The following is a 144,179-nucleotide window of genomic DNA, read 5'->3' on the forward strand; positions in this document are numbered from 1 at the left end:
CTTGCCAGAGTGTCAGTTTGCCTGAAGATATCATGAGTGTACAGGGAGGAAATGATTAAAGGTAGAAAAAAAAGAAAGAAAACAGCAGCATTAAGCTTTTCCAACCATCATGTTTAACTGAGTATTGTTTGCCGCTAATTGAGCTAGGCATGCCCATGACTGGAGGCACAACACCTTGATCTGATCTTGCAAAAGAGCCTGTTTGCTGTTGAGGCTGATACAGAAACAACACTGTAAACTCCTCTATATTTATGGAGAAACCTCCCCTATTCTACAATAAGAACTCTGGTATTAATCTATTAAACTGCAGGCAGGCTATTTAGATAGTAATCTCAATAGGTATTCAATAACTACTATAAATTAATAAGAAACTTTGAGAGCTGTATAGTTATGAAAGTGAAGAAATGAAGTGTGGGCCTACATATAGGCATTTGCAATTTTAAGGGTTAGAGGTTGCAATGTTGTTTTGCTATTCAGTTTGCTACCCAACATAGCCATAAAATGCAATTTCTGCCTGTTTTGGAGGAAGCCCCTAGGTTGAACTCATTGCATTCATTGCTCTTGCATTTTTTTCTTCAGACATTTTGATGGAAATGTGTATGATTTGCATATGCAAAGTGAACTGGATTTCATTTTCTCCCAATTTATACACTGTCAATTCCACCCACTAGTTAGGTCTCATCTAATCACAGATTGTGCTTTCTCAGAGACAAATAAAGCCAGCAATGAGATCTTTTCAGACTGCCACTAACATAACGTCATTCAACGCAAACTGCTAATTATGTCACGTAGTATAACAGACACCCTCATTGGCTGGTGATGGGGGAGAGGGAGGGCCATCCTACCCACCCAGAGAGGCCAATTATGCTTTATAAGACTCCCAGGCACGGATGGCTGTGGCTTCACCAGGGATAGAACTTGTAATCTCTCAATGATAGGGTCAAAGCTTAGACAGTTCCACCAATCATGTGAACCGGATTGTTGTCTTCACAGAGCAATCGAACATTTATAAAAGCATTTTTATTAAACATTATGTTGTTATTCTGGCAATTGTGCATTTCTTGGTAACAGGAAAGCTGCAGTTGTGCCATTTTGTCTTAGTCTGGTTGTCTTTTTGTAAAGGTATAAAATGTTTTCACAGCAGGAGGTTTTCACCCCTCCACGTTCACTCCTCATTGTTCACTCACAGCTCAACACAGCATTTTCAACTCAGAGAGCCAACAGTGTGCTAAATAATCTGGTGACTGAGCTGCTGGGACAATGTTTACTAAGGATTTTCATTATATTAAGTGTGTGGATGCTTTTTCTCATTCAGATTATATAATGTAAAAGTTTAGACTTCTGACATAATTTCTCTGCTTGTTTCAGTGAGGTACAAGCAATAATTACACTTTGCTTTTGTTATTGCTGGCGATAACTGCAAATTCTTATTGTTAAATGATTCAGTGTCGTCAGTGTTTGGTTTGGTTCTTTGAATTATAAAAGCAGTTAGATCTCAATACTGCCAGAGAACTGAAGTTACATGGAAAGTTCGTATTTGGGTGAGCTCATCAACATTAGAAGAGATGAGCCGGGTCACTGGCACATCTTCAAGTACAGGAGCAGTACTCAGAAAAGGTGCTTCTCCGAGATACCACGTCAGAGACGAGGATTAACTGAAAGACTCAGCATCATTGCTTCCCAGCTTTGCCCTTGTCTTCAGGTTTAAGTTGTCAAAGGCCTGACAAAGTCTTGTTCATTTACTCTCCCCTTTTCCAGACCTCCCTGTTCTGGCATGCTGCCAGCATGCCCCCAGTCACCTCTTCGCACAGCATGTGTGTGCACTAGGTACATCAGGCAAGAGAGAGAGAGCGAAAACTGCTGCAATCTCTTTTCCTCTCCAGGGGGAACTATTTAAGGGTTCTTCTGCACTCTTAACAAATAAAGGTGCCAAAAAACGTTCTTCAGAGCAATCTGTTGTAGAAGAACCACTTTTGGATCCTAACCCGAAAAAAAATTTATGATTCTTTAAAGAACAGTTTTGTAAATGAGATGTATAAATGTGAAAAATCGAGAAGTTTAAAGAATCTCAAGCTTCACTCATGGTTCAGATATGAAAATACTTAGGGTTTTTCTGTCCATCATTCCACCTTGAGGAGACAAAACAGCACTATGGGACTGAAAGGGTGTGTAGCTGTCAACTTGGATTTTTTGGATTGTGAAAATGCAATGAACTTCTAAGAAAGAACTTTAAATCATTTTATAATAAGTCTCTGACTTATTACTATTATCTGACTTTTATGATCATTTGCATAGTGCTATAGAAGAACCATTTTCAGGTCCTTTTTAGGTTCCTTTGGTTCTTTACGTTCCTTAAATAATTTTCTGTAAATGAGATACCACATAATGTAAAGGTTCTAGGAAAAACCTTTTAATTGGTATAGATCATTTACATTATGCAGATTTAATTGTGAATATAAAAGGGATCCAAAAGGGGTGCTTCTGTAGCATTGCTCAAATATGGCTTTGTGGTATATTTTTCTTAAAAGTGTAATGTAACTGTGACACATCTGTACAACCCCTATTAGAAAATGTATGCAAGCCATAGTAACAACAGGTTCTCTAAACGCTAACAAGACCAAAGTGGGAGGTATGGTGAGTTATCATCTTTCCAATACAAATAAAGTAATCCACAGGAAAAACTACCATTTGCACATTGGATCTGACTTATGAACACAAAATATTACTAAACTTACTAAACTTTATGGCATCAAGTTGATAAGTAAGAATACTCATCAACCAAATCTACAGCAATTTTGTTATAAAACATTGCAAAATGACAAAATCAACTATGGATTTGAATGACTTCATGAAAGTAGGTTCTGTACCTTTTTATTTTTCCTCACACATTGGAAGCTACTGCATTGCTTTCAGGCAGGTGCACACACAGATCCAGGTGGGGCTTCAGCTCTTGCCCTTTTGACCTATACAAGTGTGTTCTAGTTCGTTGTGTATTATAATTGTATTTTATATGGACTGCGTCATTCCTCAGTTTCTGCATGGTGAGGCCCGAGTTGACCCTTCATCACCTTTGAGCGCCCCCTTTGGTGTAGTACTGTGGAGATCACCTCAAACTCTGATGTATCATGGACGTTTGAATCACCATAGCCCTGGAAATCCATACTGATAAAGCACTGATGAGCTCTTTAAGAAACCGTCCCATTCCATAATGTGGCTATTTCGAACAACAACCAAACAAACCACACTAATAACTTACTAAACAAAGTTTTGGTTATTGTAACAGGCATTGGCAACTATTTGACATAATAGTGGGTAATGTTACAGTCTTGTACAAAGAAAATTGGGGTTTAAATCCCCGATTAGGTAGTAAAGGTAGTTGCCAGCTGCCACCTAAATACCACATTTGGTTTCCCCTCATACATAATTACTGTCTCTCTTGCTAAGAGTGCTTGCAATACACTGTAAATTAATTTTCATGTTCATGTAGCCCTGTTTTTCCCTTGAGCCTGTACCCCCCAAAATGCCTGTACAAGGGCCTGTTTGCTATATTAAGGTACAATGTAATATTTAAACCTGCAGCTCTCTGGCATTAACTTACCCCGGCACCCATCCATTGCACACCATAATTTTTCCAATATTATCATAACTGCTGTGTTCAAATCCATACTCTAAATCATGTATGTTTCTGTGTTCCACTTTGAGTGACCTCACCATAATGTCTTGGCTTTGTGGTCGCTCCTCAAACTGCAAAGAAGTTCTAAATTATTCAGACAGTGGAATTCTTATAAAACAAATATCTAAAAAAAAAGAAGATTGGAGATTATAAACAGGTCAGGCAGTTTGAGGAGTAGGCTCTCACATCACTGCTACAGTGTTAGCTGATGGAAAGGGTTGTGTGGGGGAATGACTGTCAGTATCAAACCGCAGAACACCCCATCCCATCCCCTAGCCCTATACACACATGTGGTCTCAATTAGAAAAAAAAATCTTGTTTTTACCCACCACTGGATAGAAAGGAAGGCTCTCAGGGCTGTTGTTTGTTGGCCAGACCTGCCGGAGAAATGGGCAGCTGTTCAATTTTACATAAATCGTGCCACTGTTTACTCACATTTAAACAAAGAAGACTTCAAAGGCCAAAGAATGAACAGTGGGTTTTATTTTAATGATTGTAGTTTTATCAAATCATAGTTTATTCACATGGGCTACCTTGAAAAGAGTGTTTTGCATGTGTTTAGAGTGTTCTGCACATTAGTACTATTTACTTTTATGCATCTAAATGACTTTTTTGTGGTTGCAACAAAAGGAATAAAATTCCTCGTTCATCACCTTCAGATGGTAAGCAGCTGAAATGTGTCGAGTAGGCGTGCACTATTCATATCCATGTGCTTTTTGGGAGATTGAAGTATTGATGGCGAGTAAAATCTAAAAGTATTTTTACAACAGCAATGAAGTTCTTAAACATTGCAAAACGCTACGTTGCAAAATGACAAAATAAATCAATTGCAACATAAAATCAAATACATAAACTAAAACATGTTTTACTTAAATGAAAGTAGAAGCTCTAAAGTTAAAGCGTTTAAACAAGAAAAAGTTGTTGATGTCATTATTTTAATGAATCAGAACAGAAATGGTGAAATGTCTCCCAATGGTTGTATAACAAACCCTGAATTGAATCAAACAAAGATATATGATTCACTATGATCAATTTGATAATAGAAAATTACAAAGATAAAGGACCCAGTACAGAGCCCTGGAGAACACCATTAACAAAAGGCAGTTAATTGGTGATCCAACAGAATGCAAGCATTATATATGACAGAATGTCTATCCATATTGTAGCACATAACAATAAAGAAAAGTTACTGACACTGATTTTGCAAACATCCTAATACATGCTAATATACAATATATATCCTAATAAAGTGATTAGTATAGCCCACACTGACACTTAAGACCACAGAAGGTCTTCTTTTGTGCCCCACACAGCACATGCATTCCTCTCTTAGTCCGTTTCTGCTTACTTCCCAATGCTGTCTGTTGGGGAATTAAGCAGGAGCTGTCGCCCCTGGCTTTCATTGGGAACCAGACTGTGTTCTCAGAAGGCCTGCACAAGTGTGTGGGAGAGACAGAAGACAAACAAGCAGCACTGGGACCCAGGGGGATCACGGGGCAATAAGGTGGGGGCTTTGGATCAAAGTGTACCTGCCCCTCGGGCCTTTTGGTGGAACACAAGCTGCTGCCAGCCCTGGAAAGGCTAAAGACGAAAGCCCTGGGCTCAAACGGTCATCCAACATCATTTTCGAGGGCTTTTTTGTTTGGTTTAATAACCCAAAACTAAAAGAGGAAAAACATCCCTCGTGTGAACATGAAATTGAGACACTGTCAGAGGTTATTTAGACAGTCTGCTCCCTCACTTGGCATTGCTGGCCATTAGGTAGTATGAGAAACGCATTCTGAGCATCACTTTTTAGCTGAAAGCATAAAGCACAGGAGTGCGATGGAGCTGCAACCTATCCTGGATGAGAATGAGACTTGGCACAGAATTTCTCATTCAGTTCACATTTCAATAGGCTGTAATTTGCCAAGGGTGATCTAAGAGGTTCTGTAACATTTAATTAAAGCATGCAGATAGTTACTGATCCTTAAACATAAAGATGCCAAAGAGGATTCTTCTAGAGTGACAACATTGAAGAAACACTTTTGGTTCCCAGAAGAACCATTAAATGGATCGTTCTTTAGAAAACCATTTTTGAAAATGAGATTCAAGTGTGAAGAACCTCACTGTCCACTCACTGTCCACTCTATTAGACATTCCTACCTTGTACAGCCAGAGTACAAGTCAGAAACAGTAGGTCATCTGTTGCTGCACAGTTTGTGTTGGTCATCCCCTAGTCCTTCATCAGTAGTCACAGGATGCTGCCCAAAGTATACATTTTTGGTTAGTGGACTATTCTGAGCAGTGACACTGAGGTGTTCAAAAACTCCAGCAGCACTGCTCTGTCTGATCCACTCGTATCATTGCAGCACACACTAATACACCACCACCACATCAGTGTCACTGCAGTGCTGAGACTGATCCACCACCCAAATAATACTTGCTCTGTGGTGGTCCTGTGGGGCTCCTGACCTTTGAAGAGTAGAGTAAAAGGGGGCTAAAAACGTATGCAGTGAAACAGATGGCCTACAGTCTTTGTACTTACCCTATAGGTGCACTTTGTAGAGCTACAAAGTGCACCTATATGGTAAGTGGAGCTGACAAATTGGACAGTGAGTATAGATACAAGGAGATCTACTTATAGAAGTAGCTGGTCAGAGTACTTATTATATACAAGTAGCATTTAGAGCCTGTGCTGGACACCCTAAAACAAATAAATACGACTGCTTTCAAAAGCTACTGCTTCATCATTTCCAATAATTGCTGACCTTTTCAATAGCCTTTTCATACTCAATAAAAAAGTGAGAAGCATTCCCGCCCACTGAGTCACTGCGGTTCACATGTGCTGCTAATGCAGTAATCACCTGTAAACACTGAAGGGAAACCCTTTACAGAGTCATTAAACTGAACCCCCTCTTTTTCTCCACGGAGGCCTCAACAGGGGTTCAAGTGTTTGGGAAACTCTTTTCGCATTTGTTGATGCTACAATGCACTGTAGATTTAGTGTATTATTAACAGGGTCATATTTCCATGTCTGTGGAAACAACCTGGTGTTCTCTGTCATGGGTGAAAGAGAGGAGAGGAAGCGTGGCTCATGGAAATGTGCTCGCCCTCACAATCCTCTGTTGTTCATGAAGCCCACCATTCACACACACAGTGGGGTTAGTCATAGTCTTTAAGTATGACCTGCGAAACACTTTGGAATCGAGCCCATTCCTACTTTTACTGCATGAAGAGACTGCGAATAAGGAATATAAACAAGCGGATTTTTCTTACTTTGGTCTTGTGTGCTTGTAGGTAATGGATGCTCTGGTTCAAACACAGCTCCAGTCATGTTTGTCACAGTAATATATTATAATCTAGCTTTTATGTGCTGGTAGTACTCACAAAACTGCTATATGTGTTTTTCTATATTAGAAAATCATACAGTGCAATGTTCAAATGGCTATCACAAAAGTGGAGGGAAATAACACTAGTGCATAACACATAGACCAGGATTAAGCTAAATAATAGTGCAACATGTATCAAATGTGAAACTATACTACATGGCATGTCGAATCATGAATGCAACAATGATTGTGACTTGAAAAAAAATTATATACCATTTGATACTTTTTGTGAAATACTTATGAAATGCTTTAATATTTTTTAGGAAATACTTGATAAGAAATATTTTTTATATTTACATACTTAAACACTAAACATTTTTTCCACATTCTATAGAGTTACCATGGCTAACATACAGTACACTCTTAAAGGGAAAGTCCACCAATTTTTCAAAATGTCTCCATAACTGAAAGACTTTGTTTACATCTTTAGAGTGGTATACTGGGAAATCCTCCATTCTATAGAAACTTACCAAGTCAGAGTTGTTAATAAAGGTGGTGATAGGAACCAGGTGTTTGAGGTTTTTAATTCTTCTAAAAGCTACAGAAAATTATTATATTATATGGTTACAAATATGTTGCCTGATGCCTGAGACATTAATTAACAATAGTTTAAAGCTAAGATTGTGGCCTTAAAAGTATTTTTAATAACTATTCTTGGACAAGAGACAGTGGGGAGCCCTCAAGGCCTTCTAGGCCTTAAGAGAAAGTTATTTATGTGAAATAAAAAAATCATCATATATGTTGTTTTTAAACTCTGTAACTATTTTGGGGTTAAATTCTTGAACACCCAATAGGAAATTGTCCAATAAGGATTTTTTTTTCTTACCGTAGATACACCCAACTGAGCTCTCCCAAAGGTTAGGACTTCAGGAGCTGAGCTGAGGTCCTAACGTGTCAGATTAACTACTAACTCTCCTAATATTTAGGAATAACAGTGGAATCAACAAATTACATTTTGATTTACAATGGGTGGGACTGATTTAGTGAGGAAAAAAGGTCACCTAGGCCCTCTGGAAGTCCTAAATACGTCACTGACAGTGAAGCATTGGCAACATTGGTAGCCTGACTAATGTATTCCAGGCAGAGTTAAAACAGTTGCTGCAGCTCTTATGCCAAGAGTCAAATATGCTAATGTCTGTTACAAGCCTCACATAAAACATGGAACTTCTTTTACATACATTACATGTCTGTATCATTTCATTTGTTCCTCAAATGTCCATGTTTAATCTAGAACAGGCAAAAAAGTGACTTGCCATCAACTCAGCACTAGTAGACTACTGAAATCCCATAATGATGCAAGCAGAAATTAGCATTATTGGTGAAGTGCTTGTTTTCCTTGTTTTTTATGAAGTTTTGATGTTTGTGACCTGAACTGAAGGCCCAGCTCTAATGGTCATAGATAACCACTGTGGAGAGGTACATGCTGGGAATTGTAAGGCAAAATAGTATCCAAATAAAACAAATTATTTTATTTATTATTTTTTCAGCTTCTATTTATTGTTATCAACATTACATGTAAAAAACTTGTATATGTTCACTGGTTGCTTGAGTAAATAAAATTACTATATTTGTGTTGTAGACATTGTGACCACTGGTTCCCATCACCACCACTGTAAAGAAATCAGAGTCAGTGTAATGTCTCTACAATGAAACATTTCACATGAAAACAAGGTTCAATGTTCTTTCTTTGTTCTCAAAACTAGGTTCTTTTGAGTAAGGTCATATAGTTTAAAGAACTGTCAAATTAAGTTAAGGGCCCTACCAATGAAAGTTTTTCTTTTTTCCTAAAACCACAAGGAGCCATTCTGAAACTTCTCAGGAAAGTAGAAAGCTCAGTCAGATGGTGAACCGATGGTGTGCATGTTGTCTATAGCTGAGGCAATAACTGTGTAAGACACAGATCCTGTGTCTTATTTTACGTAAGAGGGTGGCTTGGTTACGGACTGACACAAAGTCTAGCCCTCTCAGACAAGGCAGCTAAGAAGATGAAGCGCTAACAGTTGAGCCATTCCTTCCAAAACATCCTCTTATTTTAAACACTCAAATGTTCCTCCGAAACAGCTGCTGCGCACAAAATGTAGGTGCGCCTATGGTTCTTGCAAACAGCCACTCTATGGGTGAAAACCCATGACGCAGGCAATAAGACTTTCCTTAACGCACAACAGTGTCCCCTCCCTACCGTCCCTGGGCTTTCCATCTGGTTTTCTGCCTCCGTGTAGGACTTGTTTAATTAAAGTCTGAACACAGGTGTGCACTCAAGGAAAATGTTCCTGACTGTGTAAGCTTGTAGGCTGGCACTAGGTAATTTCAGTTGCAACATGAGCTCCTCTTCATAGCCAGCGTTACTGACGAATTCCAAAGTAAATGGAAGAAATTCTGTAAATGTGCTGGAATACAATCCATTTCTCTGTAACAGAATATATCATTTGCAATGCATTAGTAGTTGTTTTTGGGCCCAGCGTGAAGGTTACGACAATTTTCAAATACAACTGAATTCATGGAAACCTTGAGAGTTATGCCATGGAACCTTGAAAATGATAATTAATCCAATTTTCTATTCTGGGTAAACAGTTTACCATCTGATTTTGAGCACTGGCTTTAAGCACACACACACACACACACACACACACACACACATATATATATATATATATATATATATATATATATGTTTGAAATAAACTGTTGAACTGTTCCCATGGAGACTCCACAAACACGTTTCATTTCATTAGCATTGCACAGTGACACAGAGACTTTCCTAGAGAGCGCATAATCAGTGCTAATTTAGTGTGAAATGATTTCCAGGCCATTGGAATGGAGAAACTAATTACCGTCAGAGGCACAAACAGCCGCTTCAGTCCTTCGCCTCGCTGGAAACTTGTTCCCAGTGACACACTCTCTTTCATGACCTTGTAATTTTGCTGCCCCGGTTGTGTTTTCTGACCCCTCTTTGCCCACCTACATGGCCGAATCAGCGGAGCCGCCTGCTGTTGTTTGTGGTCTTTATTCACCACCTGGCAGAGGGGAAAAGGAAATTGGGGGCTCAGGTCAGGAATGACAGCCTAGCTCCTCATTCATTCCAACTGGGCCTTCCTCAATTAGCCAAGAGCCAGGCCAGCGATGAGGAAATGCTTTGGAACCCAATCTGTCCTCACAGCTAGAATAGGAAAACAAGAAAAAGACCTAAGTGTGTTACTAGCCTTGCTTCTCACAATCTCCAGCCAGGGGACTTTCAGCAGAACCTCAGAGAACAGCAGGATTACAGTGAGTTTAAAGGTGGCCTACACTGTGACTTTTTTAAACAACTACGGACAGGCATACTTCAGCTAAAAACTTGATCCCTTTTTAGAGGTAAATACAAGCAAGTTCTCACTCTGTAATAAGAGACCTTTGAACTTGAGTTTCAGATTTGTGTTGATACTACGGCTACTTAATAACAGATGTAACATTTTTAAGCCAAACTGAAATCAAAGCAGACCCTTTGTATCTTGTTAGTTCAAGTCTCTGGTCATATTAACTACAATTCATCATATCATATCATACATATCTAAAAAGGGATTTTTTTCTCATAATCTTCTATCAAAACGCAGTGACTGTTGCCCGCCTCTAAAACGCCTCCTGATTTTTGTTTATATCACTGAGCACCAAATAATAGAATAATAAAACAAACAAACAAACAAAAAAAAACATTGGCTATTGCACACTAGTGGAACAGTGTCAGACTGACTTTGCAAGGTAGGATATTTTACGTAGTGTTAACATAAACTCAGATGTCAAATTGACGGAAATCGAGGGGTAGGGGGGCCTCCCGTAAGAGTAAAGGGACCTCTCTTAAGAGACAAAAGTGAATTCCCATGAAATCCCTTGAACCCTTGAACAAAATGTGAATTTTCTGACAAAATGAATGCTCTCATGTGAGGTGACTGTTTTTTATCTTTTTGTTATGTTCAACATAAGATTAGTCCTTCTGATTAAACATATACCTCATGTAGTCTGAAGTTGTAACATAATTGAACAATCTAGAGCACTGAGCCACATCACTCTGTTTTAAAACTGGAGATGATTAAAACTTAAGCGCATCTCAAACTGCAGAGAAACTTTAGGAATGTTTGACTTTAAGTCAGCAACAGCCATGAAAACACAGACAGAATAAATGCTGCTAGCAGCCATGACATTATAACAAATGTGTTTTGTTTGCAAATATTCATCTTAGGCTGGCTGAACATGTAATATCTGTCACTTCATACGATCATAAGTCGCGTTATTGTGAAACAACCAATGTTTGAACAGAATTTTACTTGTTTGTCCATCAAACTGAATCGTAATTTTGTTTTATTCTATTTATTTTTATTTCTTAAGTGGATAACTACTTTTTTTAACAATTCAAACAATATATTTCAATTAATTAACTAATAAAAGGTAGGCTATTAGACCTGATATGTCTTTTTGTCAGCTCCTAAGTGTAAAAGTAATTAATTATTTATGCAGATAAGTACGCCCAAAACCTTGACCACAGTTTGAACCCTGAATAAATTATAAGAGCATGTGCATTAGTTTGTGCATCTCTCAATGAACAGAAAGTTAGGCAGGTATACTTTTTGGGAAATGTCCAGCCCCCAAGCTGAAACTAAGTTCGTGCCTACAGGTCACTGGTGTGTGCGGTTTGTGAGAGTTTAAAAAAAAACAGATGGTCCGAACTCAATCAAATTGGTAGGGCATTGCCCAGTACTTTCAAACATGGTGGATCAAATGCCTGCTCACCCCTGTAGTTCCAGCAGCCATAATGATACTGCATTGCATTCATATTTACATCTACATTTGCGCAATTTAGCAGACTCTCTTATCCAGGGAAAAGACACGGCCAGAAACGAAAGCCGGTGTTGATACGTAGAAAGAAAGATACAGAATTAAGACCGGGGGTGTCATGCAAGCCAAAATTTTGGGCTTACAGCCAGTGGACATAGGGCGGGTCTTTCCCCAGAAAAAAAAGAGAATGTTTGTTATTTTAAAACTTCACTAAATCAGTTTTTGTACCTCAGTTGTCTCCCACTTTGTATTAGGGTAAATATTGTATATTTATTTAGTGATTTCACATCAATTATTTGTGGTGTTGTGGTTGAAAATGACATGCACTTATTCACCTGCCAACATGGTGATAGCTGTATTTTCAAACACAATGCATAGGAAGCAGTGTGAGTACAGGTACACATAGCAGTCTCTGCTCCATTGCCAAAAAGTAATAACCCAAGGTCTGTCTGCAAGACTCAAAAGGGAAAAGACTACATAGCTCTCCTTTACCAATATGAAATACAATACTATGCTATCACAAGTCATGACTAGTTAGCGAGGCAGAAGGCTAAACAACTGGACTTGCAGATGGCTACTAACTTTAGCTGGTACTAGCTATGCCAAATATCTTGCAAATCAAGCATGTATAACCATTTAGCACTGATGTGCACAGAGTGCTGAAAGAAACCAGCACTGTAGGGAAAGTGTACCGTATGATAAGAATATGTTTGACATTGTAAAAATAATAGTAATAAAATAAAATGAAATCAAAATATTTAAAAAATACAGATTTTAAAAATCTGGTGGGGCACATGCTTGAATGGGCATGACACCATTGATTAAGGCATGCCATAAATGCAGTACAATACGTACCATTAAGTGCTAGATTAGTGCTTGCTTAAGTGCTTCACAAAGAGATGGGCCTTCAGGTCATATTTAAAAACTGCTGTGTACTCTGCTGTTCAGACAGCCAATGGAAGTTCGTTCCACCACCTGGGTGACAGGAAAGAGAAGAGTCTTGATGTTTGTCTTCCATATGTCTTGAAGGGTGGTTGGTCAAGCTGAGCTGTACTTGAAGCGCGATGGGCTCGAGTTGCAGATCAAGTTTTAACCGTTGCTAAAAGGCAGGGAGGGGCTGGTTCATTTTTGACTTTGTAGGCAAGCATCAGGTTTTTAAATCTGACGCGGGCAGCTTCAGAAAGCCAGTAATGTGAAGGCAGCAGTGGAGTGACATGAGTAAACTTAGGGGGATTGAAGCTGCTGCGTTCTGGATCAGTTGCAAGGACCTGATGGCCAACAAGGAAGACCAGCCAAGAGCAAGTAGCAATAGTCAAGCCTTGAAGTGACAAGAGAATGAACAAGGACCTCACTGGTCAGTCCTCTGAATGTTGTAGAGGAGGAATCTGCATGACCAAGTCAGGTTTACAATATGGCATGAGAACAACAGCTGACCATCTAGAATCAACCAGGGCTTCTTGCATCTTCAGATGGAAAGACCAAGAAGTTCTCGAATGAGATGGCAAGAGCTTCAGGTGGTGGGCTGCACGAAGAGATATCAGCCAGACATGACATTAGGTGTTATCAACATAGCAGTGGTTGGAGAAGCCATGCGAGGATATTACATCATCAAGAGAGTGAGTGTAGAGTAAAAAGAAGAGGTCCCAGCACTGAGCCTAGTGGGACACTGGTGGAGAGTCTGCATGGAGCAGATGTGGACCCTCTCCGTATTTCCCTTGGAAATACATTACGGTACAGAAGGAAAACATGTTGAATCTTTCTGATTCACTATTTTTTCCAATTTCAACTTTCAAATGTCTTCATGGTTTTATGCAAAATCCTCCCCTCATGCATGGGAGATCTGATTCATTATGTCACCCAGGGTTCATTTTTACTAAAATTTGGTTTCTGTTAATTCAGTTTACACCTACACGGAGGAACTGGTGGGTCATTTAATTCCCCACACTAATCCTATTACAATAAATTGAATGGCAAAACCTTTCTTAAATTCTGGAATTCCTGTATTTCAAAACCATTGTTGTGAAATGTTCATATTTTAGCACTACAGGAGTATGAAAATGCTCATTGAATTTCCTTAAAGTAGGGTAATGTTTTGCTAATAATGACAAAACCTTTCTCAGTGTCAAAAAATATAGTTAAGAAAGAAAGTCAGAAAGAATTTAGCTTAGCTAACGGTGCTACCCTAGTGGTATAGTGGTCATTAAACTAATTAAGCTAATTTAATTGACTTTTTCCAATGTACTGCAAACTCTTAAGTGTAAGAAACCACATAAAATGTTTAATTCACATTCAAAAAACATGCTGTATTGACTCTTGATGGGATAAAAAGGTTTTCTGTAGGCCAGAGATGGAGGTAAGTTGTGGTTTCATGAGTTGCCATAAGTTTACACTTTTCAAATTCTACTTAAAGAACTCATGCAAACTTTAAAAGCTTTGAAAGTTACAATTACTCCATATTTCAGTTCTTGGATTGGTCTGGGTTTAATAGGAAACTAAAAGCACTTCACAAAACACTTTATAATAAAATGTGGAAGAAGTAAAGCAAATTACAAGTTGGTTTGATCTTCTCCGTGCTCTTTGTGTTCTTCTGCTGCTGTACACTTTTATCTTCCCAACTGAGGCCTGCTTTTGTGCCAAATCAAACACCAAACACCATCCTCCTCCCATAGCTGTGAAGCACCTGTGCTGGCATCTATGCTCAAATAGCTGACATGAGGTCTTGGATTGCATCAGTGCCCATCGCACAATAAGTGAAGGCCATAAAGCTACCATGCAATGGCCGGGGAGAGGGGTCCGCTTAACTGTACTGAATCAAGTTACACCGCCTGGGGCCTGTTCTGTGCCTGCAAAATTTAGAACACTTCTCACCTTTTCTTCTCTATAAAACACTCTCGGCACAAAGGTACTCATTTCCTTGTATCACCGTACCCCACACCCCTTCACACACCCACTCCAAGACCACTGAAGAATAGATCCTTATTATAACTGTCGGGTTCAAGCAACAATGAACTGTTCTGCTTTGGGAAATATGACACATTTTTAAGTGCACAAAGAATCAAAAGTTTTTTATTGATTTCAAACATGCTTGTACACAAAATTGCACACTAGAGACTCGTTCTTTGAATGACCCATATACATAAATAGCCTGATGCCATAAAACAGGCATTCATGAACATTAAGAGAGAAAGAGAGAAAAAGCAAGAGAGATGAAGGGGGGAAGGAGAGAGATATTCAGGGGCACAAAGTCATCCCTGTTTGAGTACAACAAATTCACAAATAGCACGAAAAACACTGATATTATCGTCCTGCATGAACCCTGGTGTAATTCTGACTTCATTACTCACTGTCTAGTAATGAAAAGTGATTCATCATCACATTTATTAAACACTGGAATATTAAAAGATGTAGAGGTTCTGCCAGAATCATGATTCTGTATAAATCACAACATCTGAACATGGTAAACCGTACAACATCAGGAATTCATACGGATGAGCCCAAAACAGAGTAATAAAATATGCAAAAACTAGAAAAAAGTAAGTAAGTGATCAAATCAAAAACAGAGACCCAGATAATGCAGACTTACACCTTCAAAACTGACAGACATACAGAATTTAAAAAAAAGCACACACAGAACTGACACTGACTGAGGAGTCCATAAAAAAAAACTAATAGATTTTGGAAACACTGAAATTGTCGTAATAAATCTAAATCTGATGATTCAGAGCAGGGCCATTTAGATCAGACATTTTAAATCCATCACTCGATAATAAATAACCCACCAACACAACACTGTAATAAAAGCATATTATTAGAATGTACTGGAAGTGGCTGAAGAGAGATGGGAGAGAGAGAGAGAGAGAGAGCAGAGAGAGAGAGAGAGAGAGAGAGATGGATAGAAAGAGAAAGGAAAAGGGGGTAGAGAGATGGACAGAGAGAGAGAGATGGATAGAAAGAGAAAGAAAAATTGGTAGAATGAGAGAGAGAGGGATGGAAAAGAAAAAGGAAAATGGGTAGAAGAATGGACAGAAAGAGAGATAGAGAGAGAGAGAGACAGAGATGGAGAAAGAGAGAGAGAGAGAAAGAAATGACAAAGAGAGAGAGATGGACAGAGAAAGAGAGAGAGAGATGAACAGAAAGACAAAGGAAAATGGGTAGAATGAGAGAGAGCGGGATGGACAGAAAGAAAGAAAAATGGGTAGAGTGAGAGAGAGATGGATAAAAAGAGAAAGAAAAATGGGTAGAGGGAGAGATTGACAGATAGGGAGAGATGGACAGGAAGAGAACGGAAAATGGGTAGAGTGAGAGATAGAGATGGAGAAAGAGAGAGAGAGAAAGAAATGAAATGGAGATGGACAGAGAAAGAGAGAGAGAGAGAGAGATGAACAGAAAGAGAAAGGAAAATGGGTAGAGAGAGTTGGACAGAGAAAGGAAAATGGGTAGAGAGAGAGATGGACAGAGAAAGGAAAATGGGTAGAGAGAGCGATGGACAGAGAGGGAGAGAAAGACAGTAAGACAGAGAGAACCAGAGATACAAAAAGAGAGTGAGCTTTATCTGCTCTAGATTCCCAGGCCCTGGCTGTCACTCTAACAAAGACAAACGTAATGATTTTTTAAAAGAAACCCAGTCAAACTAAGCAGCAGACTAACTATCACCACATCAGGAATCTTTAACATGGCAGTAAAAGTGCTGAAAGAAAAAGTATGTAAAGCTCTATTTGCTATCAGAGTGAATTCTCACAGTATTGAAATATCCGTACAAATCTCTAATACTTCTTAATGGAAGTAAACTCATAATCAATTACGCCAGTTGGGGCGTGTGTCCAGTAGAGGCCCCTACATGCTGAATTCTGCTGATAAATTATATGTGCAAAGAAACACACCAAACAATGCCCATAGGGTGGAATCAGGCGGTTTCCCATTGGCATTACAATTTCAAAAAAGACCACTAAAATTCTGGATGCATCTGACAATAATTTCCCCTGATACACGTCCTCTTAAAGCACTCCACACCCAGAAGCTGAACCATGAGAAGAGTCCTCTGTGCCAGCTGGTCTTAGAGCTCACACGTCAGCAACCATCGAACAGCCTGAGAGCTCAGACCACACCTGCTAAACAAGCTCCCTTTCAACAAATTATCAATCAAGCATGAAATTCTTATCTGGAACATTGGGATAACATAACAAAACAAAAAAATGAATTAATCTGCTATTAAACCTTAAGAGAGAATTAGACATTGGCCCCGTATCTCCTCTCTGTCAGAGACACTCAGCAGAGGAACATCCTGACCAGATATAGACCGAGTGACCACAGCCTGGCCATAGAGAGAAACCTGGAAACACAGAGTCAGGGGAGGTGAAGATGGAGATGCACTTTCTCCTTTACTGTCAAAAATATAAACATATCAGAGACAAATACTTTAATAAATTCAGTAATGAAATCCCTGAGTTCAGAGAACTCCCTAAATCAGAAATATGAAAGTATAATCAGGAGAGGGCCAAGACGCTGCTAACGATATGTAGAGGAGTGCAACAGCCTGAGAGAGAGTGGGTCTGCACAGCGAGGGTGGCACCATCAGTAAAATGTTTATAGTTAAATACATATAATATTTAAAATGTTTAGTAAATAACACTATTAATGTATGCTGAACTGAATGGGTGACATGTCTTTGTGAATTCTGTGTGTATGAGCTGAGTGTGTGTACATCAATAGACTGATGTATGTTACATGCTAACAACATCTTGCCAATAAAGCTTTCTTTCGCTGAAATTGAGTTGAATTGAAAGAGAGAGAGAGAGAGAGAGAGAGAGAGAGAGAGAGAGAGAGAGAGAGAGAGAGACAGAGAGAGAGAGAGAGACAGAGAGAGAGAGAAAGAAAGAAAGAGGAGAGAAGGACAGAAAGATAAAGAAGATGGGTAGAGAGAGACGGACAGACAGAGAGGGGAAAGACAGATGACAGAGAAAAAGAGATGGGGAGAGAGAAAGATTTAAAAAGAGAGATGGACAGAGAGAGAAGGACAGAGAGAAAGAGGCAGAGAAAGAGAGCGAGCAAGAGAGATGGGCAAAAGACGACAGAGAGAGACAGAGAGAGAGATAGAGATTGGGAGAGAGAGAGAGAGACAGAAGAGAAGGACAGAAAGAGAAAGGAAGATGGACAGAGAGAGAGAGGAGAGAGATGGACAGAGAGAGAGACAGATGACAGAGAGAAAAAGATTAAGACAGAGAGAAAGGTGTAAAAAGAGAGATGGGCAAAGAGAGCAAGACAGAGAGATGGAGAGAGAAAAAGAGACAGAGAGCGAGCAAGAGAGATGGACATAAGAAGACAGACAGAATCAGAGAGAAAGAGAGAGAGAGAGAGAATCACAGAAAAAGAAAGGAAGATGGTAGAGAGAAATTGACAGAGAGAGAGAGAGAGAGAGAGAGAGAGATAAAAGAGGGGAGACACATGACAGAGAGAAAGAGATGGATAGAGAAAGATGTAAAAAGACATGGACAGAGAGAGAAAGAGATAGAGAGAGAGAGAGAGTGAGCAAGACAGATGGACAAAAGAAGACAGAGAAACAGAGAGAGAGATAGAGAGAGAGATTCAGACTCCAGCCTTTGACCCCATGAAGTGACTCACTTGAATGTACAAAGTCTAAATCTTATTTGAATTTTCTCTGTTTCAGTGGTCAGTGAGATGATGTGGCTCAGGTGGCCACATACAACTTAACATGAACACCCAACACAATCAAAATGGTCTGTCATGATAATTCATGGTAATGCTAGAAAACATCTGGCTGATGTCGCTGTGTGTAACAGTTACGATCAATTCCACACTGTATTACAGATGGTGGACAAATTAAAGGAAAAAACAGCAACGTGTCTTAGAAAGGTGACAGACCACAAAAGCCACCAGAACAGCTTCAGTGCTCCTTGGTATGGATTCTACACATCTATTGAACTGTACTGGAAAGGTGGAACACTGTCCTTCCAAAACATATTCCCCAATTGATTTCTGGATGATGGTGGTGGAGAGTGTTGTCCAACCTGTGGCTGCAGGTTTTCATTCCAATCATGGTCAGTTGTTGGAGACTAAGTGATTAAACGAGTAGATTCAGATGTGCTCCAGCTCTTTTGGAGACAGAACCTGCAGCCACACCGGCCTTTTTTTGGATAAGATTGGACACCCCTGGTCTAACACATCGGCCTCTCATTGGTGACTGCAAAGGCCACAGTATATGATTGTGTAGCCTGCCTACTGCCCAGTGACTGCTGGGATGGGCTCCAGTATCCCCCATGACCCAGAAGGAAAAGAGGGGTCACTGCAAATGTGTGTGTCATTTGCAGTGACCCCTCCGCCAGCAAAATGACCCTCACGGTAACGGACCCCCCTCACTGTAGAGGTCAAACATTCAAGTCTGTGCTGCTCTGTGGCTGATGATTTCTCTCTGATGTGTCTTTGTTATAAATGTTTATGCACTGCACCGCTCTACTGATATCCTCCTAGTTTTAGATGGATTGTTCTCGCTGTCAGTCTGATCATGTCATGCATTGACATTCTTAATCAGCTGAGGAACAGTTTTTCTGTTTTTCTATACATATCACACCAGTGGTCACCAACCCTCCTCCTGGAGCAGGTTTGGTCGATTGGGGTTGACTCTACACTCTGCAGGAAGGTAGATCTTCAGGACCAGGGTTGGTGACCACTAAAGCATGAGTATCATGGTGAATGGATGTGCGCTTTCAATCACAAGCCTATCTACTGATGTCTTTCCCATTGATCTAAATGCAGGTGCACGCTGGTCGCTGTTTATATTGAAACACTATCCAGTTGAGCAGTCTTAGGCCCAATCCCATTTCACCCCTCGCCCCTACCACTTAGCCCTTAGCCCTCTGTTTTGCACATCTATGTCTAGGGGTAGGGTGTCCCAATTTTTGTTGAAATGGGGGAGAAGGGGAAATTGTCCATGCTTAGGTTTTTCAGAGGCACACTCCAAACACAGTGTTATGAGAAAAAAAAAGAAAAACTGGCAAGATGGCCGCGCAAGTGACCAAAGAAACCCACAAATGTGAGTATTTTCTCCATTAAAAAAATATGATGACCATTGTGTTTTCATAGTTTGATGTTGTTTCAATGTATTATGGTCCTTTTCTTCATAACAAGCATAAAAAAACCGATAATAGTATGCTAACGTCTTGGTAACTAGCTAGCTAAATTTCCTGTTCCATCTTAAATAGTCCAGTACTGACACCTGAAGTGCCAGAACGTAGCTGCTGCTTCATTTAAGGTGGAACAGGAAAATTGGAAAATTTGGAAAAGAAGCTGGCGAATAGCTGACTTCAGCTTCATATCACCAAAGAATTAGGGGTAGGTGATAATAAATAATTGCGGTACCCCCCCCCAGAAGGTATATGATGCCCTAAATTAACTAAAGACCAGCAGTGAGGTTGCTGAACTTTACCCTCCTCTGCTATCACTGCAGACTGGCAGGGTTGCCTACAGAGCACCACTAGTAGCCTGTTAATGAACTAATGTTCTTTTTATTTGAGGGTCCCATTTCATAGGGGAAGATTTCAACCGCCACCCCTTGAAACTCAGTTCCAAGGGGCAAGGAGACACTCAAAACCAAGGATGGGATTAGGCCTTGGTAACTGAAGCTCCTACTATCCATGATCCAATAATCAACCCGCTTTCAAAGTCTCTTAGATGTTTTGCTCCTGCCTAACCAAAATCGAGGTTGACTGGGCCTGCTTAGGATTTTTATACATAGCATTGCAGGATGTTAACTGCTTGATTGTATTATGCACCTGTCTAGAAGCATCTGCACTTGTTACATGTCTCATTTATTCAGATTTTCCCTTTAACATGTCACCTCTACATCAGAAACAATATCCAATTTATGCCTGTTGAAATATCTGTCTAGACTTGGTGATTGGATGTCAATCATATGATTGTTTGGTGGACATGTTTTGACAGGTCAGCTCAGTTACAGTGCTGTTATTTCCCTTTCTTCCTGAAAGTAGATTTTTTTATATATCTTGGATAATGTAAGACAATCAGTTACACGGAACCAGGCAAAGGAACAAAGAGAAAGGCGTAGCCTCTGCTTCTGACCAGAGACAGCAAATCCTCTCAGAAAAATAGACTTACATAACCCACCGTGCACCTGCAGCGAGAAAAGAAAAGAAAACTGTTTCAATGGGCGGATTTGAAAGATGTCCCAAACCAACTATCATAATAAGAAGTGCAGCGTAGTTATGATGTAGCACATCTTTGATCTGCAATTACTCAGCACTGAACTTTGCCACTGGTTCCACCAGTATGATGCAAACTGTAATTACCGTGAAATTAACGATTGTAACCTATTATACTGAGGCTGTATCATTCTGATATCTTTGAGGCAGAGCCAGTATAAACAGAACTCAGGGAAAACACCCTCTAAATGCTTTAAACCAGTTTCACTAGTGCCCTGTTTCGGAGGTTGAGTGACTGAGTGCTTGGAGCTTCTCTATGGAACTTCAGGAAGAGTAATAATCTTTGCTTTGATTTTGCTTCCCCCTTGTGGTCACCTAGTGTAAGTGCAAAAACACTAGAAATAAATAGATAAGAATTTCAAAGTTCTGTGTTAATTAACTACTAGAACTAACATGTAGAATTGTTTGAAGTAAACCCTCTTAAATGTACAGAGCCCTGCTGGTCACATCTCGTAAAAATAAAAATAATGCATGGTCATGACTTAGTAAAGCATGGGAACAAGATAATTAACTTGTGGCCACAACTTAGTAAGGCATGGGAATGAAATCCTAATGCACTGCCAAAACTTAGTACGGCATGGGAATGAGATCCTAATGCTTGGCCATAACTTAGTAAGGCATGATCTCCTTCCCACGCCTTACTAAGTCATTGCCACAACTTAATTATCTTATTCCCATGCCTTACTAAGTTGTTGCCTTGCATTAGGATCTTGGCACATGTTAATAAGGTGTGGCCACACATTATTTTTATTTATATGGGATGTCACCAGCAGGACTCCATACAAATGGGAATTCCACCAGTTCTTCAAAATTCCTTCATAATTCAATGACTGTAATTTTAACAGAGTCATTCAGAGTGATTTGATGTGAAGTGGTTAATTGTAGAGAAACACAGAAACCTCTTTACAGTGGTGGTGATAGGAACCAGGGGTCACAATGTCTATAACACAAATATAACCAGTTTATTTACTGTCCAAAATGACCAGTGAACCTACACATGTCTTCTGAGTTTTCATATGTAATGTTGATGATGGTAAAATAGTCCTAAATCTGAAAAAAAGTTTTCTTTGGGGACTATTTTGTCTCACAACATCCTATGTGTGCAGAGCTTTTAAAAATACATTTTAGGCCAAAACATAAAAATGACATTTTAGGTTACAATTGTGTCTCGGCCATCAGGCAATGCATTCACAACAATTTTTTTGTGTAATAACTTTCGGTGTGGGAGCTTTTAGAGGCATTATATGCTTCAGACGTCTGGTTCCTATCAGCACCACTGTGAACAATAATTTTTCAGTATGTTTCTCTAGAACTACACATTCTTTTTTTTTACATCAAATCACTCTGACTGACCATATTTACATCTTAACCATTGATTTATGCAGACGTTTTGAAAAGTCAGTGGGTTTCCCCTTTAATAATAACCCTTTTACTCTCATTCAACCAACATATTTTCTCTGCTGGAAGAAAACCTTGTGTCTCAAACATGGACACTTTTCAGGACAAGGCGGAAATTTCCTTAACTTCTAATATTAGTTGAAAAAAAGAGCTTTTGTAATTTGGGATCATTTCAGTTAATTCTTTGATCAAAAATGTTCAATTAAACCGACTTTTTTTAACAATGGAGATTGCTGAAAAGCAGCTTTGCAGTGTCAGAGCCTAGTATTAGGCACTGAGTGGTAGAACGCAGGGAGAATGTTAGTGTTGAGGTGAAGACAGAGTTAGTGAACTGTTGGAGGAGTTAGAGAAGAGTTGAGAATGTATGTTTCAAGTTTCAAGTTTATTTGTCATTTGTACAACATGTCAGGACATTTATGCATTGAAATGCTTGTGGTGAGGCTCAGCTAATCACTCTACAGAAAGTAAATCAGTAAAAAAAATAAAAATACAAGAAACTGAACTAAACTGAACTGAAACTGAAATATATTAAATATACACAAAATATACACAAGATATACACAAAATAGAGACAATATACATTTTAAAGTGACTTAAGTGACTTAGTATTATTATTATTTAAAGTGACTTAGTGTTAAAGTGTTATTGTCCATAGCAGAGATATGATATAATAATAATGCTGACAAAGTGACTGAGTGAAAAGGTAGTAGGGGAAGGACCCACAGCTTCACAGCTTGTTCAGAAGCCTGACAGCCTGTGGGTAGAAACTGTTCATTAACCGGGTTGTTCTAGCCTGTATGCTGCGAAATCTCCCGCCTGATGGCAGGACGGTGAACAGGTTGTGTGCTGGGTGACCGCTATCTGACCGGATCTTTTTGAATCTCCTGAGGCAGCGGGACTGGTAGATGTCCTGTTAGGCTGGTAGTTTGTTGCCTATGATGGCTTCTGCCATCCTAACCCCTCCTTTAAGTGGTGATTCATCCTTAATATTCATTTAGGATGTGGAGATTCTGAAATCAATTCACAGAATGTAAAAGGCAGCTGGGATTTTCAAATGGTGTAAAAATGTAAATGAAAAAGAAAAATGATTGTCGAATTACAATGTTATTACCTTGGGGTCCCATTTTCACTGTTCATTTGTTCTATTTTATATCTTCAGCCGTCAATTTTCCTCTTACTTCAAAATAAGCTGATTGGCTGAGGCATGTTTGGTCTTAGTTTTACATACTGGAAAAAAATAAAACATAAAATATAAATGGGCTATAACTTTTGGGGCACAGGGCAGATTTTATGTCTTATGTGAAATTCTGAAAAAAGTCATAAAAACACTGAGAAAATCAACAAAACATTATTTGACCAAGGGTGTCCAAAATTTTCATACAAATGTATTACCTCCATTATTAAAATACTCTACTCTGTTACCCCTCACAACGCTCTAATACTCTTGTCCCTTCAAATAAAACCACCAAATATTTTATATCCTTGCAGACGATTAACACGAACCCTGCTTCTGCTATACATTAGTCTCATTCTATACTGCTCACTGTAGAAAAAAGTGAAGAGCAGCACAAATCAAATTCTAAACCATTACACATAAAGTGTAATATATTCAAACTGTGCAAACATCTTATACTGAATGACAGCAAGGCATGCCTCATTAACTCACTATAGTGCAAATGAATGATGTGCTGGGGAACTGAAGTGCTTCTGTCAGCTGGATGAGGGTTAATGGTGACAGTGCCATATTACGGGCAGAATAACTGTAAAAAAAAATTGTGAGCTTCTTTATGGGCAGTAATGGGACTATCTATGATGCACCGTTTCATTGGCAGACACAGTTTTAGCACTACTTAATATACAGTTTCAGTCTGTTAACATCTGCTCCCTGTGAAAGTAAAGCCTGACTCTAGTCTGTCATGTCTGCACTACTTAAAATCTGATTCCTGTCCTTAGGCAGTGAGTGACTTTAAAGTTGAATTGAACTGAACATACTGTGGATCATAATAGCACCGACACAACTAAACTGTCCATAAACATGCTGACTCTATAAATGGAATGAGCTAATTTACACAAGTGCCCATGTTAAGCTGGCTGTGCAGTGAAAATGAACAGATCAAAAACACCAAAAAGCAAAAAAATGTATATTAAAGGTGTAGTTCATTGATTTCCAGTAGAGGGCAGGATTGCATCCATAACTGTGGAGTAAACACATCAGTTGCACCACTGTGTTTTGAAAATAGAATTAAGCAATGTACTTTTGGTTCAAAATTTGATGAAAATTTTATCTGCTACCTGCACCTGTATTGTATGCTCTCATTTTATAATGCCATGTGAAAATAGTGTTATAGTACAAACAGTTTCAGACTTTCTACAAAACTCTTGTAGAAAATACATTTTGCCTATTTTTCTCATTGAAAATAAATATTTTATTAGTTGATTTTAACATGTTGAAAAGAATAATAAAACATAAAATATGGCCTGTGCAAAGGTTTGTGCACATTTTAGATTTTCTGCTTTATTTTTTATGTTAAACAGTGCACAAATAGAAATTGTGTACTAAAATATAGTGTACAATTGTGGTAAAGTATAGGCTTTCAATGGTTTACATTTGTGTCTCATTTTGCCTGTTTGTATTCCTTGTAATTTGATCTGGTAACTTCCATTTCACACATAAATAAAGATAGAGGAGAAAAAAGTATCGTGTTTAAGTAAAACTTTGGGTACTGTGTCAACATCTTGCTCGATTAAATGTGGAAGTATGCAGCCACAATTATTTTTCAGTAAGATTACAATACAAAGGAAATCATAAATTTAAAAAAGATACAAATCAAAGGACTTCTGAGACTTGTAATGAGTTCTTCAAAAGTGTAGATGAAAATTTAACTAGTAAAAAGTATGTTGGAATCTTGGAAATATATACGTATATAAATACATATTTGGAAATATATACTCCATTTCAGCAAAGGTATACAAGTACTTAAAGGGAATTTTTGTTGATTTTTCAAATTTTCTGCATGTAATCCAGAGTGTTTTGATGTGCCCAGTTCCAGAGAAACTTACCAGCTCAGAGTGTTTCACAGTGGTGGTGACAGGAACCAGACGTCTGAAGAGTTTAATGCCTCTAAAAGTTCCCTTACAGAAATGTATTACATAAAATAGTTACAAATATTCTGCCTGAAGTCTGACACACTGGTTTGAGATAGTTTTGACAAAATCTTTTAGGCAAAAATATAGACTTTTTAACCACTTCATGGCGGAGAGATACATGCAGGGTGCTGTATGGCAAAATAGTAACCCCAATTTTGTTTTCTCCCTGAATGACCACTATTTCCCATTATCAGCAAAACTCACAAGACATATGTAGGTTTACACTATTGCAAGGTTTTTGATAGTAAATAAAATGGCAATAATTGTGTTGCAGACATGTAGTTCCTACCACCACTGTTGTAAAGAAATCAGAGTCATTCAAGTTTCAATGCAGCATGTTATATTAAACCACTCTGGATGACTTGGTTTACGTCTCAACGACTCAACTATGCGCAAAATTTGTAAAATCGGTGGAATTCCCCTTTTACACCCCCTGCAGAAAGCTCAATATACAAAAGAGGAAGGTTGTAATTTGCCTCTCTGTGTCATTCAAGCAAAGAAAAAAAGGGGAAAAAAAAGAAATGAATCAAACTTAACTGGCAAAACCACAACTGTGTTCAAACCCACCCGTTTTCGACAAACCTCGAGCTGCAGACTGTATGTGAGATGACGTAGCAGCCAATCGGGGCGCAGGACGCAAGATCCCGCCAGCCAATCCTGGAGCAGAAGGAGTGGCTTGTCGGAATACGGGTAGGGAAAAAAGCCCCTTCGTACTGACGTGCTGCTGTGTGTCTTGCCCGTTGGGGACTATCAGCCAGTCGCCACGGATTTTAGCCCCCTTTTCCCCCATCAGCGATGAAATAATGAACAAGGCGGACTGTACTGCAGGGGACGAGCTGAGGTGTGTCATTTATACACGGTAAAATAACCTTTTCCTCGACAGTCTCCAGCTCTGGGCATCCTAATGGCTTTCAGCTTTCAGGCTGGTGCTGTTTTTTGCTTCTATCTGTCTGTCATTCTGTGCTATACACAATATAGGAGATCACGGATGTTGTCTGTAATGCAGTGTAATTGACGAGGCTGAAGTTGGCTTCCTATTCGCCAGCTTCTTGTTCGAATTTTCCCGTTCCACCTTAAATGGTTCAGCAGTTACATTCTGGCGCCTCGGGCGCCAGAATGTAACTGCTGCACCATTTAAGGTGGAACGGGAAAATTCGTACAAGACGCTGGCGATTAAGAAGCTGACTCCAGCTTCGTGTGAAATTAAATCTTTGATTTCGATGCCTTAAAGAAAAAGAAAGCTGAGCTGGAGTAAAAGAGTGGTGTAGTGAGCATTAGGCTAGCTGCTCGATCTCAATGTGTTTGGTCTGTTTTTATCCAGCTGCTGTGCTGCCACTACATTGCGTTCCCATTGGCTTCTCTAGACCCATTTTGGCTTTCTTTAGTGATGTAGCCTATAGATTGTAGACTCTGCACTGACCAGCCTGTGACAGAACAGTTTTTGTTTTCACAATTACATTTATGCGCCATATACACTAGCGTGCATTAGGCGTTTAGTCATTGTAGCTATTCATCTGTGCATCAAACTCATATGTAGCCATACAGCTGAGGGTCCCAGAATAACACCAGCGAGCAAAGTGGTCCAGTCTGCTGTGTACATCCTGCATTTTGTTCACATTTGTTCATAGTGTGGTGGCACAACGGTAGAGCCGCTTTAACTGGGCATAGATTTCAGATGCTTTCATTACCCTGAATGTTGTGATCCGGTGATCGGCTGGTGTCTGTTATGCCTTTAAAACCCATTCAGTGAGAGTGCTCAGGCATTCCTTTGTGTCTGCATGCCCAAAGTATCTCTCTCTCTCTCTCTCTCTCTCTCTCTCTCTCTCTCTCTCTCTCTCAGCAAGGGGGTTCTTCTGTTCTTCTGGTCACTGCAAAGGGTGATGCTTTTCCCATTTCCCAACACAGATGTGAAGTAGAGGAAGTAGGCCAGTTTGAAAGCAGTTCAGTTCAGTTCAGTGCCTTAATGACAAATAATGCTACATTTATATTGCACAGTTTGAGAATATTAAAAGAACTTGTTTATATTTTTAACTAAACATTAACATAATGTATAACGGTTAAGCGTTAACACTAAATAAACCATTTATATATACATGCACACACACACACACACACACACACACACATATATATATACATATATATATATATATATATATATATATATATATATATATATATATACATATATATATATATATAAAGAATGGTGATGATTTTCTTTCTGTTCACTCTTTTTTGTTTGTGAGGCTGGTCACAGTGTTCTATTAATCCATATTAGTGCCTGAACGGATTGAAAATTTGTTGCTGATATTATTATCGATACCGATTTTAAGGGGCTAAAAATGATAGTTTTGGCTGATGTAATATTATGTTTATATTTTATATTTAATATTATCATTTTTGTATAGTATTTTTTGAACTAATTGTCTTCATAATAATATAGTTTGTGTTATAGCATGTTATTCTCAGTCTACATCGCTGTGATATATTTAAACAAATCCAGCACATACTGGATTTTCCAGTTGCTCAACCAACCAAGGTTTTGCCCTTCAGGAGATCATGAGTTCAAATTCTGTTTATACTGCAGCAAAAAAGCTGCTTATTATTGGTGCATTATGGCCAATATCATCGCAGATACCAATAAAACCACGGGTCACCAAAAGCAGCCGATATATTAGTCGGGCCCTAAACCACATGGATAGATGTTATTACTTACCATTGTGTAAGTGTTGACTTTAGGTCTGTTTTTAAACATTATTGTAGTGAGTCTAAATGAGATTTCATTAACTGCAATCTATTTATTGGATGTTGATATTGATTTCTGGTTTGGCTGTTACCTGACATATGTATAGGCATACACAGGCATAGACTCTTCCTTCATAAAGATGCTTTTGCTTTGTTTAGGTGTGACATAACTGCCTGGACATCACTACCCACTCATCTGGCTTGTGATGAAATGCTATGCTCTGTTTTAGGCAAAGCATTATCTCTTTGTTAGCTATTTGCATAAATCTGCTCAATGACAACACAGTAATCTGTTATCGAGAGTCACATGTTTACATCCATGCCTTAGAGCCATTGTCTCGGCTTATTGGAAACATGTGCAGCTCGGTTTGTTTGTACTTAAAGCAGACATTGTAGTCTCAATGCTGCTGAGCATGCAGTGTCATAATATTTTACCCTTGCCTCATAATTATAGGCTTTGAAACATATATCCATACTATTGATATTAGCCATGTCTTGTTTGAAATTGTATACTTGTAAGGCTGACAGATCTGAATGCAAAGTCTAGGTTTCTGTTCTATATCAGCACTACATCATACCTCTCTCAGATATGTTTTAAACTAGAGATGCACTGATTTGGAATTTCTGAGCCAATAACAATAACCATTGGTAAAGCCTGACCATTAGTGCTTCGTCTTCGGTTTTGGCGATAAATGTCAAAAACAAGGGAAAAGCACCTCTGTGATGGTGCTAATTTCTGCTGGCACCCCTGTGGGATTCTAGTAGTATGTTAGCTAACAGTGTATGTTAATCTAACAGTGATTCACATGAACATTTTTTGGCTTTTGGTTTTAGATTAAATGTGGTCACTTAAAGCTTGTAAAAGACATCATATGCGTTTTATTTGATGCTTGTAACAGATACCTGTTCTTCAATGGTCAAGACCACCACAGAGCAGGTATTATTTGGGTGGTGGATCATCCTCAGCACTGCAGTGATACTGATGTGGTTCTGGTGTGTTAATGTGTTAGTCTACCAACCAAAAAAATACACCCAAAAGCATCCTGTGACCACTGATGAAGAACTGGAGGATGGCTAATGCAAATTGTGCTGCAACAGAAGAGCTACTGTCTCTGACTTTACATCTAGAAGATGGACCAACAAGGTAGGAGTGTCTTAGAGTCTTGGACACTGAGTGGACTGCTGTGTCTGATCTACTTGTACCAGTGCAACACATTAACACACCACCACATCATTGTCACTGCAGTGCTAAGAATGATCCATCACCCAAATCATACCTGGTCTGTGGTGGTCCTGGGGGGTCCTGACCATTGTAGAACAGCATAAAAGGAGGCTAACAAAGTATGCGAAGAAACAGATGGACTGCAATCTGTAATTGTAAGACTTTATATGGTAAATGGAGCTGATAAAATGGACATTGAATGCAGAAGCAAGGAGGTGATTTTAATGCTATGGCTAGTCAGTGTATTTTACATAGCCAAAGTAGGCCTGTCACAGTTATAATATAATTGCCTAAACACAGTTATTAGGACTGACAGCAGTTATTGTCTACAGTTTGAATATACCAAGTATCAACAGCTAGGAATTGAAATCATCCAATCCAGTCTAATCAGCCAATCTGGTCACTTAAGCTTTGTACTTTAACAGTTGCATACAGTGAACAAATAAAGACAATTGCATTGTTATTTACATGGCAGTTAATCATCAGCTAAAATTTCATCATGCATGACAACTAATGCAAATATTGAGGCTACGTATTTAACAGATGCTCTTACTGAGAGCAACTTACAGTTACCAACTTGACAGTTACATTAGGAGTGCTGCCCATTGTTATAGCAGTGAAATTCCTGTCTGCATGGAGAATCGAACATCTAATTTTTTGTGTTTGGGGTTGTGGTTTTATTCAATATGCTCAATTTCAGTGAGTTTAAAAAGAACAAAAATGCCCAGTAGTGACTGGACAAGTGCTAACACAAACTTATCAGTTTTTATTTCCCACCAGGTTAGTAATTATTGGCTATTATTCTAAAATCAGGTCAAAAATCATAATTAAATGTTTCTATTTATGCTACGCTTACTTGTTTTGAACACCTGTTGTGGCAGCAGTCCTGTCTTTCTTTTTGCTTCTTTTCACTGTGCACAGGCAAACGCTCAGTCTCCATTACTGCTATTGTTTTGTGCTCTCTGCAGGCTTGAATATGTGCCTATTAACCACCCACTCTGCATGTAGTCATTTAGGCCCCTGCAGTGTTGGTCAGCTTTGCTTTATGTAACATGGAACACGTCATCTGAAGTCGCTTCTATTTGGACCACTTAATATAGTACAAAATGTTTCAAAGGTACCACAGTTTTTCTTTACTCTTTCAACTTAGGAGCTTCTGTGACATGTTGAATTTTGTGTTTTCTGTTCCTGCACTGTATTCACTATTAGCATTCCCACTCACTGACTGGTTACACTGTCCTCAGAGAAGCAGTAAATGATTTTAGAGAAGCACAAACACTGCTGATGCCCTCAGCCACGCTTATGGGAGGGAGGATGACTGAGAGAGGGGTCAGTATAGAGGTGTGAAATACTGTAAGCTGGTGGAAGCTCCAGAATGGGCTTCAGCATTCCTGCCGCTGCTGTGCTTGTCTAAGGCCTTTAGCCGAGATCTCAGTCAATGTTGCTTCAGATTGTTATCAGTATTTCCTTTCGAAGTAATTTAGGGTTACTGACACCTTTATTTCCTGGTAAAAAGTGTTCAACACTGCCTTTGGAGAGGTTTTGTAAATCTGACCAGGGAACAAAGTACTGCATCAGGCCTGTAAATGAGGCCTGTGTCAGTAAAGAGCAGTGGACGCTCCTCACATTTCACTATTCATATCTGCAGAAGTGACCCAGCCAAGTATATAACAAGCAGTTATCCTGCCAAGTTCCTGGAGGTCCTGAAATATGGCAGCTTTACTGCCACATTTTTGCGAATGAATGTTCTTGTAATTAGATATGGCTGCACAATATATTGTTTATTAGTTATGATTATGGTACTGGCCTTGCCAATACGCAATATAGCCTTCTAACCAATCACAGTGTTATTTAATGTGTGCTGTGAGTATCTTGACCAATCACAGTTACAGATAATCATGTCTATAGGGGTCTGGTAGAATAAAAGGGCCCTTGTCCTGCAATGTTGTCTTATTTTTTCCCTCACTTTTTTTTATTTACCAAAATAGTAATCATTTTTTTCTACATGCTCATTTTCCAACCTCTTTTGATTTACTATAGTTCAACAGCCTCTTATTGGTACTCTATCTTGCTACAGATGTTTTTAAATACCCCTCTTTTGACTGGCTGACCTGTACTGCGCCTCTTTCAAAAAACAGTCCAAGCTGAAACTCTCCTTATAAGTTGAGCCCTTTTTCTCAGTATCCAAAATGCAATTTCTACTGGTTTTGGAGGTCCCTCAGTTGGAGCCATGCATTTTTGTTCTTTAATAACATTGATGGAATATATTTAGATGGAAGTGTGTGATTCACAAGACTGGAAATAAACGTTTAAATCATCTTTGTAGGTGAGCAAGCAAGTCAACATAAAAGTGCTTTTATTATGCTATTTTCTTATTGTGGAAATTGTACACATTTTTTTGAAAGCTGGAGTTATCTGTTTTATCTTGTCGCAGCAGGGTGTTCTCATCCCTCCTCCTTCGCCCCTCATTGCTCACTAGCAGCTCAACACAGAGTCACATTTCACACACAGAGCCAACAGTGTCCTAGTTCATCTGATAACAGAGTTAAAAGAAAAACATTTCATTTGATTATATTACTTAAAAAATATCAGAGTCAGTTTCCCCTCCGCTGGCAGATTGGCCACTAGGGGGCCTGTAGACGGAAACTATCATGAAGAGGGTAAACTGTTGTAGGCTGAATTGTTGATTATATGTAAATGTGTTGGTTTTTGTGACATCACAAAACAGATTGTTGTCCATGTGTAGCAAGACAATCGTAATGTTAGTGTTTTGCAACCCTGCAATTACGGTGTGCGACTGATACTGAGACCAAATTTTTGGATACCTCCTCAAACACAGAAAAGTCTCATTGAAATTACTTGTGTATCCGCTCTGCTTTAAACCAACACGTTGTACATCAGCTATTTCTTATATAAAAACTAATGCACATATTAGTTTTGCCTCTGACCAGAATGTGCTTGCAGTCTGCAGTTTTAGATGTTGTGCAACACGCAACTGACCTCAGAGCCTGGCTCTCAACAATACTGTATTACAAGACAAATGTAGACAATCTCCAGGGTTTTGAGGCTGCCAAACCCTAATTTGTGTGAAATAATTACTTGAGGTTTGTGTTGCTAGTCCTCACTTATGAATGTGCCTTTTAACCCTCCAAACTGCAGAGGCCTGAAATATGGGCCTTGGTTCATAGTACCAACGGCTTTATAGTAGTGCACTTAACCAACTTATTTACAGTAGTTACTGAATAATACGATGTCTTAAGATTAAAATCTGAATACTAAGCCTGCAGTCTAAGAGGTTAAAGCTATGTTTGAAATGTAAAACTCTTTTGGTTTGGAATTGGTTTGGAATTAGATTTATGTGAACTGTCTGGGTTATACTTAGTCAGCCATACATTTGGGCATATGGTTCACCTTAGACTCAGGATCTGCATAATAAGGTTAGGATTTTTAGGTTCATTGTGGAGAAACTTCTTTACAGTGGCGGTGATAAGAACCGGGGATTGTAATGTCTACAATACAAATACATCCATTTTATTTACAATCCAAAAGTTACAAAAGTTACACGTCTTCTGAGTTTTATGTGTGATGTTGATAAAATAGTAGTAAAATAGTAAAATAGTGGTTTATCCTAAAAAATAAATTTTCTTTGGGTACTCTTTTACCTGTCCACCCTGAGTGTATGTTAAAAACACATTTTAGCGCAGCTATTATAAACAGTGTCTCATGTATTAGGCAGTGTATTCATACCTATTTCAGTTAATAATTTTCTGTGAGGGAGATTTTAGTTGTCTTCAGTTGTCTGGTTCCTGTCAGCACCATTGTGAACAATTCTGACTCAGTAAGTTTCTCTAGAATGGCACATTTTACACCAAACCATTCTGAATGACTGTATTTCCATCTTAATCATTTAATTATGCAAAACTTTTGAAAACATGAATGGTTGGCCCCCGCTAGTGTAGTGATACAAGTGTGAGAGTGTTTGTGTTTGAGAGATAGAGGGCTCTCAGCTGGGACAAAGCTCCCTCGGTTAGCTGAAGTGCTGTGCATCTGTGTGCTGGTACGAGGCGGAGACGACTCATCCAGATGGCAGCGCGAGTGATGCCAGTCATGCTGCCCCTTTCACTGGCCAAGTGTTTCCATCTCTTTCTGCTGCCTGTACTCAGATGACCCATTTAAGGACATGGCAAAGGGAAATCAGAGTTAATTTACACCAGGGCTGTCATGATTGTTTGATTAAAGGGCTCATATCCTACAGAATTCTCTTTTTTTTCCCCCAACGTCCACTTTTTGGGGTGTTTATGGACCAAAAACAGTAATAATTCATTTTTACATGAGCATTTTCCAACTTCTTTTTATCTTCTTAATTAAGATGCACAATATATTGGTGGCTGATATATTATTTGGTGCTAAATGGAAAAATATATTTAACTATATAATTATTATTACCAGTCCAATACTGAAATGATGACTGATAACTAGAACCGCTAAATTTATTTTTTACTTTTAGGCTGCGTACGCACTGAAGCATGTTTAGTAACAACTTTGCAAAAGTTTATATGTTTACATATAAAAAGTGTATGCATATCAGAAAATAAATACAAAATTGTCCAATAAAATTTACAGACAATATCATATATCCGTTTGTTGCTCAGGACACACTGAGCTCAAAACAAAACCAAAAACAGAAAAAAAGCTGACAGTAAATGATAACAGTTATATAGATAAAAGCAGACCCAATACTATTACAGTATATAGTCTACAGTACACTGTTTTCTCAGCAACACTGGTCATCAAAGGCATCAAAGCAGTGAATTCCTTTGTTTTGTAGTTATATTTTGCGCTTTGGTTCTGTTCATTGTGATTTTATTCGTAATTTCAAAAACTCAGGCTACAGATGACGTTAGCATGTTTTCTTTTCTGTTTCTGTTGTTTAACTGGCTTCTACATAATGTGTGGGAGGTCGTGTTTTCAGGTGGTATCAAACCTGTAGTGGAGAGGTTTTTGGGTATAAGCATCTGTGCTGGTGCTGCAGAGTAAAAGGAAGACTTTTTCTCATTTTCATTACCAATAAAATTTTATAAGTTGAAAATGGACTGTTTTTATCTTTTGGCTCAAAACACAAAGGGCCACTTTTGACCATTTTTGGCTCAAAATTTTCTGTGGCTCCCTTCTTTTTAGTCATTATGTTTTCATTTTCATCTTGTACTTGTTACAGTTCTCAAGGACCAGATGATTTCTTTCTCTTATTGCATACTTATTAGTACTAATTCGTATCATTCAAATTCATTAGTACTGCATATTTATTAGTGCTAAGCTATAATCACTGTAAAATAAAACTGTACATAATTATGCTAATTTGTCTTTGTGTAAGGAGCAGTACCGTCCATAAGTCACTGCTTTTTAAACCACTTTTTTTACTTACTTTTTGCTTTTATAGACTTGAGTAAGCTTAAATGTTGATATGTTTTGATTTCCATTCAAGTATTTTTGGCTCCATACACTTTTAATATAACATTGTGACAGCACGGTTTCTCCTCTGAATGTAATTGATTGAGACAGCTCTAATTTACACTCTTTCTTTCAATTCACACAAGGCACTACGGTCTTGTATTTCTTATCCTACGTTAAAATGTAATCTGATCATTTTCTTTAGCATGTCTGTTTTGTTCCACTATAGCTGAGGAGGAGAGTCTTGCCCTAAGCGTTTGAGCTTGGTTGGGTTTGGTGCTCGATTACTGCGCACACCCAGGTGCCAAGAGCTGAGCTTGATGTCAGAGTTTGTAGTGAAATTCAGAGGCGCAGTGTAAGAGGAGACTGGGGAGTTACAGAAAAGCTTGCCAAGCGAACACGGGGCCGCAGCAAGCTTATTGACCCGAAGCCGCTTCGCATGTTGTGGGTTGACACACTCAAACCATGAACAAGCGGGGGGCTTTTAACAAATGACTCAGTCTAAATCATTTATAAACTCTTACCAGCTGCTCTTGGCTGCGTCTTTATGTATATGTACAGTGGACTGGTGGAGTAAAAAAGTGCTTTCTGGATTCCTAACCACTGACAGCAGTGAATGCAGAGATTTATTTCTGTGATTCTAATGCATGGAAGCACACAGTTTCCACAGAACGATGGTGATGAAAATACAGTGTTACATTTTGTGATTTTATTAATAACGGCATTCTTACAGTGCTTTTTTTCCTGTGTGAAAACTGAACACAGCGAATCAAATTTGTTGTTTCTAAGTGAAAATGAGTTACAACATCTTCTACAGAAAACACCCTTCCGCCCTTTTAATGCACAATTACTGTTTATTTGCTGAATTTAACATTGAATAAAAAACAAAACATAAAATGTGGCCTGTTCAAAAATAATGGCACATGTACATTTTTTTTTCTAATATGTTAAACTCAGCAAACCACAAAAAACCACATAGTAGCAGACTAAATGTTATGTCAAAACTACTGCACCATCATAAGAAGTCCATTCTTTAATTGAGTGTATTGTATTGTACAGTATGCAGTTTTGGCACAGCTTATGATATCAGTTGCAATTATGCAGTATACAGTACCGTCCAAAAGTCAAAGAGCACCCTTTCATTTATTTCATTGCCAGTCAAAATGGCCTTTAAGTACTATATTCATTTTTAGTATCGGAAAAAAACAGAAAGTAGATATTTAACAGAAAATTACACAAAAGCCTCCAACACTAAATATAATATAAAATCTATCAGTATTTAATTTGTCCACTCATAACTTTTGTGCACCTACTGCCACGTAACTCCTCTAATTCCACTAGAAATGCTAGATTACCAAACTGTCCCCATCAGATAAACAGCACTTAAAGCTTTCATCTTTGAGATATTTGAGAAAATCAAGCTCCGCTCCTGCTTCAGATATGAACAGATGTTTCTGTCCATCCTTCCACTATGTGAAGACAGCTCAACACTATGGATCTGAAAGGATGTGTAGCTGTCAAGAAGACCTTACTGAGATAAGGACATTTAAATAAAAAAGACCAAAAATGAAGAAAATTTGCACTAGAACCCTGAAGCTAAACATTTCAGACATGGAGTGAGGTTTTATGGACGGATGATTTGTAAATGAGATTACTTGGAACATAAGAAGTAAAAAATGCAACCAACTTCTAAAAATGAACTTGGGAATTGTGGAAAAGCATCCCTGAAGATTTCTTTGAAAAACTGAAAGCAAGTCTCTTGAAAGATTGAAAGCTGTAATAAAGGCAAAGAGTCAACACACTAAATACTAAAAAATTATATATTTAGTTGTTTTGGCTTCTGTGAAATTTTCTGTTGTGTTTTCTGATTTTTTCCTGACACTTAAAAGTGAAGAACTTGCCCTCAGTGGCCTTTTTACTAGTTATTATATTATGAAAGGGTTGTCTGTGACTTTTGCACAGTACTGTATTATGCAGCCCTAATATGATAGCATACTATGACACTTGAACATAAGCCCTTGAATTTTAATGCCTTCTTACACACCGAAGGCTTATTTACGCACTGTCTCCTTTTATTCTTGTTTGCCAACATACAAGCATCCTCAATTGAACTTGTGAATAATGTAGAGCTGTAACCCACATTTAGTCGCTTATGCTTAACATCACATGGGAACTGTTGAGTGCAAAGATTCCTTGAGTCATTTGCACTGGAGAATATAAAGTGACTCAGAAAGGAGGTAGGATGGTGCTCATGTTTCAAGAGGGACATTCTTGCTCAGAAGTGCTGTTTTTAGGTATATAATACTGTAGCTGAGCAGTTTTTAGTTTGTTATAGCCGCCCCACTCTTAGTCAAAGGTGTTATTGCTTTTGTGGAAATGTTCTGTTTTCCCATATACTTACAAAATTCCAGCAGGCTAGTGGTGGGCGATTCTCAGGCCAGGCCAGACCAGAATCCCACATCCAGTTGGGAAGGAGTTTACCAGGCCTTCCTCGAACAAGCGAGAAAGAGAGAGAGAGAGAGAAAGAGAGAGAGGCATCAGGCCTCCACTCCCCAGGGACAGGGCTATTTATAGCAGGCAGTGTAAGATACGTGCCCACAGGTCAACATTTTCCCTCTACATTTGACTCATGAGTCAGTAGAAAGTGGCAGCCTGGCCTGGGGCAGAGATTTCAGCCACACCGAAACAAAGTGAAAACAAAGCTCACGCCTGCACACTTTACACTCAGGCTGAATGTGGGCAGAATCCCAGGCTCAAACTGTGCACTGAAAAGTGATGTATTTAGTTTACCTGATACTTTCCAGGCTTATTACATCCTAAACCTGTTATTCCTAAATCATAGAAGTGTGTAATAAAAGTCCTGGTCATTTTTCGGGTTACATTTCAAAGAAGTTCTTTCACAGCCCTCACTGTAATGGCCATGTACTTGCACTGTCGTGTGCTAGGAATTTGTCGGTCGATACCCATATTGCAGCCTTGAGTATCGGCAGATATTGACATCAGTAGCCAAATTTTTTTCTTTATAAAAAGTACTAAGCTTTAAAATGAGCTGTTTTTCATTGAAGCACTTCACTTAAAGGGGAACTCCCCTTAAAATTTCTGTGTAGCTCAGTCATTGCTTTTGTGTCGTTCTGAAAATATTTATGTGAAATGGTTCATTGTAGAGAATCCAGCTCTTTTTAGGATTTCTTTACAATGTTAATGTTAGTAACCAGAGGTCACCATGTCTAGTTTAGCCATAATGCAAATATAGCCATTTTATGTACTATCCAAAAAGATCAGTGAACATACACATGTCTTTTGAGTGTTCATAAGTAATGTTGATAATGATAAAGGTAAATAGTACTAGTAAATCTGAAAAAAGAAGTTTTCTTTGGGTACTGTTCCTATCAACACCACTGTGAACAGTTCTGACTCAACAAGTTTCTCTAGAACAGAGAATTTCATATCAAAGCACTCTGAATGACTCTGGCACCTGAGAAGATTAAATTTAAAAAGCTGCCCATCTGTGTAAAAAAATATTTTTGTTTAGAAAAACATTAATATTACAATACATACAAATATCATGAATACAGTAAGTAGCGTATACATATATGAATGTATTTGGCAGCCTGGTATTACTAGTACTTATCATCCAATACCTGGTTTAGCAAATACTTCATTATGTTAAATTAACATAACATGACACAAGATGTCAATTACTTTTTAAAAAAACAAGAAATTCTAAATGTTGTTTGTTTACATTTATTCTAATGATATATTATAATCTTTTTACAAATTCAAACATGCTTACTGCTGAGATATGGTTTTAAATAATGTGCTTAGGCACCTAAGACTTTTACACAGTACTGTTTTAAAAGGAACATCACTGAAGCAGGTGCACATTTTCAGTTTATTCATTTTTGGCTATAGTAAGTCAATTTGACGTAAACAGACTTAATCCACAACCTACAGGAGTGAGTTGCATTTTCAGAAGATAATGAAGCAGTTTAAGTATTTAATGTCAAAATGTAAAATGAAAATGTGTAATATCTGCAGTGCCGCTGTTTTGACTGTGTTTGACTGGCCTTTTGTCTAAATGTTGGCATGTAAGATGTGAGCACGTGGCTTTTCATAGTATTCAATTACGTCAATAAGAACGGCCCGCCGCCATTTTGTCAACTCGGCTTGTCTCATCGCTGTTGATGCAGCTACAACCCTGCAGGAGGATGAAGGCCAAGCAAAATAGACCAGAATGAACATGACCACTGGCTGATCTAGTGCTGCATCCCAAACCACACTCTTCTGTGCTTTACCTACAACACTAATGAATGCACTTCTAATAGTACTGCACTGTTTTTTCATACTATTTAGTGTGCTAGTGTGTAGTTTGGGACGCATCATTAGTAACCCAGAGGTAAGTGTCAGCTGTTTCAATTTCAGGTTTCATTTGTTGTCACTATAACAACAAATCAAGTAAAATTACTCAAATACATTGGTTAATATGCTTTGAACTGAGTATTCCAAAAAACACACTTTATCTCATTTCAAAGCGCGAGTGCCCTGCCGAATGAACTTTAGGTTGCCTACCAAAATGGTAGTGTGATTGCATGACCTCACCAGAATACTGCGAGTTATGCTTACATTATGAGAGTAACATACCAACAGAAGCACATACAAAACCCACTCCCACCACGTTTTTCACTGATGAGTCATAACTGGTTAAAATCGAAACTGTTGCACAAGTGTTCTGTTTCAACAGTGGCTGTGTCTGTTCTGGTTCAGAACTGGCTTTCAACAGAGAGGAAGGAGCAGGCTACTGCACTAGTGGTAGAGCAATAAGAAATATTTAAAATATGAAATTAAATATGACTAAGACAGGTGCAATTGATTCATTTACTGACTTTTGTCAGTAATTATTTTGATGTATTTCATTAATGTGGAAATGATGTACACATCGTTCAATGTATCACTCTTTTCAGTGCAGGACACTTTTATCACTCTTCCTATTATGGAAGGCATGATGCTTGCTCTTACTGAAAGAGCTTGGGCAAAAAATATTTGCAGCATGCAGTCTTTGAAAACACTGTGACCACAGGGTCCGAGCTTTATATATGCTGTCACGTAGGTAGCTTTGTGTGCAGCGAGGAGGGTTTCAGTTTCTTTCAGTGTGTGCTCTTTTTTCTGCATAGTATTTGAGCCATGTGAATGTTGGGACTGTCAGTCATGCTTTTCTTGGACTAACTTTTCTTCTATGGGCAAAATGTGGTGCCATTTTACTGTCACGTCTCTATAAACAGAGATGATCGGGAATGACTCGGTTGGCAGTTTGGCTGTGGGATTTCGACCCTAATGCAGACTTGAGTGGAGAGATTTACCACACAAAAAAAAACTGTGGTTAATTGAAGTCTAGTTGGATTAGACAGGAGTAGATACAGTCTAATGACTGAATGACTGTGATAGATTTTCACAATGACATGAAATGGCCAATAATAAATAACACGTCATTTGAATATATGGCAGCCACATGTAACTATACAATACCATAGCATAACATACCATACCATACCATACCATGCTATACCATACAATACCACACTATACCATACCATACAATACCATACCATACCATACAATACCATGCTATACCATAACATACCATACCATACCATACCATGTCATACCATATCATGCCATGCCATGCCATACCATTCCATTCCATACCATACCATACCATGCTATACCATACCATACCACACTATACCATACCATACAATACCATACCATACCATACAATACCATGCTATACCATACCATGCCATACCATACCATACCACAACGTATCAAACCATACCATACAATGCCATATTATACCATACCATACCATATTATACCGTACCATACCATGCCATAACGCACCTCTCATTCTTTCTCATATCCTGTAACATAGTATGGAGCTGTTTAAAAGGAAATGTATGGTGTATTTCAGTGCAAAATAGTAACTAATAGTAAAATAACTCTAAAAAAATTATTTTAGCAGAGAAGAAAACATTCCTAACTTTCAATGTAAGGTAATGTAATGAGATTTTAATCTACATCATTTTAGACTGTTTTTGTTGGTCTATTTATAATTCAATTTTAATAGCATGTAAACACACACACACACACACACACACACAATCTAAACTGCTTATCCTTCTGGGTAGCTGGAGCAGAGTGTAAACAGCAGATGTAAAAAAAAAAAATTAAACCAAAATGGAGATGTAAAGATGTAAAAATTAGTTTCAATAGCAATCCCTTATGTATATTATTGATAGAGTTGTGAATCTGCAAGGTGTAATGTAATGCATCATGAAATTTAAAATTTCATTAAAATTTAATTAGATTAATTTTGGGATGCACTGATAAATGAACTGTGGGCCAGTTCAGTTCCACTTTCATATCAGTCAGTGCCATTGTTGATATGTATTGGCATTCATAAAATATAAAAATTGGGGCATAATCCACCTGGGTTAGCTTTACAAAGAAATGTAGCCTTTATTTGTAGAGTCACAAATGCTGTAAAATGAATAGACATTTCAGCACAGTGCATTCGCTCTTTACCTGAGCTTTTGAATTTACAGAAATTGGCTAAACTTAATCTGCTATCACATTTCCAACTCAATTTATTAAAGTTAGTTGATCTCGATTTACTAGTGTTGATTTAACTTACAAGTGGTTGCTGTAGTGTCCAGTCAGGTTACAGCCACAGTTAACAATAAAGAATATGATAACCCACTCTTAAAGACTCTTAACAACGAGGCTAGTCAATTAACCTAAATATGAAGTGTAAGTAATGTAATCCAGGAGCCAATAAAATCTTGTCCCCTGTGCCCATCTCTCCAGCTGCTAATGGCAACAGACTAAACCAAATTTCAATTCAGTGATTCCATTTGATTGCATGAAATCATCAGAAAAGCTTCCCTAACTCAAAATAGTCGAGTACTGTGGGACAAATCCTATTTAAATACAACAGACTTAATTTATTTTGGTCTGCATCTCATTACACTAAGTGGAAATCACATAACAACTGAGAAAACACGATTCATTTTCTTTTATTTGACTTTGACTTTTGCTGATTTAAAGGGCCAATTTTTAAAACTTTCTACATAATTCAATTGTTGACTTAAACAAAGTCATTCAGAGTGGTTTGATGTGAAGTGGGATGTTATAGTGAAATGAACTGACTCTGATTTCTTTACAGTAGTGCAGCTTTTAGAGGCACTAAACTCTTCAAAGGTCTGCTTCTCATCACCACCACTGTGAACAATTCTCAATGAGTCTGTTTACATCTTTATGACTTACATATGCAGAAGTAACTTAAAAAATGGTGGAATTTCCCTTTAATACTCGGGATAATTACGTTAACGCTTTTAAGTACATTTTAAAAATACTCTAAAACTTTAAATACATTTTAAATATGGGTGCATTTAAAAATGGTACATTTTAAAATGAGTCTGTTCATATCAACTGAATCTGTTAATATCATCATGATCTGTTTTGTTAACATTAATAAGAAACAGTTACACAGTAAAAAAAAACTTAATTGAATTAAATGGAGCTTAAAATGTTGAGTTAATAGAACAATAATGTGTCTTACAGTGTGTCAACTTAAGTTAAATAAACAACTTTTTTTTTTACAGTGTACTGATACCAATATGATTTTTATATCATTGCGTGTGCCTAATTTTGGTATGCTTCAGAATTAATGTAAAAAATACACTAAACACATAAATGCGATTTATACTATACTATACTTATATTAATATTTCTGTATTTATAAAGTAGTGGAACATAGTGGACAGCGGACAATATAGCAATACAGCTATACAGTACGGGGCAGGGGGGTTATCCTTTTGGTTTATTGTATGTAATTATAATGAATTACAATAAATCATAACATTGCAAACTCAGTTCAGCTGAACTGCCACCAGATTGGTGCGTCATGATTCATCGATGCATTTTTACACCCCTTATTATTACTATTATGCTTCCATGGCCTTCCCTCCCCCTTTCTGTCTCTCTTTGTAATCCTCTCTACTTTGTAAGGCGCATGGTAAAGCGTGCAATGGGAGAAGCAGTGGAGATAGAAAACCACAGCTTTTCCTTTCACATTTTCCCATTGCTCTCGCTGCCTCAGAGACAGACGAACCCAGAGACCTGCATTTGAGAAGCAGATAGTTTCCACATGTAACCACAGCGTTTTCTCTGCAGCGTGGACAACTGTGAGGTAGCCGAGGCACAAAGACAACAGCCAAGCATCATCATCGTCCAGCCTTCAGTGCAGACATCTCTCACCCCTCATATCAGGGCCTGTCATCTACCATCCATCAAACACTCCTCACCCCTCTGAAAAAAAAAAAAAAACATCCGCTGTGGCCTTGTTAATGGCTCCCAGTGCAAAGTGCTGGTGATGCATTTTGCAGATCAAACTGCTTTTGTGGGGGGATGGGGGGGTGGCTGGATGTTTTGGTATGTGTGTGCACACAGTATGGGGCACAGATGACCTCTAAGGATGTGTTTGTAGACATGCAACCATGCAAAAAGAGCGCAGCCTTCCGCTAGCCTAGTCGCAAGAATGTGTGTTTTATTGTTGTGGGATTTAAAACCATGTCATTAGGCAAAGACATAAAAACAGCATTTCACGGCAATGCTGAATTGATGGCAGCAATAACTTTTAAATCAGACTGTTTACTGTCGCCAAACTAATTGGGCGCAAAGCAGGTAGCTATTAGAGCTTGAAGTACTATTCGGATGGGGGGTGAGTCAGGATGCGGTAGTGTAATTATTACCAGAGGGTATCTGTGGTTTTAGTCCCATCCAAGTCCGTCAACTTTTTACAGACTGCACGTTCCCATATCTGTAAAGACTGTTTACTGTACCTCAGTGGTTTTCAACCTGTGACCCCAGTGGGCCATGGTGGTACTGCTTGGGGGCCGTTGGTCATCAGTTAGACTTAATCAAATGCACTTCTAAAAAAAGACAAATATTTTTGATTATTTGCAAAAATAACACATCATATTTATAACAAGCTTGCTGATTGTTCTGGCAAAATACTAGCTAGTTACATTTTTATTTTCACATTTCAGTCATATGGGAACTTATCCAACATAGATAAATGGTTAAAGAGTCTTCCAAAACAAACAAACAAAAAAATTTAAACTGAGAATACTGAAAACAATGAAGCATAACCCGAAACAAAGGAAATATAGCAGTAAGTTGCATGCACTGGGCTTCACCTGCATGAGAACTGAAAATAACAACTACCACTCTGTGCTGTATGTTCAGAGATCTTTTCAAATCTTTTAAACCCAACAATTTACACTGTCACTTGGTGACTAAGCATAGAACGTGTATCTAAACCTGTCGAGCTGAGCCAGAACTCTGTTTGCAGGTTTCATCTCTTTAGCTTGTTATCCAGCACTCGGTAGTACATTATTTTTTATTGAGTTTGCCAGAATGAAACCTGTACTGTGGTCTGTGGCACTGTTTGGGTCAGAGTTAGTCAGAGTTGAACGTGTTCTTTAGTGAGCAGAGCTGTTATCATGCTAGGAAAGCTAATGCTAACCAGCTCCTCTCCTAGTTTTCAGCTGTTTAACATTTAGTAGTTAGATAGCTGGTTAGACCACATGTGTCAGGCTCCAGTCCTTGTGGGCCAAAACACTGCAGACTTCAGCACACTGCCTCATTAAACACACCTGATTCAGCTCATCAGATAACTAGCAAGGCTTTCATGAACTGAATTCAGTGTGTTAGATGAGGATAAATGCTAATATCTGCAGCACTTTGCCTGGAAGATCCCCAGTTTGAAATGCCTGCGTTAAAAAGATGGACATTTGTTGAATAATGGCTTGAAATTGTTCACTGTGTTTACTTATTTGGTAATCATGTAAGCAAACTAAACTTGTTTATTTTTGATTTTGAAATAACATGGGATGGGACAGCACAAAGGGACATACATGCTTTTACATCACTTACAGTGTCATGCCCATATTAGGATATGGGTATAAGCAGATTTCTCTTTGAGAAAAATGAATATTGTTTTCAAAAAAGTCTGCTATCATGTGATGTGACAAACAAAAATGTTCCAAAGCCAATATATTTTACTGTAAGGACATTTTCCTTAGAATGTGGTTGAGTCCTCTGAATTATGATGTCATCAGAGAATCCAAATATGAATATTGTTGCTCTCAAGCTAACACTGCAACACAATGAATTGACATCATAAGAATGCTAACCTCGCCAAAATACTCAGTGCAAACCAGGGAGGTTTATTAAATGTAGTAATTAGGTTGACTGGCAGTAAAAGACTACAATTTTATTTGTGTTCTTATATAAAAGTATTGACGTCTTATAGTAGACTTGCATTCATGCAACGTCATGCATAGTATGCAGATGCATTACCTTGCTTATAGCAAGTATGTAGCATTATTCAAGTTTTGGCTGATAAACAACTTCATAATTCAGAGGATCCAGTGACACTCGTGGGTGGAAACATATCAGATTTGAAACCTTTTTGGTTATCGCATGATGTGATTGCAGCAATTTTTGATAAAGCCATTCATTTTGTCCAAATCTGCTTTGGGCCTGGAATTTCTGATATGAACATGACAATGGATACAGAATAATGCACGACTTCAGAGGTCTGTAAGTGAATCAAATTGTGTTAATTTGATGTGAACTGGGCATATATGTTCCTATTAGCTTCTAAACCACGAATGTCCAGAGTTTTATTTAGTAATGTGTTCTTTTGCTCCTAGAAACAACCAACATAAAGTATTATATTTGCTTTTTAAAAATGCATTAAATGTTAGGCTGTATTGTATTTACTTGTCTAACAGTAAATCCTCTCCTCCGTTGAATGTGGCCATGTTTAAATTATTCAGTTACTTATTTGATATATTTGAGATGTTTTTTAATGATGTTAAATGTTAAAGAAGCTCTAACCACCTGAGCATCCAGTAAACACTGGGTATTCAGATGATGATGTGTTATTAATTTATTAGCCATCATTCTGGTGCTCAGCATTGTGATGCTACACTTCGGTATCAGTATTGTTGTGGTATCGTGACAACCTTGAGATCAAAACAGTTGGCACCAACATTAGCTTGAATGTAATCCAGTAGACATTGCTTTGACTTCTTGGCAGGTTAGGAATGACATCCTTCAGAGTTATAATCTGCAGCTTCATGTAAAATAGTCTAATCCAGATGGTGTATGTTTTCTGCCAGAGTGACAGATGAAGGCTTTATTCTCTGCAGGGTGCAGGCGGCTTGGGCACTTATGTGGGGAAAGTGTGGATTAAGGAGGCTGTTTGGAGGATCTGAGATCAGCTGAGCCTGTTTGACTGGAGGTGAAGATTAGGATTTGGGCAAAGCAGTCAGATGTTGTAACACTGTTCTAGGAGGATGCCTCAGTGGAGTACAGACTTACAAATAATGCCTTTTGTTTCATCCATGGCTGCACTGGGACTATGAGGCAGGGTGGTGCAGAGACCCACCCTTAATGGTGGGATAAGTCATGTTTTTTGGATGGCCTGATCGTTATGACATTTTTGTCACGTTGCTAAAAAAATTGTTAACTGATTACATCAGGCAAAATTATTTTTATGAGTGTTTTCAGATGATCAAAAACCAGTAGTTTTAATTAAACAGTGCTTTTCTGACTAAACCGAATGTCAACTGTTCTTTGTCACCTTTCAGAGACTCAAAGAAATACAGAAACCCACAAAAAGTCCCATTGTGTTTTTTAAAGTTTATGCATAAGGTGACACATTGTGTTGTAATAGGTTAGATATAAGCTTTTGCTTTTGGCCCTTTACCACAGTTTAACCATTATGAACATTACTTATAAAAACTCAGAAGACACATGTAGGTTCACTGGCCACTGTGGATAGTGAGATGGCCATAATCGTGTTGTAGACATTGTAAGCCCTGGTTCCTATCACCACGAATGTAAAGAAAGCTGACATAAGTTTCTTTACAATGAACCATTTCATAGCAAACTACTCAGTATGACTTTGTTTACATCTCAGTGATTGAATTATGCATTAATTTGAAAAAAATCTTGTTATATTTAAATAATAATTTTTATTTTTCTTACTTTCATTGTTTTCTTCACATGAAGGTTTAATGTGTTATGATGTTATTTTAATGCTGAAAGTTAGGTTTAGATGCATCTTACTTGTCTTTGTTATTTTTATGATATATTTTGTTCGTACCAGCTCAAGCGCACACTGTCATCAAAGCAAAAGAGGGACATATTAAGGCAAATGCAAAGAAATTCTAAAATTCTCTCAAATTGTTATGCTGCTAATATTAATTGTAATAAAAAACATTGTATTTAGTTTGAAAGGAATGCAAAATAGGAGCATTTTCACCTGTGGTCTCAGATTTTTGGACCCCATTGCAAGTTAAAACATCCTACTGGGAACACTTTTAAATATGATATTTTTCTGTTAATTTTGGTGCACAATTTCTATTTATTTGGTGAGTTTAACAAAAAAAGTAATAAAATGCAATGTAAAATATGCCATAACTTTGGTACCATTCACATTTTGTTTTATGTTTTTCCTAATATGTTAAATTTAGTAAATAAACAATAATTGTGCATTAAAATATGGTGAAGTTTGCTCTCTGTAGAGGATATGTTGACTTATTTTCACTTAGAAAATTATCAAAACCTGGAATTTGCCCAGGGGCGCCCAAACTTTTGCATACAACTGTATATACAAATAGTTTTGAAACCTGAGCCGGAACTTTTACTCCCGGATTGGGTTTCTGGTGCATTCCAGTCTGTTTCCACTTCTGACAATGAAATTTGAAGTATCTGGAATTGCTTTTGAAGAGACATAGAAACAATTGTGACATGACGGTCTTTCCTAACAGAGCATTGAATTATGAAATATATTGTCTCAGACAGTTTCATGTTCCCCAACATTGTCTCTGGACCCGTCCATTCCATTCATTCATGATGAGCTCACATCAAACGCTCCTGACAGAAAAGAGGCTTTATTGGCTGTGCCAGTGGGACCAGAGCCAGTGAGGATGGATGGAGACAGAGCAGAGTGCTTTGTTCATAGTGTCATTTACAGCATTCACAAAGAAACCAGACTTCTTCATGTGAACTCTTGGCCTTTTTATCCTCTCCTTTTGCTTTGCTTTGAATGAACAATCACACAGTTGTGCAGTTATAGAAAGCCAAGACTCCAAATTCATGACTGTGACATTCTTTCATGTGTTACACACCTATAAGAAAGGCAGCATTCTTTTTGTAAATTTTGTAAATTTACAATGATTTGAATTTGATAGTCTAAATTGTTGTGTGGATAATCTTGTTTTGTGAAAAAAACATTTTTTTTTTTCCATTTCTGCAAAGAATAAAAAAAGAAAGAAAAAAAAAACAGTCTTGAACTTCTAAGACAAGTATTAACTTACAAATAATAAGCCTAGAGTCCAAGGAGTTAAGAATCTTTAGAAGTCTGATGCTGGTATTGTTTAGCTATACCTTTTAAGTATATTTACATAAATACATGTTTAGTTACACAGTTATTACATTGTTATTATGTTATTAGAAAAGTTATATGTTACTATTAGTTATGTTATTATTATGGATATAGTAGTAGTTATAAGAGGAAGGAACTATGGGCCCATAATCAGGTCATACTTTGTTTTGGAGGTTACAAGGTCCCACACTGTGTCTCTAATAACTCTGTAATTACAGATGAACAATACATACAGTAATAATATAACTACTAGTGATATATTTACAGTTACAGATGGATTGCTGTAGTACAGCTTGTGTAAATGCACAACTGTATCAACCATTTCTCATGTAAATATCTTAAACTTTGAAAGTTGTAACAGCATATTTACTATTATGTAATTACATATGTATAGCAAAGTAAGGGTAATTGCATGGATTAATACCAATCTGTTTCACAATCCTTGCATAACATCTTCTAAAGATAGATAAACATCTAATATTACTGTACAAATATAATTACATTACAGAATAAAGCCAGAACTTTCGTTGCTTTGTGTCATCAAAGTGTACAGCAAGCTCAGTGTTAGGAAAGTTGGCAGTGCAGTGCAGTGTAAGTACTCTTGTAATGTAGCTAATTACACGTCACAATCAGAGTCTTGTTGGAAAAACAACAGTTCACTCTATTACATGTGCAATTACAAAAGGGAAAATAAGTTGTTAAAGCTACCAACATACACTTGAATAAATGCTGATGTTGATACACATGTCTGTTTATATAAGTTGTACTACAGTAATCTGTCTCTAACAGTGTTTATATCACTGATTACATTGTTATTTCATGTTTTGTAAATAAATAACTACACAGTTATGACAGGCACTTAATAGAAAGTGGCACCGACTGTGTTCATGGGATAGTGGATCAGCACAGTGGACTGAAAAGACAAAGCTCTTAGCAAAAGGGTGAAAAAAATGAAAGGTATGGGGAATTCCCAAACAGTTGTTTTGAAAAAAGAAAAGAGGAATGCAGTAGTCCGGAGGTCACAGCCCCCTGAGAGGGTCACCGCGGGAACAAGGGCCGTGCTGTCACAGCCGAACACATGGCACTGCTGACAGGCCTGAGCTGATCCTCCTGTGAGCACACATGACAGAGGAACATCGCCAGCTCAGCAGGCGGAGTTTCACAGGTGCAGGGCATGGACGACTGTTGTGATTGAAGCGGGAAAGCAAGTGACCTGTTAGTCAGGAATATGCCACGGAAAAGCACAGTACCACAGCATTTCTGGAGCTAAATCCAAATCGCCAGAAGCACTGTATAAAATGATATCTTGGTGTAGTGTAATTGTCTTAAGTGTAGTAAAATCTAAATTTCCTTGTAATTGTTATAAGAATGTTATAAGATTATGTAAATCAGCCCTGTAAGATTTTTGTCAATATTGAAAGAAGTAGCATCACTGGAAAAAGTCAGGGTGGAAAAAATGCTAAAATATGATGTTTGTATGCTGCCGTAAGTCGCCCTGCACAGTTCAGTCATTTTCTTTGTTTATATATCTTCTTTTTGAGCTCCAGACACTTGAAACACTTTGTGGTCGGAAGTTACAAATGTCAAGTAGGATTGTTCCACTTTGTCTGGACATAGTCTGGCTTTGCTGTCTGTGAAGATCTTCCGGGTCATTAAATAGTTCAGTAGTAATGAGTGACTAGAATCTATCTAGCTAGCAAGCTGTCTAGCAAGTGAGCTATCAAGCTAACTGCCTATGTTCTTTGTCTGCTTCCCTTAGGATTGGGTTCTGGTCCTGTTGAATAGGTTTCATTACTCATTTCTGTGCTGGACTTTACTGTCTGGTCTTCGCTGTCTGGTGTGAATGAGAAACGCCTGCTAACGGCCTGTGTTTAGCTGGGCAGGGCGGGGTTTAGAGCTGCTTTAGGCATGACAGAATAACGTAACAGTGTGTCATGCAGTGCTGTGGCCCAGCGTGGGTGCCTCTCCCCGTGCTGGGTTCTATTTCTGTGTGTGCAGCAGATGTCTGAGGCCCAGGGGAAAGGGCGACAGAGTCAGCAGACTCACAGCTCTGCCCTCGCTGGCAGCTGAAGCCTGGCACAAACCCTGCTTAGCTTCTTCAGGCTAGGACACTCCCAGGAGGCTAATGTTTCTGTTGCACAAAAGAGGCAGACTCTGGATTCCCAAAATGACTTCATAACGTGAGCAAGACTTCTGTCAGTTAGAACTGAGGCCTGACCAAAGTATTGCTTGGCTGATAAAATTCAGAGATATTAAGATTCCACTGATTTATTGACAGTAGAGGAAATTCTGTGAATGAAGTACCAGCAATGTCTTTTATATAAATTACATATGAGGAAAGACAAAAAAGAATTTCATGCTATTCTGAGGAACAGACAAGCATATAAGAGGATATTTGTCTGAGAACTGACAATCACACTTGACACCTGATCATATCAGTCACTAAAGCACTGTTTATCTGAAACTGTTGGAGTTGTTTGATTTTTGACCATTTCAAAGTACATTGGCTGATATGATTGTCTGGGTTTTTGGTAATCAAAATCAGTCTTGGTGACAAAGATGTCATGGATGGACCCTAGTTAGAACTGTTCTCTGGTCAACACTCCTGCACTTATCCCCTTAAAATCCCACCAAGGCTTATTATTCAGTATCAAGGAGTTTAATACAAACTGGCTGACCTATTCTTAGGTTATAGAAGTGTGTAATATAAGTTGGGCCCTGGCAATTTAAAGGGTTAAACAGTGCTGTGTTAAAATGTCAGCGAAAACCATTCAGTTATGTAATTTCCAGTAAAATTTACAGGTCATTGCGAGTACATTAAGTACAAGTTATTACATTTTCAGGAAATATTTCTGGGGAGATTAGATATAAGATAATCCTCTTACATAAGAAAAAGTTAAAGGAAAATAAGCAGAAAAAAACAGGAATTTCCAAAACTGGGGTTCAAAAAATGATTAAAAGCTACAGTGAAAATGGGACTCGTAACCACCGTGCAAGACCTAGTAGACACCAACACTGTCCCCATCAGATAACCAGCACTTGAAGCTTTCATCTTTGAGAGAGAGATGTAAATAAAGCTGCTTCAGATCTGTAAAAATCCACAGGTGTTTTTGTCTATCCTTTCACACGATGTTTAGCTGTCAAGAAGCTGTTACTGGAAAAAGGAAAATAGCAAAACATTTGCAACCGAACACTGAAACTGGACATCTGATGTGAAGTAAGGTTTTATGGACTGATGAGCCAATATTTCTAATTGAAATTACTTCAATCATGAAGTAGAATCAAGAATTTTGGAGGTGTGGAAAAATATCCTTGCAGAGTTCTTGAAAAACTGAAAGCAAGTGGCCTGAAAAGAATGCAAGCTGTAATAAAGGCAAAGGATGGACACACCAAATACTGAACACTTTCCAATTATATTTAGTCTTGTAATTTTCTGTTAAATACATGCTTTCTGCTGAAAAATGCATAATGTACTTGATGGCTGTTTTGACTGTGAATGAAGGTGGTCTGTGAATTTTCATGTGTAATGTTGATGAGGACAAAATAGTGTCAAATCTGAAAATGTAAAGTTGTCTTTGGGTGCTATTTCACATTACAATGGCCTGCATGTACCTCCCTGCCATGAATATATGTTTTTAAAAACAAACCTTTTAGGCCAAAACTTGTCGCAAGACTATCATAAAAAAAGGGGTCTTAGGCATCAGGCAGTGTATTTGTAACCGTTTTAAGTAATAACTTTCTGTGAGGGAACTTTTGGAGGCAATAAACACTTCAGATGTCTGGTTCTTATCACTAACATTGTGAATAGTTGAGACTCAGTTTCTCTAGAATGGTGCATGTCACATCATACCGCTCTGAACGACTTTAAATTGTAACTATTTCATGATGCAGAAATTTTTTAAATTGGTGGAATTCCCCTTAAATGTCGACTTCCTGTAAACATACTGTGAGGTGAATTAATAAAACAGGTGTGGTAAACTCTTAGATGTTTAATCTGATTCCCAAAACACAGTCTGATGTACATTTACTGTATTACTAATGCATTGGAAAATATATACTGTATTTAATGGATTGAAGTGTGTGCATCTGTCCCACGTGAATAAAACATCAACAAAGTAAGCAGGCTTAAACTGAGCAGCAATAAATGCTCTTATGTAATATATTTAATTCATTTGAAACTGATGTACACATTTGAATCAAGCGCTGAAGCATTTTTTTCAGCAGTGCAGCTGTGTGACCACAGCCCAGCCTTAAATCTTGATGTCTTTGTCAAATAAAGTGTGCTTTCACCTCGAGGACCCAGCCGAAAACCCATTTCAAAGCTAAACTGTTTGTGCCACATGGAGGCTGAGCCAGTGCTGCGTTTGTACAATTACACTTTATACATAAAATCTGTTTAGATGAGCGCTGCCCAGTGCAGGGCTTTGGAATAAACACATACGTTTTACCCTTTACCATTACTCTGGATAATATGCTTTATTTTGACAACTGGTCTATGCATTTGGGTCACTGGTAAATGGTCCATACAGCTACGTCACCCTCAGAACTGAGTCAAAACAGCAAGGTGCACATCTATTTGCAGTCAGTTCTCAAAATTCTTTGCAAATAACGAATGTTATGTCTTCTCTGCTTTCAGATTTTGACATGAAGAAGGACATAGAGGTGCTGATAGCAGAGGAACGTGCAGAGATTATCTCTAAATATGATAAGGTAAGAAACACTGTTTTTTAAGTTGAAAAAAAAGACAACACCACAAGACGCTACACTAACAGAGCATGAATTTCAAAGATTCCAGAATACTTTATTTAAAAAAGCAAGGAAGCTTTTAAAAAAGTTTATTGAAAAAAAAACATTTCAAAAACCCCACTAATGTCTGTCAGTCTGTATTTCTAACTATGAAAGTGGGAAAGTGACTGGAATGAGAAATTAATATGTGCATTATCATAATGCAAATTGCCAAATAATCACTGCTTTTTATCTCCTTATTACAAAAAAATGTACTAATCATGGCAGCCCTACACTATTTATACACTTTATACCATTTATACTCATTATACTCTTCATACTGTATTTACATTTGTAAACAAATTACAAACTTGTAAACAAATTACAAACCTCAATTCCAAAAAGAATTGAACAGTATATAAAATGCAAGTAGTAACAGAAAGCAGCGATTTGTAATCCACTTTAGTTGTATTCAAACTAAAACAGTACAAGATATGTAATGCTTCACCTTATCAACTTCATGTAAATGTATACTTATTCTGAAACTGATGCCTGCAATCCATTCCAAACAAGTTGGGACAGGTACAGTTTAAGACTAGGAACATTAATTGGTTGTAAAAAACATGTAAATGCAATGCTTGGGTGTAAAAGCAGCATTCAGAAAAGGGCCAATCCGATAACACATCAGTGAATACTCCAACAGTTTAAGAACAATGTTCCTCAGCAGGCTATTTCAAGGATATTAGTTATTTCCTAGGATTTTAGCTATTTAGTTTATTCAGATTCAAGGAACCCAGAGAAGATCTTTGTGCATCAGCAACAAAACTGAAAACCACATTTGAATGCCCATGCCTTCAAACCTCAGACGGCACTGCATTGAAAACCTGCATGCTTCCATGATGGATTTCACCACATGTCTCACATAAAAAAATGTGGCTTTATTAAGTGCAAAAAAAAGCAAAAAAAAAAAGAATAAATAAAAATAAATAACAAGAAAGGGACAGTTGCATAGCTGAATTGGTGAAAGATCACACTTTCAAAATGACTCTAAAGTCCTCTTAAAAGAGATGTGATGTACCACATGGTAAACATGCTTTTGTATTAATCATTTTTCGAAAGGTATTGCAGGCATCAAATTTGAAATGAGCGTAAATCTCCAAAAAGATAAATAGAAAAAATGTAGTTCATAAAGTAGAACACCAAATATCGTTTTTGTACTGTTTTCAATTTAATACAGTTCAAACTGAACTCACTAATCTTTTTTATCACTTCAAATACTGTCCCAAAATTTTTTGGAACAGAGGTTTTTACTTACTAACATTATTATTAGAAAAAGTAACCACAGTAAACAGTGTTTGATTTGGATTTTTTAATGTATCCCTGCAGGAGAAGGAGTTCGCTCATTGTTGATCGTAAAAAACGTGATCAGCGCTCAAGGACAATACCTGTGGCCATAGCTGAAGTTCGTTTGACTGTTGTGTTTGCTTGTGTGTGTGTGCTGTGAGTGGCAGTACAGTGTGGGCGCAGCGTAGGTGAAGCTGTGCAGTAGCCTGCCATTGCTTTGTTTGTACAGTGAGGTTCGTGAGAGCTTTGGGCACAAATGTTTTAGACTCATGCTGTGGTTGTCGCTCACTGTCGCTGGACTTTTGATCCAAAAATATCCGTGTTAAACTTCTAGAAGCATAAAGCCAGAGGTGATGAGGTGTATGCTGCTGGTTTTTGGAGTTTTTAAAAGTCTCATTGCCTTGTGGTTAGTTATCATTTGCGGGAGCATTTGTTGGGAGGGGTTGAAATACCTGCAAAACATCCCCATCCAACTCCATTTGATCTTATTCCAGAGCCATCATTGGTGTTAATAAGTTGAGTGTTTCACTGGCAAATGAGTCTGGTTGATTGTCTTGAACAATATATGTGTTTGTGTTTTTTCCAGACTTTTAACTTGCTGTGCTATGATTGCATGTAAAAGACTTTGGGATGCATGGCGTCATTTCTGATTATGCCATCTTCAACATTCAGAATACATACCCTAATAAACATGTTACACAAAGGTCAACTCAGTGTTTTTTGTGCTTTAAGTATGTAGTACTCTGATGCTTGCTTGTTTGCATGACGAATCCTAAATTGCATTAGCATGTGCTTTAATTCATGTTTTCATAAACAAAAGCATAACCATAGTGCCCAGGGTGGGCACTATTTTTCATTATTATGATAAACTATGTCACAGTATGCTTTCTTAATGGACTGTGGATATTGTCAGTACTGCAAAGGGAGAATAATTAGTCCTTTTTAATTAAGTTTGGTGCAGCACAGTGTGTGAACATTGATTGTCTTGGCTGAAGCTCTAACCTAACTTCACGACACACTGAGCCAAAAAAACAGACAATAAATAAAAAGAGTTAAAAGTATGTGCCACAAAATCCAATGTCCTCAACAGCAGAGGTGGCAGTCTAAAGCAATAATCTCTATTATTGTTTGATTATACTTTGCACTTTGGCACTGTTCTGTGTGACTTTTGTTTGTATTTGAAGGCCCATATCGTGGAAAACTTTTTTGAAATGAGCATGTTTGATATAATATAGAAACACTGTTAAAGCTTCAGACTGTACCCACTGTTTTTGTGATGTCATGCAAACAGATACGTGTATCCACCCATTCAGCCTACAGCAGTTTAGCTCTGCCCATTCACACTGAAGTTATGATGAGAGATTCAACTGAGACTCAGTCAGTTTTTTGAATCAGGCAGAATACAGCCAATCAGAACAAAGCTCATTTACATTTCAGTCTTAAAGGCACAGTAACAAAAACAGCCTATTTGATTCTAAGGCACAAAAAGTGGTTGGAAATTGTCATGTAAAAATGAATTATGACTACATAAACCCACAATGTACATACACGTACACAAACATTGTAATTGGGCCTCAAGGGAAGAAGTAAAATATAAAAACTGAGGCTACAGATGGCATTGGCATGCAAGGACTTTCTTTTCTGCTTCTGTGGTTTGCTGTATTCTGTGTATCAAGCAGGATGCTGTGTTTTCAGGGGGTATCTGACCTGTAGTGGTGAAGTTCTTGGGTGTTGTACCTCCTTGTGATACTTGGCAGTGAACAGTGATTACACTCTCTGCAAACAGGCCTGCGCTGATTGGCAGAATCAAACAACGTATTTAATCACTGTTATTCAAAGTCTTAGTTAATTATCAAAGTCTTAAATTTTGACACGTCATTGAGGTCCTGTTTAATCTTTCGCTCTTTTCCAGTCAAAAAATAAAAGAGAAAAAAGAAAAAAGGCAGGCGCCTTTTTTTCTCTTTTATTTTCGTTTAGGCAAATTTTATTGTCTGAAAATTTTGCTGCATTCCTAATAAAAATCTTTTTTATTTTTTTTTGCATGTTTTTGTTTAAACCCTAGACAAATCTCACACTACCAGCTATTCAAAGGTCTCCCAAACAGAGGAGAGGTTCCCCTTGGCACCTTTATTTTTAACATTGTACCACAAATATCTACAGTTTAGCCAGTGGTGGTGAATGCAGTAGACCGGCAAATAAATACAGACCACTGTAGCAAAGCAAAGTCTGTTTTGCACATAGACACCAAAGTGATTGATTGGGCCATTCTACAGCCATGGTGTGGTAACATGGCCTATTATAGTGCAATTGGAAATGGGAATTGTCTGTTCTTTTAGCTGTAGTGTTGTCTGTCTATTGCTTTCCTGTTCCTGTCCTGAGAGGATGGGGTCAGTCAGATGTGACCGACCTCATCAGCCCTTGCAACTGATCCACACAGACTGGAAAAGCTTTTAAAAACCTGATATTATTGAATGGAATGGAAGAGGTTCAGAGAATTTAGTGTGCAGTTAAAGGCTTGTGTCTCGTAGTTCTTCCAGAACAGTAAGCAGAATTAGGCAGCTACTGGGGCAATCCTTGTCTTTTTCCTCTTTTCCCCTCACTGACTTCACTAAGATGGGCACAGTGTTATCACTGAGAAAGCTGCCCCCAAGACACTTTTCATGCGTATGTTTAAGGGTGTCGTTGATAACACCTGCTGTCCTCTCGCCAGGGATGGTCAGAACAGTCCGTCTGATGGGAGAAGCTGAAAGCACTTGAGGATAAGCCATGAAAAGCTTTTGGAGGAAGCAAGGAGTGAGCATGCAGACAGCAGGAACCATCCTGATTACATTAAATCACTTGATTGCAGACACTTAAATGGCTTATATCATGGAAAAACCAATTTTGCTTACTTTTTTGTTTAAATAAGAGTTTGATGTAGTATGTAAACATTGTTGAAGCTTCAAAACATACTGTCCATTCCTCAGTCTATAACGGTCTGTATATGGAAACTAAGCTGCTCAGTCTGTTTTGAATTCCCTGTTTTTGTCATGAAAACCAACACTGGTGGAATCAGTAACTACAGTAGTTTAGCCAGGTCCATTCTCCTTGAAGTTATAAGGAGTGTTTCAGCCTGGACTGCTTTTTGAACGAGGCAGTTAAGATGTTGTAAGAAGGTAAAAGATCTTGCACAGCAACAGTTAAAGCCTGTGTTTTCATAATACAGATCATTTGGGAGCATTTTTTGTGTATATAGCATCTTTTAGAGCCTTTAGGGCCATGAGCTTGTGCTCATTGTTCAGACTCCAGCAGTCCTTGTCATGTTCTGCTTGTTGACCAAACATAGGGTTCTATAGCCGGATATCTCAGATCAGTTTTAATCTGGGATAATGTTATCCAGTGTTATCCATTATCCGTGCACGTTTTCCGATGGTGAACCATGAATATTAGAGCTAGACCTTCTGTCCAGGCCACAAATGTGAAAAATGGTGACAAAGGAGGAAAAACACCGCTACAGTAATGCTATTTTTTCTAGCACCCTTATGGGATTCTTGTAGTATGTTAATGTTAAGCTAACGTCGATTCACATGAACATTTTTTTGGCCGTCCTCTGTTACATGGGGACATTTGAAGCTTGTAAAATAGGTTCCACATTTTATTTAAAGCTTGTAACAGACATATTAACATAAATTTCACAGTTTTCCAGTGACTCTTTCAGTAAAGAGCCCTCAGTATAGAGCTGTTGAAGCTGAAGCACTAGTCAGGCTACCACTCACTAGCACTCAGTGATCTAAAAAATCCTGGAGTGACCTTTTTTCTTTTAGTTTGTAAGTCAAAATATGATTGATTGTAATTATGTTAGCATATAATCTGAAACACTGGGCCTTTAGTTCAGCTCCTGGAGTCCTAACCAGTGAGAGAACTAGCTTGTTCTGCATAAATACCACAGAGAAAAATTCCCTATTGGATAATTCCTAGTTTTGGGAGATCCATGCTTATGCATGTGCTTTATGTACTCTAACATACTTGGCTTGGTGTAATGCTCATCAAAACTGCATTTGGCAATTGGACTCAACAGTCATTTTTACTTCAGTTTGGCTATATGAAGTAGGGCTTTCAGAATACAAGCCCCGTCAGGCCTAACACATATGGATTGCAAATTTGCTGCCATAGAACTAACACAGATGCTGTTCATGCATCTCTTGACCCTTAACAACCTTTTGAACCTAAGATGTATGTATGTGTGTTTCAGGGCAGGGAGGAGGGTGTTGAGATCGACCCTTGGGAGGATGCAGACTACAGCATTTACAGATCCACCGATCGCTTCGGCTTCCTGCAGTAAGTCACACATTCTTTCTGAAACAGGGCCATTATTACAGCTGCTTTAACTGCTAAACTCAAAATTTAAGAACTTCTCAGCACATCTTGTTGCAAATAACATTACCATGCAACATGACATTATAACATTATACTTGAATGTTTACCTGTATTGTCCTTTTGTTGTTAATTGTTTAACATGTTGATGTTCTTTGAGCATGGGAAAGGCACTATATAAATAAATGTGGTGATGATGATGATGATGATGATGATGATGATTACATGGATGCATTAGCATGCATTACATTTGCAGGTTAATATTTTGGTCTGTTCCAAAGGGAATTCCTCTGATTTCTCCAAGTTTCTGCAGTAATTCAATAGTCAAAATGTAAACAAAGACATTAATAGTGGTTTGATGTGAAATGGTTTATTGTAGAGAATATTAGTGAAACAGATTTCATTTACAATGGTGGTCGCAATGATTATAAACGCAAAATGACCAGTGAACTTACATGAGCTCTCAGTTTTAACATGTAGTGTTGGTAGTAAAATGGTAATTCTCAAAAAACAAACAAAAAAAAAAACAAAAATTAAAAATACTACAGCAAAATTATCATAAAAAACAATGTCTCAGGCATCAGGTAGCATATTAAAATGATTTCATGTAATAACTTTATCTGAGGTAGCTTTTAGATATATTTATCAACACCACTGTGAGCAATTCTGACTCTGTAAGTCCCTCCAGAACTGCATTTCACATCAAACCTCTCTTAATGACTTACGATTTAATCATGCAGAAAATGTGACAAATTGATGGAATTCCCCTTGAAAGTACCATGCAGTGTGGATTGGAAAGAGCTGAAAATGAACACATTATGATGCAACACAGTAATAGTGTTAGATTAGAGACTGTTATGTAACAACCATGGCTAAGTGAAAATTCTCTTGTTTTTCCTCTCCAGCGAGGAAGAGCTCCCCACACCAACAGCGCTTGAAGAGAAGGTATGAGACACAGATAAGCCAAATTAAATATGTAATCATGAACAATACTGCAGCATACCTAATCAGCCTTACAATGACGGGAAACAAATATGGAGACATTTGTTTTTGTTATTTAATATACTTCATGTATACTTCATATACAATTCACACACATAGTGTCTTTTGACTTTATCTTTTGGCTCATAAATATGAGCAAAAAGGTATGTATTCACAAGCATAAACATAGATATATCCTAAACAAATGGATACAGAGAAAATGTTCATGTACCACAAATTAGTAAATTAGTACTTTGTTGTAGTGCTGTTATTGGTGAGTACAGCTTCTGGAAATCATTGGTAAGAAGTAATTCACTTTTTGCAGCAGTGTGGTTCAGGTTTGGTCCATTTTTCTTGGCTCTAATTATGTTAGTATATAATATGAAACATTAGGCCTTCAGTTCAGCTCCTGAAGTCCTAACCTGTGAGAGAACTAGCATGGCTAGTTCTGCATAAACACCACAGAGAAAAATCCTTATTGGATAATTCCTAGTTTTGGGAACTCCATGCCAACCCATCTTCAGTTCCCCAAGGTTACGATGGTCCCTCTGTTGAACAAAGTCCCCCATAACTATCCAGTGGTATTTAAGTCAGGACATCGTCTAAGCCATGCAAGCGCTTTCACCTTCTGTGTGAGAAACCAATCTGAAGTTATTTTGTATGTATGTTTGGGGTTGTTGCCTTGTTGAAACTTATCTTCTTCCTACATTCAGCTTCTTTGCTGATGTGATTAAGTTCTTCTCTAGTATGTCCTGGTACACCAGTCCGATCATGTTTCCTTCATTTACCAGTAATGCACAAGTACAGTTTGCATAGAAGCAGCCTCATATCATGATGCTCCCACCTTCGTACTCCACTGTGGGTTTCGTGTTCTTGGGATTGCATGCACAACCCTTCTTTCTTCAGAAATGGCGGCTGAATTGTTGTCAAAGAGTTCTATTTTTGTTAATCTTACCAGAGTACATTGTTCCAAAAGAGCTTTGATTTGTCTAAATGCTTGTGTGCAAGTTTCTGTTTCTTTTTTAGCAAAAACAATAGTGTCTGTACTTGTTTCCCCTCACTGCAGCTGCTGGAAACCATTGTGAATTGTGATAATCCCAAGTACACAAACACAAGTGCGCACCCAAGCTCACTTGCCAGACTCTAAGGCGGAGGGTCCTGATGACCTTCAGGCACGACCTTTTGCGAGTAATGGCTGAAACAGCTGCTTTGTCCGGAGGTGTATTCCCATGTAACACATTCCCTGCATGCTGGAAGCTGCTGTGTTTCTTAGCTGATCTGTGGTCAGTTGTAATCTGAGTCCTAGATGTTTAAAGGTAGGATTTGATACGCAGAGGAACTGTGCTCAGATCAGGTATAAATAGCATCAGGGTAAATAGAGCTGCATTTCTATCACCTTCAGTTTCTAAGCTGGGCAAGGCGCTCATGACTTTCAATACCTGGTAATGCTATTTACTATTTATTGCTATCTAATCTGATTTGATTTTTTTTGTACACGAGAGAAGCCCTTTCGTATTATGTTTTAGTCTATAATTAACCACTGGACAGATATAACCTCTTGAGCTGCTAGATTGCTCATACTCTTTATAAGATTTCTTATGTACTAATTGCATAATGGTTACTGAATAATGTATAGTTTTTACCATTAAAAGCCTTAAGATAAACCACTCAAATGACATTCTAAGACAAAAGGGGTGTAACGATTGACAAAATTCAATATGTGATTTGATACAATACAGTGGTGTCTCGATTTAATACATTTGGAAAATAGCGAAATAATAAGTGGCATTAACCCTTCACTTCTGTTCATTTTTCTTGTTCTAAATAAAAATCTGTGATTTGTCAGTTTTGTAAGATCACATTCTTTACATATCACATAATTGCAACAACAGCATTGATAAATCACATGATTAACAGAGAACAGCAAATTAAACATCAGAAAAAAACACATATTAGCTTCAGCCTAAAAAGGTTAGTGTGTCAGTCTTCCTATTGTCAGTTTATTAGACCATTCAGCATAAAAAAGTGCATTATTTGAAACAAAACCTGCTTTATAGAGTCCTTCTAATGCTCAAGCCACAAGCTAACATGCTTAATGATAAAATGATAGGATACAATCTGATATGCTGCAGTACAATTCGATACCATACTGTATGTTATAGTGTTACCTCTCTACTAAGGCATATTATTTAAAACAATACAAACTAAGTTATAGGACATTTAAGGTATAAGTGTATAATACGTTAACAAATTAAGGGGTTAAAATAATTGTGCAGTGTAGTCAGTGTTAGTCAGTACATGGCAAACTGCCTTTGTAGTTCTTTTCTTTATGTCGATACTGATGCTTCATTACATCTTCTTCTCTCACCCTCACAGCAAAAGCAGCAGGAGATCGAGCGGGTGCAGAAATGGCTGAAGATGGTGCAAAAATGGGAGAAGTACAAGAACAGCGACAGGGTGAGATTCAGCTTTAGCAGCTTAGGCTGTGCCATAATGTGTTGCTGATGTTAAAATTACATCACAGTGTGCTTTTCTAAGTCCGTCATGAGCATCATCAGGACTCCTAGAACACTGAACAGCTGCATGAATGATAATAAAAGACTGTAAATAGGAGTTGGCACTGTGGCATAAATACAGTATCAGGATGTTTTAAAACATTTGCACAATACTCAGCATGCAACACAATTTTTCTTTTAGAGCTTTGCATTAAAAAATACTATGAATCTATAAATGCAGTGATTTTTATTCATTTTATAACATACAGTGCTACAGTTATCAATTTAATTAGGCTTAATCATGCTCCGTTCTCAGAAAAGCGTATTCTGATGTAATGTGATACAATTGATCATGATATGATACAAATTGTCATATTGCCCTCCCTTACACGTAAACAGCAGCCACTGTATAATAATAATAACTGAAAATCATCCACCCTCAAACAGTAATTTCTGTAGAATTCCATGGGTGAAATGTAAACAGAGTCATTCAGGGCAGTTTGATGTGAAATGTTTAATTGTAGAGAAACTTACAGACTCAGATTTCTTTATAGTGGTGGTGACAGAAACCAGGGGTCACAATGTCTACAATACAAACGTAGTCATTTTATTCACTATCCAAAACAACCAGTGAATATACATGTGTCTTCTGAGTTCTTATGTGTAATGTTATTAATGGTAGAATAGTGTTAAATCTGAAAAAAAATAAATGTGGGTGTTATTTTTCCTTACAACATTCTGCAGGTACTTCTCTGCCGTGAACAGATTTAAAAGACTACTTATGTTTAGACCAGAACATTTTCACAAAACTGGTGTTTCAGGCATCAGGAAATGTATTCATGACCTTTTCATGTAATTACTTTCTGTGAGGGAGCTTTTACAGGCCTTAAACACTCCAGACATGTGGTTTCTATCACCACCACTGTGAACAACTCTCACTCTGTGTCTCCAGTACAGAGCATTTCACATCAAAGTGCTCTGAATGACTTTATTTACATCCTAATTATTTAATTATGTTGAAATTTTGAAAAAAATTGATGAAATGCCCCTTGAATTCAGCTTTCACCTTTTAGCTGTAAGGCAAACTGACTGTAGGATACAGACAAAACTGAGCTGAAAGAGATCAACATCATTATATCTGAGAGTCATTAGCTCTACACTGTACTGTATGTACATGTGTTAAAGACCTAACCTCTCAAAGCACACTGTGGCTGTTTTGCTCACAAAGCATGCATTTAAAGCACGCATTAAAAATGAAACAATGCTTTCCTCCCCCAGAGAGCCAATAAATGAGATGCACAATAGGCTCCAAAAATTAATGCAAAGCTGCTCATCTTATTGTAGCAGTGAGACTTGGAAATGTAAGTAAATTATGTGTCTCTAAGGGATACAAACTGCTACAAACACACTTATACTCCTCTCTTGTGTAGATGATGAAGAGAGTGTACAAGGGGATTCCTCTGATGCTGCGAGGCCAGGCGTGGAGCCTGCTGCTGGACGTAGAGAAAGTCAAGAAGGAGAATGAAGGAAAATACGAGGTATGGTGGAACACACACACACACACACACACACGCACACACACACACGTGTGTGTGTGTGTGTGTTTTATATGCTTTTTCAAGATTTAGGGTTGTACATACAGTACAGTACAAAAATATTGGGCATCTGACAAAATTCTGTTTAAAAACTATTTCATTGGGCAGCAAGTGTTTATTTGCTCAGAAAGACGCTAATATTAGGTTAAATACACATAACATTCATATAAAACATGCTGATTTAACGTATCCTCGAAGAAAGCCAGTATTATTTGAAATTATCGTCCGGTACCTAGTTTGGTGAATCAATCCATTATTAAATTAAATCAGACGCGCTGCAGAATTTATCTAATGGCTGCAATCTGGAACCAAACCTTTGTCTGAAAAGCTGCCTCCAAAGATACCAACTACTTTTTTAAAAACAAGAAAGCTGGCAATATGTACTGTGTATATATCTCTGCTCAGTACAAAACCTCGTATGTCCATTTTTCAGTTTTTGACATATTTTAATGTGTGTAAATTTAATGATGATTGGACCAAAAGAAATAACCAAAACATCTTGTTCCTTTGACCTACGTTAAAAGTAAAGTATGCTTTTTTCTCTCCATTTTGGACCATTTCTATTGGCCTGCTTATCAGCTAAAAATATATTGTATTATATACAGTCAGGTCCAGATATCCATAAAAATTGGGCATCAAGAAAGTTACTGTTATTTTTCCTGTTTACCACAGCATATTTGGAGCTGAATTAGCTCAAAGTGCAGACTTTCAGTGTTAATTTGAGGGGATGCACATTCGAACTGGGTGAACGGTGTAGGAGTTTTGAAGGCAGATACTTACGTCAGTTAATTTAAACTCCATTATGCTGTGTTAGACGGCTGAAATAACAATAACTACGTCAATGTCCAAATATTTATGGACCTGATTGTGTATGTCAGTACCTATGTGTAATTTTGATATGTACACCTCTGGAACACTCCTGATCAAATGACATGTTTTGTTAATTTTCTAAGTGAAAATAAGTCAACACATCCTCTACAGAAAACAAACTTAAATATGTCAATTTTCTATAAGTTTTAGGTTACAATTTTTACTTGTCTGCTGAGTTTAACATATTGGAAAACAAAACATAACATATTAAATGTGTCATAGCTTTCGTACAGCTGTATTTTAAATTGTTTCCTCAATATGTCAAATTTCAGCAGATAAACAGTAATTCTATGTTAAAGTGTACAGAAGTATGTTGTCTGTAGAAGATGTGTTCACTTATGTTTGCATACAACTCTATATGGCGTATATAAATATGTATATGTCACAAAAAAATTGTCTAATCTTAAACCTAACCCTAACTTTAACTTCAGTTGCCAAAAAGGAATTGTTTTGAGCATAAAACATGGAGCTTTTGTCTGTTGGTGCTGACAGTGTAGGCTAGCGCTGTTTTTCTTTGGTTGTCCTACACATACATACATACATACACACACACACACACACACACACACACACACACATGGTAGAGTAGCAGATGGGTCGTACTCCGATGAGGCAGCAGCACCTGGCATGCTGGTGCTGTGTAATAGCCTGTGCTAAACTGAGAGCAGTTGTTGCCCAGAGCAGGATTAGCAGAGTGATGTTTTGGGCAGAGGGGCTGTTTCAGAAGGATTAGTATATGATCTGAAAACAGACAGACGGTACAACAGACAGAGCAAGGCAAGAGATTAAAGAGAACAAAAGTCAGAAGCAAAACAAACCCGCATAGCTTCTGCACAGGTAGCAGCGATTAGGAAGGTTAATTCAAAGATCCATCTTACACATATCAGATCAGCTTAGACCTGCTGGACCCTTTTAACCATTTAAAATCTGCTCCAGAATAGTTGTTCCGTATGCATGCACACATTTGTCATAGTAAAATGGACCAGCATGTGGAATCGTAGCTTTTTGTGTGCTACAGTGTTTTCCGTCAAGCTCCATGCTGCCTTTATTTTTAGATAACTAAGGTAACCACACCATTTTTTATTTTGTTCATAGGTGATGTTACATATTCTCTCTTTCATTCACAGTTTTATGTCTTTACATCCATCTTTTTCACCTGTCCAGCGCTAAAGCAGCAGGCATCAGTAGCCTTCTTTAATAACAATTACGCTTCTTCTAGAGGACGAGACGGGCAGTGTACTACATACAACTACATATAAGTCTATAAACACTACATGTAGGTTTTTAGCAGAGGCTCTTATCCATGGAGATTTAAAATGGTAGGCGCATTTAGCGTGAGGAGTCGTGCAAAAGTAATTTAGCGGTATTACAGTAACATTAGTGGTCGTGTGGAGAAAAACTCTGGTCTCTCATGTGTTGGCCGATGTGTCCACTGACTGCAATGTCTTTAAATCAGTTACTAACGGCCACTCTATATGAATCAAGACCAATTATTCATGTTTTTGAATGTATCACTGTTTTTTCTGGACAGGTGTTCACTTTTCTTTCAATTCTCCACCATCATTCCCATTGAGATGCTGCAGGGAACGGTCATTAATATGGATGCTGCATTAAAAAATCACGTGACTGAAACAGATAAATACATTGATGGCCATTCTTATCCTCTTTCAGGAGAGCATGGTTGCTTGTCAGCAACAACTTACCTTAAAATAACTACATTTCTTGGTGAAATATAATTGTTAACCGCTCAAATGTTCAGGGCCTGGGTGTGTTTTATTACTATAACCTAAGAATAGCTCAGCCAGTTTGCGTTGAAGTCCCTCTTTCTAAGCAATAAGCCTTAGTATGTAATACGCCTGGGATATTAAGGGGTTAATGTTGATTGTTATTAATAATAACTTAAATTGTTTTTGGAAAGCTATGTATTTTATCATATTTAATGTTGTCCACCATTTTATAAAGTAAAAAGTCACTTGAAGTCATACATTATAGTTTTACCACAGATAACAAGGTTATACCTTGCCTAATAAAACCCTCACCTATTGAAAAATCACTGTAATGCATGGCCCCTCGTGGCTCATTGCTTTAAACTCCCCTGATTGCAATTATTACAATTATTTTCCACAGTTGTAGTGTCATAATCCTATGTTTACATCGCAAACAGAATGTGAATTGGGTGCGTTTTATAAGTTGGTTTGAGGCAATGCATCTAAATAAAAGAAAGCAGAAAACACATTTATTGACATGCATCATGGATCTCGTGGAAACAAAAGTTCTGACCGGTACTATAGCACCTTTATAGGGCAGCGGTGAGCGATGTTTGTTGTGTCTGCTGTTAGTCAGCTAGGAAGTACGATTATTAGCCAGTTAGCCAGTTTGGCCACTTAAGGCTTGTACTTACAATCAGCAAATAAAAAAAGACAGTTCAATTTTAATTATTTTTATGGCAATTAATTATCAGCTAAAATCTCTTGATTGAGATATTTAGTTAGATTATTACAGTGGACCATCCAAATAAAGCATTGCCAAATCTTTTAATGAAAATCTTGACAAACTACTTATCTTTTAATGAACAAATGCTGCTTTGTTTTTTTTTCATCACAGAAAATGAAAGAGCAAGCCAGGATCTACTCCACGGAAATCAAACAGATTGACCTTGATGTGAACCGGACCTTCCGGAACCATATCATGTTCATGGACCGATTTGGAGTGAAGTGAGTTGCTCACACATGATGATACTATAATGGGTCACTGGTTACCTGCATTCGTTAAACACAAAGTACATGAAGTACAAACTCTGCAGCAAAGTCACGTCCAGTTCAGTGAATAGCAGAGTCTTTCAGTCCATTCTTTACTCTTTCTAGCAGTGCAAAGCATTGCAGTGAGCTCAGTAGTGTGAACCTTAGCTGACCACAAAGTGAGGCACGTTGCACTCTTCCGCTGTGTGATATTTTGTGTGCTAAAGTGTGTGTGTGTGTGTTTTAATAGTTTTCCTGTCTAGTGTTGACTTACAGGAAACTATTTGAAGAGCTCTCAAGCACTCAGACCACTGATCACAGACTGAAATATGTTTCTGTGCAGGAGTGTGGTGACTGCAAGAGGGCCACAGTATATCATTTAATAGTTTTCGCAATAGAGGCATCTGCAGTACACAAACTAAGATGGGATAAACTGTAACAGGGACATTACATGTGGTTAAACTGTTTCCTATAGAATGCGCCTTTAGTTACCTTCTAATATTCTCATAGCAACATCATCTGCAAATTCTGAAAACAATCAGACAGATATTTCTCGAGATTCACCCTGAAGACATAAAGCCATAAATAAACTTTGAGCGTTCAATGTGTAGGTCACAAGACTCACACCCATATTATTGTAATCTTCTTCTTGGTTGCTGCAGTTTAGCACTGTTTCAAAGCGTGTAACCAGTTCGCAGTGAGAGCGTGACAAGCCACATGGCGAAGGTAGTTTTAACACTCTAAAAATAAGTTAACACATCCTCTGTAGAGAACACACTTATGAACTGAACTGAATTTAACATATTGGAAAAATTGAAATGTAAAATGTGGCCTGTGGTTAATAAAACATGAACTGTGCCATACATTTTCCACAGTCCATCCTTCCTTCCTGCCTTTCTGTCTTCCTTCTTTCCTGCCTTCTTTCCTTCCTTTCTGCCATCCTTCCTACCTTCCTTCTTTCCTTCCTTATTTCATTCCTTCCTTCCTTCCTTCCTTCCTCCCTTCCTTCCTGCCTTTCTGTCTTTCTTCTTTTCTGCCTTCTTTCCTTCCTTCATTTCTGCCTTCCTTCCTCCCTTCCTTCCTGCCTTTCTGTCTTCGTTCTTTTCTGCCTTTTTTCCTTCCTTTCTGCCTTCCTTCCTTCCTTTCTGCCTGCCTTCCTTCTGGCCTACCTTCCTTCCTGCCTTCTTTCCTTCCATCCTTCCTTCCTTCATGCTGACTTGCAAAATGACTCTGTCCTTTAAAGATTATGGTTCCAACTGTATACTCTAAAATCCATGAAGGGCAGCTTAACACAATACAGGAATTGTTTACACAGTTCTCCCCTTTAGCCGAATGCAGTTGATCGGACCAGACAAGTTTGTGGTCTGAAGGTGTTCTGGAGATTCAAGGCTGCAATTGCTAACTAGTAATAGAATAGGTTGCATGATGCTATTTAGTTGGCTACAGGCTTCCATTACTCATCAGCTTCATTATCATAGCTCCCGTACAGAATTTTGAAGCAAACATAAACGTCTTGGCTGATCGACTGGAGGGGGAAGAGTATTTGTTCTCTGAAGCTTACCCATATTTCTATTGATAAGTAAACCCATTACACGTCTGCTCTACAACAAAACACTTCATTTTCTCTGCTCACTGGCAACTCAGCCTTGTTGTCGCAGTGTTTTCAGGCGTTTCTCTGTTCACATTCGGACAGCTCAATTCTCGAGTGAGTGAGAAAAGTAGTGACGTCGCTGGAGGCTTAATAGATTGCAGGCCTCCAGAGTTCAGTGGAAAGTCTTGCACATCTAAAACATGTCATTTATGCGCCAGCATATAGGGAGGGGTTGAGTTCTGATTCAGCTGAGGGGAAAGAATCATGCTCCACCTAAAGAATCTGGCTTTCTGAAATGCAGAGCACTTTTTAAACACAGTGCTAGGAAATAGAATCTGTTGTGGGATTGGCATGCAGCAGAGGGGTATTTAGATATATTAGTGGGGTTTGTGTCATTAATAGACAGTAGACTGGCTCTGAGATTGTGGGCTACATTGCTGCATAACTTAATGACATTGTGCTCATGCTTTCTCTACAGACAGCGGTCTCTGTTCCACGTGCTCACTGCATACTCCGTCTACAACACGGTAAGACAGCCAAGCTAATGCCTGAGAGAGAGAGAGAGAGAGAGAGAGAGAGAGAGAGTAGCCAACTCTGATCTAAGAAAAAGCACATTATTCTTGAAGATGTGTAGAAGGTTTAGCTAGAAAGAAAGAAAGAAAGAAAGAAAGAAAGAAAGAAATCACATTAAATCAATGAATCAATGTTCAGAAGTTTGGAATCAGCAACAGGAATTTGAAATTGGTGTTCAGAGGTTTGGGATCACTGTTCAGAAGTTTGGAATCACCATCAAAAATTAAGAATCACTGTTTGAAAGTTTGGAATCACCATCAAAAATTCAGAATCACTGTTTGAAAGTTTGGAATCACTGTTCAGAAGTTTGGAATCACCAACAAAAATTCAGCATCACTGTTAAAAAGTTTGGACTTACTGTTCATAAGTTTGGAATCATCATCAAAAATTCTGAATCACTGTTCAAAAGTTTGAAATCACTGTTCAAATGCTGGAACAAGTATTTTTTTAAAACCAGTTTCATCACAGATAAACATATAAAGTGATTCGAATATAAGGGGTCCAACACATCCTGTAAATATACAGACCAGGAAAACATTTGGAAAACTAGAAAATTGATTAAATGTCATGAAAATATTATAGTACTGGAAAAGTGTAAGATTGGGCCATTAAATCCTTCAGATTCCATATTTTATTATGTTTCAGCTACTAATGCCCACTTGAAGTGTCCGTTCATAGGGATTATAGTGTAGAATGCTACAATGTTGCATGTGGACAGATGTGTGGTCATAAGGGGGTGTTTTGGAACACCTGGTAGAGCAGAGCTACATAAACACATGCCAGCTTCTTGCAACGTTTGATGTTCACTTTGAAAATTTAGTAGAGCTTGTGATCAAACAATGAGTGGTTGAGGAATGGTTTGTGAGTCAGTAAGGGGTCCTTAGGGGTTTTATTGTTGACTTTAGTGTTGGGGGTGTTGGCAGTCCTTATACAAATACAAATTTGTGATACAATACAGTCCTGGAGTTTATGCTGAAAAATTGTTTCCAGCAAAGGGTGGGAACCCTGAATATGTTAGTGTTGTTCAGCTTCACAGCTTAAAAAACAATAGATGTTTTAAATGTGTTAAAAGCTTTTAGAGCTTCAGATGATTTAATAAGGACTGAGAAAGCTGTATAACATGGCATCTCATATTTGGAAAGTGGTGACAATATCAGTGGGGAGAATATCAGTGTCTGATTTATTGGTTAGTTTTTTATCCCAGAATACTCAAAATATTGAATAAAACATAAATTTTACTGAGACGTCTTTTATTGTACTTAAAGTTATTAGTATGATGAGTGGTTCTAAATGGTGCAGTACAGTAGTGTGTATGGATTATTCTACCAAATTGGTTCAAAAGTCAGAGTTCAAAACACATTTCAGACTTTTACCTGACTTCAACATTAGATTAAAAGTCTTTTGCTCTGAGTGACCTTATATGTTAAAGATTTTATTTCATTAAAACAAATGATTGAACATTCCATTTTGTCACCAACAATCATAACCCTACTGAAACTCATTTCAGTAATGACTGTTTTGGTAGTGACACTTTTAGCTAGTTTTGAGCAGAACTGAAAAACTGGCCAAAAAAGCCAGTACACGACTAGCAAAAACAGCTTTGAACAGCTGTACACACATCAAATCTAAATATTTTTATTAAAACACTAAAACTTAAAACAAAGTTTAGTTAAGTTTACAGAAAATATGTGTTTCAGTAGAGACAATTTTAACATTACACACTGATTCTCAGATCAGTGCTTCCTGCTCTAAAATGCAGGGGTGTGGCTGAAACAAGGTTCCGCCTAGGGACTAAACTAAAATATGAATGAAGTTTATTTGTTTATTTTACAATTAAACTCATGATAAACATAAACATTTCAACTTTAAAATAATTCAAAAAGAACTTAAAAAAAACAATTATTATTTTACAAGTACTATTTTCACAAGTTCAAAAATGTAGGAGTTAGGGTTTGGGACAGCCACCTCCCAATAGAAAAGAAATGAATGATGATTTTATATATTTTTAGCATGTTACTATGCAATGAATTTAAACAGATCCTTTCATAATCCTTAAATATCCAAGGTATGAATTCTTGATTGTTTTTTTTTTAAATAAATCCTAGGAAGACTCAAAAGAGGCGTAAACAACTGTATTGGTTTACATAAATGTGATCGACTGACAGTGAATATTCACGTCTTTTTATATTAAGTGAATTTTTTGCACATATACATTATGTGAAAGAAAGAAAGTGCTGCTATGCTCGGGTCTAAGAAAGAACACATTATTGAGGGTGAACAGATTTCAGTGTCATGCCTTTCCCTTTGTGTATGTGCAGGAGGTGAGTTACTGCCAGGGAATGAGTCAGATAGCTGCCATTCTGCTGATGTACATGAATGAGGAAGATGCATTTTGGGCTCTGTCACAGCTTCTGACTGATCAGAAACACGCCATGCACGGTGAGCTCTTTTCATTGTCTCCCAGATACCCAGCAGCATATTGATATCATTATCTGGACTATGCAGCGTGTTTCAGGATGCAAAAACTTTATGATAATATGTGAGCTCTGAGAATGTGTCAGTTAGACTGAATGCAAATTTAAGATTCAGTTTTAATCATGGATTTCTTTGATTTTTTTCTCTCTGCTAGGCTTCTTTATCCCTGGATTTCCTAAACTGCAGCGATTTCAGAACCACCATGACCAGATTCTGTCCAAACTCATGCCCAAGCTGAAAAAGCATCTGGTAAGGTCACCTTTCACTTCTCACTATGGATACAAAATACAAAAGGCATTAGAAAATTGCCATGGCCTCTGAGTAAAAACATAAAAAAAGAAATAAAATAATGTCTCAGTGACTTTCTAGTATTTAGTTTTTCTTTTGCTCTTTTCTTTGGACATTTTTTTCATTGCCAGGACAAGGAGCAGATGTCCACTGGGATTTACAGCACTAAATGGTTCCTGCAGTGTTTTATTGACAGGGTGAGTATGCACACTGTGGGATGCTGAACCATCTGCTGTCATTTCTTCCAAATATACTGAAGGAGAAAAAAATGTTTTTAACTTGTAGAGTACTATTAATGTAATGTACACTTGTGCAAAAGTCAGAGACCACCCCTCATTTATTTAATTTCCAGTCAAAGTGGCCAACTTTTGCTTGCTTTGCAAACAATTTTAATCATTTTTTTTAACTCTAGTTTTGGAGACTCCTGTTTTAGCACTTCTTTTCTTTGACTTTGGCCCAATCCCAATCTTATTTTTACCCCTACTGACCCCTACTTGTTTTTCAAGTGTTACTTTGCTCCTTGGAACTGAGTTACAAGGGGTAGTGGTTGAAATGTTCCTCTCCAAAAAGGAACAACCCTCAAATAAAGAAGAACATTACTTCATTATCAGGCTACTAGCGGTGTTCTGTAGGCAACCCTGCCAGTCTGCAGTGATAGCAGAGGAGGGTAAAGTTCGGCAACCTCACTGCTGGTCTTCAGCTAAATTTAGGGGGAAATACGGCAATTATTTCTTATCACCCACCCCTAATTCTTCTGTGATATGAAGCTGAAGTCAGCTATTTGCCAGCTGCTTGTTCGAGTTTTCTAGTTTAACCTTAAATAGTGCAGCAGTTCTGACGCCTGAGGTGCCAGAATGTAACTGTTGCACTGTTTAAGGTGGAAAAGGAAACTAACCAACTAGCTACTGACACATCAGCATACTACTAATAATTTGTAATGCTTGTTATGAAGAAAAGGACCGTAATACATCAAAACAACATTAAACTAAGATAATACAGTGTTTTTTGTAATTTTTTAACTGAAAAACATATTAAATTGTTACATATAATAACACTCCATTTGGTGTGTGCCTCTGAAAAACCTCTGTTCGGAGGGTCACGTAGCCCTAACACTTCGCCATACACCTCACATACATCTCAACAAAAATCGTGACACCCTACACTAGGTGTGAATGAGCAAAACACGAGGGGAAAAAGCTAAGTGGTAGGGGCAAGGGGTGAAATGGGATTGGACCTTTCTCCTTCATTATGCAAGTGGATTATCTTGTATGTAATCTTCTCAGAAATATGAGTACACAAATGTGGTTCACCCTAGTAGTGGAAAAACTGAAATTTGAAAATAACCCCAGACTTTTTTTTTGGCCGTAACACGAGCTCATACATTATTGCCTGTCTTGAACTGTACTGGATTGTAATTGATTCTAACTTTCCAGAATCAGCGCAGTTGAATCATCACCCTTAGAGCACTTTTTACAGGCCTAACGATTATCCCTGAGTGTTACGACAGGCACATACTACACACGTTACAGCAGCGTTGAGTACCATTACCAAATGACTGCAGTACTATTTGTGAAGTAATGAAAATGAGGCGAACAGAAAGAAAGAGAGAAAATTAGAGAGAGATAATGAGAGATAATAAGAGATGAGAGAGCAAGGGGAAGAAAGGAGTTTTCATCTTTCTCTTCTCTGTGGGTCTTGTGGGTGGAGAAGAGGATGGATTGAGGCTGGAGCAGCATGTTATTAGCAGCGAGGCAGGGGACGTTTCAGTGCGATTAGTGAGCCAAGGCACAAAATCCTGCTGCCAGGGCTGCACTGGGGAGGGAAAGGAGGGGTATCCTGCTGAGCTTGGTGATAGAGGTGAGGCCACACATTGATCTGCATTTGCAGAAGTCCAAACCCTCTATGAAAATGAAATATATTGTCATATGTCAGTATAGTCGAAAATAGAAATAGGGTATATTGCAATATATTTACAATACAAATCATTCTGTGTATGGGGCTTTACTGCAGCACAGAGCTCAGCTCACAGCTCAATTTCTACATATACATAGAAGAGTCTCTACTATATTAATAATAATAATAATAATAATACGTTTTATGTAGTACTTTTTCCAAGCTCAGGTCAGTGGTTCAGACTCTCCTCTATTGCGCTAACCGCTTCACTACGTGACCACCTCTATATTGGGACAGTCCTCATCTAGCACTCATCAGGTTGCTGGTAAAATAAAATATGCTTCTTGATATCTGTTATGGGCTAACTATGGATTACTGGGTGTGCAAAGCCACTTTGGTAACTTATCCATTCACAAGATTGTAACATTAGTCAACTATTGTAATCAACTTAGATTGTAAATTCTTGTTGAATTGAATCTGTTTGTCTTTCATTTGTATATTTGTATAGCATTATGTAAAATGTTAGCTAACAGTAGTTGACTGTCAGTATCGGCTAATCATCAGGTCTCTGTGAAAGCCCCAAGTTTGCTATTTACTAAATGTTTAGCTAATAGGAGTTATCCGAGTCATGAAAACTTTTATAGCTTGCTGAGATGTCCTCGGAATTTCGTCCACCTTACCTGGTTTAGTTGTTTGTTGAGCCTGTCTACATTATTTGACAACATCAGGAGCATGGTGGTTTATTTAGTTTAGCTATAATTCATACAAATCACACACAGTGCTAATTTACTCATCGCCTAAGAAGTTAATGTTAGCAAACAGAAACGTACCGGAGTTATGACGAACTGTGTGAGCTTGACGTAATGTCCTACTGTAGTGCATATTTATAGGTAGAGCCCTACATAAACTGTGGGCAGGATATTTTGATAGCCTAAATCACATAAGGCTGAAGTCAGCTTCTTATTTGCCAGCGAATCTTCCCATTCCATCTTAAATGGTTCAGCAGTTACATTCTGGCACCTCAGGCCACTGCTCACTTAGGCACCATTTAAGGTGAACAAGATGCTGGCAAGGAAGCCAACGTCAGCCTCATCTAAATCACAGTGTAAGAAAATGCAACCAGTATTAAAACTACAGTTTGGATGTGTTGATAGCCAATCACCCTATCAACAAAACACTACATTTGGATATGAAGTGGGCGCTGGACCGACTTTCGCTGCCTTTGGGACCATCAGGGCCCCAATCTGCCCTTTTCATGGCCTGGATCCATAATCTTGTGCAGTTTTGGCAAAAGGATGTGATCCCTTTGAGATGTTTAACATTCTCCAACCATCTTTGCGGATAGTGCAGTTTACTGCACAACAACTCCTTGTCATTTTTGCTTTATGCCATGAGGAGCGATGCTTTCTGTTGCTCTTTGCCCCCTAGTTGGACGCACATCTCCATGATGATGTTGCACAGAAACCTGTCTTTTAGATACACTGTGCTGCTGCTACAGGTTACGTAATAATTCATGCAGTTAATCTACTCGGGTATGCATATATTTTATCTGTTATTGCATTGTGATGTATTTAATGTAGAGATAATTTAGTGAAAATCTGCTTTGTCTGGCTAAAAGCTTTGCTTTACAACTGTGGTTTATTGCCTTTATTTTTGTTTTTGCTTGCTGTGTCGCCTTTAGCTTTATACATGACTGGCATCTAAAGTTGTATGAGCAGTATGTATAACAGATTTAGTAGTTGCTACATAAATATCAGTTAGGAAATATGAAATATTTAAAAGTATTTTATTGCTATTGCTTTAAAACAGCTTGGTCTGCTATTTTTGTGAGTTTTGAAAAGGGACGTTCCGCTACAGAAGTCAACAATGGTATTTACTCTACCCTTCCAAGGGCTCATCTGACAAACTTCACTTGAGCTAATAAAGTAAAGGAACAGCCTTTTAGGATGTCGTTGGAGATTCCCCCGAGGGGAAATGATGAAGCCATGTTGATGAGGATATGTTAAAATGAGTGTTGTGATGTGCGTAAAAAGCCATTGACCAGCTGGTACTTATATAAATGGCAGTACTTTTTTCCAAATTCCAGCAGTGACTGAGGATTTTAGGGACGCACATATAAAACAAGTATATTCTACATAGTTGGAATTATCTTCTGAAATGTCCCATCCCACCTTAACTGGTGCCTCAGTTATATTCAGGCAGGTGCCAGAATGTAACTGCTACTCCATTTAAGGTGGAACAGAAATTTTGAACAAAAAGCTGGCAAATAATTTGATTTTAGCTTTGTAGAAAATAAAAGATGAAACAATATTTAGCACCATTTTTGCTGGGCCTGTGGCATAGGCATGGTTTAATTTCAAAAAGGGTTATAGTCCATTTTCAAGTGGGAGTGGGCTTTACACACACAAGAAATATCAGTGCTATATTACATTTAATGCTACCTTTATTAGAGTTAAAAGGTGTTTTCTATTGCAAGACAGCTGGTATTCTTTTCAAAAACTCCTTATATCCGATATTGTTACAAATGCTTATGCAGCATTTTGGGATGAAAATCTAATTAATATAATTATATATTTATTATATTATACATCACAGAATAATAAGCCACTGTGTGCCTGCAAAAAATAAGCATCTAAAATGGTTTTACTTGAAATATATAAATACTGTGATATATACCAACACTGTCAGAAACTTTAATTATACTGTGAAAAACATTTTTGGCCATATCGTTCACTACTGCTCTGGCTCTGTCTTGTGAGTTGCACTGAGGCCATGGTGAGATGACAAAGTTCTTCTTGACCTTAATCTTGATCTTCAAGTGAGACAACAAGAGAAAAGACAGCAAAAGTGATAACAAGTATTAAGATAACAAACAGAAAACTGATGTTCAACTGAAGGAAAACTATAGGTCCTTTTGCAAAATGTCTAAAAAAGGGAGAGAGCACTAGAGACTTGGCCGTAGAGCTTCAGTATAGATGTGTTTTTAATCCTAACCCATAAATGGCTCCACACAACAGATACTCCACAAAACTGCTTATAAGGGAGTCACACGTTTCTTACAGACTGACTTATTCCTTCTTACAGACCCCATTCACGCTGACCTTACGCCTGTGGGATATCTTTATCCTGGAAGGAGAGAAGATCCTCACAGCCATGGCCTACACCATTCTCAAACTGCACAAGAGTGAGCTGCTCTGTTGATCTTTCCCACTGCATCCACTGCTTACTAGTTGCTAAGTCTGCCATCAAATGAAACTGAAATCGCACCCATGCAGTTACAATAATAACCCCAGTGTCTGAGAGCAAATTGCTCGAGAACTTATTTGACTTGGTGGTGATCTTTTCAGAGCGCTTGGTAAAGATGTCGCTGGAGGAGCTGAGAGAGTTCCTGCAGGAGAAGATCGCCGAATCCTTCGACCTCAGCGATGATGTTGTTATCGAGCAACTTCAAATCACCATGGCAGAACTGCGTAAAATGAAGCTGGACCTTCCCTCTCCAGGTTTACCCCCTAAGCATTTGTTGCATTTGCAATTATGTTGTTGAAATGTTTCCTAGATAACCGAAGTCTATATGTTTTACAAGATATGGAATGTCTAGAACTTATCAAGTATATGTATTTCATTATCATCTACCTACTGTGAGATATAGAAAAAAATTACATGTTTTTAGGTATCCTTAAGGAGTAGCTTGGCAACAAATCAAACTTACACTCAAGAAGTCTATATATGGACAAATGAATGTCCCAACAGCAATAACAGCCACCTCGAAGCCAGGAATATTGTTTTTATGTCCAATATTATATAGTGTCCGAAACCACATAAGCAAGTCTGTTTAAGATTACTTAAAGGGGAATTTCACTGATTTTTCACAATTTCTGCAAAATTTATTCAAACAAAACATTTAGAGTGGTTTGATATGAACTGGTTAAAATTTCTTTACAGTGGTGTTGATAGGAACCGGGGGTAGCAATGTCTACAATGCTAATGTGGCCATTCTATTTGCTATCAAAAATGACCAGTGAACCTATAGATTTTATAAGTAATGTTCCTGATGTTAAAATAGTGGGAAAGTTTTCTTTTGGGACTATATAGCCTTACAACACCCTGTATGCACCCCTTCACCATAAATTGATATAAAAAATATGTTTTAGGTCAAAACCTTTACAAAACTATTTGTAAAACAATGTATCAGACATCAGGCAGCGTATTCGTAACCATTTCATGTAATTACTCAAGAGGTAGCTTTTTGAGCCAATAAATGCTTCAGATGTTTGGTTCCTATCACCACCACTGTGAAAAATTCTGACTTGATATGTTTCTCTAGTATGGAGCATGTCACATCACACTACTATGAATGACTTTTACATCTTGACAGTGTAATTATGCACAAATTTTGAAAAATCAATTTAGTTTCCCTTCAATTCAACATGGTTTGATGCAAGTGTGTAGTGATTTAGGTGTATAGTTTGCACAAAGCTAATTGCTAATTGCTTTCTGTAGTGCAAAACCAAACAAAAGACATGTTCTATGGCTGATTGGCTAGCATTCCTTTAAAGTATCCTTTAAAGTACTAGGTCATCTTTGTTCATTGCTGTTTTTGTTAATGGTGTTGGTCTATGTTTCATCAGCCAAGCCTGATGAGCTGCCGCGGAAGCCGCTGGGTCTGGAACTGCCTGTAGTGCTGACCCCAGTGCGACCCCCCAAACTCGGCCAAGCTGAAGACACCCCGGACAAGAGCCAGCTGGCCAAGCGGCCGCCGGCCTCACTCCACATCCACCTGGACCAGGAGTCCATTCTGCCTGATCAAACCTCCCCAGAAGACAAGCAGCCTTACCAAGACAGGGGGAACCTTTCGCCCTTTCCTTCTCCTGACCCGGTTCTGGTGCATAACCAGATTCCTTTTGCTCCAGAGGGAATGATTGGAGCTCCTGAAGATGGAGGGGAGCAGCCACCCCCATATGAGCCCCCAAGAAGTGGGGTTCCACATGGGAAGAACTTACCTGAACTAGACTCTCCAGACAAGCATATACATGGTGCTTCACCTCAGCATATTTCCCAAGACACTTCACAACCTGCAGGGTGCAGTGCAGAGGCCGATTCCTCTGTAGTGACCCCAGGCAAAGTCCCATTGACATTGTCTGTAGCCTCAGTGTCTCGTCAGCCCTCAAACCTCTCCCAATACGAAAACCACCCAGAGGCAGACTTGGGGGGGAAAGAGGAACGGTTGGTGGGCAGTTCGGCAGAAAAAGCTGCAGCATTAACCCGAAACTCTGAGGCTACTTTTAACCAATCACATTCGTCATCCACAGCTGGACGGAGGCTGCCCAATGTTCATTCAGACCCGCTGCTGGAGCGCCTGCCCCATGCCAGTCTCCCCAAATCAGACACATTTTAGGCCAGAAACTACTTGTTCATTAAATTATTTCTGCATCTTTGCCTTCTGTAAGGCACTTAGGGTTAGACATGATCAGTATCATTGTTTATTATGAGCAACAAAGCTCCATGATCTATCAAAGGGATGATGACTTTTGTTGATTCTAAAATATACTTGGAAAAATAGTTTTATGTTCTAAGCATACTGTGCAAAACGCACACAATACAACCTATACTGTGCCTGGACAGTGATGTTTTTGAAAACACAGTTTTCAATGAAGCAAATACTGTTAATGGAATACCAGCATTTTTCAACCAAATCTATATCTGTAGCACACAAATTCCCTATGATACAAAAAAAAACAAAAAAACAAACAGAAGCCATTGGGCAGTCAAAGGTATATATCACTGTTGTTGGAACAAAACCTTGTATCTTCAAAATGATAACTTTACAGGAGAAGGAAAAAACATACTTTTCTTTTAATGTAAGTCAATGGAACCAGAGGTTTTTTCAAGTAATTTTGGGCCGTTTCATTTTGTCTGTTCTTCATAAATTTTACACACAATGTAAAGGGAAACTGGCATTTTCAAATTATGTCAAAAACGGAAAAACGTCAAACATGGAGATACAAGGTTTTGTTCCGACAACAGTGATATATAAAATTAAGCTTTAACTAGTTTTGAGGTATTTGAGGTAATATTTTGCCAACATAGTAGTGTGGTTGGAGCTTTTCACATTCTTTTAACACATTCACTCATGTCTCATTCTAAATAACTAAATAACAATTTGAATGAGATTAGTCTTGGAGACATGAGGTAAATTTTAAATTGACATTTAGAATTAAATTGACATTTGTAATTCTGCAGATGCTCGTGTCTAGATCTATGACTAAAATTAAATCATGTTACAGAGGAAGAGGTATGCAGGAGTTAGGAGTCTTGCCTTCATTCATATAGGATTCATATAGTTATAGCACTATGTACTTTCCCAGGCTGTCACCCCGAAAAAGATACAAATATAAATATAATACAGAATATGAAATGTGCCATAATTTATGCACATGGCACATTTTATTTATTTATTCACTTTCAATATGTAAACAATATGTTAAACAGTCCTTGTGCATGAAAATGTGCAGATGTGTGTTCTCTGTAGAAGATGTGTTGATTTATTTTGACCTAAAAAAACAGCAAAACTTGTAATTTGACTGGAGTGCCCAAACTTTTGTGTACAACGGTACACAGTTTCGTCTGAATAGTATTTAAACGTTTTTCCGTGGAATTCAGCAACTGCCCATTGGCTTCTATTATAAGCGAGTTTCATGTCAGTTGGTTTCCTTTTTTTTTTATGAGTACTGGGAAACGTATCAAAATTATTTTCTGTGGTAATCAACTATACGATACAGATGCAGCAGATATAGATTAAGTTGAAAAACACTGAAGTGTTCCTTTAAGTTTGCCAGTCTTCATTCCTCTCAGTTTAATGATGGTTTATAAGCACTGATGAGCAAAATAGTCTTAATCTAACCAGATAAGCCTGGACAGGTGCTATAGAACAAAATGAAACATTTGTAATATTTGAATGTTAGGGGTGGGTCACGTCCTACGCTTAAAGGCCTCGCCGAAATGTCAGTATAATTTACAACCAAACAACCAAAGTGAGCTGGCTCACTGATTCAGAAGGAGTTACACCTGCACCTGCACTTACACCTGCAGTGTCATCAACAAAGGCCTTCTGCATTCTCTTTTCTCTGTTTTCATCTTAAAAAGGAGACTAGCATTTAAACCATGGAGTGGTGGTTTTCTGTAAATGCCATTAAATTATACACCATCTCTTTATTTGATAAAATGACACACCATAAACATGATAAAGTATGTCTTAAATTATAACTGCTTCACAAAAACCTCTTGAACCAAGAACTCCTGGACATTTGCAATATAACTTTACTATGCTAAAGATTGTAATGTAATATAATTATCACTTTACAATTATATTTGTCATCTTTTCTCTCAAGCAGGCAAAATATTTTGTTATTTTTGATGACATGTCATTAAATGTTGTACCAACAGTTATGAGGGAAAGGTCAGCCAGTGCTTTTGTGCGAGGTACGGGATTATAAGCCTGCAGCCGATGCTAAATTTCTAACCTTTATGTACAGTACGTGTTAAGACTTGTTTTCCATTTGTGTGAACATTTTGTAAATTAAGGTAACGAGCTTTTTAAAGTATTGTATTTTAACGCTTTTAGGCTTTTGTATTTGTAGGCTTTTAGACATTTTGTATAGTAGAAATTATATTTATACAGGAACTATGTGGAATTTGCAGGTTGTGAGTTGTTTTTTTTTTTGTTCACTTTTACATTAATTTCTTAAATCCCAGATTTGTGTTCAGCTCTCTTATCAGCATTGGACTTGTCTATCGTTGAAGAGAAAGTCCACCAACATTGGACTGTTGCATAATTAAATGGTCAAGATGTGAATAAAGTCATTCAGAGTGGTTTGATATGATGTGTATTTTTCTAGAGAAATATACTGATTCAGATTTGTTCACAGTGGCAGTGATGTTTAATGCCTTTAAAAGCTCCCACGCAGAAAGTTATTACATGAAATGTTGATGAATACATTGTCTGATTCCTAGAAAGTGTTTCACAATAGTTTTGAGAGATGACCAAAACGATATTTTTAAAAATGGTGGAGAGGTACATGTAGGGTGTTATAAGGCAATTAATACCCAAAGAAACCTTTTCAGATTTATCACTATTTTACTGTTATCAGCGTTGCATATCGCTGTCGTTGGAAGAAAACCTTGTATCTCCAAATGGTAACTTTACAGAAGAAGGAAAAAACATACTTTAGTTTAAATGTAAGTCAGTGGAACCAGACTTTTGTCAAAGTCATTTTGGGCCATTTATTTTGGTGCATTCATCTTGACATTTACACACAATGTAAAGGACAACAGGCATTTTCAAATCTGAGTCAGTATGTTTCTGTACAGTGTGTCATTTCACATAAAACCACTCTGAATTATTTTGTTTAGATCTCAACAATTGAATTATTCTGAATTTTAAGAAATTGGTGGAGTCCCCCTTTAACTGTAGGCATGTGGGTGAACGTTTCAGTTTGTCTGGACTGTATTCAGATTTTTAGCAGTTACAGTCGGTTAAAAATATTCATTTCTTCCATAATTCTGAAGTAAAGAGCACCACCTGGTGGATGTGTAGTGCTCTGCCATTTCTCTTATTAAAGTGCTGTTGGCGTTAGAGAAAGCTTTAACTTACTTTGTGTAGTACTCTGTTAAGGCAGTAGTTATTTGCTGTAGCATATTCGTACTGAAGAGAAAGAGTTATGAGATTGGCATACATGTGTGCAGAAAGGTAGAAGTGTCCAGTAAGAAGCTTTCTTTGAATGATTTGTGATGAACTTTGTCTTAAAAAAGTGAAAAAAGTTTGTATTTTAAATTGAACATCAGTACAACAATAACAGTAAAACATCTCAACAGTTTTAACATCTTAATGCTGTTTTAATTAACCGGGGTGCTTCAGTGCTACTGTTTGTGGGTGGATACCAAAACCAAACATGTTTCTAATTGCATCAGCACTTTCATGTTATGCATTTGTCTTTATACTTTTGTTGGAATTTTGGTGGTATAATTATATTTAATTCTATTTATAATATTGTAACTTTAATTATTGCTTTAGTTCGGTTCATATTCATGCTTTAAAGCAATGCAAGTCATTTGTGTAGCCTAATTTAATTTCAATAAAGTTATAGTACCAGAATCTGCTGGTCAGTAACTAGTTCTGCGGTCTCATTCGGTATCAACTCAGTCGCTCGCTGAGTAGCAACGGTGCACCCCTGCTAAGTAGGCCTATATTTAGACATTTACAGCACATGCAGTTCATCCGTGCTCATTTCAGAACAGATTATCCTACTTCAGTTTTGTAACATGTCTTTCCTTTTGGGCTTTCATTTCATTTAATGGAGTATGGTGTCTTTTTTTTTAAATAATTGTACACTTCTGTACATTCCTTTATAAGGAGTTTTGAGATCTCCAACCAAAATACTTTGGTTTTATTTTGTCTGTACATTATAAAGATATTTGACTTTACAAATATGTTAAACTTTTGATTGGCAGAAGTAGACATTTTCTGACCTTAGCTGTGTCTGTGTTTTTTTTTTAATGATGCAATGCAGATTTTTATCAGATCAAACATGCAACTACAGTCCATGGCCAGTAGGGGGCTCCAAAGACACATATATTGCCAAATAGATGGCTCAACAGAATGCCTTTCTGTATTGTTTAATGAATTATGATGCCAATAATGGACTCTCCTAGTATTTTATAGCAATGTGTGAACAAACTAAATGCCTCATTTTACTATTTATAACTCAGGCTGTCTATTTCAGGTAATGTATTCCACAGTCCTCAGAGAGGTCAGAGAGACATGAGGACGGTGATTCAGCAATCCAGTCGATTTCCTAAACCAGCTCAGAGCCCTGGACACGAACCTGGCTCTGGCGTCCCTTAGGAACACTGACACTATGTGGTGACACATGAGTTTGTGTGATTGATTCCAGCCTTTGCCAGACGGTGAGAGTCATGCATCATCATAAAGCATCAGTGAGAGGGAGAGAGATAGGGGGCCAACAGAAATAGAGCAAGACCTATAAAGATGATACATCATCTGTCTCGGCTATCGGAGAGCAGGTATCTGCACTTGTGGCTCTGCATAGAACAGTGCTCTGAAACATTTTGATCTGTGCGGACTGGCCAGGTCATATTGTACAGTACTGTCCGGTTGATCGAACCAGTCATCAAACACAAGGTCCTCAGGCTTAGATCTCTATTGACCCTGACCTTTAAAATGAATCTATATATGACCTTTTAACCATAGAGTGACCAGATGTCTCATATTTCCAGGGGCTCTACGGTATTTGAGCTTGATTTGGGTGTTCAGCTTCTTTATCAACCTTTTGTTTAGATGAGAATGTTTTGGTTTTTATTGTTTTTTCAATGCCACAATAGAGTCTTTACACAACAATCTCCATTTGGTCAAACACTTTGTAATGTTGGTAATTGGAGGTAAATGGCTTGATCACAGAACGCCATCAAATTTTTAAATACTCTCAAAAATTGCATTATTTCCCACAAAATGTGTTTTACCACAAGAGTTAGGCCACAAGAGCCCCAGTGCAAAAAAGGAATGTACACACTAACATGAAAATTCATTTCAATTAATAAAAAAATAACGAGGCCATTTGCTCTCTAAACATGTCACCCCACTAGCGTTCAACATAAAATGGCCAATATAACGTTAAAGGGCCAAATTCGCCTCACTTTTTTCCAAAATCTACCGTTTTCTCAGTCCATAGAGTCTATATATGGAAACTAAATTTCCTGTTTTGAATTCCCTGTTTTTGTGAAAACCAACTCATTTACACATATCCACCTTTTGAGCAGGTTAGCTCCACCCATACACACTGAAGTTATAAAGAATGTTTCAACCTGCACTGCTTTTTTGAATGAAGCACAATACAGGGCAGCCAATCAGAAAACAGCTCATTTACATCTATCAGTTTTAAAGGTACAGTAACAAAAACAGCTGATTTAATTCTACAGGATAAACAGAGGATAGACAATCGTTGTGTGGTCAATGGTTTTCAGTACATAAAACCACACAAATGTTCTAAGTGGACCTCAGGGTAGAATCAAAATACAAGACAAACGAAAGACTATGGGTCGTTTAACCTAAAGGTTTATGTCATATTTATCTGTTCCACAAGCCACTGGCCAAATAAGAAGATTACATACACCCAAAAACACTTGCTGTGTGGCATAGAGTAATATGTAACAGTTTACATGTTTTTGCTAAGTGAAAATAAGTTAAACATGCTCTACAGAGACACACTTCTGCACATGTTAATGCACAATTACTGTTCATTGACTGAAATTTACTTTTTTTTGACAAAACCTGCATAAGTTATGGTACATATTATAATTTAGGTTTTTTCCCCCAATATTTTAAACTCAGCAAATGAATAGAAATTGTGCACTACACGTCATATTTAAGTGTGTTCCCTGTAGAGGGTCTGTTAACACATTTTTACTTAGAAAATCAACAAAAGCACCATTATAATTGAAGAAAGCACCTGAGGGACTGTAATGACATAATGAGTCTGCACCTGCTTCTCCATGTCATCTTTACTATTCTACCTCCACTGAAACAAGCTGCCTTATCTCAATGGGGCTGCTGGCCTACTTCAGAGAGGCCAGTAATCATCTTTCAGAAGGTTTGGTGTCTGAGTGTATAATCTCGCTGTCTCTCGGGAAGGCGAGCGCCTTAAACTAAACACAATGCTGAATGCTTCATTCAGAGCAAGCTGTTACTCAGCACCTCTAGACAAGGCTGAAATAACAGGATGAGCTTTACAGCAGAATGAAACTTCATATAATTACTTTAAGAGGGATGCACCAATATGGGAATTATGGGCTAAGGCCGATATCCAATATTTTCTATGGATGGCTCTGGTTACATTACATTTTTTGTTGACTTTCTAAGTGAAAATGAGTGAACACATTGTCTACAGAGAACACACTGCACATTTTAATGCACGATTACTGTTTATTTGCTGAATTTAACACACTGGGGAAGAAAACATATTTCCCCCCAATAAGTTAAACAAATTGTGCAGTAAATTTAAAAGAAATATTTAAAAGCAAATGTGCAATCACATTTTCAGAAAAAATGTAATATTTAACTGTGTTGTCTGTAGTAAATGTGTACTTATTTTCACTTAGAAAATCAGTTGTATACTTTTAACTTTTGCATACAACTGTATACCATATGTGTACTAAGGCCCAATCATATTTCTTATTTTTAGCCCTACCCCTTGTTTTTTAGTGTCTCCTTGCCACTTGGAACTGAGTTACAAGGGGTGGTAGTTGAAATCTTCCCCTACGAAATGGGACCCTCAAATAAAGAAGAACATTACTTCATTATCAGGCTACTAGCACTGCTCTGTAGGCGACCCTGCCAGTTTGCAGTGGTAGCAGAGGAGGGCTTTAGTTACATTTAGGGCATCATATGTCTTTAAAGAGGGGGGATGAGACAATTATTTATTATAACCCAACCCTAATTCTTTGGTGATACAAAGCTGAAGTCAGCTGTTCAAGAGCTTCTTATTTGAATTTTTGTGTTCCACCTTAAATGGAGCAGCAGTTACATTCTGGCGCTTCAGGCGTCAATACTGCTGGACTATTTAAGGTGGAACTGGAAATTTAGCTAGCTAGCTACTGAGACATTAGCACTCCATTAGCAATTTTTATGCTTGTTATGAAGAAAAAGGACCATAATACTTTGAAACAACATTAAACTAAGACAATACAATTGTTATTGTATTTTTAATGGAGAAAATAATCATAATTGTGTGTTTCTTTGGTTGCTTGTGCAGGCTTCTTTCTTTTTTTCTCATAAAACTGCATTTGGAGTGAGCCTCTGAAAAACCTCCGTTTGGAGGGCCATGTAGCCCAAACCCTTCACACTATCCCTCTATCTCAACAAAAATCGGGACACCCTATCTCTAGACATGAACACACAAAACGGAGGGCTAAGGATTAAGTGGTAGGGGCGAGGAGTGAAATGGGATTAGTTTTAATAACATTATTTGTCACCTAGCAGTTCTGCAATGCTCGTATATCACTCTGTCCCATGCTTTCTTATTCTACTATTCTTATGTCTTATTCCACCAACTGTTGTCACTTATTGCATCCTATAGAAAGCATCAGAGATCAGTAAGCATTACATTAGCTTAAACTACTAGCTTAAAGTCAACTTGACATCCAAATGGACCTTTTTTACCTTAATTGTTCTGGTCATATTGAGCACAATTCATGATAATCATATAATTCAGAACACAAAATTCTTGCTCTCAGCTAGCTTAGAGACCCTCCCTGATACCATGTTTTACTCTGAAATACGTCATGATACAGAAGGAAACTGTTATGATTCACACAGATCTGAACCACTTGACTGACTGTCAAAGTGCTTCAAGAGTCAGAGGAGGAAGATCTCCCTGTAGCTTTAGAGAGATAGAGAGAGAGAGAGAGAGAGAGAGAGAGAGAGAGAGATCGACCCAAGGAACAAAGAGTGTGCCAGCAGTGTGAACAAACTGAAACAGAATCAGAGCTGCATTTCCTGACAAGAATGCTCAAAATTCAATGAGAATTCTATGTGAAAGTTAGCCAGACGTTTCCCAGCTTTAGCAAATATTCACAAACTACCACATCTACACACAGTCCTGCAGCACGTCCTCACTGCCACTGCACGAGAAACGAGTGACTGTATAATGCCCCCACATCCACACACACACACACACACACACACACACACACACACACACACACACACACACACAATCACTTTCTGTAAATATTATCAGGAACTGTTTTTTATCTTTTTTGCAACCTGATAGTATTTAATGCATTATGTTCTTGTTTCCTTTTACTTTAAATCATCCAAACTTGTAACCAAGTTTAAGAAGAGAAATGCACTATTGTCATACCTCTAAATTAGCCAGGATAGAGAGAGAGAGAGAGAGAGAGAGAGAGAGAGGATAAAGATAAAGAAAAACATACAGGGCGAATGAAAGACAGATGAGAGAGAGAAAGAGTGGGGCAGAGAGAAAGAAAGAGGGAAGCTCTAAAGAAAGAAAGAGAGAGAGGATGTGTAGAGAAAAGGATGAAAAAAGGATAAAGAGAAAGAGGCGGGTGAATAAAGACACATGGAGAGAAAGCGAGAGTGAGAGAAACAGAAAGAGTGAGTGGATAAGAGAGAGAGAGAGAGAGAGAAAGGATAAGTAGAGAGAAAGAAGCTGTCAAGAAAGAATGAGAGAATGAGTAGATAAAAAGAGGATGAAAAGAAAATGAGAGAGAGGGAGAGACAGAGAGAAGCTGTCAAAAAAGAAGAGAATGAGTAGAGAAAAGGAGGATGAAAAAAAGAGAGAGGGGAAAAAGCTGTAAAGAAAGAAAGAGTATGAGTAGAGAAAAAGAGGATGGTAAGAAAATAGAGAAGAGAGAGAGAGAGAGAGAGAGAGAGAGAGAGAGAGAGAGAGAGAGAGAGAGGATGAATAGAGAGAGAAGCTGTAAAGAAAGAAAAAGAGAATGAGTATAGAAAAGGAGATGAAAAGAAAGAAAGAGAGAGATAAAAGCGTAATTATCCAGGCGACCCTGTCATTGTCTACGTCACTCAGCCCGCATACTCTCTCTCTCTCTCTCTCTCTCTCTCTCTCTCTCTCGCTCGCTCGCTCGCTCTCTCACCAACACAAAGCTCTCGCGCTGCACTGAACGTTTGAACATTCTCGCGCACGGAGCTGCGTTCGCGTGGTTGGCGCGCGCATCGCTAACCGTCCGCCGAACAGAAGAGAACAGCAGAGCTCGAGACACAGGAGCGCGGGACGAAAGCGGAAGAATCGATAAGGCTGTTGTGTCGATATCGCCTGTTATCAGCGCCGTATTGATGTCGTATCGGGTTGTTGTTGTTGTCGTGAGTGGACAGCACTGAGCAGAACTGGGTTCACTGGACCCGAACCGCCTCACCAGACTTTGAAGCCGAACTGTTTGGTCTTCGGAGGTGAACTCCATCCAGCCCGAACTCCAGATGAGCGCGCGGATGAAGAGCTGCTGTAGAGCTCGGCGCGTCTGCTGCTCGCTCGGGTTCATTTCCTGGTGATTCCAGCCGTTTCTGAGGACTCTGAGAGAGACAGTGTGGTCACCTGGACATACTGTAGAGAAGCAGAAGCTGCTCAGGTTGCAGCGTTTCAACACCTTCACCATCATCACTCCTTCCGGCTGAAGCAACATGACAGTTTCGCACAAAGAGCTCGAGCCACGGTGAGCAGCAGCCTTTGTGTTGGGTGCAGCGCTCCGTTCTGTGGCTGGTTGATGTGGAGTGAAGTGTTTATGTCTCTCCAGTGATGAGAACACAGAGGGTCTCAGTGGTAGACCATCTATGGGAGCACATCCCCGTGCATCCCTTCACTGTTTGAGATGCTAAAGGAGGATTCTAATGGCTTTCCCAATCCAAATGTACCCAAATTTTCTGCATGTGTCTGCAATTGGGATGTGAAGGAAGTCATTCAGAGTGGTTTGGTGTGAAATGGTAGAGAAACTTACTGACTCTTTACAGTGGTGGTGATAGGAACCAGGTGTCTACAATGCAAATATAACCATTTTATTTACTTTCCAAGACAATCAGTGAACGTACACTTCTGAGCTTTCATATGCAGTGTTGATGATGGTAAAGTAGTAGCAAGTCTGAAAAGAAGGTACTAGTTTTTGCCTGTGTACCCCTCTGCCATGAATATTTTTTAAAAATACTTTTTTGGCTGAAACTTTATCTCAGAACTCTTAAGACAATCTCTTAGACATCACCCGATATATTCATAACCATTTCATTTAATAACTTTCTATAAGGGAGCTTTTAGAGGCATTTAATTATTCAGATGTTTGGTTCCTATCACCACCATTGTGAACAATTCTGTTCTCTAGAATGGCACATTTTGAATCAACCCGCTCTGAGTGGCTTAGTTTACATCTTCCCCATTTATGGAGAGAAATAAGCGGAGTTCCTCTTTAAAATGATGCATGTTGTAAAGACAAAATTGTATAAAAAGCAGAAAAAGCTTGTCAAAAATGTTGTATGTAAGCTTTCGGTCCATTTGTAAGTAGAAGATGAGATGTTTTCTGCTGCTTTGAATTCGTATGAGGTTACTGTTGTGTGCAGAGTTTGTCATATTTTTCATGTTTGACATATTTTTGTCACTGTTCGACGCGTGAAACAAATGACAAAACGTGTAATGTGTAGGTTAATTCATTATATAACTATGTAATTAATTATGTACTACACCTTAATTGCATGTAAGCAATTGTATGATATAAACTCAATGATGATTGAGGTTAAACTATTCTCTGAAAAGCTGTCATTCATAAAGAAGCCTGCTTTGTTGGGAGCACATTGAGCCGAGCAGCAAGAGCTTCTGCTGACTTATGCCGTCTTCCCCTTTTTTGGTAACAGGACAGGAGCAGTGGACAGTGGGCATCAGTCTCCTCCTGAATTCTCCACCGAGCGGGACGTGCTGCTGTGAGGAGGATGCGCTTCCCTCTGAAAAAGATTCGCAAGCAGTTCAAACTCCTCCTGCTCCTTGTGCTGCTCACCTTTGCCATTGGGTTCACGTACCTGCACATCAACCAGGGCAAGGCCATCAAGCTCCACTTCAACTATGGCAAAGGTAAAGGATATAGCAGCTGCTTCACTGAATCGAGCTTCAGTCACTAGAAAACTCACACTGAGGTTTAATTATGGCGGGTAGAGAGGTGGGCAATAGGACAATATGCTTATTGTTATGGAGATGACGTGCATTACAGTAGGCTTTTCTGAGTGTATTGAGGGTTTCGACTGTGTGTTTTATTAAAATGAATGCAAAATGCAGACCTGTTTAACTGGACGTAATGTGGTGCGGTATGTGAAATGTGAAAAAAAAGGTAGATTTGTTTAATGTGGCCATACTGGTGTATTTTGTTAGACCTCAAAACTACCTCAAAGCTAAATACTATCATGTGTTTCATGATAAAGTCTTCAAGTATATTAATTAGCACTGTCAAATGATTAAAATAACTAATCATGGTCAAAATTCAGCACGTTTGCCATACATTTTGTTATAGCTGCAGATAGTTATATAAAAAAGTTCAAGCACCCCTGGTCAAATTTCATGTTTTATCCATGTTGATTTCTAAGTGATATTAAGTGAACACTAGGGCTGGGCAATATGACAATATATATCGGTATCGTGATAACGTCACAATATAACAATCTGCTTTTCTGAACATATTGTGAATATCATCAGTACTTGTAGAAGACTGACCAACTGCCTGTTTTATTATAAAGAAAGCAAAATTAGTCCGGATTAACTGGATTTATTGCAACACAGTGAGCCAGATGTTTAAAAAAACTTGCGTTAACAGTTTTTGACATTTTTTAAAATGTAGAACTACATCTGATTCAACTGATGAGATGTGTGTAAAAATAAATATTGCGACATATTGTGTATTGTGAAAATTTATTGAAGTATCACAATATTAAAATTTTGCCATATCACCCACCTCTAATCCACACATCTTATAGGTAGAACTTACAAATTACATATATTTCTGCAAATGTTAGTGCAATTTCTATTTATTTGCTGTTTAACATTTGCTAAGTTTGCAATAAATTGAACATACAATATAAAATATATGTAATATCTTTTGCGCAGGCCATGTTTTATGTTAAATTCATCAAGAAAGCAGTTATTATGTAATTAAAGTGTGTGTTATCTGGAGAGTATTTTCACAATCAACAAAACATTTGAACAGAGCTCATTTACATATATCAGTCTTGAAGGTAATTCTGTAGGATAAACAATGGTCATTGGGCAATGCTTTTCAGTACATAAAACCACACAAATGTTCTAAGTGGACCTCAAGGGAAAAATTAAAATACAAGAAAAATGAAAGGATAAGGGCCCTTAAACTTAAAGGTGTACGTGATATTTATCTGTCTGACATGCCTCTGGTCAAATAAGAAGGTTACATAGATTCCCTATTCCCAAGAACCCTTGCTGTGTGGTATACATTTGGATGAAATTTTTTCCTGTTTTGTTGATTTTGAAAATGAAAATAAGTGAACACATCCTCTAAGAGAAGTTAAGTTTAGTGCTAAGTTTAACATTTGCTAAGTTTCCAAAAATTGAACATACAATATGAAATGTGCCTTATCTTTTTCACAGGCCATATTTTATGTTTTCTTTTTTCCCCCAATATGTTAAATTCAGCAAATAAGCAGTTATTATGCAGTTACAGCGTGTGCTCTCTGTAGAGTATTTTCACTAACAACAAAACATGTCATTTAAACAGGGGCACCCAAACCTTTACACATGAAAAAGTTTTGTACATGAAAAATATTAGATGTGAGCATCAGCCTACAATTCCCATATCAGTGCATCCCTAGTCCTATGAATTGCTTGGCTAACTCAGTTGTAGCTAACTTGTTGAGGAACTAACCTTGAAGTTAACCTTCACTTTTTATCTGTTCCTCACAAGTTCATCAGAAAAAAAACGAAGTAAGAATGGCCTATTAGAGGTCGCAAATAGTCCAGCTTCATGATGAGTCCATTTGTACGACAGACAATATATTATCAATTGATTTGACATTTCTTGTGAGCTTGATATCGATCAGGTGAGCAGGTCAGCGAGGACGATGGAATTGTACATTGGATCATCCTAAATTACTCCAAATGAAGATGCAGCTTGGGCTTTAATTACTTTCCTTGTCTGCTTTCAGCAAGTCTGATCATTCTTAAACCAATTTGTCTTGTGGAATATTGTATCATTTGTAGTGGAGATAAGACTCAAAGACCAGCGAGGCAGAAAGTCTTTTTCATCTGTGCTCTCTAAACTGAAATGAAATTACTTTAACCCCTGGGCAGAGCTTAGATACAATTCTTACTTCTGTTATGAGTGTGCTGCCAGATAGCACTTAAGAGACAAGATATTTCATTCTTTCATAAATCTGCTGAGTTGTGTATGAATGAAAGTGGCAGGTTTTTGCAAGTTCTTCTCTCTTGCGCGCTAATATAAGTGTGGATGTTTGTGCCAGGGTTCCACACCCTCAGAAATAAAGGTAGTAAACTGTCACTGGGGCAGTGCCCCTCTTGTCACTGGGGTGGGACCTTCAAGGGTACATCTCAGTACCTTTAGTCAAGGAACATAATTACACCATAAGCTATTGAATTATGTTTTCTATGTTGTATTGGCTCCATACACCCCGTCTCATCTCCAGGCTTTTTACTTTATTGTTCTGTTTTAAAACATTAGATTATGAAAAGGTAAAAATATGTACTGTTCACCTGGAAAAACTTACTTAAAGTACACAATTTGATCTTAAAACCACTGTTGAACCTTTGAGGGAACATTCATGTTGTTTGTCCCTTGATGAACGAGAAACGTACCTGGACAGAACCTTTATTTCTAATAGTGCACTGATATAAACATTTTGTGACCGATACTGATTTCAAGGAGCTGGAAAACTGCATAACTGACAATACCAGCCAATATTTTGCAGTTTTATTTTAATTTCCAGCAGTGCTTTACTGATAGACATGGTTGCCGATTGTCACAGTTCTTAAACTTAAGTAAAGGTTATAAATACTTTAAATATTCTGGCACCTGTGGTGGAGCTACTCAGAAATCTTTGCAGTTTTGTTTTCTGTTAATTACCTCCTATTTTTCCAGTTTTTTTGTTGAAGAAAATGTTTGCTGCATAATGTTATTTCTGTGCTGAGCTTTTGGTTTGTAAACATTGTGAGTGTTGTTATTCTAATCATGATGGTGCTTTGTGCAGACTCGCCAGTTCAGCCTGTATTGCTGTCAGGTAGTTAAACAGGGGGTGACTCACACTGCGTTCCCCAGTGACACAGCTGTCTAAGATTGTGCCCTGTTGTCAGGAGCTTGTGGTTCGAATCCTGGTGATGACACAACCTCTGACAATAGTCAGTAAAAACAGATAATCTGTACAAATAGATTATTAGTACAGTTATGTACTGCAGACTAAAACCAAATATGATATTAATAGTACAAAAAGTTTTGTACTGAGACTGATTACAGTGCTAATCTAGTGCACATTCACACAGCGTGAAAGAGAGACACAGACAGAGACACAAAGAGAGAGAGAGAGAGAGAGACAAAGACAGACAGAGACAGACAGGGACACAGAGAAAGAGAAAAAGAGAGAGAAAAAGAGAGAGGGAGAGAAAGAGAGAGAAAGGCAGAAAGAGACAGAGGGAGAGACAGAGGGAGAGAGAGAGAAGGACAGAGAGAGAGTGAGACAGACAGAGACACAAAGAGAGAGACGGAGAAAGAGCAGGACAAAGAGAGAGACCGAGACAGACAGAGAGACAGAGAAAGAGCTGAACAAAGAGAGAGACAGATAGGCAGACGGGGCAGAGATGAAAGAGAAAGACAGACAGAGAGAGACAAAGAAAGAGACAGAGAGAGAGAGACAGAGAGAAAGAGAGAGGGGGGAGTCAGAATGAGAGAGAGAAACAAAGGGTGTCAAAGACCAAGAGAGTGAGGAAGAAAGGAGGTGAAGAGAAACAAAGAAAGAGACAGAGAGAAAGATAGGTAGAGAGAGAAAGAGAGACAGAGAAAGAGAGAGAAAGAGACAGAGAGAGAAAGACAAAAAAGAGAGACAGAGAAAGACAAAGAGAGAGACAGAGAGAAAGACAGACAAAGAAAAAGAAAGAGAAAGATAGGCAGAGAGAGAAAGAGAGATAGAGGGAGAAAGAGAGAGAAGGGGGGAGTCAGACTGATAAAGAGAGAAACAAAGAGAGAAAGAGAGACAGAGAGAAAGACAAAGAGAGAGAGACAGAGAAAGGGAGAGAGAGGTGAGACAGATATAGACAAAAAGAGAGAGTGAGTCAGAGAAAGAAAGAGACACAGAGAGAGAGGAACACAAAGGGAGAGAGACAGCGAGAGAGACAGTCTGCATTTTCAAGTAAGTTAGGGCCGTCTGGTTTCTCATGTGAGGCTGTATCTGTTTTGTCTACGTACAGCGTGCACAACAGAATCTCACGTAAATCAGTATATCTGCTCAAACGTCACCACCTGAGCTTATAGGGAACCTGGATTACACTAGATTTCTCTTATCCCAGCGTTATTCCAAGCTGTTTACCTCGAAAACTGTGAAAGAAAATGCACTTTAAATATGTAAACCAGATGGACTGACACCTATGTTACACTGTTAGAAATAAAGGTACAGTGCAGGTACATTTATCAACGTTTATCAAGGTACAAAAAATGTAAATGTTCCCTCAAAGGAACAACAGCAGTTTTAAGGTCCAATTGTGAACCTTAAATATGTTTTCCCAGGTGAAAAGTACGTATTTGTACCTTTTCATAACCTAAAGTTTTAAAACAGAACAATAAAATAAAAAGCCTGGAGACGAGACAGGGTGTGTGAAGTCAATACAACAACAAAGATATAATTTCAACGGATTATGGCACAATTATGTTCCCTGGCTAAAAGTACTGAGATATACTCTTGAGGGCACCATCCTGGTGGCAAGAGGGGCCCAGAGACAGTTTAGTGCCTTTTTTTCTGAGAGTGTAGTATATTGGCCTGGATTTAGTATGCACTATTTATGAGTTGTCACACCTCAGTTTATGCTGGTACATGATTTTAACATGTGAGAATTGAGCAGTTTGATGCGTGTTTGTGTAGAGAGGAATCACATTTCTCTCTAAACAACTTAGCACCTAATCCATCATCATATATGACAGCATCACGATTTTCATCTTGAAGAGCCAACGCAACCAACAGTGATCACTAAATAATCCAAATGCTCATTCTAGATCCTGTATTTATTGCTGAAAATGGGAACTTTGATCCTTAGCTGGCTGAGAAAAGCCACTTGCACTTTTGTTGAAGTAAGGGATCATCCATCTGTGCCACTGAAACCGTGTCAGGACCGCACGCAGAGTTTCGCCCTCATGCCGAATCACTGCGGCCATAACCGCTCGGAAGAAGTTTCCAGGCGTTTTCCAATATGCTTCACTGGACAAGCTAAATGCTTCATTTAGCATTACCTTGGAGCCTCCTGCCCTTTGCTCTTGCAGGTGAAGTAATTGTGGAGGATTAGTTGATAAATCGCCACTGTACCCGAGTGAAGAATAGACCCCTGAATTTCTAATTATAGAATGAAGCTCAAGGCTTTTCCACCTGCTTCTCGCTGATTGAGATTTCAACATGGGGGCTGGGAGCTCTGGAGTCCTGTGATGTTGACAGGGAGAGGGATGAGGAGCAGGGACTCCTTTAACCTGCAGGTTAATGGAATTTGGGTTGGCCCACATAATGAGCTCCTTTCAACACACTGGCTAACGCTTATGCAAATGGAAGTTTTTGGACAGCAGCCATTGTTCTCAAGAGAGACGTGTTCGGAGTGATAAGTGAGAGAGGATTGGACTGTAAGACAACCCTGCGTTTGCTCAATCTGGAGAGGGATACGTAGATGGGGGCATGTTGACTCCTCTTTGGATAAAACAGAAGAGCCAGAGAAGAAGAGCTGAGAGGTTTTCTACAGTTCATTAATTGTGTCTTTAAGAACAATATAAAAATGACAATAATTACAGAATCAAATAAAAAAGAGACTCTTATGATCAGACATGTTGGTGATGGTGAAGTGAGTGAGGTGAGAAACACACCTGCTGTTGTCCTCCCAGGCACAGCACCAGAACTAAATCAGGACAAAGGCATCTTTGAGAGGCTGAAGCGTGGGGGGGCAACATATGCATGCGACAAAAAAACAGCTAAAATGCAGGCTGTACAGAGTGATGCATGCAACCCTCCTGTGTTAATCGATCTAGCCTTTTATATTGGATGCATATGGCAAGCAGTATAAATGAGTTTCACTTCGTTTTTTGCAGGCTGCTGCTATTGAAGCATATATAAAAGGTAGTGGGTTTGGAGGGGCATGATGATTGGTTGGTGGGACACTGCCTCACTGAATGACCCCCTAATGTCTGGCCTGTGTCCTCCACAGATCACTTTACCTTCCTCCTGAGGGGTAGTAGAGTAGTTTGAGTAGTTTCACCACTTTCAGATGCTCATCCTAAGTGAAATATTTCATTTAAAACTAGCTAGTTTCAAAACTTAGTTGTTTTTAAAAGAAATAAAATATCGGACTGGTAATCTCTATCTTTCTAAAATGGATATAATGGATTAATGGAATAATCTTTGACTGTCAGGCTGCTCGAATGCTCTTGCTAATGAAGTAAGAACCTTTTTTGGTCAAATTAAGGGGCTGGCAACTTAAGTTCTTAATTAGAACTAGGCTCGTCCGCTTGCTAACAGGCTAAAACAGCCAACAGCCTAAACTCCATCATTAATATCACAGGCTTGAATTAAAGCACTTTCGGTATGATTAACTGTAAAACGGCAGTATAAAAGTCTAAAAATGTGCTTCAAATGTCCGTGAAGTAGCGTCAAACCCAGGCTGAATCCCAGACAGCTCAGTATTCCTTAAATAGTGTTCTAGCTATGAAAGTTTAGAAATTCTGGCCTCTACAGTCAAATAGTGCATCATTTATCGAGTATGGATGAGTCCCAAATGACTATTTCTTAGCTATATTTTGCACGGATGGGCTGCAGGATCCAGTATTTAAATTACTACGTAGTGCACTATGTAGGGAGCAGGGAGATATTTGAGATTCAGCCCCAGCATGAGAAGAGGGGTGCTGCTGAATTGGTGCTAAGTAAGACACTATAGTTATTTGGTGACCAAAAAGCACTTATAAACTACAAAACTAAGAAAAAAACGTGATAAATACTGTATCGTGTATCGTGTATAGTGATAATGTAAATCATATTTTGCCATATCGCCCACGCCTATGTGAAAGTAACTACAACTGAATGCTCAAAAAAAAGCACAATCCAAGCAAGAAAGAGAACCTTGGTCTTACCATTAATTCAATCATCAATACATATGATTACAGATGCTAAAGTGAAGGATGCTGCACTGCACTCAGCTAAGAAGGACTAATTGTGCCCTCCTTCTAATGACACATGCAGTTGGTCACTGACGATATCCATGCTCAGGAAAACATTTTGCGCTGCAGTTTATCACAATGAAGGATACTTCGATTAAGCTTATTTAGAAACCCAATGAAGAATGAGTCTTTTGCAGGTCATTTCAATGACACGAATTTGATGCGCGTTGAACAATATGTAATTCTGGAGAATAGCCGTAACGGGCCAGGAAAATGAGAAGGTGCCACCTGAGCATAATTAGAGTCTGTGAAGCAAAAGCCTGTGTCCTCTGGAGCAGTAATGGCAACCGAAGGAGAATCCTTCCCCTGCTCGGGTGTGAAAAAGACTCACACAAAACACTCAACACAGCCTCATTTAGGAAGAGCTGGGAACAGAACGAGCAGCCACCAACAGATTTAAACCAAAGAATGAAGCATTGTGTGCATTTTGTTTTGCTGAAGATGAGAATGAGTTAAAGAGTTTAAGACAATTATTAAGCAGTTCCTACTAAAAGTGGTCGATATGACAAAAATATAACATCACAATACGTGACAATTTCATGATACATGACTTGTATCACAATATTTTCTTTTTCTAGAACAGATAAAAACACTAATATTTTATAAAATACTATAAAACTATAAGAACAATGATTTTATTCAGTGTTTCACACACTGCACTACGCTTGGTTAAAACAGGACTAACTTTGACCTCTTTATAAAGAAACATGCAGTTGGTCACTGATGATATCCATGACATGCTCAGAAAGGCATTTTGTGTCGCAACTGAGCAGAATTATGATAAATATTGTCTCAGTGAACACCTATAAAACAAGTAATAGAAGATCATAAGGGTAGGTAACATCGCAAAAATATAACATTGCAATCAGCTGCTTGTTGTACAGTTTATGCAGTTACTCTACACTGGTTGTTGTTTACAGACTATTAATAATTGGTCTAAATCTGTCTTTGTTATCATACATGCAGTTGTTCAGTGTTCTAGATGTGCACATGATATACTCTGAGTGCATTGTGATGTAGTTTACCATCATATCATATTGCCCACCCCTAAAAGACCATAATGAAGGACAAAATAACAATGTAGATTAAAATTAGTGGCAATACAATAGTCTGCATGTAGTCTATCAGTATCAATTAATGCTTATTGCATTGTATAGCTGTTAATTATTATAAGAATACAGTTATGCATTATTTATTTCATTAATAGTTCAGTAAAAGTTTGTTTCATCCCACTGTATCAGTGTTATGGATATGGCTCTACTTTTCACCAGTCATAAAAAATAAAACTGTATCTTTCAATTACTTTCAATGTGATGGGGAAAAGGAAGCTCATCTCAGTATGCGGGAAAACGCTCGGGATGGCATTCTCACTGTGAATCTTTAATAGGCCTCAATCCTCGGGAGGAGAGAAGGCGAGTGTGTGTGCGGGTGTGTGTGCTGTACTGGCGGAACAGGCAGCTCTCTGTTGACTTGGCTCAGGGCAAGGACACATGGGGCAGGTGGTGGCCCACTCACCAGCCGAGGAGGAAGTGCATGAAGCATGCAGATTTTTTGACGAGCACACTTCCAGACAGAGCACCCTGGGCAGACTGTAGCACCGCGCTGCCAATACTTTGTCAAAATGACTGTGAGTTAGGTGCTGCATCAAGGGCCAGAGAAGATTAGCAGTATTTCAGGTCTGGTTATTTTATCTTTGACTGTACACTTCTGGAAGGCTAATTTACTATCAAGAGTATCACCAGGGACTGCGCTCTCAATCTCCTGACGATAGGGCCAATGCATAGACGGTTATGCCTAATCACAATGTTTGTACTGTGGGCTGTGACCAGTGACAGGTCCAGATGAGTGCTTCTGTGGCTCTCTTGTATCAAAGTATTCATGTATTCCAACAGAAGTAAATTATTTTGGTTAAAATAATGCAGGCAATGTTGCATTTTCTGATATCACTTAACACTTGACATAACAATGCCATTAATGTGTCATGGCAGATTTCATATGCTGTCATGAGTTGTTATGACAGATTATGTCCAGTAATATAACAGTGTCATGTAACCATTAAAAGTCATGACAGTGGGGCATGTTAGAGGCAGGGTGGTACTAAACTCTGCATGAAAGTAGATCTTTAGGACAGAGCTTGGTGACCACTGGCTTAAATGATTGTGAGGTGTTCAGGAGCACCTCAATCACAGTGTTTTTACTGGGGACAGTGGCCAGTTCCAGAGTGTTTCTGTGTCTGTTTGATTCAAAAGTAAGTTGTTTTGGTCAAAATAATGCAGGCCATGTCACATTATTGGTTCACACTGCCTTTTAAATGCAAGGCATTTCTTAATCACCGTATGTTGAAAAATAACTGCAGTGCTAGTGTTCTGTTGGCTTGATTTTATATTGAGTTCCGCACTGTCATCTGCAGTTTCACTGTGGAGTGAGTCTGATTGGGTTGTGTGTATAATCACTGGAAGAAAGCCAGCACCAGAAGAAAATCTGACATTGTGAGCGTTCGTTTGATTTGCAAAATCACTGAGCTGTAATTGAAAATGCGTGCAGAAGAACCTTGTTTGATCATTTTTGCATTGGCATATGATGAATCTACCTGACTAGCCAAAGTGGTTGTATTTCTTTAATCAGCTTTTATACAGCTCAACTTTAATACCGTGCATGACAATTATTCATGAGCCCTTATGCAGAAAAGATTCGCATCCATGTGACATTTCAATTGTCAGAAAGGAAGTATAATAAAACTTCTCTTTCCTTTATAATATGCTGCACTGGTGGAAAACTGAAGGTTCTTTTAAGTGCTTTTATGTGTTATGTGTACCTATTGAGGCGCACTGTGGGATTGTGGGAGTGCACTATATATTCTCCACGGTTATGTCTGAAAATGTGCCTTATTCCTTATATAATGCACTATTTAGGAGTCTGCGTTGTTGTAGTGCTGTGAAAATACAGTGGAAAATACTATCCCACAATGCATTGCAGTAGGTAGTTTACAAACAGTGACACGGAATAATAAAATGCATTGTGTCATTAAACGTGACTACCCTCTTAGATTGATGAGCAAACCCATGTAATGTTAGCACATAAAATTCTTTACAATAATCCCAAGGAGCAGCTACTGCATTCCTGTTACAGCAATATGAATTTGTATTGTACTCACAGCACTAGGAGATGGTTATTTCACACAAAAATTCATATTTCATTCCACTATGCCCATAACAAAAAGTTACAAAGCGATTTTACTATAGAATATTAGGTACTTTTCTACATTTTGTTGTATTTTTCTCTGAGGTCCACTTAGGACATTTTTTGTGGTTTTATGAACCAAAAACAGTCATATTTCATTTCTGCATGACCATATTCAAACCTCTCTTTATACCTGCATTTTTAATGGGATGTTTGTGCTTCATTAAAAAAAACAGTCCAAGCTAAAGTAGTCTTTAAAACTTCAAATGTGAATGGGCGGGGCTAAGATTCTGGACATTAAATGAGTGGATATATGTACATGTGCTGGTTTTTATGACATCACAAAAACCCTGAATTCAAAACAGGTTGTTTTTGCAGCCGGCTTTCCTCATATGGACTGTTTACATTCTACATAAAACTTTTTTATTAAAAGATTCTGTTTTCGATGATATGGGTCCTTTAAAGCAACTGGTCGCCAAATCATCAGGAAGGTCAACAATATTTGATCATAAGCCTTAAAAAAGTCATATTACTGTAGCATTAATTGTCAGCCTACAATATTTGGCCTAAATTATGTCGCTATATTATGATCAGATCAAACAGGTATGCCCAAAGACAGCAATGTGTATCTAATATTAACTTTTCCTGTAAGAATAATACATATTAACAAAAAATATTTTGGATTAAAAGAACTAATGAAAAATGATAAGAAAATTAAGAGCTCAATAACAGAAACCATAACAAAATTTTTGTGTAATTCTACCCCAGTTCTACATTTTTTAGACTATTTAAAATTGTGAGTTTCTGATGTTTATTTCAGTTTTAAAAATGTGTTAATTGAGAACAGACATATCAGTACCAGTAAAGCAATGTCTAACTAAAAATACTGCAGTGTAAAATCTTAAATATAAATCAGTTATTGGTTTATCGATTATCAGCTATCTAACTTTTTAGCCCCTTAAAATTGATATTGATATTGTCCACAAAACTTTATGTCAGTCAGGCCCTATTCTATATTGCACTCCTGATTTGGTGATTACGAACCAGTTACATTACCTGTAATAGTCTATAACATAATAAAATAGTATGATATAATGTAATATAATCTATAATATAATAGTGCTTCTGATTTTTCAGTAGCAGAGAATAGTGATTAGGGACCACTTTCAATATGGGGAACAGTGCTCACAACACCAGTTTGAACGCAGTACGTTTTTTTGACGCTACAACACAACACACTCTCAGAATAGTGCACCATATAGTGAATAGGGCATATTTTTGGCCACAGAGACTGCCTGCCTTGAGACCATGTTGAAATAACATAGCCAAGCATGCAGTAGGTCTATCCTTTGCCCTCTAATTGTTTGGCCTTTTCACCCCTCACTCCCACAGCTCAATGCTACCTGTACTGAACATCTTCCTGTAGGAGTATAGCTTCTTACAGCAGCCTCTAACTCCAGGCTGAGCCGCTAACTTCTCAAAGCCCTCATTGATATTCCTACAGTCTGCAGTGCTGTCCTCAGCACTAACTCAGCTTTGCTCTGGAGCAGTAGATGTGGTCTTTACTGACTTCTTTCAATCACACAGGAGCCATTAATAGGCCTCAATTGTAGATAGGCCTAAAAAAGAGTTGATTCGGGTGAAGACGAGGGCAGCTTACATCACAGTGTGTAGTTTGGTGAGTGACTTCATGCCCTGATGTAATACTCTCAATGTGTTGCCTAATATTCATGGCGTTTCTATTATGCAGTGTATAGCCTTTGGGTGAGGTCATCTAATCCATTATGTATCTATAACAAGTTTGCTGTGCGTATTTATTTCACCTCTCAGCTAAGGTTTTTATTTCTACACTATCATATTTTGGAAGTGGCCACTCACTCCATTAGTGATACACCTTGACCCATATCATAATTCTCTGTTCGCTTAGATGGCCGAAAAAGGTAAGCTAGAGAAAAAAGCACCTTAAAAAGGAGGTTGGAGCACCAGTGGCATTTTAGAAACATGAGCCATTTTGGGACAGGAGGGGAAAAATGCCCATGCCTTATCCATCTGCCAGCCTGCTAGTGCCAGATGCATGGACCAGTTAGCCTGCTCCTTGGGAGATAACATGGCTTCCTGTGCAGTACTGTGCTTGTTTTTTGCTCTCCCTCTCTCTGTCTTTCTGGCTGCCTCATTCTCCTAATCTGTATATTAAGCTTGTCCTGATATCAGAAAACTCTACAAGACCTGTATTTAATAATGTGAGGCTTGTCACTCCAAAATTAGGCAAATACACTGCACCAAGGGTGGACAAAATGGCAAAAACATAACATCACAATATTTGAAGACATTCAAGTCAATAGGACATTCGGACTCAATAGGGCCTCTCTGAGATTTGGTACAGCTTGAGAGACTCTCACAATTCAAGGTGACAGTATCAGTTTCCGCTCCAGGTACGGTCCAAATCAGTCTCCTACTTCTCCGGATTGCTAAATGGTTTGAATGTATGTCGTTCAATGTGATGACATGATGTGTACTTAACATTTTGATTGTTTTTGATTGAAACTTGTTCCACAAAGTCGAAACCCTTATTCGTAACTGTTGATGCTGAGTTTCAAGTGAGTTGCAGGATGTGCAATTTTGCGGATTTGGACTGTGCCTTCAGCATATAGTGGTAGAAAGAGGGAAGACTGATTAAAGGAGGGGAGAGAACTCAAGAACTCAAGGGCTAGAATTCTGGGGGAATTCCGTCAGGAACCAGAAGGCCAGATCCCAGCTTTTTAACTGTAGTAAGACTGACATAGAGAGGGTGGTGGTGGGTATCACATATAGCACAAGGTAAAGATGGGAATTTAGCATTGATTAGAGCATTACATTGGAAGGAGGAGGTGTTTTAAGCATGGTCCACCTCCCCAAATTTAATTTAGTTTCTTGTAGGTTTCAAGCTACTAAAGTTGCATGATAGCTTCACTGTGTAAAGCCAGCTTACACTTTTAGGAAAGATGGTTCTTCAAGGGTTCTTTAGTAAAGGGAATGGTTCTATTTGTAACCATAAGTTCTTTATGGAACCATTTCATGCTTAAATGTTTCTATGCATGGTAAAATCATTCTTCAGCTTCAGCAGAGATTTTGTTGTATATGGTTCTGTTTTGATTTTGTTTGAAAATAGTTGTAAATAGCACCCAAAAGCATTCTTTTATTGTTACAATGTCAAGCTTAAATTTTAAAAAGCATAAAGCATAAAATGGTTCTATATGGAACTCATTATTCTACAACCCCTACATAGAAACAAAATGCAATGATATGCAAATCATTTGAACCCTATATTTCATTGAAAATGCTTCAAAGACAACATATCAAATGTTGAAACTGAGAAATTTTATTGTTTTTTGAAAAATATATACCCATTTTGATTTGAAGCCAGCAACGCATTCCAAAAAAGTTGGGACGGGTGCAACAAAAGGCTGGTAAAGTTGTGTAATGCTAAAAAAAACACCTGGTGGTTGATTGGCAATAGGTCAATAACATGATTGGGTATAAAAAAGAGCATCTCAGAGAGGCTGAGTCTTTCAGAAGTAAAGATGGTGAGGGATTCTTCACTCTGTGAAAGACTGCACAAGCAAATAGCAAAGAACTTCTGCTTTTCATCATCTACGGTACATAATAACATTAAAAGATTCAGAGAATCTGGAGAAATCTCTGTATGTAAGGGACAAGGCCAAAAACTAATATTTGTTGGCCATGATCGTTTGGCCCTCAGGCAGCACTGCATTAAAAACAGACATGATTCTGTAGAGGAAATCACTGCATGGGCTCAGAAACACTTCTGAAAGCCACTGTCTGTGAACAGTTCAGCGCTGCATCCACAAATGCTAATTAAAATTCTTAAATGCAAAAGAAAAAATCATATATAAACAGGAATGCCGACGCCTTCTTTGGGCCTAAGCTCATTTAAAATGGACTGAGGGGAAGTGGAAAAGTGTCCTGTGGTCTGACAGTTCAAAATTTGAAATTTTTTTTGGAAATCATAGACACTGTGTCCTCCGGGCTAAAAACCACTCAGTTTGTTATCAGTGCACAGATCAAAAGCCAGTGTTCATGATGGTATAGGGGTGTATTAGTGCGCATGGCATGGTTGACGGGCATATCTGTGAAGGCACCATTAATGCTGAACGATATATACAGGTTTTGGCAACATATGCTGCCATCTAGACGACGTCTTTTTCAGAGAAGGCCTTGATTATTTCAGCAAGACAATGTCAAACCACATTCTGCATGTATTACAACAGCATGGCTCCGTATGAGTCCAGGCACTAAACTGGCCTGCCTGCAGACCAGACCTGTCACCACTGAAAACATTTGGCACATTATATAATAAAAAATATGCCAGTGGAGACCCCGAACTGTAGAGCAGCTGAAATCCTATATCAAACAAGAATGGGAAAACATTTCACTTTTAAAACTACAGCAGTGTCTCCTCAGTTCCCAAACGCTTACGGAGTGTTGTTAAAAGAAGAGGTGATGAAACACAGTGGTAAACATTCTCCCGTCCCAAATTTTTGGAACGTGTTGTTGGCAGCAAATTTAAAATGGGCATATATTTTTCAAAAACCAATAAAATTTCTCAGTTTCAACATTTTATATGTTGTCTTTGTACTATTTTCAATGAAATATAGGGTTTAAATGATTTGCACCTCTTTGAATTTTGTTTTTATTTACATTTTGTACACCGTCCCAACTTTTTTGGAAATGAGGTTGTAAATAGAACCGCTTCCCTTGAAGAACCTTGAAGAATCTTTTTTGAGAGTGTAAGTTGGCTGTACACGATGAAGCTATTGGGCAACTTCAGTTGCTTGAAATCTACAAGAATCTAATGCCCTAATCAATGCTCAATTCCCGTCTCTACCTTCTGTTTCATGTGATACACACCATCACCCTTAAACTGAACCATTTTATTTACTAAAGAAGCCTTGAAGAACCATCTTTTTTATGTGTGTAGAGTGCGACGCTTTGTTGTAGGGCTGTGCATCCCTACTACCAATTTATCATATTAACGATAACACAATCGTCAAATTGTCCACTCTCACATTGTACAGGCCTTGTGTGCTTTGCCTGATGCACTGACAATGCCAGCATCCAGAGCTTTCAAAGCTTTCTACACTGGTTAAATCAATGATGTAAATGCTTTCACAGCCTGTTCCAGTTTCCACTAACACAGCTTCCAGAAACATGTGCATCCCATGAAATGACAGCGTTCTGTGCCTTGTCTGTACAAAAGCACTGTACGGCCTCTATTTTGAAGCACGGATGGAATTCTAAGTGGGTGGGAGCTCCTTCCATAATGGATGATTGTGTGTTGTCTCCTCTGTGCGTCGCTTTGATAAGAGCATTTAGCTCTCGCTGTTGAAAGTGGGCTGGATGCAGGTGCAGTTTGTCTCAATGTTTCAGGGTGTTGTATTGTTCCACATCGAGCACGTTGAGTGAAGTGTAGGTGGGTGGATGGGGCTTTGCCTAATGCACATTACCAGCCCTCTTGTTTAGCTGCTATTTATGTGAATACGAGTGCTTAACGTTACATGAGCGCATATAGAGGCATTCCTTCTGTTGCGCGTAATGTCAACGGAAGCCTTGAAATATCTTGTCTTTTTCTGAGCGTTTCTCTTAGATCTTTTCTTTATGAAAACAAGTAGGACATGATTGAAGTAAAGGCTTGGTTGTTAACACCTCTGTCCCTGTTGTAATCTCCTATAATGAGTTTCAGATTTACCTGCTATATTTTTAGTAGCATTGTCTCAAATGAAGATCAGAGAATCCTGCATCATTTCAGACTTAATTGGTCCCTACAGAACCAATTCCGAATCTATCGCTCAGCTGCTCATTATGTTGTCCATTTTCTCCTGTTTGAAGTTTAGTCGATGGAGGTAATGACAGTCTTTTTTCCAAAATGTAATTCATCTTAGCTCTAGAGGAGATGTGCTTACATGAGATAATAATACTGGGATTGAAAAAAAATCTGATCTTATGTTATTATACTCCAGAGTATATTATGCTTTTGGCACATTTTGAAACCCTGTTTCATGGCACTCCATAATCACAAAGAACAGCCGACCAAGGTTTCTCATTGTTTGCTACACTCCTGTTTAACATGGTGAGAGGTTGCACCTCTTTTTAAAATAAAGGGCCAGTTTCATAGGGAAAAAACATCCTCTCTTTTTAAATAAAAGGGCCATTCACTCTTCAGTCCATACAGTCCATATATGGAAACTAGGCTGCAAAAATGGCCATTCTGTTGAATTCTATTGGTTTTTGTGATGTCACAAAAAACAACACATTTATATATATCCACCTTCATGTAAGATCATGATCTGAAGTTGGACATTTTAAGCAATAAAACCCATGATACTCTGGCAACAGGCAGAATTAGGGCCTTAGTTGCTAACAATATCAGGTTAAATCACTCAAATACATTTCCTACTGCTTTAGTTAGTTGCATTTATTTCCAAAAATCAAAGATAGTGTAAAAATAAGCAAACTGGTCAGGGCTGTCGGGAACTTCAGACTGCATCAGATATAAAGTCCGACATCATGCTGAGTTTAGCACAAGCTCCAGTAGAAATCACTGCTTGAACAGCTTGAAAATCTTCATCAAAGTAACCTAGCCGCTCACTAACAAGAGCTAACCCAGAATGCTGGGTTCATTTTTGAATGTTTTATTTTTTAAGATTCTACTTCACTATACAGCAACTTTATCTTATCTTATTATATCTTTATCTTACTGATAAACCTTATCGCTGCTAACAACCAGACTTTTTTCCAAGTAATTTTCGGCTATTTTTCCCATTCATCATGACATGTACATACAATCTAAAGTGAAGCAGGCAGTTTTTAATTATGTCAAAAAACAAAAACGAGGTTTTGACAGCAGCGATATTTTATCTGTTCTGTTTTTCAATACCTTGCAGTATTTCCGTTCAATTTCATTAAAAATGAAAATGAAAGAATAGAAAGAATAAAAAATGACTGAATATAATTTCTGCAGTAAATTATAAAAGCTCTTGTCGGCGGGTTTGGAGGATTGCAGGAGAATGCTGGTTGGGGGCTCGAGGTTGGCTCAGTGCTGCAGATTGCCAGTGTGTGGCCCAGTGGAGCAAAGCCCAAATTACACTGAACTGTAATGTACACAATGTTCATTTCAGAAAGCACTGGCCTGTTAAGTGGCAGATGTCTAATGGCTTATTCAAGGTCCTTCATTTTCATAATTTGTTTGCGACTTGTTGGTGGGTGTCTTTAGGGGGGCTGCGAATGTTTGTCCACAAATCCAGCTGAGCGAAGTGTGTGTGTGTGTTTGTGTGTGTGTGTGTGAGAGTGTGTGTGTGAGTGAGTGTTCCACTGCTGAAGCTGGTCTTTGGCACGTTTCTAAAATCCACAGTGCCAGACGTCGGTCAGCATCAGTCTAGCTTTGGCCGCTAGGGGACTCATCAGGACTCACTAATCTGAGGCTTTAGTGCACTTTCACTGCTGGAGGTCTGTTCTTACTGTCCTTTTCACTCTCTCGCATTCTCTCTCTCTCTGCTCAACAATCCCTCTTTCTTTCATTTCATCTTTCCATCTCTCTCGCTTTCCCTCTCTCTTTATTTCTTTCTATATGTTGCTCTATCTTCTTTCTCTCTCTTTTCTTTCTCTCTTTCTCTCTCTTCCTTTCCATCTTCCATCTCTTTCTCTTTGTAAATCATTTCATCTTCTTTCTTTTTACATTCTTTTTACATCATCTATCTTTTTTCTTTGTCTCTCTCTGCTTAACAATCCTTCTTTCTTTCATTTAATCTCTCCATCTCTCTTGCTTTCCCTCTCTTTATCTCTTTCCATCTGTTGCTCTCTCGTCTTTCTTTCTCTCTTTTCTTTCTCTCTTTCTCTTTCTCTTTCTCTCTTTCTTTTCATCCTATTTCATCTCTCTGCTTAGCAATCCCTTCTTCTTTTATGTCATCTCTCTATCTCTCTTGCTTTTACTCTGTCTTTGTCTTTCTATATGTTGCTCTCTCTTTTTTTTCTCTCTATTTTCTCTTTTCTCTCTCTCTTTCTCTCTCTTTCTTTCCATCTTCCATCTCTTTCTCTTTGTAAATCATTTCATCTCCTTTCTTTTACATCATCTGTGTTTCTTAATCTCTTTCTTTCTCTCTCTGCTTAACAATCCCTCCCTCTTTCACTTCATCTCTCTATCTCTCTTTCACTCTCTCCGCATATCACTCTCTCTTCTTTCTTTTTTGTCTTTGCCTAACCATCCCTCTTTCTTTCGCTTCATCTCTCTCTCTGTTTCTCTCATTCTCTTTCTCTCCTTTTTCTTCCTTTTTCCCTCTCTCTGCCTTATCTGCTCTTTTTCACTTTTTCTCTCTCTCCCTCTCTTTCTTTCTGTCTCTCTGTCTCATCATCCCTTTCTTTCACTTTATCTCCCTCATCTATCTATCTATCTATCTATCTATCTATCTATCTTCCTCTTAATCTTCCCCGACCTCTTACAGATTTTTCCCCTCTTTCTGTCTATCCCTTTTCTTTCTCTCCATCTCCACTTGTCTTTCTCAGTCTGTCTCATCTTCCCACCGTCTGTCTCTTTCGTCACTGCTCGTCTTCTTTCTCACTCCAATCTCCTCCGTCCTGCTGAGTGAACGCGAGCGATCTCCCAGATTTGTCCAAATAGACGGATCTAACATATGCATGTATTCATTTATAAATATTTATGTTCCTGTCTTTCGCAGCGGCCTCTCGGAGCGCAGAGGTTCAGCTAGAGGGCTTTAATCTGCGCAGATATTCACACGTTCGCTCTTTGGGGAGGATGGAACTTCACTCTGAGTGGAAATGTGTGGGCCACTTGGGTGAAGGGTGGTTAACGACGGCTCTGGAAATGGCAGCAGTGTAGCAGAACAGCTTGGCATGCCGTGGAAATTAAGGGTTAGGATTGCCGAAGTGCTGCAAAAATAGATCCCAGAGAATAATATGTATGTGTGCGTGTGATATTTGGCCCCTGTCCTGGTTTCAAAGCCCTGGGGGACTGTCATATGGAGTGCGCTCCCTCAGATGTTGCCATGGCAGCAGATAAACAGATGTGAAGGTCACTGTCAGGTTCTGAGTGGAGGGAAGGTGAAGCTACAGAGGCACCTGCCAAAACCTTTCAGCTTTGTTATCCAGCATGTGTTTACGTTTAAACGTACAGTACAGTGAAAAAGGCAGCTGAGAAAACGATATGTAAAGCTATGTATCTAAGCAGTAAGTGTTTATTTATTAAACAAAAAAATTGATTTCATGGGAGTGACTGTAGCTTAACTATTTCTAAGGCTGTTCTTGAGGAAGTCCAGTATTTACAGGTTAAAAAAATAAACTAAGATAAAATAAACTCATCTGATACTTAGCTTATCTAATCAATCATTTATTAAATTAAATCAGTTTGATTTGAACAAATTCGAGCTGTGGCTGAAATGCAGCTAGAAGTCAGGAAGCAAAGCTGCTGTGTTTGTGAATGATAAATGGGTCAGTGTCACGATGTCCATGTTTTTGTATTCAAGTCATCATATAACCTATAAAATAACTGAATACATTCATGACAAATATCACATGACAATTCCCCCTTTTTTAGATTTTTAGTGCATCAAAATACATTTCAGTTTAGACATTTATGCCTCCCAGAGTCTAAAAATGTCAGCTGGTGTGACCGTCCACACATATATACAGATTAAGTAAACTGTTAAAAAGGGAAATGTAGTTATATACAATTGTAAATAAAATAGGCATTATTTTATGTTTAAAATCTTCAAAATATAACATGTTGCAAACAATTCAACTTTTGTCCATAAATTTTGATTTCCTAAAATGTCACACGGCACCACCAATGACAAAGAACTTTTATTTTGACATGCTTTTGGGAATGAGTGAGCAGCATATTGCATCAAAACAAAGACCCTAAGTAACCTTCATGGCACAATACCAAGGTCATCATCCCTTTCACAAATATTAAAAAATGGTCAATTTTGAGTTTTGGTTTGGCTGGTTCAGTTTTTTTTTAAAAAAAATAAAAAATGCGAATAAGGACAAAGGTATATACAAGTGCCCAAGACTAGTTTGTGCATGTTTCCAGTTGAGGTAAATTAATTAAAAATGTTTAAAAAAACATTAAAAATTGTTGCGCCACCTGACATTTCTTTGGTGGTAAACTTGATTATCCTGTTAATTATTTTATAATAGCTGTCAAACACATATTAACACCTTTAATTAGATAAAATTTAAAGGTAGAATATTTAACATTATAATTTTAAAAGCTTTATTTTTATTGACCCATAATGTTTTTACTGACAAAAACACACTTACTTCTAAGATGAATAGTTGACTGCCTACGTGCTTTGCACAGTATTGTATGAATGACTCGCTTGTTTAATAAAATCCTATGTATTAAGCTTCTGTGGAGCTTCAGTAGAAACAATACTGAGCCCATCAACCTCCACCGTCTCGGCTGATGACACACTTCACTGCTTCAGTCTGTCAGTCTGCTGAGTGGTCAGCTCTAGTGTGTCATTTCTGTCTCTGTAAAATGACCTTGTTCTGTTTCACAGCAGGATCCAGTAACCAGAGTGCCCAATTCTGACATTTTAGCGGGCTTTAAAAGTGATGGAGATGGAGGTGTGTAACCTGCCACCTGATTCATTCATGAATAAAAGGAATGAAAAATTACATTAACCAAAGAGCATTTTACTGAAGCCTGTGACATTAGGATAAAAAGATCTTCAAAAAAGTGCTTTTGGATTTCATCAGGATTTCAACCTCTTCACTCCAGGCACATAAAGAGTGTCAGAAACCACATAAGCAAGTCCATTTGAGATCATTGACACAAGTACGTAATGATTTAGGTATGCAGATTTTACAATGCTAACTTGTGATGTTGGCTACAATGTTAGCTACGTTAGCCTTATAGCTACAATTGAAAATTAAAGTCGCAAACTTTGGACACCAAAGTTTGATGTGCATTCTGACTTATTTAGATATTAAACTATCTATAAGAGTTGATGAACAGATATCTGGTTAACCATGGGAAAGAAAAAAACAAGCACAAATATGGTAAACTGTGTGCTGGTGCTTGCCTGAACAGCATGGATGAAAATTTAGCAACAATTCAAAAATAGCCAAGAAATTGTTTGCTTACTGCACTTGAGAAATGGAGGCTGCTTGAGACGAGCTAAAGCTAACACTAGAGCTAACCATTGTTTGATTCTAGCTAGTGCCAGCATATAGTTAGTCTGTTTACAGCTGCTTTATCTCTGCCTTCTCAATCACAGACTTAACATTGCTTCCTTGGCAACATGCTCATGTTAAAGCACTGTTTTGTTGCAGCAAAGGATAGTATAATATACTTACTCAATCTAATGTACTTACTGTACTTACTTTATCTTAAAGATAATCTGTAGATCCACCTCACATTCCCAGCCATCAACACAAAGCACACCCATAGAATGAATGGTCCCCAGGGGCCAATTAATTGAGAGTATGCTTCCATTAATGATAATGGTAATGGAAGCAAATTGGCAGATAATTTTGCTTGTTTTATGAAATAATACTTTTATCACTTATTTGCCTTTTTTCATATCAGTCTGTCGTTACACAGTTGTATATATATATATATATATATATATATATATATATATATATATATATATATATATATAAAAGAATGGCATAATACTCACATTGCTTGAGAGGATATCAAAATATTATATACAATACTCAACGTATATTATATATAATACTCAATATAGCTTACATCTCAAAACAGCACATTGAGTGTTGATTTACTGACATCAGATCAGATTACAGTGCACTTTGTAGGCAACATTTGATATTACTTATTAAATTGCTCATTATAGTTGCTTTAGTGAAATGTTTGGATGCTAAAATTTCAGTTAAAACTTGGTACACAAGTTCTTCAGCAAACCGACACTACCTGTGTTAGCTAGTTTGCATTGTTACCTGCACAGAAGTTTGATGCAGTTAAGCAGCATTGCATACATTTCTATGATGGTGGTTCATCTAAAGCATTGCTTTATCTGGCTCTGTGAGAGATGAAGATTTAGCTACTTGTTTTGATATCTAAAGTTGGCCAGTTCAACACCTTTATATGTATCACAATTACATACCTGTCCAGGAGGAACATTGCTAATTCTGGGTTCAGCTTCATCCCCTTTACCTGTAATAATTTCTATTTCCAAAAAGTGCTTCCAGTATTGATTTATGTATTATCGGGGCTCCTGAGTGGCGCAACCGTCTAAGCGTGGGCCCTATCATTAGGAGATCGCAAGTTCGATCCCTGGTGATGCTACAGCCATCTGTGGCCGGGAGTCCAAGACAGCACAATTGGCCTCGCTCGCTCTGGGTGGGTAGGATGACCACAAGACTCGGAGGAGGCCTGTGCTAGCCTTCACCCTCCTAGCGCTGGTGGCGGTACTGTGTGATTGGAGGAGTCCTAACTAGTGTGTGAAATTGAATATGATGACTAAACTGGGGAGGAAATTGTGGGGAAAAATAAACAAAAAGCAAAATGCTTGTCATTAAGTTTTTTGGCAGCACAGACTGTACACCCCATAATACTAGAACCTGCAGGTCTTCCGCCATATATTCTTAGCCAAACAGATGAAGATGGGGGCGAACTAATGTGTCATTCGGGAGAGTCTTATAAAATGACTAACAAGAGGTCAGTGTAAACACAGATGAGCCCTGTGCACCACCCTCAGGTTTCCAAACGGGGTTTCTCAGGCACATAATACACTTGTGCTTTTTTTATCATGTTTATTAATTTTAATACTTATTCGTAAAGAAAAGGAAATTCAAATTGCCTAATGCACCTTTAAATACAAGCAAAATTGTTACAGCTGTGTTAAAAGTTAACATTCACTGAATTGTTGGACTACATATTTTCTCCCTGACTTTCTGTGATGCAGCATAACAAATATCCGAATAGTGATTTCAGTATTTCAAGACTGACACCTGGAATGGTTAACCGAGCACTTGAGTACCCATGCACATCCCTTGTCTTGGCTAATCGACCGTGTTTGAAGTAAGGGGACAATTGTGTGAATGAGTTTCTGGCAAAATCATCGCTTTAATGTTGCATCTCAGAGACATGGCAAATTATGGCTTTCCATATCAGCCCTACCTCTATGCCATATTTCACCATATATCTTCATATAGAATATATATTATTAGAGACGCAGTGACGGAGCAGAGACAGTGAAGAGAGGAGACATTGATGGAGGGCCACATTAGTCTCTCCTCTCGTCTCTCGGAGCCGATGGCATGATCTCGGCGCTCTGTCTGCTGTTTCCTCATCACAGAGACATAGATGGGCTAGACTGATCTCTCTGCAGACAGCGAGTGTCAAAACATGTCAGCACAAATCTGTTTTTCATCCCTCTAGGGTCTACCCTCATCCTCCTCTCATACCTGCCTCTGTTTCACACCTCTTATGTTTCTCTGCATAATTTCTTCACTTCACTGACGATAGTTTAACAGACAGCGCTAACACAGAGCATATCGTACATGGCCTTGTAGGATAAATGAGAAACTGTGAATTTTGACTTCATTCGTAAAGTGACGACTAATAACAAAACGATGTGGTATTGTAGTGTCGGCAGAAGAAGAAACACGGGGTAGCCAGGATCTGCTGTAAACAGTGCTCTTTATTGAACACTCTGACAGAAAAAGGCACACACACACAACGCTGCAGGGGGAGGTCACCTCTAGCCACCAGCTTCATCCTGATCCTGATCCCCCTCTTTTCAAAAAGGTTCTATATAGAACCATATACATTCGCTGTCAATCTGAAGAACTATTTCACCATGCAAAGAATACTTTAAGCATGCAAATGGTTCCTTGAGTGTTATGCTTCTATATGGAGCCAGTGACTTTACTAAAGACCCCTTGAAGAACCATCTTTTTAAGAGTGTAAGTGATCACAATAGTAACCACATCTACACTCTTAAAAATGATGGTTCTTCAAGGGTTCTTTAGTAAAGACACTGGTTCTGTATTGAACTATCCTTTGCATGATTAAAGCGTTCTTTGCATTGTTAAATGGTTCTTCATATTGATGGAGAATGTGCTATAGATGGTTCTATATGGAATCTTTTTGAAAATGGTTCTAAATAGCACCAAAAAGAGTTCTTCCCAAAAGGTTCTATATAGAGCCATGTAAAACACATTTCTCCCTCAATATGAAGAACTTGTTTACGATGCAAAGAAGCCTTTAATCATGCAAAGGGTTCTTTGAGTGTTCATGGTTCTATAGAACCATTTTCTTTACTAAAGAACCCTCGAAGAATCATCTTTTTTAAGTGTGTAGCCTAACATTAAAAGGCCTATATTGTGAAAAATTGAAATTCTCTCACTTTTTTTTTTTGAATGAAAGAGTTTGATGTAGCATATAAACATTGCTGAAATTTCGAAACATACAGTTCACACTCTGGACTATAGAGTCTGGAAACTAGTTCATTGTTTTCATGATGTCATGAAAACCAATGGCTCTGCCCATTCACGCCGTTCAAGTTAAAAGGAGTGTTTCAGCCTGGATTGCTTTTTGAAAGAGACACAATACAGGGCAACCAGTCAGAACAGAGCTTGTTTAAATATACAAGTCTTAAAGGCACAGTAACAAAAAACAGCCTGTTTAATTCTACGGGGTAAAGAGAGATTGGAAGATGATTATGTAAAAATGAATTATGCCTCTTTTTGGAACATAAAACAAATTGACTTTATAAGTGGCCCTTGGGGAAAAAATAAAATGCAAGAAACATGTAGGATATGGGCCCTTTAATAAGAACGATGAGTAGTTAGTTAAGTTTTACTAGGATTACAATTTCTTTATTTTGAATAGTGTAATTTTGCACACAGTTACACTGTGAGTAACATTTATTTATTTATTTAATTATTTAGAATTGAATTTGGAAAATGAAAAGGGGTATTGCACCACTTACTGTTTAGTGCAAAAGTTTGGGCATCCCTGGCCAAATGAACATGTCTGTTGATTTTTGTAAAAGTGAAAAACATTTTTCTGAAAATTTTTATGCACCGTCACTTTACATGCTGCTGTCGGAACAAAAACCTTGTATCTCCATTTTTGTCATATTTTAGCTTTTTACATAAGTTGAAAATGCCTGTTGGCCTTTTCGTTGTCTGTAAATTTTATGATGACTGGGCCAAAGGAAGTGGCTCAAAATTTTTTTGGAAAGAAGTCTGGTTTCATTGATTTACATTAAAAGTCAGGTATTTTTTTTTCCTTGTCATGAAAAGTTAGCATTTTGGAGATACAAGGTTTTGTTCTGACAGCAGCGATTTGAACAAAAACAACAGAAAAAACACAAACAAAAACAGGAAACAACAAAATAGCAATTGTTTCTGCATGTGCAAAGGTTTGGGTACCCTTTCAGTTGTAAAGTCTCAGAACTTCATTAAGGCCTTAATTTACTTTTTAGGACTGATTAGGCAGATGAAGAATTGTCTTTAGGAACTTTCATCAGCTGATGAATTTTCTGACTCTTTAAACCTAGTACTAACACTCAACAACAGCTGGCTACAGATCTGAAGCAAGTTGATGCCTACACTGTAGTGGAAGGCTATAAAAAGATATCAAAACACTTCCAGCTTGTAATTTCCACTGTCTGAAATATCATTAAAAAATGGCAGTTAAGCGGAACTGTGGAAATCAAGACAAGATCTGGAACACCAAGAAATATGCTGGCCAGAAAGGCAAAAGCAACCCCCCATATGACAGCAGAGGACCTACAGGAAAGTTTGGCTTCCTGTAGGAGTGGTGGTGCCCTATTCTACTGTGCACGGGTGGCTCTATTATGCTGGCACAGGAAACATTGCACAGGTAGATGGAAGAATGGATTCCACTAAATATCAGCAAATTCTGAAAGCAAATGTGACATGTTTCAGTCAAGAAACTGAAGCCGAGAAGAAACTGGCGTCTACAACAGGACAATGATCCAAAACAGTAGGGTGTCCTACTGACTTAGTAGGGTGTCCAGACTTTTGCACACACCATCATACAATTACTATTTTATATGCTTTTTTCTATATTTTAAGATAATCAAATATACAGTAACTATGCATTGATATTTACAGAAAAAAATATTATTTTACACAGTTTGCTGCAGAACTTTACTTCTTTTCACTTCAAAAATCAACAAAATATGTAATGTTGGGCTGGGGTACCCAAACTTTTGCATGCATGTCTTCGCCTTTACACTCACTGCGATCATTGCTGTAGACTCAGCCATCCAAGAAAGTGTCAGCGTAAGAAAACAGGCATTTTAATAGATATTTTGACATTCGTGCTGCAGAATGACAACATTAATATAGTGCCTTGATGTTCTTATTGCCCCATAATCATGTAGTTATAATGCACTGTAAAATAGATCATTCCCTGGAGTTTCGCTGAAGTCTAGAAAGTGACTAATTCATCAAACTTTGGTCATGCACCAGCAGGCTGAGCCCTCTCCCCTGTACTGCTTGTTCGAAAGGCCCTATTATTCCCTGAGACAGCCAGGGTAAACGTCAGGGGCCTGGGTGAAAGCTCTCGCGGCACACTCAAACAAAAATGTAATTACCCTCCACTATTCCAATTACTAGCAGACGATAATGAGATGTATTGCGTGGAGCCCAGCACACACACAGCTGTTTACTTGCATGAGAAGCCCTGAAACCGTGCCAGATTACACCCTCAAATTGAATTCATCTCCTAGGCATCGGCAGCCTTGTTCTCAGGTGTTGTAATCGCACCAGGCTGGATTACTGCAGTGTAATGTAAATACACTGACTGAAAAACTTGTCGAATTTGCATGATTCAAATGTATATATCAGTTTCACATGTATGAAATATGTTGCATCAACCTAAACTAAGCAAGTTAATTAAGTACATACACATAGTAATTTCTTGATGTAGCATATTTTATTTATGTTGAATCAATGTAATTCGAATCAAATGAATTTAAAGCAACCTCTAAGCAACTTTTGCAGTATACACAAGACTATCAAGGACATCTCCTCTGAAAATGACTCATTATTTGCCTGTTTGCTTACAACGTAACTGAGATGGATCTGGTGGGTTGAGTGGAGGGTGACCTTTTTACTAGAATTGCTATGCTGTAACTGCTGGATGAATGTGTCGATTACAGATCTATAATCCTTCAACAACAGGCCTCTTAGCCTTTCAGTGATAGATCAAGGCATTGATTTAGTCTCAAGTGACTGAACGCCTGGGCTTGTTATAGATTTGATTAATTCCTATAATATCCGTATAGATTTGAAAGTGCTTAGGTTTGCCAGGAGAGCTAGAGTGTGACTATAGTGATTTATTCACGGTTGGAGAGTACATGTCTGAGTAAAGACCTTCGTTCTATCAAAACCTTTTGAAAAATCATTTCAAAACATCATCTGGCCTTTACATTGTATGAACATTTCAATATAATGACTTGGAAAAAAAGCTTTACGTACATTAATATTAAGAACGTTTTTCCTCTTCATGTAAAGTTACAATTGCATATATACATGATTTTGTTATAGTGCCCATATCCTACATTGTTCTTGTATTTTATTTTCTTCTAGGTACTCATGTATCATTTGTTTGGGTTCATGTACCAAAAACAGTCCTGTTCATGACCATTAGGAGCGTTTGACCATGTTCCAACCTCTCTTCATCCCTTAAAACTAGATAGGCTGTCTTTGTTATGGTGTCTTGTGTAATATATTTTGGTATTGTGTTTTGTACTGTGTTACAACTTCAGTGTTAATGGGTGGAGCTACACTACTGTAGGCTGAATAGCAGATATACAATCCATAATTTGAGACCACATTTAAAGTCTGGCATTTTTTCTTTTAAACCTGGAAATAAACAACAGAAAGTTACTTTTGGCTGATCTCGGTTGATGTTTTAGAGTGACCATGCCTTTGTGGTCACTGCACACTTAAAATCAGGCAGTCTGCCACTTAAAATCAGGTGTTCTTCCTCATTTACTGCTTCTAAGTGAAAATTTAAACCATACTTTTTTTTGCATTAGTGTCTTGAAATGTTGTGCTGTTATGCTGATGATATAATTTGTAATAAAAACCTTGTATCTCCAAAACTGTAACTTTATAGGAGAAAGACAAAAATTCTAATATTCATTTAGCAGGATTTGTTTCTAGGGTTGGTCCAAATCATTTGAAATATTCGAGGACTTGTATGTAACACTAGTATTCATTTCTCTACTTAGCATTCAGAAGATTTCTTTTTTTCAAGCCACAAAAACTCTAGACCAAACTACAATATATTTCATCAACTAAGGCCTTTAAAAAGAGCTATTATTAAGATAATGTACAGAAAATGTTAAAATAAATCAAATGTAGCTTGATTCATCATAAATTCACGGCAAGCATGCATGTCACCTTGCCTCAGAGTGCATCAAATTACACCACTTTCCACTCAGCCTTTAAAGCTAAAAGAACAAAGATGCGTCAGGGAGAAACCATACATGTAGGAGCACTTTAAATCATCAGGCGATAAGAAAAATGTCCAGTGCAAAATCTATGATAAGAAGCTGGTGAACCATAGAGGCACAACAAGTCTGATGACTGAAAGTACACTTAAAAGTGCACAGACTACTTGATTCTAATTTGCATGTTACATCACCACAATGTATTCTTTCAGTTTACTGGTTTTCTGGCAGGAAATTAGTTGATATAATGTATTTTTATTCATGTGATGCTGATGAACACATTTGAATTAAGTTAGCGTTCCTTTTTTCGGTGTATAGTGATAGTTGTCTGAGCACCGTTCAGTTGGCTACACACTTGACACCACAGCTGATTTCAGTACTTTCAAATCTCTGAGGATTGCAGGAGTGGTGAGGACAACGCCAATACCGGGGAGATCACAGCTTCAAATCTGTTTGTTGGGGTGAGTTCTGCTGGTGGTGGAGGAGGGAAACTGCAGTGCTGCTTAGGCTTGAGTACTGTCAATCAAGTTGGACAATTTAATTGTCCAAAAACGTGCCATCTGTGGCTTTAAGATGCACCAGAGCAATGATTTTTGTTTTGCCATCTGTTTTTATTAACAGTTTTCTTTCATGTTTTCAATCCATGTCTTAATCAGCTCAGACTGGTAGTTTGGCATTAGAACATTCAGTAGCAGCATGAGGGAGATCTTTTTTCTTACCTGTTGTCGTGCTGGTTAAACTGATAAAGCCGTGCTGCAGCATCCCACACAGAATGGGAGCTTCAAGGATTTTTATGTTGTGATTGCATCAGTTATTAAAAACAGAAAGATAACACATAATTACAGTAGCAAGAGACTTTAAGCTACTTCACATAGTTATGCTTAGGGTAAAGTAGATTTTTTTTTTGGAAATTGACCTGCATTCTACATAGGATAATATCATCAATCAGCAATTGCTAGGGGTCTCGATCAGACAGTGGTATATAACACGTGATATCACTGTCACAGTTTCCTCTGCCCCTCTGTTTCTTTCTCTGTGTTGTAGCCATGTGCTTGTGTTTTGTTTTGGTTCCTTGCCCCGTCCCTTTCCCCACCTTCCCTATTAGGTTTCTCACCTGTTTATAGTCCCTGTCTGTAGTAGTCCCTGTCTCAATGTGTTTCTTGATTGAAAGCCTTGTTATTTTGTTTTGCCTTAGTGTTTCTACTAGTTTGTTTTGTTTATTCAAGTTTGCTCACGCTTACATCCAGCCTCATTACTCACCACACATGACAATCACAAGCCTAGTGCTGCTGCTATTGTTGGTGCTCCCAGACAGAGGAATCTGGTACAGGAGTGAAGTTCACTCTAGCCAGCGACCCTTTAGGCTGCAGACTGAGAGCCGCACTCTGGAGTGTGGAAGTGATCAGTTGTCTCATTGTCTTGCAGCTTGTGTCCTCTGAGATCGATGACTCAGTTTGAACAAGAGGGCAACAATTGTGGATTCTACCAAAGCAACATACAGGACTCGATCTTCTGGACTTTAGCCTGACTATACATAATATATCTTTATTATAGTCTTTATATAGTGTTTATTTAAAGCACTTTAGTCAACTATTGTTGGAATGTGCATTAAAATCAATATTTCCTTACTTTCTTGCTACTTACTAATAGTCCAATCGGAGTAGAATACGTCCATGTTTACACCTCAGTTGGAAAAGACTAGTCTAATCGAGGCCATTCTGAATACAATCCTGAATCCTGTAAATAATCCATTAAATAGAAGAATAATAGTCATGTAAACACTTGTATCCAATTACATTCCCAATCAAAATGTTTAAGTACGTTCTATGCATGTTCGGTTGCATTATTACTCTTGCCAAATAATCTTTCATTAAGTCATGAAATTTTGCATCAAATTTCGCAAAATCTGTGAATTCCCCTCTCACCCACCAGTCTTTTCTGCACAGTACTTTCATCCAAAGGTTGGATGACAGTGGAGTGGAAAGTGGAGGCCGCGGCATCCAGCTTATGTGTCTCAGACTGTTGCAGGTCATGACATCTCCCTCTTGTGCCTTCTGTAATAAGTGCATGTGAAGTACATTTTCCTGAATCCTGAATTAAAAACGCAAGCATGCCAACTGAAAACTCAGGTAACATGCTGCTGTTTTGTCTAGCTCTGTCTGGACTCACATGATGCTCACTGTCATGGTAACGTCTACACTAAGCCGTACTTTACACATGCACATAATCTTGGAACTGATTACTTGTAGTGTGCACGCAAACTGAGATTTTCATCAGATTGTTGAGTAGAGTGAGCACATAAACATCTGTCTTAATCTATAATCGGAAGTAATTCAATCGGACTGGCGGAAATCTTTGCATGTGAACACAAATGGTATGCATCATGTGACAATGCATCGTGGAAAATGGACATTTTATTAATTATAAAACCTAATGCAACTGCAGGGTTTGGACATCAAAGAACATTGCAAATGATGCACAACAGTCAAACCAACCCACTCCAGCACTCCTCCTGCCTTCCACCTGATGATTTAAATTGAATCAAAACAAAACGTGAGCTGGGTGTATCGTTACACCCCTATTTCTTCCCATCTTTTTTAAAACCTACATTGCCGTTTGAAGATTATCCAGAACCTGGAAGGGTAGAGTAAATATTCTCCATCAATGTCCACTTTCCCCTGGCAGCACAGATGTGATGAGCCACAGGCCAGAGAGATGACATATGGCTAGAATGGCTCAGGATCGCTGTATGAGGTCGCGTGTTCCTCCCTGAGAACACTGCACTGCGCGGTGAAGAGCATCTGCAGTCACCTCTGCAGAACTAAAGCTGGGATTCATCTTAAAACAATGCTTTAGCTTCCTTTAGACTTTGAGTTTATAAGTATTGCTGAATGTAATTTCACAGGTCAAACTGACAAATAACAAATTTTCACGTTTGTGTGAAACAGTTTCAATTGCTTCCTTAAATTCCCTTTTGTTTTATGTACGTGTTTCCTTTTGTCTGCATAGATTAGAATTGATTTTTTCGTGACGAGACAAGCATGAAGGCATGGATACCCCTGGATCCACTGATTGCTTCTCTGCTACCGCTGTGACATCCTACTGTTCAGGAAAGGAGGGAAGATTTAGTGCCTGTATGTGTGTGCAGTACTGTGCAGAAGTCAGAGACCACCCTGCATTTATTTAATATCTAGTCAAAAGATCCATTAAGTAGAAGTTACTCATTCATATTTCAGATGTTTCTGAAGAGATTAGATATAAAATCATTGACATGCATAAGGAAGGAGAAAAGACTTCTAACAACCATGCAAGACCTGGTGGACACCAAAACTGTCCCCATCAGATAAACAGCACTTAAGGCTTTCATCTTTGAGAGAGAGGAGGAAATCAAGCTTCTTCAGATCTGAAAACATCCACAGGTGTTTTGTCCATCCTTCCACTGTGAGAAGACAACTCGGCACTATGGGTCTGAAAGGATGTGTAGCTGTCAAGAAGATCTAACTGAGAAAAGGGAACAGACACATCAAACAAAGGAGCTGCTGGTATTCCCAATAAAATGGACTGACCACCCCAGAGTCCAGACCTCAACCACACTGAGTGTGTTTGGGATTACTTGGATTGTGAGAGGCAAAAAATGCAACCAACTTCTAAGACTGAAGTTTGGAGCTGTGGAAAAAAAAACCCCTGCAGATTTCTTTCAAAAACTGAAAGCACACTTCCAAAAAGAATGGAAGCTGTAATAAAGGTGAAGAGTGGACACACTAAATAGTGACACATTTTATGGTAATTTGTTGAGTCCGAAAGCCAGAATGAGACTGATTTTCAGATCACACTAAAAATCCAGGACTGTTTTCATATAATCATGGAAATAAGCAACAGAACATTTTAGAATTTTGAATAAAATCAAAAGATAAATATGACAAATAAAATGAAAAGGAAACATTCAAGACTCTGAACTATTTCGAGGTCACTATTCAAATTTAAGCAAATTTGTGTCACCGACCGTATTAAGACCTTTGTACAAAAAGGTCAGCTTTTTTTCTATTGAAGCTCCTGTTTAGACGTTTCTCAGGTGGATTTGCTCAGCAGAGATGTTTGTCACTGTTAGTCTGTGCCAGCTTGAGTGTGTGCTGTTGTTAAAGCAAAAGTGGGACAAACACTACAAAATTCTGAAATTCATGTAAATATTCCAAAGATTGTACACTCTCAGAACAAAAAGGTATGTAACTGTACCCCTCCTGTCACTGGGGTGGTACCCTTAAGGGTACGTCTCAGTACCTTTAGTCAAGGAACATAATTGTACCAAAAGTTGTATTGACTCCACTCACCCCGTCTCGTCTCCAGGCTTTTTATATTATTGTTCAGTTTTAAAACATTAGGTTATGTGTAAAAGATACAAATATGTACTTTTCACTTGGAAAAACTTAGTTAAGGTTCACAATTAGACCTTAAAACCACTGTTGTAACTTTGAGGTTGCATTTACATTGTTTGTGCCTTGATGAACAAAAGATGTACCTGCACAGTACCTTTATTTCTAGTAGTGTGATGCTGATAATTTAATTTGTAACCAAACATTATGTATTAAATTAGAAAAGAATGCACAGTATGAGCATTTTCACTAGTGGTCTCAGACGTTTGGTCCTGCAAACACTGCATGTTTTTAGCTTTTTCTTGATGCAAAAAAATGAATACCTTGTTCTTAATGACTGCTTTGTCTGGAAATGAAATGAAGTGTCATCTCTGACTTTTGCACAGTACTGTATGTGTGAGTTATTTTCAGAAAGTTTCCCATCATGCACTATTTGTCCTTTTCATTTTTACACTAAGCTGAGAACTTGGATCTAAGGCTATTGGGCGCTCATTGGTACCTGAACCAAGAAAAAAGAAAAATACTGTTTCAGCAAGCTTACCTCTGAGTCAGCTTAAAGACTTATGTACAGACATATTAACATAAACAGACAAACAGACAGATGGCGGCACGCTTCATTAGCTGGAAGGTTAGCTTATATTCAAGGTCAAAATTCAGGAGCTAAAGAAGCACTCCTGCTCCGCGTCCCTGCGTGAGAAATTGTGGTGATATTTTCCCTCGGACTGACAAATCAAGCCATCTATCTCGGCCATCTGTCCTCGCAAATGGACCATCAGTGGTGGCAATGCGCTGCATTTTAATGCTCCTGCGCGATGCTGTGCACTAGAGTCAAGGCTATGTCCACAATGTAAGTCTTGGCCATGGTCAAGCCAGAGGCCATAGGCATATACAAGAAGTGGATCAGGGTGAAATATGTCCATGTCTTCCTCTAACTGCTCTACACTTTCATTAGATATTCTGTTAGATGGCTGGTCTCTCCTGCCATGGCTCGAGTTGTTCTCTGTGCAGGCCTTTGAGGTACTCGCTCTTTTAAGGTCAGACTATGCCTCTGCAGAAGTGTGTTCAAATGCATTCAATGTGTTTGTACCACGCCAGCTGCTGTGTGATCTTTTTCAGAAGACACAAGCGAATAGAACACCTGGGACTACTCTTTAAACCTGCATGTGGACCCTTCGTAACTACATACATTTCATCGCTGTCCTAACAAAACCTCATATCTTTGCAATGATAATGTTATAAGAGAAGGAAAAAAAAAACATTAGAGGTCGAGATTTGTTACATCGTTTTGCTATCCCAGTTTGAAAAGCCGATGGGTGCTGCCATGACACCCCACTATTTCCTTACTGTTTGCTGGTTTTCTGACGAAAAGAATGTATTTTGATGGCCTAAATGTCCTTATCAGAAAATGGTACCAGCATTAAAACTGTAAGTAGGGTATTTGGAAAGCCTAAGTAGTAGAAAATTAAACTGAGTCTGTATTATATACTTGAAGTAAAGCTGAATAAACATTGAAAACAGCAAAATGTAGAACCAACCAATGGGTAGGACAAATTGTTTTCACTTTACACACTAGAATTTAAGCAGCATGGACTACACATTCAGTATGATATAACCAGCTGTATTACGTTCAAACACAAGCTAGATTCAACCTGTGTTGTAATTGTGTACCAAAATAAACAAAAAATCTTCTAGGCTATAGAACAACATGTTGTGAACATCAGCATCTTTGTGAACAATGGTCATGCTTTGCATCTGCCCAAAACATTTAGGTTCTTTTTTTGAGTGGTTGCCTGCTCCTTACTTACAGCACCATTAAAGCCCCAGAGAACCTAAACCAGGGGTCAGCAACACGTGGCACTGAAGCCACATGCGGCTCTATTAATGCTCTGTTGCATCTCCACAGCAGAATTAGATTTTGAGTTAAAAATAAAATAATCCTCCTTTGCAGTAAAATGAAGCTCTACTGATCATTCTAACACAGTTTTAACAATAAATGGTCTTAAACCCTGGAGTTAATTTAGCGTATAACTGCTAATTCATCAACCTTTAAGATGGTCACCACAGCAACGCAGACAATAATCTCACATAACTAGTAGCTTTGGAAACAGCAAGGAGAAAGATTTAAGATGAACATCGATAATTTGGAGACGAATGGACTTATTTGCACTCATAAGCACTCCAGTTGGTTTCCTGATATGTTTAATCTGCAACAAGAAACTGTCAAACATTGCGATTCTCAGCTTCTCCTTTGCCAGCTTCTTGTTCAAATTGTCCCGTTCCACCTTAAATGGTGCAGCAGTTACATTCTGGCGCCTCAGGCACCATTTAAGGTGGATTGGCTTCAGCCTCGTAAAAAGTCAAATGTTGAGAGACCTTTTACAAGAAACTATTACACTTTTGCCAAAAAGTTTCCTGATGGAGATGCGAGAAAAGTGTAAAGCAGAGCAAAGTATGTCTGCATTTTCGTTTATATTTTTAGCCTATACTAGCACACTAGCGCATACTAACACATATTTACAGCCAAGATGGTAAAGTGGTTATAAAATGTGGTTCCCAAGCTAGTTTGATTTTTGTTGAAAGGTCAGCATGGCTTGTCTTAACATTTGGGTTACCGAGCTCTGACCTAAACCTATGTTTTCTTTGTAAGTAGTTTAATTTTGCTGTTTTTCGGGCGCACAAAATACATGTACAAAGCATGTCCTGTGATAACTTTCCACTGTCCACTATGACCGTTTCTACTAGTTCATTCATCATGAAATGATCACAGAGCAGCTGTAGATTTCAAATGGTGTAAATAAGTTACAAGGTTTTGATATGTAGATACTACTGAATAATTCTTAGCTGTCACTGAATAAGTTTAAAATTCAAGGGGTTAACATGCATTGAAACAAACTAAGATTTGTAGAATTTAGAACATAAACCCAATGTGTCAGAGTGATCTTAGTACAAGGTAATAAGTGATTTATTGTATAAATGCTCATTGATGGGATGATGCAAAAGTAGCCGCTTCTTCTGCCACGAGTGGATTGTAATTGTGGTGGTGGTGGCTGTGTGAGGAGAAAAGGGTGAATTGTCTCTGTCCTGGAAGGTCATACACTGGAACTCCAGACAACCTCTCATTAACCTGCTCGTCAGATCGCTAGTCTTTTCATTACTGACAATATGGCAGCATGGGGTGACAGCAGCAGTCTGCTGGTGCTGTCTGGCTGAGTGGAGGCTGCCTTTGGCACATGCAGCGCTTTTCTCTGTTCAGAAAATTAAATAGACTCTGAATGTAGCCTTTCACAGAATGTTGCTTTTGTGATTTAAACCACTTTGTCTGAATTTGTCAGTTTCTGAAGTGTTTGGAGGAAATGTGCACAGTTTAAAGTGAGGCTGTTGCAGTAGCAAATTTTTAAAATGACAGTGTTTATGTTCCTCACCACTGCGATATGTGACACCACTGGCAAAAACCTGGGGTGAGATGGTAGTAAAAATTTATTTTAATTTTAATACTTTAATGTTAAAAAATAATAGTCCTATGCATTCATAAAATCAGGCGAGGCTACTGCACACTGTGGCTACTGCAAAATATAACATCATAAGATCCTAAGACATTTTCACGACACATGTTTAGCTTTTCTGAGGTTTGACAACATGGAACAGAGAAAAAATCAGTAGTGCTACATTCAAAAAGGCATACAATGATTTTTATATAAATTTTCCATACTGCACTGGACAAAATCCTATTAAACATGCACATCATATGTGATGTAATTTATCACAACAATAAATATTGTAATATTATCAACGTCTAGCACAGTATAACTGAATGTAACATATCACTAGCACAAATGAGGCTATCCCTCAGCATATTACAACCAAAGACTTATCATTTCATATCTTTATGGACTACAATACAAACTGGTAAATTTATTCTTCATAGAAGTGTATAATAAAAGTTTGGACAGGTCCTGACCATTTAAGCAGTTAACGAAAGCTTGTTTTATACCAGAACCAACCAAGTAGCTTTTGTTTTTTCACACTAGTCACGATTGGCAAACATTGCAGGAGTATTTTGTAAAACCAGTGGCAAGGCACTTGCAGCAAACAGCAAAAAACAGACTTGAAGCTTAAAACTATATGCTCTTTATGTGTGTGTAAGACTTTCTACTGCTTGCTGTTCACAGCTGATATCAAATGTCACACTGAATCAAGTAGGAGTGCACTGCAAGAGGCAGTGGGACCGGTGTGGTTCCTTTGCCTGATTTAAAATGTACTGGAAACATGCACTGCGATGTTTCTACTCAGCATTCAACATTATGTGATTCCAGGAAGCACTCACTAGTGAGGCCACATATGTTTAAAGTTATGTATAAAATGTAGGGCTGTATAATGTATTATCTAAGAATGGCCTGTGCAATACTGATGTTGCAAAAGGCTACAGTATGTAAATGAGCTCTCTAACTATGTCCTATAAGCATCTTGACCAATCCCCGATGTGTTTTGAGGAATCAAGGTACAAAACCAAAATTATTTTGGTCAAAATTATGCAAACCAATCTTTAACCATGTAATATTATTGATTTGTCCATTCATTTTTACACACGAAGTACCTCATGGACCTGGCTTGGACCTCACTCACTCGCTCACTCCCATTTAACAAGCTTCTCCACAAGAGGGAGCTACTGGCACTTTAGTAATTAGAGTGAAAACAACCTTGTGTTAGCGGAAATAGCTGAGTCCATTGAGCATTGTGGACACACAAGAAGTGTGTCCTTTCTAGGACTATTGCAAAGCATATTGCAGTCGCAGTAGGACGTGATATTATCACAATGCGATGTGTCCATATTGTGCAGCTTTAATAAATTCATGCAAAGTTTAAAACAACATATTGTGCTGCATTGCATGGCTGAATTATCGTTGCTTTGTTTGTTTTATTGCAGCTGGATTGAAATGAACATCATAGCTGTTTGTTTGTTCAGCACTGGGGATTTTACTATATAATCAGGCCTTAATCATGTTGGTCATGTTAGCGCGTGAGTAACACACCAAATGTCACAGTAATGTACTGAATATTTGCACATGGTGCACATCAAATTTATATTCACGACCAAACAAGTCTTTCCATATAGATTAAATTTCCACTGTGTGCCACTGTTATAAGGAAACAAGCAGTACTTTCCGTCTTCACATTTTTCCACCTTTTTTCTTTTTTTTTTCATAGTTTTTCTCCTACATCTTTCATGGGTACTCAATATAGTCTACATTTTCTCCAGTAGAAGCTTGTTTCAAGGTCTTGATTTTAAAATGTCTGACTCCATTTTCATTTGTTCTTTTTCTCACTGATAGTGTGAATTTCTGTCATTGTGCAGTCAGTTTTGTGGGTTCTGTTATCAGTTTTTACAGAACCACAAAAGCCTCTCTCTCTCTCCTCTTTGTCTCTCTTCTCTAGCTCATTCTCTTTTTTCTTTCTCCTCTCCTCTCCTCTCCTCATCTTTTTTCTCTTTCTCTCTTACTTTCCCTTTTGTTTCTCTCTCTGTCTTCTCTTCCCCTCCTTTTCTTTTCTCTCTTGTACTCTCTTTTCTCTTTTTGCATCTCACTCTGTCTTTACTGTCTCTTCTCTTTTTTTTCTTTCTCTTTCTCTCTCTTTGTCTCTTTTCTCTAGCTCACTGTCTATTTTCTCTCTCCTCTTCTCTCCTATCCTCATCTCTCTTTTTCTCTCTCTTACTCACTTCCTTTTCTCTTTCTCTGTCTTCTCTAGCCTTTCCCACTTTTCTTTTCTCTTTTGCTCTCTTTTCTTTTTTTTCCCTCTCAATATCTGTTTACTGTCTCTTTTTTTCTCTTATCTTTCTCCCATTGTCTCTTTTCTCTAGCTCACTCTCTCTTTTTCTCTCTCCTCTCCTCTTTTTATGTCTCCTTTTCCTTTCTTTGCTTTACTCTCTTTCTTGCTCTTCACCTCGCTTTTCTGTATCTTGCTGTCTCCTCTTTTTCCCACTGTCTCTTCTTCCCCTCTCTCTCTCTCTCTCTCTCTCTCTCTCTCTCTCTCTCTCTCTCTCTGTTCCTCTCTTTTCTTTCTCTTTCTCTCTGTTTTGATGAATAGGATAGTGGCTCTTCACTCTAACAGTAAAGGGGGTGAGTTGTCAGCGGTCTGTCCCCTCAAGTGCATGTAGAGTTTGATTAAACGCACACTCACCCCAAGGAGAACACAAGGCCTCTGTGAATGCTAAGAGAATTTTCTGGGAGAATTCAAAGACATTGGAGAAATTGCGGCGACTAAAACTTGGTTTGTATTCAGAGATGCCCTTCCTCGATTTACAGAATGTCACAGCTACCAGAGTTACAGTATGTACTGCTCCAGTGCGGAGTTTAGACTTTTAGGGGCAGATTACTAAGAGGGGTGATGTTTACTGGCAGTGTGACACTTTGCGCTGGTGGCAGTGGCTAAGAACATCCATAGAAATTAACACAGCACAATTGTGCACAATTAAGCACAATTGCATAATTACTGTATGACCAGCGCAATATAAACCCTTTTTTTTACCTTTCTCTGTTTCAATTTCATATTGTAACTCATTAGATTGAAATAATGACTAACTTGTACTGAACATAATCTCTTTTTTACATGCAGTGGTCAAGTTGTAAAATGGTGAGTTCGAATGACAACTATACTGTGACCAGCCTGCAGTTTGATCTTTTGGTCAGTGTCACTGCAGTGCTGAGCATAATCCACCACTGAATAAATACCTGCTCTGTGGTGGTCCTGGTGGGGGTCCTGACTATTGAAGAACAGGGTAAAAAAGAGCTAACAAAGTATGCAGAGAAAGAAATAGAATACAGGCTGTAACTGTCAGGACAATTGGACAACGAGTGTAGATACAAGGAAGTGTACTTTTTGAAGTAGCTGGTCAGTGCAAATATGAATAGTCATTAATTTGCATCAGGGTCTCAGACGTATCCCTTTTCAGACACTTATTATGTGGTTTCTAGCAAAATGCACAGCTCCCTAACGTAGAAATCTTACATCCTTAAGAAAACTGTTATTATACTGTAACGTATACTGCTCAGTACTGCTCACTGCATGCAATGCTAGATAATTTAACAAACATACCAATGCCCCTAACAAACATACAAACATCACTGTTTAACGCTGGTTATCAAATATGTTTTCCACAGATTGTGCTGTAATTTCTAGTATTCTCAACGGCAGGCAAGGTTGCCAGGTCCAGAAAACATCTCCAGCCTAGCATCTGCTTAAGAAGCTGGAACTTCATAATTTCTCCCATGACTGCATCTTCAAACTAGCTCTATTTGGTGGGAAAACTGTGAATCTGGCAACCTGGACAGCAGGAGCATGCTGTCTCAATGGTCCACAGCAAAACCACTGAAAAGAGCGCAGTTCTACATAATCAGCTCTTCTATAGTTGCACATACATAGATTGTGTAAATCTTACATAGAAAATGATGAATAATGCCTTGGTCAAAAAGAAAATGACAAAAACCACAGCAATGTGATTATTTTAAATGCTGTGGTTTTTGTCATTTTCTTTTTGACCAAGGCATCCCTTCACACCCTACTCAAATCGAGCCCTGGCTACATGCAGAGCATCAAAGACAGCAGCATTTCTGCAGCAGAAGCCACAGCCCACATAAAGTAACTGTCACTGTCAAGTAGCTCTTATAATAAACTCCTATAAATGCATACGCAATGAGGTAAAAGCACAAAATAGCAGCAGCTGCCCCTTTGATCTTGTTATGGATGCTGTTTAGTAAATTGCAACACCCACTTTTTAATGCCAAAAGGGCTCGAGTTCAGATTTTCAACATCACAAAACATTAGTAAATCTGCTCCTTTGCTTCAAAAGTCTGTTTAAAGTGATGCTGTGTGTTTTAATTTCTGTATCCAACATGGTACAGCTGGGAAGTTGATATAATATATTGTAGTGTGTTCATGAAATGTGAACATGTTTATTCTGGATTGTTTGTTCTGCAGCAGTTGTTCTCTGAAATTTTATTCTGACAAAGACTTTTATTCTGAAGGGTGGGGTTAGCCTGCTGGCTGTGTTTATGCCTGCACTACAGGAAGAACTGGGACACATTCAGTCACAAAACGTTTTGCACCGTTTTGCTACAGTTTCCAGCTTAAACTGCATGTTTCATTGAAACCAGAGAACTTGTAGAGAGGAGAAGTACCACTCTGTAATGTCTTCCGGGTTTCTCAAACACTAGAAGGCGCACCTGAGCAAGTCCAAAATGAATGGGTTAAGATGGAGCATTTGAGCAAAATCATAGTTTATAAATGTTTAAACTGTTGTATTTTTAAGAGCTTTTGAACTCGAGTTATAGGAGTTTAAAATGGCGCCTCATGTACGTTCATGATGTCAGTGAGCACAAACAGCCAATGAGCTGCTCCACTCACCAGCCAATCAGCACTCAGTAGCCGTATTGCTAGCATCCTGCTGCCCAAATCTGTTTGCTGTGGAAAAAAGGAAGCACACATATAAGTTTTCTTGACTTTTTTAGTAAAAAATATCCTTCTAATTTCTAAAGTTGAAAGAAAGTTCTGGGCAAGAGATTAGAAACTGTTTTAACTTTTCGTTTTTAGCCGTTTAGCTCCATTTTGTCCCATTCATTGAGGACTACTCATGGGTGCCCTCTGGCGTTTTGCAGTCGTGTTTTTGATATAATGTGGGAAATAGGAAGAGGCCAGGCTCCTCATAAACCAGTGCAAAACAATGTGCATCAGGCTTTGAGGTACGTTTTCTCTTGTTTTGATGAGTGTATATAAACCCTGCCATATTAAAAAGGCAGTGCAGACAATGGACTCTAACAAAAAACTCTACAAATGCTACCACTGCAGCTTGGCGTATGCAATAATTGAAGACGTTTGTTGCACAAATTTTATGGTGAAGTTTTTAATAAAATAAGTTAGAAGGAGGCAAGAATGGCCTTTTTCTCAGCTTCTGTAGTTGCAACACTAGCGTAACACAACAAAGTGTATGACGCACTACTGTTTCCATTTAAATAAACATTTTGCTAGTTGTTAGCCTAAAGCCTTGCCTAAAGCCTTGCTTCCTGCATCACATGGCTGGGGCCGACTACAGCCTTAAATAAAGCACAACAACTTGTTCATAAGTTGTGTGTCTTCTTTCCTAGCGGTAAACACTACAATACTGTATAAACCCTTTAATAACTATGTATCTGTATCTCACACCCTCTGTAGGCCCTGTAGCTTTAAATGTCCTAATTCAGTCCTGAGTGGTTGTGAGTTTTTGAAAAGTGTGACCCAGTTACATACAAAATGCATCATTTGATTCTATTGAGTGGAAATAAATGAAAGTGCACAGTAGAATATTATCTGGGAAACTTGACAGAGATACTGCTCTCCGAGCTGGCACACAAATCGACACAGTATCGACTGCTGTAAAATAGGCTTCATTAACTGGAGAGAGAAGTAATTTGAGATTGCATGACTTCTGACAGGGCACCAAGCCTGATCTTAACTCTCTGTATTTACCAGCGAGAAGCCTTATTGATGAAGCAGTTAGAAATAATTGTGTTGTCAACCATGCTGTGTAGTTGAGAAGATCTTTTGGATCCTTTTGTTACTTTATGTTTTTGTACTCACCAGGGGGAAGGAAAGTTCATGAAATTCAGGGCTTTGGTTCTCTGCAGGACCGGAAAAATGAAAAAGAATTATTCTGACCTCCAGGTCTGATGAAATAATTCATTTTTCCGGTGATCCAACGTTGTATTTTACCATTTTATTCCTGATCTGCCGTTAAGGCATTAAGCAGCACATGGATTTCTGACTTGGAGAATGCGCCAGTTCATGAGAGATCATTTGCTAAATGTCAAGGAACAAATAGCAAAATTGTCAGTGCGTAGACAGTGCAATCAGGATGTAATGCAGTTTTTGTCATTGTGGCTCATTCCAGCACATTAGATTTGAAATGAAACAGGTCTTATAATGTTAAAGTGCAGAATGATTAATTTGAGGGTATTTACATCTGTATTTCGTGGGTTAAAGGAATCACAGATGGTTTGAAGTGTTTTACATGTTTAGCAGGTCAACATGTAGGCATAAATGTGTTAAAAGCTCTGTTACAAATCCCAGTTACAGTGGATTTCAACTTGCCGGCCGTGGTGGTACTGCTAGGCAGGGGCTACCTGGCAGTCATTTTTTTTACATTTGAAATTTAAACAATTGACCAAATTTTATTGTGATAATTATTTGCAAAATTAAACCTTCATATTTAAGTCAAACTCACTGATTTATCTGCCAAAATGCAGGACTGACAGTCATATGCCAAATTCAAATGACATATTTTGTTGATTGTTGATTTTGTTGAGTAAAAAAAAAGTACTAAAATATGCAAATTTTAGTGCACATTGGAAAAAAATAAAACAAAAAATATCAAATTTGCCATAGCTTCTAACAGGCCACATTGTATGTTTATATTTTTCCAATGTATTAAATTCAGCAAACAGCAATTGTGCATTATAGCATGTACAAATGTTCTCTGTAGAGGATGTGTTAACTTATTTTCACTTTGAAAATCAACAAAACATAATTTTACAATTTTGATCATATGGAATTCATTATCCTGGACAAATGGCCGCAAACATGCTGTTTATTATGTGTTGTGATTGTACAGTCAAGCAAAATTCGACAGGTTACACTGACTATTGTGATATATTGTGATTGGGATGGTCAACTCCTATTTTTGGCTTTTGTGTGGTCAGTTGTGTCGGTCATGAATTGCAAAAGGTTGGGAAAACTCTCACATCCAGATAGCAATAATGGTACTGCAGGATGTGTAAGTTTCTAGTGGGTTGTATTTTCTACAAACCCAGATATTGGCATCACACATGGTCATATTACCGCATACTGTTCGAGTTTGCTATATAAACACTATTTCAAAGCATAACCTTCCATCCCTACTCTATGGTCCATGCATGGAAAGTAATCTATAAAAAATTAGCCTATTTTAAATGCAAAAACAAATGTGTTTACATAGATCCGCCTATTCAGAACACAATGGTTTAGTCCCGCCCATTCACACTGAAGTTAAAGAGTGTGTTTTAGGCCAGACTAATTGAACAAGGCATAACTTAAGGCAGTGGATCAGAACAGAGGACATTTATATATGTCAGTTTTAAAGGCACAGAACCTAAAACAGCCTGTTTAAATCTAATGGAATGAATTATGATTGTTTTTGGTACATAAAACTAGGTAGTAAGTGGACTTCAGAGGGAAAAAAACATGGTGCAGTGTGGCTTATGTGCATTCATGATTTGTGAGTCTAATGATGTGAGGAAAGAAACTTTTTCGTACTCTTGTTCTTCTGACTTTGAGATAGAAAGTTTCTAAAATAAACAAATAAATAAATAACATAGAAAACATTCCAGGTTGCAGGATGAATGTCAGGACTTCTCAAACGTCTGTCAGGAACAAGATAAGGTTGAAGTTGAAGTTCAGCCACTGTTTTGTCTCTGTGGGCTGGCTGTGCAGATTCAGTCTGACATTTTTCCATCTGCCTGCGTCTTAACCCTCACCTGCACTTCCCGTATCCAGCCTGTGTTTAAAGCGGGAGACGTTTGAGGAAGGAGAAGTCATTTATCCTTTATCCATCTGGCAGCCGGTAAGCCTGCGAGTGCCAGATGCAGTGGGACAAGCTCCCTGCTCCATGTAAGATAAAGTGCCCACCTTTCTCCCCTCATTCTGAAGCTGGCTTTGATGTACTCCGACTTCTCCTACCTCTCCTTCTGCACCCTCACTCTCGCATCATCCTTCCTCGCTTGTTCCTCGCCTTTTCTACTCTGACCTTATTTCACCTGACCTTTAGCCCATTCTCTGATGCTATCTCTCTCTCGCTCGCTCGCTCCTTTACTCTCTCTCTCGACCTCTCACTCTTCTTTCTCTTATTGCGCTCTCTCTCTCTTTCCCACTCTATAATAATCTTCCTTCACTCATTCTTTCTCTCTCTTTCTTTCTCTATCAGTCACGCTGTCTTTCTGTATCACCCTCTCTGTTTCTCTCATTTCTTTATCTTTTTCTCACTTGTTCTTTCTGGCTCTTTCCCCCCTCACTCTGTCCTTCATTGTCTTTTGCTCTCTCCCTCTTTCTCTCTCTTCTTCCTCTGATTCTTTCTCTTTTTCACTCTCTTAATCTTTCTTTCTCTGTCAGTCGTTCTATCTTTCTGTCTTTCCTTCTTTCTGTTTCTCTCGTTCTCTTTCTTCTCTCTTTCTTTGTCTCTTTTCATCTCTCTCTCTGTCCTGCACTCTCTCATTCTTGCTGTACTCTTTCTCTGTCTCTATCTCTCTCACCCTCTCACTTTCTTTCTTTCTTTCTTTCTTTCTTTCTTTCTCTTGATCTACTCTCTCTTTCTCTTTCTCTCTCTCACCCTGTCTCACTCGCTTGCTTGCTCTCTCCCTCTTTCTCACCCTCTCTTTCTCTCTCTATATATATCTCTGTCTTTCTTTCTTTCTCTTGATCAACTCTCTCTTTCTCTATCTCTCTCTCACCCTCTCTTACTCGCTTGCTTGCTCTCTTCCTCTTTCTCACTCTCTCTCTCTCTCTCTCTCTCTCTATCTTACTCTCTCTCTTTCTTTCTTTCTTTCTTTCTTTCTTTCTTTCTTTCTCTTGATCTACTTTCTCTTTCTTTATCTCTCTCTCACCCTCTCTTGCTTGCTCTCTCCCTTTCCCACCCCCTCTTTCTCTCTTTCTCTCTCTCAACCCTTTTTTGCTCTCTTGATCTACTCTCTCTTTCTCTCGATCTCTCTCTTACCCTCTCTCACTGTTGCTTGCCTCACTGTTGCTTGCCTTTGTTCTCTCGCCCCCTCTCTTTCTTTCCTCCCCTCTTTCTCCCTCTCACCCGCTCTTCCTTTCGTTCTTCCTCTCTCTCTCTCTCTCCCTCCCCCTCTCTCTTTCTCTCTCTCTCTCTCTCTCTCTCTCCCTCAGGTATGGAGTGATAAATCTTGACTGCAGCTCCTCCTCTCACTCATAACGCTCCGCTCAGTGTGTGTCCTTCTCCCGAAAGCTTATCGTCTCTCAGGCTTGTGACACATGAATGCTAACAGAGAACGAACAGATTAGTCAAGCTGGAGTGGCTGCAGTCAGACCAATATTGGATAAGGAAGATTCTTTCTTTATCTGCCTCCTGCATCCATTGCCATTGCACTCACCTCTATGAGTTTCATTTAAAATGAAATTACAGTAATGAATTCATCTGTAAATGGCTCTGTGGGGTTGACTGAGCTATAGAATGACTTTTCTCAATGAGGTCTATGTAGCTGTTATAGATGCCTGTGAATATTCTTGATTCTTCTAAAGGAAGTCATTACATTTCTCTGAAGAAACCCTATGGGTCTAAACATCCTGTTGATGCTAACATAAATAGCTCACCAGCAAAAGGTGAGGGTGAAGGCTGGACTGAGGGTGGACCAAATTTGCAAAAACATTACATCTGTATACTTGACATCGTCACAGTACATGCCATTTAGTTTTCTATGGCTAGGCCAGTCACAGTAATGAAATTGTAGCTGATGATAAATTACCATATATATTGTTGTGAATAACAATTGTATTTTTTTAATTGTATGCTATTTAAGTACAAGCCTAAAGTGGCCAAAATGGCTGATCTGCAATCTTGCTTGCAGTTGTCAATACTTACTTGCTCCACAGAAACAGCTGGGGCTCAAATAAACAAACATCACTCACCGCGGCCCTCTAAAGGTGTTACAGTTCTAGTCAGAAGTTAGAACTTTTATTGTTTTCATGAGGTTTCTCAATAAATGCATTTTCTACTATTATTTGCATGAATTTGCTTCAAACAGGCTGGTCAGCTAGCTAACAGGCTAAAAGATAGCCAACATTCTAAACAACTCCATCATTAATATCGCAGGCTTGAATTAAAGTACTTACGGTATGATTAACTGTTAAACAGCAGAATAAAAGTCTAAAAATGTTGACTTGAATGACTGACACACTTTAAATCTCCGTGTTTCAGTCAGAAGTAGCGTCACACCCAAGCTGAATCCCAAACAGCTCCATACTCCCTAAATAGTGTGCTAGTTATGAACGTTTAGAAATTATAGGCTCTACAGCCAAATAGTGCATCATTTATTGAGTCTGGATGTGTCTGAGTCCTAAACGACCATTTCCTAGCTGTATTTAGCATCGTTCAGGTGCAGGATCCAGTATTTAAGTTCATACATTGTGCACTTTGTAGGAAGCAGGGAGCTATTTGAGGTTAAGCCCCAGCACAAGAAGAGGGGCGCTGCTGGATTGTAAGACTCGCAGTTGTAATTTGGTGACAAAATTACTGCTTTGCGTCGTGCCTAAGAACATCCTTCTTAAAATCGCAGCAACGCACAGCCTCTCATGGCTTATTGCTTTGTTATATACTATACACTGATTGTTGTTATTAACAGGTTATCTATAATTGGTCTAAATCTGTATATTTTATGATACTTGAAGTTGTTTAGTGTTCTAGTTCAAAGTGCTGAAGATACCTATGATATACTCAGAAAAGCATTATATGATATATTTGGCATATTTATTTCAATAATAATAACATATCATATTGCCCTCTTTACTTACCATATATTCAGAATTCCTGCTTGTTCTACTAATCAGTGTTTTTGTGGATTTTTTGTGCTCAGATGCAAGACCTTTTCTCTTCAGTTTTAATTTTGGGAGCTTTTTTATGACAATAACAATAACAAATCATTTTACCACCTCTAGTCTGAATTCCTACAGACAATGTGTAGTGGAGCTTTGCAGTGTTTTTAAATTGCCTGCTAACATCAATTATTGCATATTTCCACAGATATGGAGAAGCAGACCGAAGGCTTGGGGTCCGGCCACAAAAAGCTTTCCCACTCCTCCCCAAGTCACCCAGACAGAGAGGAGTCCAGTGACAGTGGAGAGGAGACGCAGGGGGTGAGTGATGTCCACTACCTATTCTATTTACTAGCCACTTTATTAGAAATACCCTATTGGTACACTTTGTAAGTGCACAGTTAGAGACCATAGCTCGTCTTTTTCCATACACCGTTTGTCATCCTCTAGCTCAGGGGTGTCCGAAATTATCTGCAAAAGGCCGGTGTGGCTGCAGGTTTTCATTCCAACAGAGCAAGAGCACACATGATCAGTCGTTTGACTGTGCTTCAGCTTAATTGGAATGAATACCTTGTAGATAAGATTGGATACCCCTGTTCTAGCTCTTCACCGGTGGTCAGTTTTTAACCATAGGACTACTGCGAATCATACTCAGTCTGACAGTTACACTGAGCTGTTTAAAAATCACAGCATCACTGCTGCACCTGGTACTCTCACACCAGCATCACTCCCTCTAACATGTCACAGCCATGTCCGTGTCACTGCTGTGCTGAGAATGATCCACCATCTATTTAATGTCTGGTCAGTGGTGGACCTGCGGTGGTCCATTTCTGTCAATAGGCGAGGTAGAGGGCAGCTAATAAATTGTGCTGCAAAACATGGGCCATAGTCAGTAATCCCAAACCTACAAAGTGCACCTGCAAGGTAAGAGTCTCTGATAAAATGGCCAGGAAGTGTAGCTACAAGGAACAGTACTGTGCAACAGTCAAATTTCTTGCCAAAATGGCCACTAAGTGCAAGTTATTCATTTTTAGCTCCAGGAAAAAAAGCAGAAATCATATGAAGAGTTTCATTCCAAAACACTGTATAACCATTTGTAAAAAACTTGGATATAAAAAAATTTGAAAAGAATAATATTACACAAAACAAATTTTTATTTCTCTAATAAATGTTGTTTCCTCCGGGTGCCCCAGTTTCCTCCCACATTCCAAAGACATGCAGTCAGGCCAATTGAACATACTAAATTGCCCCTAGGCGTGAGTGTGTAAGTGATTGTATATGTCTGTCTGTCCTGTGATGGACTGGTGACCTGTCCAGGGTGTTTCCTGCCTTCCACCCAATGACTGCTGGGATAGGCTCCAGCTCCCCGCACAACCCAGAAGCATAAGTGGCTTAGATAATGTGTGTGTGTATGTGTGTGTGATTTATAGCATTAATATTTCTTATATGTGTAAAGTCCACACCCAACAAATTAAAATTTTTGAAAATGCTCTCTAATATATCATGTAAGGAAACCCTAAATATATTTAACAGAAATTTAAACAAAAGCTTAGACAACCAAATATGATTTTTTCAAACTATTTAATTTTGTTCACTCTGCATTTATTACATCCTCCATTCTGTTCAGGAAACTTGCTTTCAGTTTTTCAAAGAAAACTGCAGAAACATTTTTCCACATCTCCGAAGTTCAGTCTTAGAAGTACTTTCTGCTTCTCACAATCCAAGTAATCCCAAACTCATTCAATGATCTAAGCTGTGGAGTGGTCAGTCTGTTGTTCTGAGAGCACCAGCAGCTTCTTTGTTTGATTTCCTTTTCTCAGTGAGGCTTCTTGACAACTATATACCCTTTCAGACTCATAGCACTGAGTTGTCTTCTCACAGTGGAAGGATAGACAGAAACACCTGTGGATGTTTTCAGATCTGAAACAGTTTGATTTTCTCCTCTCTCTCAAAGATGAAAGCGTGAAGCTCTGTTTATCTAATGGGGACAATGTTGATGGTCTAACAGGTCTTGCATGGTTGTTTGTGTCACTTTCTGTTTCACTGAAAAACGAATATCTTGTACTTAATGGCCAATTTGACTGGATATTAAATTAACAAAAAGCTGGTCATGGACTTTTGCATAGTGCTGTAGGTTTAACATGTATAAAAACCCAGTGCCCATCTTTGCTTATTTAACATCTTGACTTCTCAATCCACTGACTGAAATTCTTTGTCTTGCATTCTGTTCTGGCCATTGTAGCTGTGTGCAGACATTGTTTGAGTCCTGAACCACCCTTCTTTTGCAATTAAGCCAACCTATTCTCTGAATGTCTCTTTTGCCGAGCAACTATATATTCACACAGCAGGATAGCTTTGCTTCCAATAGCCTTTTAAATACCATTTAATTCATGGTAATTTCAGGTCATCGGAGTAGTTGTCTCCTCAGTGGCTAATGTCGCTCTCTGTGGGGGTCCAGGCATGTAATAGACTTTATAGAAATGATGCACATAATCATTCACAGGACCACAGTCACTCGCTAATGCATTAATGGACAGAGCACTGTGCGTCTTTTCATTCCTGACATTCCCAGCTGTGTGTAGAAATACACAGAATGATTTGTTGAGCGTCTTGTAATGCAGAGACTCATTTAAAGGACAGCATTATTAGTCTGCCCTATCATTCCTTTTAAAGGTTAAAGATGACTCATTTGGAAGGAAGTTTGGAAATGCTTTGTTTCGTGCTGCATGCACTGTTGGCCTGCCTTCCAAAAAAGCAATGTTAAGCATTAGATTTAAAGGGCTCATAGTTTACATTTTCCTTGTATTTTTTTCTCCTGAGGTCCACTTTGTGTGGGTTTATATACCAAAAACAGGCCTCATTTATTTTTACATGGTCATTTTTCAACTTCTCTTTATGCCTCAGAATTAAAGTCTCTGTTACTATACCTTTAAAGGAATGATTCAGCAAAAAATCTAGTTTACACATTTTTCACTTACCTCAGATATAGTTGATCAGCCAAGACATGTTTGATGTTCATATTTTGCTTTTTTACTGTTACTTTTTTCACTGTACCTACAAGGCTAAAGTTGCTAAAAACCCCTAAAAGTCAATAGACACCTAAACTTTTTTTCAAAAATACTTCCCCAAAACCTCTCTCAACTCGCCTGGACCACGTTTAGGTCTTCATTATGGTCATGCAGACTTGTCAATGTGGATTTAGACACAGTATGACTTATTATAAAAATGAAAAAAACAAGTGCTGTGGTCAATGATCGTAGACAACGGTGTTGTGCTGAATTTTGACTCTCTTGCGAATTCCAGTTCCCCTTCTCATGTATGCATATCATGCAGACATATGAACACTAGACTGGATTCACAATTTCTTTTGTTTCTAATTAAGAAGTTTGAAAGTTCAAGAATCGCAGTTACTCATTTAAGAAACAACAGAAATCATGAATGAAATCACAAATGCAAGATGTCCATATGCCAGCATGACATGCGTGCACACGAAGGGAGTCGAATTCAGCATAACACCTGTTGTCTAAAGAGGCTGCCCGCAGTGTTCAGCTAGACTGCGAAGTTTTATTCATTCTTATAGTTGACAGTAAGTCATAAAACCACACCAGCAAGTCTGAGCAACAAAAGGAAAACAAAGTTTTAGGGATGTATTCACAGAAAAGATTTGGGTGACTATTGAATTAGTATTTGCTGGCATTGTTAGTCTTGTAGTTCTAGTGTTAAACCAAAGAAGCTAAATTTCAATACCAAATGTTTTGGCTGCTCAACTACATCTGGTGTAAGAAAAGAAAACTGTGCACACAAGATTTTTAGCAGAACTATTTCGTTAAAACGGATATATGTTAAGATATAAACAAAATGATAAATGATATGTAAATTACCTGCATCATACATCATTCAAAACATTCCTAACAACTTTATTGGGTAGGTAAGCTGCTGTAGGTTGGATATGTGGATACATATAGATGTGTTGTTTGTGACATCACAAAAGCAGTGAATTCAAGGCTGTTCTTGAAGCCTTATTTCTAATGATGGGGTGCATGGACTGGGGAGTAAAGAGTATGTTTTTACATTTTAACAATGTTTATGTACTTCATCAATTGTTTTTAAAAAAATGGAGGAAAATTTGTTTTTCCCAAGACATGGGTCATTTACAGACCCACACAAAGTTTACAGTGAAAAGTGTATTGGCAAAAGCTGATGCAGTGGGATGAATGTAGACAGGTCCTCATGATTTAGGAGCAGGAACGCTCACCTGTATCTGTGCCAGCATTGGGAAGAATTTAATCATGGCAGGATGTTTATGAACCCAGGAGAAAATGCTACTCAGCCTTTTCTTTAACTCCTCTTTGACACGGGGGCAGTAAATTGTGTGCCCTTTTTTCGGCACAGCATGACAGCTGCAGCCATACAAATGCTTCTCAGTGGCACCTATGCCATGATTCTGGATGATCTTTCATCTTGTAGCTCACATTCTATTCCTGCGTGCTCCACCAAGCAGCGGTACGCATATGCAAGCACTTTCTCAACTGTTTGCGTCAGCATTTGGTGACATTAACTATCATGATACATCACGATCTTACAGTACTGTGTCAGAGACCATCCTTCATATATTTAATTTACAGATAAACAGCCAATAAGTACAACTTACTAATTTTTCTGCATAAAAAGCTGAATAACAATTACACAGAAGCCTTAACAAGTAAATGCTAAAACTTTTTTTCAGTGTTCAGTGTGTCCACTCTTTACATTTATTACAGCTTCTATTCTTTTTCTTCAAAGAAATCTGCAGGGATATTTTTTCACACATCCAAAGTTCTGTCTTAGAAGTTGGTCACATTTTCTGTCTCACAATCCAAATAAACCCAGTCACATTCAATGATGTTGAGGTCTGGACTCTGGGTTGGTCAGTCAGTTGTTCTGAGAACACCAGCAGCTTTTTGTTTGACTTTCTTTATTTGGCTGTTCCTTTTAGACTCATAGCATTGAGTTGTCTCCTCACAGTGGAAGGATGGACAGAAGCACCTGTGGATTTTTCAGAT

The 144,179-nt window shown here is 38.2% G+C and overlaps 2 protein-coding genes across 5 annotated transcripts in view; both read left to right on the top strand.

The window, feature by feature from the left end:
- Positions 1-26,331: 26,331 nt before the first annotated feature.
- si:ch211-288d18.1 (USP6 N-terminal-like protein) lies at positions 26,332-80,254 on the top strand. Of its 4 annotated transcripts, none has more exons than XM_036584475.1 (15): positions 26,332-26,487; positions 53,205-53,278; positions 54,680-54,755; positions 58,869-58,954; positions 59,896-59,935; positions 62,348-62,428; positions 63,897-64,004; positions 67,536-67,645; positions 69,739-69,787; positions 72,152-72,272; positions 72,463-72,557; positions 72,728-72,793; positions 77,574-77,673; positions 77,837-77,989; positions 79,118-80,254. In XM_036584475.1, the coding sequence occupies exons 2-15, from the start codon at positions 53,271-53,273 to the stop codon at positions 79,882-79,884; spliced, it is 1,860 nt and encodes a 619-aa protein (XP_036440368.1). In that variant the 5' UTR covers positions 26,332-26,487; positions 53,205-53,270; the 3' UTR covers positions 79,885-80,254. The 4 variants fall into 4 exon arrangements, with proteins under 4 accessions (XP_036440368.1, XP_036440369.1, XP_036440370.1 ...); XM_036584476.1 differs by having other exon boundaries at positions 26,332-26,469; XM_036584477.1 differs by lacking the exon at positions 54,680-54,755.
- A 9,079-nt stretch (positions 80,255-89,333) lies between these two features.
- Positions 89,334-144,179, top strand: part of b4galnt4b (beta-1,4-N-acetyl-galactosaminyl transferase 4b) — a 157,874-nt gene continuing 103,028 nt past the window's right edge. The window contains exons 1-3 of the mRNA XM_036584322.1: positions 89,334-89,750; positions 90,934-91,147; positions 139,346-139,458. Coding sequence (XP_036440215.1) covers positions 91,009-91,147; positions 139,346-139,458 — 252 coding nt within the window. The 5' untranslated portion in view covers positions 89,334-89,750; positions 90,934-91,008. The remainder of the gene's footprint in view (positions 89,751-90,933; positions 91,148-139,345; positions 139,459-144,179) is intronic.

Source organism: Colossoma macropomum, unplaced genomic scaffold, assembly GCF_904425465.1.
Source record: "Colossoma macropomum unplaced genomic scaffold, Colossoma_macropomum, whole genome shotgun sequence".
Lineage (NCBI taxonomy): Eukaryota > Metazoa > Chordata > Actinopteri > Characiformes > Serrasalmidae > Colossoma > Colossoma macropomum.

Excerpts from the sequence above, each read along its gene's own strand:
- si:ch211-288d18.1 (XM_036584475.1), top strand. Across the intron at positions 72,273-72,462 it reads TCAGAAACACGCCATGCACG|GCTTCTTTATCCCTGGATTT; the intron begins GTGAGCTCTTTT and ends TCTCTCTGCTAG. Across the intron at positions 77,674-77,836 it reads CATTCTCAAACTGCACAAGA|AGCGCTTGGTAAAGATGTCG; the intron begins GTGAGCTGCTCT and ends TGATCTTTTCAG.